At 36.9% G+C, this 144,179-nt stretch overlaps 1 protein-coding gene across 1 annotated transcript; it reads right to left on the bottom strand.

The window, feature by feature from the left end:
* Positions 1 to 34,894: 34,894 nt before the first annotated feature.
* On the bottom strand, positions 34,895 to 84,254 carry Trpa1 (transient receptor potential cation channel subfamily A member 1). Its single transcript, XM_076835767.1, has 27 exons — positions 84,147 to 84,254; positions 78,380 to 78,539; positions 75,917 to 76,092; positions 72,400 to 72,507; positions 69,878 to 69,986; positions 69,553 to 69,698; positions 68,461 to 68,597; positions 67,575 to 67,623; positions 65,784 to 65,883; positions 64,259 to 64,359; positions 62,603 to 62,772; positions 62,353 to 62,517; positions 60,754 to 60,868; positions 58,484 to 58,650; positions 56,994 to 57,087; positions 53,935 to 53,994; positions 53,346 to 53,444; positions 50,218 to 50,288; positions 49,525 to 49,687; positions 48,641 to 48,730; positions 46,990 to 47,159; positions 45,203 to 45,332; positions 44,465 to 44,647; positions 40,366 to 40,434; positions 37,635 to 37,745; positions 35,813 to 35,910; positions 34,895 to 35,111 (listed from the first exon to the last, which is right to left on the bottom strand). Exons 1-27 carry the CDS (start codon positions 84,252 to 84,254, stop codon positions 34,895 to 34,897), a joined length of 3,366 nt encoding a protein of 1,121 aa, XP_076691882.1.
* Between the last annotated feature and the right edge of the window lie 59,925 nt (positions 84,255 to 144,179).

Here is a 144,179-nt window from a genome sequence, read left to right on the forward strand (position 1 = left end):
TCCTCTGGCATTGCTGAGCCATCCTGTTTGTTTGCTCTCTGTTGATTCCCCAGTAATATCTGAAATAAGCATGAAGTTGATGAGATCTGAATTTGTAAAATAAAGAAATAAGACAATTCTCTGCATACCCAAATTTATGATAAATGATTCTTGTCACTGAATCTTAGTTAAATTGAAAGGAATGTCAGTCTCCCCACCTTATAAGCCATTTGACTAATGAGACTGAGTCTTGCAGCTCCTTTGTTACCTTACCATCACCAGCATAGGTAGGGGCCCTGACATTGTTGATTGACTACCAAACAGTGGCTTTGGGTCCTACTTCTTACTCTAATGTCTTCAGAATGCAATAATGATTGGTAATTAAGCCTTTTGTCTTCAAAGCGTATACCCCTAACATGTTCATTTTTCATTTCTGACTAATCTTCCTATTTTCAGATGTGATGCTGACTAATCTTTCTATTTTCAGATGCGATGCTCAGTGGATTTTCAGAAATGCAAAGTAAATAGGTAGTTTAAGAATTAGCAAAGGAGAAATTAACTTTGTATGGAGGGATATCAATATGGGTAGCTGGAACGCATTTTGAGAGTGTCTTCTAATCCTCTAACTAGATGTATGAATAAGAAGTGCACAGTCATAGGAGATAAATAGGCCAGATTATCAGGAAATTCTATAACAGTTAAGTGATGACCCTTCACAGTTCCTGTTTCTGTTCTGATTCAATTTTAACCCTTTCGGGTGTGCAGACTTTAACAGAGTCCTGGATACTGTCCCTCTAATACAGTGTTTGTCAACCTCAGGGCTGTTGACAATTGGGGCCAAATCATTCTTCATTGTGAGACGCTGATGTATACATTGTAGGACATTCAGCATTAAATTCATTAGATGCAAGTAGAACTTACCTTGACCCAATTGTAACAATCAAAATCTCCTGACCTCCTTCTGGGTCTCCCATTGAGTACCACTGCTCCAAATGATACTTCGGAAGCCATAGATGGCTCAGTAGGAAGCAACTGCCATCTGCATCAATGGGCGTCAAGGGCATATACTTCCATAGATCCCAAGGGACTCAGCCATGCCCCATCTTGTAAACCTCCCTCCCAAGAGGACTCCCGGTCAGGGATAACGAATCCAAACCTCAAAGACTGGTCTGTGTGGGGGCATCAAAAACAAGCAGCAGAAGAGACATGGTTCACACCAAAGAACTGAGTGTAGAGGTCCTCAGCAGAATACACTCAGGAACCCACAGAAGTACCTCCCAAGAGAGACAGCTTTGGTTGTCTGCCAAACCCAGGGAACAGCAATGTCACCTGCTCAGGTAAGACTTATTCCTCTCCTGTAGGAACCAGAAGCAGCAGACTGAGTACGTAAGAAGGATGGATGGGGGAAAAAGAAGAGGAGCAAATTGTGACTCATCCTCTGTGCACTGTGGCTTTTACACCTGAGGCAAGCCAGGTTAGGAAGGGGGAAACATGTTAAATGGGGCCAGAATTTTAGTATTCAGTACTGAACATCGCATTACTTAAAAGTGAAGAAAAGAAATAAATCTTTAGGGTTAGGCTTAAGAAAGAGTAAAATTTCCTTCAACCTTTAATTTACCAAAAAAAAAATCGATGCTATAGCAAGCATATTACCAACTACTATTGCTTGGATTCTGCATATCCCCCAAGGGCCTCTAAGTTGAGACTTGGTCCCCAGGGTGGTATTATTGGGAGGTGGTAGAACCTGTAGGAAGTAGCATCTCGTGGAAAGAAGTTAGGACATGTGGTTCAAGTCCTTTGAAGGGATATTGGTACCCTGGCTCCTCCTCTTCCTCTTTCTCTGCTTCCTGGTTTCCATGAGCTGAATAAACCTCCTCTACCATGATATACCATGCAAACAATCCCAAAACAACAGGGTCAGGTGACTGTGGACTGAAACCTCTGAAAGTGTGAACCAAAATAAACCTTTTCTCATTTTAAGTTGATAATCTCAGGTATTTTGTCACAGAAAAAGGATGAACTCATCAGTTTGAGGCCTTCAAGCTAAAAGTGACAACATGTTCAATTCAATTGAATTGCCATCATGAAATTGAACAGAAGTTCAATAGAAAAACAGCATGCCCTGTAGTAGAAAAATATTGGCTTCTATTTAGAGATGGCCCAGAAATTGTCCCAGCTTCTTCCTGTCTTGACTTCCTCTCTAAAAATGTTTGATTTCCTGGGTATTATATTCTTGTATATTATGTTTCTTTTAATAATGATGAGACACATAACTGCCCACTCTTCTCTCTCTCTCTCTATATATATATGTATGTTGAGAGAATCTACAAAGCTCCAGCATTGCTGCTTCTGAGACTTTTATTTTCCTATTTTATTTTATTTTTTCCTTGTGATACTAGGCATTGAACCCAAGGACACAGTTACCGTTGAGCTATATATCCTCAACTTATTTTATTATTTATTTTGAGACAGGGTCTCACTAAATTGCTGAGGTTGGACTTGAACTTACAATCATCCTGTGTCTGTCTCCCAAGTTGCTGGAAGAGATAGAATATTCCATTTAACAAAGGAGGGAAATGAACATGTGTATGGAGAGCATGAAAAATATGATATCATAAGACACACATTAATGAAGTTTTAATGTATAAAAATAAAAAGGGAAATTTTTGCACTAACCAAGAAGGCCAGCAGGGACAGGGTTTATAGGAAACCAGTATAAAGTTAAATTATGGAGCATCTTTCTAAGATCTTGCATATGAATGTGACTGGATGGCTATGTTAGCTTTCTGTCACTGTGACCATATACTTGAAAAACTGAACTTAAAAGAAGGGAAGGTTCATTTGGGCTCATGATTTCAGAGGTTTTAGACCATGGTCCGTTGGTTCTTTTTCATGGGGGCCATGGTGAGACAGCACATCACGAGTGCTTGGCAGAGAGGCTGCTCAACTCTTGGCAGCCAGAAAGTGAAAGAAAAAGAAGGAAACAGGAAGGGTTGGTCCCAACATCCCCTTAAAGACACACAAACCTCCAATGACTACTTCTTTCCATTAGGCCCCCACCTCTTAACGGTCCCACCACCTTCGGATAACATGGCAGGCTGGGACCCCATCCTTCAACACATGACATTAGGGGAACATTTAAAATCCAAACTATACCAATGGCTGTCTGTCAGATTAAGGCTAAAAATGATCTTGAATTGGGTAAAAAAAAAAAGTGGATGGAATTGGCATTATTGTAGTCAATTTATTTATTGATAATACTTGGGGTCCCATTGGATACTGAGTCTGGTTTGCTACTATCTTGGGGACATTGGACTTACCAGTCTCTAGGCAATAGTTAAAAGAGGCAAATAAAATAATAAAATAGTGAAAAGAAGCAAAAGTAGATTAGGTGATTTTTTTTTTCATATCCTGACTTAGGACAGTGCCATTATTAATGACACCCAAGGCTTATTTTGAAATAATTATTATCACTCACTGCCATCTAGTGTTAACAAGATGTATGATTTTTTCCATATTATTTTGTTTTCCAGAATTCCTTTCCCAACTGTACTTTCAGATGTAAATGGAAAACAAAAATCATCTATCCTGAACCTCTAGTCTGGTGCAAAAATGTCTGTGTTCTGAAAAACCATGTGTTTCCTGCACATTCAAACACAACCTGAAGACCAGGGTCTGCACTCATTCGCTGTTCATGTTCCTGTCCTGCCGTTGTTGGTACCAGCCCTCTGTCATGGCCCTGGCCTTCAGGCACCTCAGGCTCACAGAACTAAATGCAACAGTTGAGGAGCAGGAAGTTTATCACTCAGAAATAAATTGGAGATATGACTAAGAAAAGTACTTGCCATCTTTACAAGTGAGTTTAAACAGGCATTTTAATGAAATTCCAACTTAAAAGCAGACTCTTAACTTTGCACTGAAGAAATATTTGAATTCCAAAGGCTCTGAGATATATTTTTAAAAACCAACTAAAAGTTGTTTAGGTAAACATGGACTTCTTTCAAGTTTGTCCCATAGCTATAGTAAATACACTTCTGAGCATAAAGAAATGTACTTTGTTTCAAATATCTCCATTTAGTGAGTTATTCATATAATACTTCTATTATAGTTGTTTTAGTAAACTTCCTAACAAAATCAACAAGATATACATTACCTGAAATGGGTTATAAAGAAAATAATTTGCTCAGAGATGCAAATTTAAGTAATCTGAATTTTTAATTATATATATTTTAGTTGTAGGTGAACACATTACCTTTATTTTATTTGGTGTGGTGCTGAGGATCAAACCCAGTGCTTCAATGCATGCTAGGCGAGCACTCTACCACGGAACCACAACCCAGCCCAAGGAATCTGCATTTATAAACACCATCCTATTAAGCTTCATTGTGAGCAATTACATGGTCCTTTATCAGCAGTGAAACTAAAATATAGAATATTCGAAATCACATTGTATAAAACATAAAAATAATTATTGCCGTGTTTGTGGACCTGTAGAAAAGTAAGTTTCTCTGAAGATCAAATCAACTACTTTTCCCCAACTTTACGTGTAGGGATAGGGAAACACACCTAGCATTTGATTGAAAGACATTTTATATTGCTAATGGAAGATGTATTAGAACAGGAAAATCTTTTGTTTTGCTCAGTTTATTCACACTCCTTCCACATTTCAGTGCTTAAGAAAGCAATTTTTTGCCTTGCTATAAATTTTTCATCTGCTATGAGTTGAATGTTTGTCCCCTCTAAAACTCATATTAACAATGAATTGACATTGTAACAGCTTTAAGAGGTGGAACCACAGGGCATGGTGGTGGACACCTATAATCACAGTGACTCAGGAGGTTGAGGTAGGAGGATCTTGAGTTCAAAGCCAGCCTCAGCAAAAGCAAGGCTGCTAAGCAACTCAGTGAAACCCTGCATCTAAATAAAATACAAAATAGGGCTGGGGATGTGGCTCGGTGTTGAGTGCCCCTGAGTTCAGTCCCCAGTACCCTCTACCTAAAAAAAAAGAGAGGAAACATCCACCATCATGAGTGAAATTTGTGCTGTTATAAAAGGATGCACATGGCACCCCTTACCTCTCTCACCTTCTCTTCTCTCACCATGTGATGGTGCAGCAGGAAGGCCCTAGCCAGATGCTGACACCTTGACATTGGACTTGCCAGCCTCCAGAACTGTGAGAAATCTCTGCTCATCCTAAATTATCCAGTTGGTGGTGTTGTACAACATGAATAAAGATATCATGAAAACACTCTTTTATGGTTCTTGGATTGGGATTCTCCAGAAAAACAAAACTGATAGGACCTACCTGTCTGTGGATGTAGAAAGATTTTTTATGAAGCATTGCTTCATGTGATTATGAAGGCTGAGAAATCTGCAAGCTGGAGGCACAGGAAAGCTACTGAAATAGTTCTAATCCAAACCCATAGGCCTGAGAACCAAGGAGCTGATGGCATAAGTCCTGGTCTGAGTTTGAAGGTCCAAGGACTGGGGATACAGGGCAGCAAAGTTTGAGGACAGGGGAAGATAAAGGTCCCAGCTCAAGCAGAGAGCAAGCTCACACTTTCTCTACCTTTTTATTCAACTGAGGCCTTCTATGGATTGGATGGTGCCCACTCACCTCAGCAAGGGTGATTTTCTTTACTCACTCTATAGGTTCAGGTGCTAATCTCTTGAAAAGTCCTCACAGACATAGCCAGAAGTAATGCTTCATCATTCATCTGGCATCTCTTAGCCCAATCAAGTTGACACACAGAATAACCATTAAAGCTCCCTCAAGCTATCCTTCCGACATTTGGAAAGTTGTGCTTTTGCTCCAGTCACTTGAGACTGGATTTTAATGCTACTTTTGAATCTGAATCAGAAGTAAATCCTCTTTGTAATTACTGGTGTTCTGGGCCTTCCCATACCAGCTTGAGAGATGATTGTTAAATGTTCAGATTGTTAAATATTTGCAGATATCCACATCATTCTCATATTCTCTCTCTCTCTCTCTCTTGATTTTTGAGGTTATCACAGTGCTAAGAGCCATAGCCAAGCAGTATGATGCATGGCATTTTTGGTTGAAAGATGACGCCAGCAAGCCATTGAGATGATATGATTATGTTAAGATCTGCATTCTTATGGATATTAGACTCCTGCTGTCCATCTCGGCCTGCTACAGGACTCCTGGAGAGTTCCCATTGGTTGGGGAAGTGCGGTAGGAGGGAATTCCGGAGGAGGAACTTCCTGTTGGCCTCCGCGAGAGTGCCGCGTGGGTCAGTTGGCAATCTTCCCAGGAGCCTTCAGGGCATTGGCGGCAGTTTCAAAAATAAAGTTTGTTCCTGCTTGAGTGGCTCGTGATTTTGTGCCCAGCCAGACTGCGGCAATCACAGTATGAAGAAAGTTACTAGTACTTTTTTGGTTAAACATGGTGGTGGCCCTGGACCAGCAGCTGTTGTATTCAAGGAGTGAGCAGATGGTTAGGGGAGAAAGGGAGAGAGGACTCTGGGAGTGCTTACAGTATGTGCAGCGGACTGTGGAAGCTATTAACTCACAGCAAGGAGAGGTACCATAGACCTTTCCAAAGTTTGCTCTAGAAGAAGTTATACTAGTAGAGAAGGGGGTGGTGATGAGCCTTCCAGCATCAGATCTGCAATTAGAGTAATTATCACTACTTCTACCATGATGGCATCAGATGGGCTCTGCTTCATCATTTAAAATTTCTAACTTAAGTTGAGCAACTTTAGCTTAGTAACTGCCTCACAGCTAACACAGGGTGTTTTTGCCAGTTTTTTTCACTTCTGTGACTAAAAGAACTCACAAGAACAATTTGAGAAGATAAATGGTTTATGTGGTACTCATGATCTCAGAGGTCTTAGTCCATACACAGTCAACTCCTTTGTTCTGGAACCAAGGTGAGGCAGAGTATCATGGTGGAAGTGAGGTGGGGGGGCAAAAGGACAGTCAGTGTAAGTAGTAAATGATTGGGTCAGATAGATGGGGGCTGATTCAAGAGGAAATAAAATGCTAATACCTCCAGAGCACTTCACCTCCTCCAACCTGGTGCCAAGGTTACCTGCCTCCAGGGAATGGTTCCTCCTAACAAGGAATTGTTAATGAATGCTTCCTGGGATGCTCCTTTCCTGCCTGTACCCCTGGAAGTCTCCTTTCCCACCTTTTGGTCCACTTTTTGGCCACACAGGCAAGATGAGAGGAGGAGTGGGGGATGAGAATACAGGAAACCTAAACTGTATAAAAGGAGCAGGACACCCTTACTGCTTCCGGCACCAACTTGGATCCTCTCCTCTGCAGAGGAATCTATGTCCCTCTCTTTGTGTTCTACCTTCAAATAAAATGTTTTGCTCTAACCTCAGCATTTCTTGGATGTTCAGTCTTCAATACCAGGGGAACTGGACTTGAACCTCAATACTGTTATCAGAGAGTATGGCACAGGAAAACAGCTCAGGACATGACAATCTGGAAGCAGGGACTCTGCTCAACTCATTGGGGACAATGTATATGCCTCCAAAGCACAGCCCCAGTGAACCACCTCCTTTAGCCACTTCTGCCTATAGTCATCACCCAATTAATCCATCCAAGTGGACTAAGGCACTGATTAGTTTAAGGCTCTTATAACCCAATCATTTCACCTCTAAATTTTCTGACATATTCTGTCATATAAGCTTTTGGGGAACAGCTCAATATCTAAACCGTAATACAGGGATTCAAAGTCCAAAAGGAAATTAGTAAATTCTTGAGGAAAAAGAGAATTAAACACAAAAGTACCATACAACTAAATAATTTGGTTTGCAATCAATCAATCAATCAATAAACACATTTGCTCTCTAGGGACTTACAATTGTGATACTATTCCCCCATGGATTTCCAGAAAGAAAAATATTTTGGCTGGAATAAATATGTCAAAATATGTCATTAACTAGTTTCTGTCATACTTCCTTAAGACTGGCCTTTCTATGTAGTACTTCATCTTTTGTAAACTCTTGTGGGTAGCTACACTGTTCACAGATTAACTGATCCAAGTACTGTCTGACATTAGCTGAGTCCCATTCTCCCAGAGAACATTTCTTTTGTAGGACTCAAACCTGATCCCATAAGATGAGGTACCTGACATCAGAAATACCTTCCCTTTTAGACCCTGCTTCTACTCACAGTGTAATTTTACCTTAGAATATGACTCTCACCATTTCAAATAGCAAGTTTAGCAGAACACACAGCTGCATGAAATAAGAACTGTGTTTCCCACCCTCTTTAAAAAGTCATTGTACTAAACTCAAGCAATGACATATAATCAAAGTACAATATGCAGATTCCGGGAGTCTTCTTTAAGAGATACCTGGTGCAGTACCTTTCCCTGTCCCTTCCCTTTATCACAGCCTGGAACATGGATGCCAGCAATATGAATATGAAGGAGAGGGCCCCATGCTTGGATGGTGGGGAGGTGAGTAAAAGATGCCCTTGGGCAGTCACCATCTTAACCCTAAGCCACTCACCTCTAAACTTTGCTTCTGCCAGAGTGAGGCCTATACTTCTGTTTGTATCATTTTTAAGATACGATTCTTTCGAGTTTTGATCTTAAAGACAGTCTGTGAGTGGATTAAATTGTACCCCTTTCCCCCAAAATTTATAATGTTGAATTACTAACCCAGAGTATCTCAGAAAGTAACCTTATTGGAAATAGGGTCATTGCAGATGCAATTAGTTAAGGTGAGGTCATTAAAATGAGCCTTTCTCCAACGACTTATGTCCTTACAAAAGGGAGAAATGGGGGCCAGAGTTTCACACACATCATGTGTACATGGAGGCACAGATGAGGATGATTCTCCATAAGCTCAAGACTGAGAGGCCCAACACTACCAAGAGCTGGGTGAGAAGAATGGAACAATTTTTTCTCTCAGAGTCCTAAGAAGGCATCCATCCTGGTGACAAAACTGTGAGACAAAACTCCAAACTGTGAGACAATAAATGTCTGTTGTTTAACTTGCCTAGTTTGTGCCACTTTATCATGGCAGCCCTAGAAAACTAGTTCACTGTTCTACTCAATTAAAGGCTGTCCAAGAGAGATCCAACATGGCGGCCGGCGAGGAAGCTGCACTTTCAATATCTCCACATTAACGGGATCAGAAACACCAATTAAAACAGCTACATTCTACCTACTGAGGATCTTCTAGCAAAATTCCGTTGAAAGGAGACCTGCCGAGAATTAGTAAGTTTATTAGACGTGACAGTTTGCCCCAAACAAGTGAAACTTGACTGGCAGCGCGGGCTCAGAGTCCAATCCCGCGGCCACCCGCCGCTTCTGCAAGCGGCAGGCGGCCCAGAGCAGCGCGGCAGAAGGGTCCCCGCCCAGCCAGCAGACAGCGCCCGCCATCCCGGCTACCCTGGCGGCCCTGCTTTCGCCCGGCGAACAGCCACCCCACCCGGCTGGTTCTTAGCCACGCCGCTGCAGACACCCGGCTTTACAAGCACCCCCGGCGGCCCTGCTCGGCGAGAAGGGTCCCCGCCCTGCCGGCAGACAGCTCCCGCCATTCCGCTCTTGTTCTGCAAGCAGCCACCCCGCCCGCTTGGTTCTTAGCCACGAGGCTGCAGCCGCCCGGCTTTACAAGCGCCCCCGGCGACCCTGCTCGGCGAGAAGGGTCCCCGCCCTGCCGGCAGACAGCTCCCGCCATTCCGCTCTTGTTCTGCAAGCAGCCACCCCGCCCGCTTGGTTCTTAGCCACGAGGCTGCAGCCGCCCGGCTTTACAAGCGCCCCCGGCGACCCTGCTCGGAGAGAAGGGTCCCTGCCCGGCCAACAGACAGTTTCCGCCATCCCGGCTACCCTGCCGGTCCCGCTCTTGCCCTGCAAACAGCCACCCCGCCCGCCTGGGTCTTAGACACGCGGCGGCAGCCACCCGGCTTTACAAGCGCCCCCGGCGGCCCTGCTCTGCGAGAAGGGTCCCCGCCCTGCCGGCAGACAGCTCCCGCCATTCCGCTCTTGTTCTGCAAACAGCCAGCCCGCCCGCTTGGTTCTTAGCCACGAGGCTGCAGCCGCCCGGCTTTACAAGCGCCCCCGGCGACCCTCCTCGGCGAGAAGGGTCCCCGCCCTGCCGGCAGACAGCTCCCGCCATTCCGCTCTCGTTCTGCAAACAGCCACCCCGCCCGCTTGGTTCTTAGCCACGAGGCTGCAGCCGCCCGGCTTTACAAGCGCCCCCGGCAACCCTGCTTGGCGAGAAGGGTCCCTGCCCGGCCAACAGACAGTTTCCGCCATCCCGGCTACCCTGCCGGTCCCGCTCTTGCCCTGCAAACAGCCACCCCGCCCGCCTGGGTCTTAGACACGCGGCGGCAGCCGCCCGGCTTTACAAGCGCCCCCAGCGGCCCTGCTCGTCGAGAAGGGTCCCTGCCCGGCCGGCAGACAGCTCCCACCATCCCGGCACTCCTGGCGGCCCGCCCGCTCTGCGAAGGGTTACCCCACCCGGCTCTTAGCCACGCGGGCGCCATCTGCCTGGCGCTGAGGGAGCCCCCGGCGGCCCAGCGCAGCCAGAAGGGTCCCCGCCTGGCCCGACAGAAGGCACGTGCCCTTCCGGCTCTGCTAACGGCCCTGCCCACCCAGGAAAGGGCTCCCCACCTTGAGAGGATGGGAAGGAAATCTAACCAAGCCTCTATGAATTAGCGAACTGGGATCTAAAACCAGAGATTATATCAGACCAGAGACAAGCCAGTTCCACCTCTCCCTTCGGTCACTCCTGCAAGGAGCCAGGGGCCCGCCATAGCAGAGAGGGGAAGTCACCAAAGATCGGCCAAAGAGATTCCTTCCCAGCGGACTCTAAATTAGCAGGAGCGGCGAGGGAGCCGGACGGAGCTGGCGGGAACCACGGCAGCGGCACGGGAACCGGCGGGAGCTGAGGCGGCGCTGACGCAGGAGCCGGCGGGAGCCGCGCGGCGCGGGTCTCCCAGCTACAGCCCCCACCAGTGCTGACAACTGAGGTCTCTTGCACCAGATACGGGGGCGTGGCTACCAGAAGAACGAAACGCGATCAGTATGAAAAGACAAGGAAAGAAAGGACCACAAGCAATGCAGGTCAACTCAACTTTAGAAGAGGTAATATCTGCAGCAGATGGAATGTCAGATAAAGAATTCAGGATATACATGCTTCAGATGATCTGGAGTCTCAAGGAAGACATTAGACAGCAAAATCAGACAATGAAAGACCACTTCGACCACTTCGACAATAAATTACACAAACAAATCCAAGAAGCAAAAGATCAATTATACAGGGAGATAGAGGTTATAAAAAACAAACAAACAGAAATCCTGGAAATGCAGGAAACAATAAACCAACTTAAAAACTCAATTGAGAATACTACCAGCAGAGTAGAACACTTAGAAGATAGAACATCAGACAATGAAGACAAAGTATTTCAACTGGAGAAGAACATAGACAGCTCAGCAAAGCTGTTAAGAAACCATGAGCAGAACATTCAAGAAATATGGGATAACATAAAGAGACCCAACTTAAGGGTCATGGGGATACAGGAAGGTATTGAGGTCCAAACCAAAGGAATGACCAATCTATTCAACGAAATAATACGAGAAAACTTCCCAGACTTGAAGAATGAGACAGAATCCCAAATCCTAGAAGCCTACAGGACGCCGAATGTGCAAAATCATAAGAGAGCCACACCTAGACACATTATAATGAAGATGCCCAACATACAGAATAAGGAGAGAATTTTAAAAGCTACAAGAGAAAGGAAGCAGATTACATTTAGGGGTAAACCAATCAGGATAACAGCTGATCTTTCAACACAGACTCTGAAAGCTAGAAGATCCTGGAATAACATATTTCAAACGTTGAAAGAAAAGGGGTTCCAACCAAGAATTGTGTATCCCGCGAAATTAAGCTTCAGGATGGAAGATGAAATTAAAACCTTCCATGATAAACAAAAGTTAAAAGAATTTGCAGCTAGAAAACCAGCTCTTCAAAACATCCTCGGCAAAATATTACAGGAAGAGGAAATGGAAAATATCAATGAAAACCAACAGCGGGAGGTAGTACAGTAAAGGTGGGGGGGAATAATCAAAGAGGAAAACAAACCATGTTTAGTAACATAAATAAACAAATATGGCTGGAAGAACAAACCATATCTCAATAATAACTCTAAATGTTAATGGCTTAAACTCACCAATTAAGAGACACAGGCTAGCAGAATGGATCACTAAACAAGACCCAACAATATGCTGCCTTCAGGAGACACATCTGATAGGAAAAGACATACATAGACTGAAGGTGAAAGGTTGGGAAAAATCATATCACTCATATGGACTTCGCAAACAAGCAGGAGTGTCCATACTCATTTCAAATAAAATAGATTTCAAGCCAAAGTTAATCAAAAGGGATGAAGAGGGACACTACATACTTCTCAAGGGAACCATACACCAACAAGACATAACAATTATAAATATATATGCCCCAAACAATGGTGCAGCTATGTTCATCAAACAAACTCTTCTCAAGTTCAAGAGTCTAATAGACCACCATACAATAATCATGGGAGACTTCAACACACCTCTCTCACCACTGGACAGATCTTCCAAACAAAAGTTGAATAAGGAAACTATAGAGCTCAATAACACAATTAATAACCTAGACTTAATTGACATATATAGAATATACCACCCAACATCAAGCAGTTACACTTTTTTCTCAGCAGCACATGGATCCTTCTCAAAAATAGATCATATATTATGTCACAGGGCAACTATTAGACAATATAAAGGAGTAGAGATAATACCATGCATATTATCTGATCATAATGGAATGAAATTGAAAATCAACAATAAAAGAAGTAAGGAAAAATCATGCATCACTTGGAGAATGAACAATAGGTTACTGAATGATCAATGGGTTATAGAAGACATCAAGGAGGAAATTAAAAAATTCTTAGAGATAAATGAAAACACAGACACAACATATCGGAATCTATGGGACACATTGAAAGCAGTTCTAAGAGGAAAATTTATTGCTTGGAGTTCATTCCTTAAAAAAAGAAAAAACCAACAAATAAATGATCTAATACTTCAACTCAAAATCCTAGAAAAAGAAGAGCAAAAAAACAGCAAAAGAAGTAGAAGACAAGAAATAATTAAAATCAGAGCTGAAATTAATGAAATCGAAACGAAAGAAACAATTGAAAAAATTGACAAAACTAAAAGTTGGTTCTTTGAAAAAATAAATAAAATCGACAGACCCTTAGCCACGCTAACAAAGAGAAGAAGAGAGAGAACTCAAATTACCAGCATACGGGATGAAAAAGGCAATATCACAACAGACACTTCAGAAATACAGAAGATTATCAAAAATTATTTTGAATCCTTATACTCCAATAAAATAGAAGATAGTGAAGGCATCGATAAATTTCTTAAGTCATATGATTTGCCCAGATTGAGCCAAGAGGATATTGACAACCTAAACAGACCAATATCAATTGAGGAAATAGAAGATACCATCAAAAGACTACCAACTAAGAAAAGCCCAGGACCGGATGGGTATACAGCAGAGTTTTTCAAAACCTTTAAAGAGGAATTAACACCAATACTTTTCAAGCTATTTAAGGAAATAGAAAAAGAGGGAGAACTTCCAAATTCATTCTATGAGGCCAACATCACCCTGATTCCTAAACCAGACAAAGACACTTCAAAGAAAGAAAACTACAGACCAATATCTCTAATGAACCTAGATGCAAAAATCCTCAATAAACTTCTTGCGAACCGGATACAAAAACATATCAAAAAAATTGTGCACCATGATCAGGTAGGATTTATCCCTGGGATGCAAGGTTGGTTCAATATACGGAAATCAATAAATGTTATTCACCACATCAACAGGCTTAAAAATAAGAACCATATGGTCATCTCGATAGATGCGGAAAAAGCATTCGACAAAGTACAGCATCCCTTTATGTTCAAATCTCTAGAAAAACTAGGGATAACAGGAACATACCTCAACATTGTAAAAGCAATCTATGCTAAGCCTCAGGCTAGCATCATTCTGAATGGAGAAAAACTGAAGGCGTTCCCTCTAAAATCTGGAACAAGACAGGGATGCCCTCTCTCACCACTTCTGTTCAACATAGTTCTCGAATCACTGGCCAGAGCAATTAGACAGACGAAAGAAATTAAAGGCATAAAAATAGGAAAAGAAGAACTCAAATTATCACTATTTGCAGATGACATGATTCTATACCTAGCAGACCCAAAAGGGTCTACAAAGAAACTATTAGAGCTAATAAATGAATTCAGCAAAGTGGCAGGCTATAAGATCAACACGCATAAATCAAAGGCATTCCTGTATATCAGCAACAAATCCTCTGAAATGGAAATGAGGACAACCACCCCATTCACAATATCCTCAAAGAAAATAAAATACTTGGGAATCAACCTAACAAAAGAGGTGAAAGACTTATACAATGAAAACTACAGAACCCTAAAGAGAGAAATAGAAGAAGATCTTAGAAGATGGAAAAATATACCCTGTTCATGGATAGGTAGAAGTAACATCATCAAAATGGCGATATTACCAAAAGTTCTCTATAGGTTTAATGCAATGCCAATCAAAATCCCAACGGCATTTCTTGTAGAAATAGAGAAAGCAATCATGAAATTCATATGGAAAAATAAAAGACCCAGAATAGCAAAAACAATTCTAAGCAGGAAATGTGAATCAGGCGGCATAGCTATACCAGACTTCAAACTATACTACAGAGCAATAGTAACAAAAACAGCATGGTACTGGTACCAAAACAGGCAGGTGGACCAATGGTACAGAATAGAGGACACAGAAACCAATCCACAAAACTACAACTATCTTATATTTGATAAAGGGGCTAAAAGCATGAAATGGAAGAAGGATAGCATCTTCAACAAATGGTGTTGGGAAAACTGGAAATCCATATGCAACAAAATGAAACTGAATCCCTTTCTCTCGCCATGCACAAAAGTTAACTCAAAGTGGATCAAGGAACTTGATATCAAATCAGAGACATGGCGTCTGATAGAAGAAAAAGTTGGCTATGATCTACATACTGTGGGGTCGGGCTCCAAATTCCTCAATAGGACACCCATAGCACAACAGTTAATAACTAGAATCAACAAATGGGACTTACTAAAACTAAAAAGTTTTTTCTCAGCAAAAGAAACAATAAGAGAGGTGAATAGGGAGCCTACGTCCTGGGAACAAATCTTTACTCCTCACACTTCAGACAGAGCCCTAATATCCAGAATATACAAAGAACTAAAAAAATTAGACAATGAGATAACGAATAACCCAATCAACAAATGGGCCAAGGACCTGAACAGAAATTTCTCAGAGGAGGACATACAATCAATCAACAAGTATATGAAAAAATGCTCACCATCTCTAGCAGTCAGAGAAATGCAAATCAAAACCACCCTAAGATACCATCTCACTCCAGTAAGATTGGCAGCCATTAGGAAGTCAAACAGCAACAAGTGCTGGCGAGGATGTGGAGAAAAGGGTACTCTTGTACATTGCTGGTGGGACTGCAAATTGGTGCGGCCAATTTGGAAAGCAGTATGGAGATTTCTTGGAAAGCTCGGAATGGAACCACCATTTGATCCAGCTATTCCACTACTCGGTCTATTCCCTAAAGACCTAAAAAGAGCACACTATAGGGACACTGCTACATCCATGTTCATAGCAGCACAATTCACAATAGCAAGACTGTGGAACCAACCTAGATGCCCTTCAATAGACGAATGGATAAAAAAAATGTGGCATTTATACACAATGGAGTATTACTCTGCATTAAGAAATGACAAAATCATAGAATTTGGAGGGAAATGGATGGCATTAGAGCAGATTATGCTAAGTGAAGCTAGCCAATCCCTTAAAAACAAATGCCAAATGTCTTCTTTGATATAAGGAGAGTTACTAAGAACAGAGTAGGGAAGAAGAGCATGAGAAGAAGATTAACATTAAACAGGGATGAGAGGTGGGAGGGAAAGGGAGAGAGAAGGGAAATTGCATGTAAATGGAAGGAGACCCTCAGGGGTATACAAAATTACATACAAGAGGAAGTGAGGGGAAAGGAGGGAAAATATAAGGGGGAGAAATGAATTACAGTAGAGGGGGTAGAGAGAGAAGAGGGGAGGGGAGGGGGGAGGGGGGATAGCGGAGGATGGGAAAGGCAGCAGAATACAACAGACTCCAGAATGGCAATATGTAAATCAATGTGCAACTGATGTGATTCTGCAATCTGTATATGGGGTAAAAATGGGAGTTCATATCCCACTTGAATCAAAGTGTGAATTATGATATATCAAAAACTATGTAATGTTTTGAACAACCTACAATAAAAATTAATTAAAAAAAAATATTTTGATAAGACAAAAACTAATTGGACCATAGATCTTTTGGATAACAGATTGAAAAGTGGAAACCAGGAAGAAGATACAGAATGTTTTTGTAGACAATTCACAGAGGAAATACAATCTTCCTCCAATTAAGGGGAAAAGGGCTTATATCTTATATCCTAAGCTCTATTATGGTATTATTTACCTTATAGAATGTTCTGCATTCAGAATTTTACTGTATTTTAAAATTATATATATATATATACATATATACATATATGTATATATATATAAATTATACATGTCAAATATATAATTGCTATTATATACTTGCTATATTTTATAATCAATAGTACTATATTTAATAAGCAAACTGTGGATTCAGAATTTCTAAAATGTAACCAAAACAAGAAAGATGCAGTCCTATAACTTTATATAAATCTGGTGAATTATGAATTGATATCGTGAAACCTCCTTTGATTTTTTCACATCTCAATAAACCATTTAAATGTTGAAAAAAAAAAAAAAAAAAAAAAAAAAAAAAAAAAAAAAAAAAAAAAAGGCTGTCCAAAATAACTTTAGCCTAATCTAAAACAATATTCTCACCACTTAGAGGCCAGAAGTTACAGACACACCAGGGGCCCACCTGAGCTTCTTTTAAAATCTCTCAGCACAGTCACTGATTTGCAGTTTGGCCAATTCCCAATTTATCTGCAATGCCACAGCATTTTGTTGTGGCTATCCTACGAAATACAGCTCTATCACCTAGGCATGTGTTAGCCAAACCCAAATGTTTAGGTGATGTTACTTTCCACATAGAATATTTTTACTCCAATGGACCAATTACATGCATCTCATCCAATGCACATTTATCATCATTGACTGTTCTTGGTCAGTTATTGAATGAATAAAGGCAGGAGGTGGATTTGGTTAACACTAAGCTTAGGAATTATGTCAGATCTTCCAACTAAGTACTAAGCCGTATTATTTGCTATGATTCGGATAGCAAATCCCTCAAAGTTTCATGTGCTGAAAGAATGGTCCCTAGCCTAGCATTGCAGTGGGGGAGAGGTATGGACTTTAAGAGGCAGAGCCTGGTGGTTGGTTAGTTTTTAATCATCAGGGGTATGCCCTCAGAAGGGATCATGGAGCCCTTATGGAAGTCCTTCTTTGGCTAATTGGTAATGTGATCTCTTCCTCTCATAGGTGCTCCTACCATGTCAATATCATGATGTGATACAGCCACAAAGGCCTTCACCAGAGCTGAGCACAAAAAGAGAAATGTCAGCACCATACCTTGAAACCTCTAAAACTGTTAGATAAATAAACCTCTTTTCCTTATAACATTAGCACATCTCAGGCATTTCATGCTAGTAGTGAAAAACAGACTAAATACATTGTTTAGAGATGGGCTCTGAAGTTATGCATCTCTGGGTTCATATCCCAGCATCATCATTAACTAGTGACATGATCTTGGAAGAGTTATGCACTTCTTGTGCTTCAGTTTCCTCATCTGTGAAAAGGGGAATATAATAGTTACTTTCTTATTATGTAGTTATGATTTATGTGAGATACTTTAAATGTTCTGTGCCACGAGGTACTTCAGCTGATTTGTACTAGCTCATAAGGACTGAGTCTACATTTGTTTTGATTCTGCAGATATTCCCATCTATACATCCAATGACATTATATTGGTAGCCTGTATTAACTGACTGTGATTCAAATATTTATACCACAGAAGTTGGCAAACATTATACATCAGGGGCTGGCTTGCCAGCACACAAATGTCTAGATGACACCAGCAAGTTCTGTATAAATGTTAACATCATTATTAATACTCAGTAGGTACTTCTGCTCCTTGTGGTTTTTGAGAAGGGATTAGCCTATTTAAATAACTAATTGTGAGTTAAAATAAGAGTGATGAGATTTCATTAGCAACTTATTCTCTCAGGGGAATCAGGGCATACATTTGTGGTCTATAGTCTTAATTCCTGGTTCCATGACCTTGGGGCTGTTTCTCATTGCTCTAGCCCCCATTGCTAGCAGAAGCCTAGAAGTATTTATAAATAGGTACTTATAAATATTTTCTAAGTGAATAAAAATTTCCCAAACCCTTGCACTTTCAGAAAGCTTTCACATGTATTTCATCTTTTTTTCAATACTACCTATTGATAGGTCTCATTTCCAAAGAGATGTCTGGGTTCTGCTTTTCTAACAAGCTCCTAGGGGTTCCTATACTGTTGGTCCTCAGATCATATAACCCAAGCCTTTGGGCATGCTAGGCAAGCACTATGCAACTGAGCTACATGCTCAGCCCATAAATTTAAATAACTTAAGTAAGGTAGGCCTCCCTTAGCTATATCTAGGTGATAAATTAGTAAAAGGACTCAGGAATGGTTTAACAGCCCTTCAGTTGGCACATGGACCAAGGTCCATTTCTGTCATTAAAACTCAGGTATGAGGAAGAAAACTAGATCTAATATTGGGTTAGATTTGATTATTTTTTTCTTTCTACCCCAAAACTCAAATACCATGGGTTATAGATTTTTTAAAACCTCTTTAATAATTCAAAATGCAATACAAATGATAAAAATTAAAAGGGCAAAATGTGGACAGAGATTTAAAAAAAAAAAAAGGGTAACCTGAGTCAGGCAAGGAAATAACACTGCAAAATGTAATCAATCTTTGGAAGGTACCATAAATCCCTTTATCTCTTACAGACTAATCTTCATCTTTGTGGCCAGACCCCCTATTCTAGTCTGGGAAACTAATTTTGGCACCTATGCGATGAGCAGCTGGTATCCTCTGCTAGCTGTGGTAGCTTAGCTGACTCTTCTTTCCTGGTTCCTTGGCAACTGTGTTTTAATGACCTTTGAAGGTCACACAGTTCGTAAGCATAGAGCTGGGATTAGGCTAATGGCGGTGTGATAAGACTCCCACCATATTTCCACGGATGATTCATTTCTACCAGTTTTAGCTTGACATATTTTGATAATTTATTTAAAACAAAAAAGGTTAATAACTCATGACTTCCTTGTACAATAACTCATGACAAAACCTTTATCAGTGAAAGGAATGATTTTGCTCAATTTTCTATTTTCCCCCTCACATTCATTTTGTCATGCCTGTTGTTTATGTTTTCCTATTTATTTGCTTATCTTTGTGCAGTAGCTTAGATTATCTTCTCATACCTAATCCTAATTGGAGAATATTTTGTCTTCTCTTAAATTCTACTGAAATTTAGATTTTCTGTCAGGACCGATAGGTTGTATTTTATTTATGTAGTCTTATTTACGTTTTTGAATTTCTGTGGGTCTTGACATTTTCTTTTCTTTTCTTTTTTTTTTGGCATTGGGGATTGAACCCAGGAATGCTTAATCACTGAGCCACATCCCCAGCCCTTTTCATATTTTATTTATTTATTTTTTTTAACCATAGATGTACAAACTTTAATTTTTCCAAGATTAGTTGCTCTAGGGGATAAAACTTAACAGACACAATGTTTTTAGAAGTTCTGTTATTTTAACATATAAATATATCAGTACATTAATATTTGTTTTAGGGAACAACCTTATTTGTTTTTCCTTTTTATGTTTTAGTTAGAGACAGGGTCTCACTGAGTTGCTTAGGGCCTCTTTAGGATGCTTATGCTGGCTTTGAACTTGGGATCCTTCTGTCTCAGCCTCCCAAGCCTGTGGGATTATAGGCATGTGCCACCATGCCCAGCTCTTGATATTTTTAAAAAATTGTTTAGCTTTTCTTATATTGCTTGTTTTGTTCATTCTCATCTTTTGTAAGTTGGTGTGCATGTGTGTTGATAAGTTACTTATTCTATGTCAATTTAATTATTGTTAGTTCCTAATAATTTTTAAAAGAAAGCATCTATCCTATATTTCTTTAAATTTCAAATGTCAGGTATGAAAATATACTTAACTTTGATTCAAATACAATTGACTTCTTTTTAAAGAAAACTGAGTTATTTAGTATGCTTATCATCCTCTGTTCACAATTTGTAATTGTGAAACATGACCAGTTTTGCTTTCAATCGTTGTCAGTGATCAGTACTAAGGATATAATCCACAAATAGGAAGTGCTTAGCTTGGTCTTTGAAACGGAAGCTAAGGAGAGGTAATTTGTGAATGAGTTGCTGCTTATTTTCCCTTAAAGATCTGCAGGTAGATCCTGTGTATAACAACTTAGAATATGCAGCTGTATTTCTGATCCATTAACCTTTGTTGATTAGCATTTACAGATGCTTCTTGTTCCAACGTTTGATTTCAGATATGCTCATTTAAAATAAAAAGTTTTTAAAATACTACAAAACATCATTCAGAGCCCAAAAGAACTGTGGGGAGCATTCTTTCCTCCACATTCCAGCCCTGTGCTTTACTGCTCTTGTCTTATCTAGTGGGATTGTGGCATATGTCAGGTGTTTCTCCTCATTATGGTGAAAAATGAAACAAAAGGTGCTTTATCCTCACTACTTTATATCCTTAAATAGTCAAAATATATACACAGGCCACAAGAAGAACAAGTTTAAAAGTGCAATGCAGACAGGTTAAATCCAGCTGGGAATTCTGTGGATCTTGGCATTATTAGCCAGACAGATCTGAAGTCCCTGTCTAGAGCAGAATATTTACAAGTAAGGTAAGCTAAAGCATATTTTTGATGGTGTTGCCTTAAATCTTCTTCTTTGAAGGTTATGATAGCAGCTTAGTTACTAAGTGGTTATGTTTTTTAATCAGCGATACGTTCAGTGTTTAACTTAAAAGCATCTGATCTTTCTTGTCTTAATCAAATTGTAAATTACTCACAAAACTCCACATATTAACAACAGCTCCAGTGTGTAGTCCCAGTTTGCTATTTGCTCATCTGCATCAATGTAATTCATACATTCTGTTATTTAAAATGTACCGTTTACACCAGATTTTCATATTTAAGAACTTATTTTGGGAGTAACTCAGTGTATTTACTTGTAATTACTAGATTTCTATTTTTCAGGGTGTGAACTTACATCTATAAATCCTTGCAAGATTAAATTCCGCAGCAAATTGCTATTTTATGATACTTTATGTATATATACATGCAATATTTTTCCATGATAATGATTTATCCAAATATTACTTCCGAAAATATTAACAATAAATGAAAACATTAGTAAATTGTACTTAGTTTTACAATTGCCATTTTAAATATTTAAATGAAAATACCTCATTCTGATTTTTTTCTCACATGACTATTCTAAGCAGGTAAAGACTTGAATCATAGGAAATATTTTACCCAAGAATCAAAGCTATGCCCAACCTCAAAGACCTACCGATTCTCTGACTCTAGTAGCACATTTTAAAACTAAACAAACAAAAACTAAAAATAAAACAGGAGGACTACACACTCAGCAATTTTGGCTCTGTTTGATTCTGTTTTCAAAGTGGGATATGGTCACTGTGTAACCATTTTGGGGAAAATGGATGAAAGAAACCCATCTTTTCACAGATACTACCTGATTCTCCACAGGCAAAGAACATCACTGAAATCCTTATGGTGTCCTTAATAACAAAGAAATTGCCACATGTTGACAATGCTTTTTATAAATGCTAATACTTAAACAAATTGTATCAAACATATATGAAAATGTTTTAACAGAATTTAACGTTCTCCTTCATTGGCTTTTCTCCCTAGTTAAAAAATAAAAGTAAAACCACTTAAAATTGTTTTAAAAAAATCAGATGTCAGATAGGTGATATACTTCATATTATGAAATTAACATATTGCACATTTCAAAGATTTGATACAGTTCTGTGGACTGTCCATTTGTTGATGGAAATATTCAAAATCTCCAATCTTCCTTTTGGTCATTTATTGGTGATGTCATTTACCCACTTGGTAAATTTAAATTCTTCAAATCCATTTTAAGGCACGACGTGGCAGGGTCTCAAACATGGATGCTACACGTAAAGTCAGATCTTACACACCAAGTGTTAAGTCTATAGTAATCTAGATGAGAGAAAAGCCATTCCACTCAGCCACAAACCAAGAAGGCATGGCAGAGCTGCGCAGAAGACTGTGGTTCTGCAACTGTTGGCTTCAGAGGCAGAATTGGGATCCTGTGACTATAGAGATGCATGGGTTGAACACATTTTCCATCTTCAGTGTTGATGAACAAATAAATGTTTTTTTTAGCAAATTTATAATCTGGAAAGTTTCCTAAGTGATCCAGGATGGTGTTATGAGCACACATTTTTACAGTTCAGCATTAAAACCTTCTGGGAATTTTCTGGTTTCTGTTCCATACCCAGCATTTGAAAATCAACCATTGGAATCATCAAGCTGAACAGCTGCCTCTACAAGAGTAGAAGAGACTTTGAGTCCCTTACTGAAGACTGCACTTTGGCTTATGGTAGTTTTATTCCCTCATAAGGCCTATCCTGCATCTTAAGGGCCGAGAGCACCATCCAGAATCATAGAAAACTTTGTACTTACAGATTTATCTCACTGTGAATGATTTTGTGTCTGGCTCTGGCATCCTGAAAGCAAACTTATGTGCAGTCTTCAACTCCATCTTCTGCCTTCTTTCCACTTTGATTTCTTTAAAGAAATAGGTCACTGGACATGGCTGGAGAGAGTATTTCACTGGGGTGTGCCTTTAGGGATTATGTTATCCCTGGCTCCTTGCACTCAAACTCTCTCTACTTCCTGGCTGACATCATGCTGAGATTCATTATTTCCATGAGATACAATCACCATCCTCTTCTTCCTCTCCTCCATCTATTTTTAAAACAACTGAAGTTACTACTCATAATGATTTATCTTGAGAGTTTTATAGCCTCAGTGTTCAATTTTCAATTTTCTTTCTTTTTCCTTCTTCTTCTTATTTTTTCCCCCCAGATTTGGCTCTGGAGAGGAGACTATGTCTTCTTTTTTTTTTTAATTAATTTTTATTGTAGGTTGTTCAAAACATTACATAGTTCTTGATATATCATATTTCACACTTTGATTCAAGTGGGATATGAGCTCCCATTTTTACCCCATATACAGATTGCAGAATCACTTCAGTTGCACAACCATTGATTTACATATTGCCATTCTGGAGTCTGTTGTATTCTGCTGCCTTTCCTATCCTCTACTATCCCCCCTCCCCCCTCCCCTCCCCTCTTCTCTCTCTACCCCCTCTACTGTAATTCATTTCTCCCCCTTATATTTTCCCTCCTTTCCCCTCACTTCCTCTTGTATGTAATTTTGTATACCCCTGAGGGTCTCCTTCCATTTACATGCAATTTCCCTTCTCTCTCCCTTTCCCTCCCACCTCTCATCCCTGTTTAATGTTAATCTTCTTCTCATGCTCTTCTTCCCTACTCTGTTCTTAGTTACTCTCCTTATATCAAAGAAGACATTTGGCATTTGTTTTTAAGGGATTGGCTAGCTTCACTTAGCATAATCTGCTCTAATGCCATCCATTTCCCTCCAAATTCTATGATTTTGTCATTTCTTAATGCAGAGTAATACTCCATTGTGTATAAATGCCACATTTTTTTTATCCATTCGTCTATTGAAGGGCATCTAGGTTGGTTCCACAGTCTTGCTATTGTGAATTGTGCTGCTATGAACATGGATGTAGCAGTGTCCCTATAGTGTGCTCTTTTTAGGTCTTTAGGGAATAGACCGAGTAGTGGAATAGCTGGATCAAATGGTGGTTCCATTCCGAGCTTTCCAAGAAATCTCCATACTGCTTTCCAAATTGGCCGCACCAATTTGCAGTCCCACCAGCAATGTACAAGAGTACCCTTTTCCCCACATCCTCGCCAGCACTTGTTGCTGTTTGACTTCCTAATGGCTGCCAATCTTACTGGAGTGAGATGGTATCTTAGGGTGGTTTTGATTTGCATTTCCCTGACTGCTAGAGATGGTGAGCATTTTTTCATATACTTGTTGATTGATTGTATGTCCTCCTCTGAGAAATTTCTGTTCAGGTCCTTGGCCCATTTGTTGATTGGGTTATTCATTATCTCATTGTTTAATTTTTTTAGTTCTTTGTATATTCTGGATATTAGGGCTCTGTCTGAAGTGTGAGGAGTAAAGATTTGTTCCCAGGACGTAGGCTCCCTATTTACCTCTCTTATTGTTTCTTTTGCTGAGAAAAAACTTTTTAGTTTGAGTAAGTCCCATTTGTTGATTCTAGTTATTAACTGTTGTGCTATGGGTGTCCTATTGAGGAATTTGGAGCCCGACCCCACAGTATGTAGATCATAGCCAACTTTTTCTTCTATCAGACGCCATGTCTCTGATTTGATATCAAGTTCCTTGATCCACTTTGAGTTAACTTTTGTGCATGGCGAGAGAAAGGGATTCAGTTTCATTTTGTTGCATATGGATTTCCAGTTTTCCCAACACCATTTGTTGAAGATGCTATCCTTCTTCCATTGCATGCTTTTAGCCCCTTTATCGAATATAAGATAGTTGTAGTTTTGTGGATTGGTTTCTGTGTCCTCTATTCTGTACCATTGGTCCACCTGCCTGTTTTGGTACCAGTACCATGCTGTTTTTGTTACTATTGCTCTGTAGTATAGTTTGAAGTCTGGTATAGCTATACTGCCTGATTCACATTTCCTGCTTAGAATTGTTTTTGCTATTCTGGGTCTTTTATTTTTCCATATGAATTTCATGATTGCTTTCTCTATTTCTACAAGAAATGCCGTTGGGATTTTGATTGGCATTGCATTAAACCTATAGAGAACTTTTGGTAATATCGCCATTTTGATGATGTTACTTCTACCTATCCATGAACAGGGTATATTTTTCCATTTTCTAAGATCTTCTTCTATTTCTCTCTTTAGTGTTCTGTAGTTTTCATTGTATAAGTCTTTCACCTCTTTTGTTAGGTTGATTCCCAAGTATTTTATTTTCTTTGAGGATATTGTGAATGGGGTGGTTGTCCTCATTTCCATTTCAGAGGATTTGTCGCTGATATACAGGAATGCCTTTGATTTATGCGTGTTGATTTTATAGCCTGCCACTTTGCTGAATTCATTTATTAGCTCTAATAGTTTCTTTGTAGACCCTTTTGGGTCTGCTAGGTATAGAATCATGTCATCTGCAAATAGTGATAATTTGAGTTCTTCTTTTCCTATTTTTATGCCTTTAATTTCTTTCGTCTGTCTAATTGCTCTGGCCAGTGATTCGAGAACTATGTTGAACAGAAGTGGTGAGAGAGGGCATCCCTGTCTTGTTCCAGATTTTAGAGGGAATGCCTTCAGTTTTTCTCCATTCAGAATGATGCTAGCCTGAGGCTTAGCATAGATTGCTTTTACAATGTTGAGGTATGTTCCTGTTATCCCTAGTTTTTCTAGAGTTTTGAACAAAAAGGGATGCTGTACTTTGTCGAATGCTTTTTCCGCATCTATCGAGATGACCATATGGTTCTTATTTTTAAGCCTGTTGATGTGGTGAATAACATTTATTGATTTCCGTATATTGAACCAACCTTGCATCCCAGGGATAAATCCTACCTGATCATGGTGCACAATTTTTTTGATATGTTTTTGTATCCGGTTCACCAGAAGTTTATTGAGGATTTTTGCATCTAGGTTCATTAGAGATATTGGTCTGTAGTTTTCTTTCTTTGAAGTGTCTTTGTCTGGTTTAGGAATCAGGGTGATGTTGGCCTCATAGAATGAATTTGGAAGTTCTTCCTCTTTTTCTATTTCCTGAAATAGCTTGAAAAGTATTGGTATTAGTTCCTCTTTAAAGGTTTTGAAAAACTCTGCTGTATACCCATCCGGTCCTGGGCTTTTCTTAGTTGGTAGTCTTTTGATGGTATCTTCTATTTCCTCAATTGATATTGGTCTGTTTAGGTTGTCAATATCCTCCTGACTCAATCTGGGCAGATCATATGACTTAAGAAATTTATCGATGCCTTCACTATCTTCTATTTTATTGGAGTATAAGGATTCAAAATAATTTCTGATAATCTTCTGTATTTCTGAAGTGTCTGTTGTGATATTGCCTTTTTCATCCTGTATGCTGGTAATTTGAGTTCTCTCTCTTCTTCTCTTTGTTAGCGTGGCTAAGGGTCTGTCGATTTTATTTATTTTTTCAAAGAACCAACTTTTAGTTTTGTCAATTTTTTCAATTGTTTCTTTCGTTTCGATTTCATTAATTTCAGCTCTGATTTTAATTATTTCTTGTCTTCTACTTCTTTTGCTGTTGTTTTGCTCTTCTTTTTCTAGGATTTTGAGTTGAAGTATTAGATCATTTATTTGTTGGTTTTTTCTTTTTTTAAGGAATGAACTCCAAGCAATAAATTTTCCTCTTAGAACTGCTTTCAATGTGTCCCATAGATTCCGATATGTTGTGTCTGTGTTTTCATTTATCTCTAAGAATTTTTTAATTTCCTCCTTGATGTCTTCTATAACCCATTGATCATTCAGTAACCTATTGTTCATTCTCCAAGTGATGCATGATTTTTCCTTACTTCTTTTATCGTTAATTTTCAATTTCATTCCATTATGATCAGATAAGATGCATGGTATTATCTCTACTCCTTTATATTGTCTAAGAGTTGCCCTGTGACATAATATATGATCTATTTTTGAGAAGGATCCATGTGCTGCTGAGAAAAAAGTGTAACTGCTTGATGTTGGGTGGTATATTCTGTATATGTCAATTAAGTCTAGATTATTAATTGTGTTATTGAGCTCTATAGTTTCCTTATTCAACTTTTGTTTGGAAGATCTGTCCAGTGGTGAGAGAGGTGTGTTGAAGTCTCCCATGATTATTGTATGGTGGTCTATTAGACTCTTGAACTTGAGAAGAGTTTGTTTGATGAACATAGCTGCACCATTGTTTGGGGCATATATATTTATGATTGTTATGTCTTGTTGGTGTATGGTTCCCTTGAGAAGTATGTAGTGTCCCTCTTCATCCCTTTTGATTAACTTTGGCTTGAAATCTATTTTATTTGATATGAGTATGGACACTCCTGCTTGTTTCCGAAGTCCATATGAGTGATATGATTTTTCCCAACCTTTCACCTTCAGTCTATGTATGTCTTTTCCTATCATATGCGTCTCCTGAAGGCAGCATATTGTTGGGTCTTGTTTAGTGATCCATTCTGCTAGCCTGTGTCTCTTAATTGGTGAGTTTAAGCCATTAACATTTAGAGTTATTATTGAGATATGGGTTGGTCTTCCAGCCATATTTGTTTATTTATGTTACTAAACATGGTTTGTTTTCCTCTTTGATTATTCCCCCCCACCTTTACTGTACTACCTCCTGCTGTTGGTTTTCATTGATATTTTCCATTTCCTCTTCCTGTAATATTTTGCCGAGGATGTTTTGAAGAGATGGTTTTCTAGCTGCAAATTCTTTTAACTTTTGTTTATCATGGAAGGTTTTAATTTCATCTTCCATCCTGAAGCTTAATTTCGCGGGATACACAATTCTTGGTTGGAACCCCTTTTCTTTCAGTGTTTGAAATATGTTATTCCAGGATCTTCTAGCTTTCAGAGTCTGTGTTGAAAGATCAGCTGTTATCCTGATTGGTTTACCCCTAAATGTAATCTGCTTCCTTTCTCTTGTAGCTTTTAAAATTCTCTCCTTATTCTGTATGTTGGGCATCTTCATTATAATGTGTCTAGGTGTGGATCTCTTATGATTTTGCACATTCGGCGTCCTGTAGGCTTCTAGGATTTGGGATTCTGTCTCATTCTTCAAGTCTGGGAAGTTTTCTCGTATTATTTCGTTGAATAGATTGCTCATTCCTTTGGTTTGGACCTCAATACCTTCCTGTATCCCCATGACTCTTAAGCTGGGTCTCTTTATGTTATCCCATATTTCTTGAATGTTCTGCTCATGGTTTCTTAACAGCTTTGCTGAGCTGTCTATGTTCTTCTCCAGTTGAAATACTTTGTCTTCATTGTCTGATGTTCTATCTTCTAAGTGTTCTACTCTGCTGGTAGTATTCTCAATTGAGTTTTTAAGTTGGTTTATTGTTTTCTGCATTTCCAGGATTTCTGTTTGTTTGTTTTTTATAACCTCTATCTCCCTGTATAATTGATCTTTTGCTTCTTGGATTTGTTTATGTAATTCATTGTCGAAGTGGTCGAAGTGGTCTTTCATTGTCTGATTTTGCTGTCTAATGTCTTCCTTGAGACTCCAGATCATCTGAAGCATGTATATCCTGAATTCTTTATCTGACATTCCATCTGCTGCAGATATTACCTCTTCTAAAGTTGAGTTGACCTGCATTGCTTGTGGTCCTTTCTTTCCTTGTCTTTTCATACTGATCGCATTTCTTTCTGCTTGGTGAAACTGTTGTGTTATTGATTTTTCCCCCTATATATTTATATTGCTCTTGTATAGCTGCAAAGTCTCCCTCGCAGGCTTTGGCGGTGGCTCTGCCCCTCCTCCAATTGAGGCAATGTGCCTACCACACCAGGAGGCCGCTGTACCTGTACTTTCGATGGGCCTGTTCTTTCGGTGGTCACAGGTCCGCCTACCTTGCAGGCGTGAGCAGCGGCTTTGCCCCTCCGCTGGCCACTAGGCCTGTTCTGTCTGTCGGTTGCAGATCTGTCTACCTAAAGGGCGCTGGTGGCGGCTCTGCCCCTCCCCCGACCGGGGCGATGTATCTGGCGGGCCACTGGGCCTGTTTTGTCGGTGGTCACAGTTCCGCCTACCTTGCACTTGCGTGGAGCAGCTGTGTCCCTCCGAGAGTTGCTGGGCCTGACCTGCCGGTGGGTGGCAAGTGCACCTACCTTGCAGGTGCGGGGGTGGCTCTGCCGTTCCGCGGGTCACTGGGCCTGATCTGCTGGTGAGTCGCAGGTCTGCCTACCTTGCAGGCGCCCGGTTTCTCTGCCCCTCCCCCAACCGGGGCGGGGCGATGTGTCTGGCCGACCGCTGGGCCTGTTCTGTTGGTGGTCACAGTTCAGCCTACCTAGCAGGCTCGTGGGGCAGCTGTGCCCCTCCGCAGGTTTTTGGGCCTGACCTGCCAGTGGGTCGCAGGTCTGCCTACCTTGTAGGCTCGGGGGGTGGCTCTGCCGCTCTGTGTATTGCTGTGCCTGTTCTGCTGGTGGGTAGTGGGTCCGCCTACCTTGCAGGCACCCGGCGGCTCTGCCCCTCCCCCAACTGGAGCGATGTGTCTGGCGGTCCACTGGGCCTGTTTTGTCGGTGGTCCCAGTTCCGTCTACCTTGCACACGCGTGGAGCAGCTGTTTCATTAGTGCCTGGGCACACTCTCCTTGTTTGCCTCCCTCAGGCCCTAAGTTTGTAGAGCTTGGGGCTGAGAACCCCCAGCAAATTTGCTTACCTTCTGGTAGCCACGCCCCCGTATCTGGTGCAAGAGACCTCAGTTGTCAGCACTGGTGGGAGCAGTAGCTGGGAGACCCGCGCTGCGAGGCTCCCGCCGGCTCCTGCGTCAGCGCCGCCTCGGCTCCCGCCGGTTCCCGTGCCGCTGCCGCGGTTCCCGCCAGCTCCGGCCGGCTCCCGCGCCGCTCCTGCTAATTTAGAATCCGCTGGGAAGGAATCTCTTTGGCCGATCTTTGGTGACTTCCCCTCTCTGCTATGGCGGGCCCCTGGCTCCTTGCAGGAGTGACCGAAGGGAGAGGTGGAACTGGCTTGTCTCTGGTCTGACACAATCTCTGGTTTTAGATCCCAGTTCGCTAATTCATAGAGGCTTGGTTAGATTTCCTTCCCGTCCTCTCAAGGGGGGGAGCCCTTTCCCGGGTGGGCAGGGCCGTTAGCAGAGCCGGAAGGGCACGGGCCTTCTGTCGGGCCAGGCGGGGACCCTTCTGGCTGCGCTGGGCCGCCGGGGGCACCCACAGAGCCAGGCAGATGGCGCCCGCGTGGCTAAGAGCCCGGCGGGGTGACCCTTCGCAGAGCGGGCGGGCCGCCAGGAGTGCCGGGATGGTGGGAGCTGTCTGCCGGCCGGGCAGGGACCCTTCTCGATGAGCAGGGCCGCTGGGGGCGCTTGTAAAGCCGGGCGGCTGCAGCCTCGTGGCTAAGAACCAGGCGGGCGGGGTGGCTGTTTGCAGAGCAAGAGCGGGATGGCTGGAGCTGTCTGCCGGCCTGGTGGGGACCCTTCTCCTCGAGCAGGGCCGCCGGGGGCGCTTGTAAAGCCGGGTGGCTGCAGCCGCGTGGCTAAGACCCAGGCGGGCGGGGTGGCTGTTTGCAGGGCAAGAGCGGGGCCTCCAGGGTAGCCGGGATGGCGGAAGCTGTCTGTCGGCCGGGCAGGGACCCTTCTCGCCGAGCAGGGCCGCCGGGGGCGCTTGTAAAGCCGGGCGGCTGCAGCCTCGTGGCTCAGAACCAGGCGGGCGGGGTGGCTGTTTGCAGAACAAGAGCGGAATGGCGGGAGCTGTCTGCCGGCAGGGCGGGGACCCTTCTCGCCGAGCAGGGCCGCTGGGGGTGCTTGTAAAGCCGGGTGGCTGCAGCCGCGTGGCTAAGAACCAGGCGGGCGGGGTGGCTGTTCGCCGAGCGAGAGCAGGGCCGCCAGGGTAGCCGGGATGGCGGGAGCTGTCTGCTGGCCGGGCGGGGACCCTTCTGCCGCGCTGCTCTGGGCCGCCTGCCGCTTGCAGAAGCGGCGGGTGGCCGCGGGATTGGACTCTGAGCCCGCGCTGCCGGTCAAGTTTCACTTGTCTGGGGCAAACTGTCACGTCTAATAAACTTACTAATTCTCGGCAGGTCTCCTTTCAACGGAATTTTGCTAGAAGATCCTCAGTAGGTAGAATGTAGCTGTTTTAATGGGTGTTTCTGATCCCGTTAATGTGGAGATATTGAAAGTGCTGCTTCCTCGCCGGCCGCCATGTTGGATCCCGAGACTATGTCTTCTTAAACTGCTACGTAATTCTGATTCACATAAAAGTATCATTTTTATATAGCTCATTCTGTGTATCTATTTATTGACAGCCTAAATATTGTTCTGCTGCCATTGAAATTGAAGCCTCTTTAAATTAGTATCACCATCTGCCTTTGAACTTGCAGGTACCAGAAAAATCTCAAGAGAAGGAGGATCAGGACCATATGGAACTGCCACTTAGGTTTTCCTCATGTAAGGGATCCTACTGCACAATTGGAGGTCTCCATCAATGGGGTCTTCTGGCTCCAGCTCCGCATAGATCCCCAGAGGATGCTGGTTCTTCAGAGGTTTTAGTTTTGGAGTTAGACCATTTGCAGTTCAGGATCAAAGTCACCTTTTGCTTCCTGGGAAACTACATAAATGCTGGATTCTTTTATTGGAAGTCCTGGAGCTAGGAATTGCAAGAGGTGCCTCAGTTTTCTGTCTTCTTTTATCTCCCCAGTGGAATTACTCTGGCCTGAAGGAACATCACTATTAAAGATACTGGTGTTAGATTGCTTCTCAGCCTTTTGGCGTTAGATGACTTCAGACTAAAGGGATCAGCTGTGACTGAGTGAAGTTTAATCCATTATGGAGCCACATAGTGAGTAGAACTGGAGTGATCCTAGAATCTGAGAGGTATCCTCATTTGGCTCTGCCTTTGCTCATTAGATGCCATATCCACAATGCCATCAGGAAATGTTTCAGCTCCTAATTCTTGCAGTTTCTCTTTGGTGACACTCAGGATCTCAGAGCTGTGTTTGGTAGCAGGCTGGGTGACTAAGTCACCTGGGTTCTGGGGTTATAGGCCCTGGTTCTCAGAATCTGTACCAAAGTGCCCTGTGTATGATAGCTAAGTGATTTTAAAGTTAAATGCTTCTTCGATGTACTTTGATAGATGTTATGGTTTGGATATGAGGCATACCCTAATGTTCATGTGTGAGACAATGCAGGAATGTTCAGAGGTGAAATGATTGCATTATAAGAGCTTAAACCTAATCAGTGGATTAATCCATTTCATGGATTAATAATTTGAATAGATGAATGGGTGGTGGAAATAGGTCACTGGACATGGCTGGAGAGAGTATTTCACTGGGGTGTGCCTTTGGGGATTATGTTATCCCTGGCTCCTTGCATTCAAACTCTCTCTACTTCCTGGCTGCCATGTTCTCAGAACCTCAGTGACCTAATTTCTCTGGGTCTGCTTCCTGGCCACCATGAGGTGAGCTGCTTTCCTCAACCTTGCTCTTCTGTCACGATGTTCTGTCTCTCCTCAGTCCCAGAGCCATGGAATGAGCTGACTATGGACTGAACCTCTGGAAAGGTAAGCCAAAATACTCTCCTCCTCTAAGTTGTTCTTGTTGGGTATTTTGGTCACAGAGACACAAAGATAACTGTGTGAGGTATTATCCTAAGTGTCCTCACTGTTATTGTCCTCAGTTTACAGAGTCACACAGCTAGAAATTAGACATTCTATAGCTCGGGCAGCCAGCACGCTTGCTTTTGCTGCCTGTAGTGTTCTGTCTCCTAACAGTCAAATGTCCAAGTCTATGAATGTTACACCACAAGTGCTCACTCATCAATCTGTTGAGGATGAAGTCACTAAAGAGAAATGCTCTTTTCTCTGGTTTTTACTTGAGACGGAGTATGGCTTCATGACAAGAACACAAAATCCAGGGGCGGACTGCCCGAGTTCATAACTCAGCAATGTGACATTGAACATGCTGCTCAACCGGAGGTGTCACGATTTCTTTTATAAAGCAAAAATGACAGTCAAAGCACCTACCATACTGATTTTAAGAATCAAATGAGATAATACGTAGTACTTTGAGAAACACCTGATGCATGGTGCATTTTATGAGCCTTCCTCTGGTTATCACGATTTAAGCTGCTCACATCAAAATGTTGAAAATGGCTAAAAAAAATATTAAATGATGATGATGATTTGCTCTGACTAGCAGAGAGTTAGTGCTCCATTGATGTATGCTGATTTAAGTCTAAGGCAAAAATAAAGATTAAAAAATTGATGAAATATTTATTTATATCAGAGTTCTCTCTGAATGTGAGGTTTGTATGTGATTTGCTTGGCTAAAGGGATCCCAAAGAGCCTGGGAGCTTCAATTTATATCAAATTAGCAACTAGTTAACTTCTAAGGAAGTATAATGAGTAATTGGTAGAATATGAACATCCCAGTGTTTTATAAGCCTCTTTATCTGTTATAGTAGTTTTCAAAAACAAATTGCAATAGGATTTATTGAGCTCAGGTACTCTGTATGCATGATATTGTCCCTTCCTAACAACACTGCAATATGCTATTATTATTTAGATGTGAGAAAATACATCTGGAGTCACTCAACCAACTGGAATTAGTCAGTATGAAGGCAAAACGTATCATATTACAAAACACAAACTCTATTACCATGCTAACCATAGTTAAAATTCATAAAAATATCAATTCAGGTTGAAGCAGCAGGGGGAAAGGCAGAAGAAATGTTGTTTTGGTAACTCTTTCACCACTTAGAAGCAAATCCCTCAAATTGTTTAGGACACAGATCAGTAGAATAAAGACAGTACCATATTCTTCTGAGGCAGTTTCCTTGCAGTCTCTTTCAGATCTATAATATTATCTTCACTGATTTTTATTTGATTTACATACATGTATTTGTTGAGCATCTATTATGTACAAGGTACCGTTCCAGGAACGACAAAAGATGAAAAACAAGAAATAAGATATAATGTAATTCTTTTTCTCACTTGAGATTGGCAGTGACAGTGAATTATGAACTTCAGGGAGCCTACTTCCTGTTGGGGGATAGAGGTGTAGCAAATCAGAATTACCAAATAGGTCAAAGGGTGGAGAAGAAATGCAACATATGACAGTTCAGAGGAGGCAGGGAGCGTAATTAGTGGGGACCATTAGGGATAATTTTGAAGTATAGATGCTATATAAATTGAGCTTTAAAAGTGTTGGAGAAAGGACAGGCTGGAAGGAATAGAGTACAGTTAGAGATCAGTGATGAGGTGTGTGTTTAATTCATACTTTGTACTAGACAAAGGGCATATATGATGGAAGCCTTCTTGCAGTTCTCCAAATCCTAAATGCAATAAAAAGTTTGTACCATAATTGCTGAGGAATGACTACACAGGTTTTATATTTATTGTGATCATGGGAAAACAAAATATACAGAAATAACACATTATCTATAAAATAATTAATGCGTAGCATAAGGTCTACTGATTTGGACTTCGAATACATGGCTCCAAGTAACATCAGCAAGAAGGGTTGGGCTGTTTACCACAGTAGGAACAGACAGTACACGTTGTGCAACCAAAGGTTCTTGTAACACAGAAAAGCTTTCCACATGGTAGAACTCAATCTAGCACTTGGGACAATTATCTAAGTCATCTCATGTTATATAATTTATCAAGCAGGAATCCAGTATTGCTATTTGCATTCTAGCTTAATAGTCAATACATTTATTACTCCTAGCAAATGAGTTTTCTATTCATTCAAAGGATGATATTACCTTTCATTAAAGGTCAACTTGAACATATCTGCAAAGATATTCTCAATACCTAGTGATTGGCAGAAAATATGAATAGAGAGAAATAACTGACTTTGACAAAGAATGCAGGAACCACTGTTTCCCATGGAGTGGCATCAATCAGATTTCTGCTCCTTCCTCACTCTTTCTAGGTGAACTTAGATGCAGTGAGTCATGTACCCTCATAAGAAGCCCCATTTAGGATCTGGGCTCCAGGTACTGGGTTTTTGTCTTGACTGCCCTCAACACTGAATTCCACCTGCTACTCATTAGTTCCAACCGCTCTTTTTTGAACTTGTCTTGAAAAGAACAGTGGTTATCCTCATCTTCTGTCTCAGAGATGATCTCCATCTTCTGAATGATGAGTTTGATGAGCTCATGCTGCTTCTCCAAGAGAGAAGTGAGGTCCTTCAGCCTAAAAGAACACACGTTTTATGAGTTTATTGTCAGCTCTTCTTTGAGCCCTTCTGGGTATAGGAGGCATTGTAGAACATTCCAGCAATGTCCTAAATTCACTGGGTACAGATTATAGCTTTCTGATAGTCACAGCCCTCCCAAAGAATACATTGCATTGAAGTATAAGTGATTTTCCCAAAGTATAACACTAGTCCATGGGCTAGTTGTTGTTAGTGTTGTTCCTAGCTTAGAGACAAGCAACTAATTGCACAGAAAGGTTAAGCAATTTTTCCAGGATCACAGAGCTAGTAAATAGTTAATTAGAGGTTTAAAAAGGTAAACTAATGTTAAAGCCCTTGTGCTTAACTGCTGTCAACGACACAGCTACTCCACAGATCCTCAAAGGTTTCAGAGCTTTGCTTAATGTATTCAGACAGCTCATAACAAATGCAGTTTATAATATTGCCCCTGAGAATCAGGAAATCACCATTTTAACTTTTACTCACTTATCCTTAGATAATGGCAAACCAGAGATCAGCAGCCAAATGAGTTTTTGAGTCTTAAAAAAAAGTCTCATGATCCTCAATACCCTAGCTGTATCAGTCAAAAAAAAACATGGCTTCATATAGGAAATAAAGACCAATACACAATATAAATATATACTATATTATTTAAGAGTTTTACATTCTCAAATATAGATAGAAGGAAACAGATACATACCGGTATTTCTGTTTCAACATTTCTATTTCTAAACATGTATCAGTATTTGATATTTCTTGTCTTATTTCGTGGCTACCAAAAAGGTAATGAAATAAACGCTGTGGGATAAAATAAAATAGTTACGCAGGTTGAATTCACTTCAGGAACTATTTCCTGAGGATGTACCAATATTCAGCCACTGAGCCAGGTTCACTAAAGCACATCTGTTCATAAGCCACAGCTATGGCCCACAGAAAGCTCACAGTCTACTGTGAGAAACAGCCCTGTACAAAGTTATAAGATGAAGTCATATATAAAAGAAAAGTAAAAACTTGTACAAATAATACAGACAGCATAAAATGGGTGGGTAATTGTTTAGGAAAGAGCTAAACTGGATCATTCTATAAATTCTCATGAAAAATGCCCTTTATGGGTGCTGGTATTTCACACAAGATTCACTGATTCTTTAAAACTGCCCCACACCATTATCTGACATGATTGAACTAATGAACAAATTTCACATAGGAAAGTCTCCGAAACATGATTTTTCATGAATTTTGTTTTGATTTAGTGTTCTTTTTTTATTGGGGGTGGGGGATTAAACTCAGGCCTGGTGCAGCAGGCACGTGCCCTACCAATGAGTTGTACATGTCCATTAAACCATGGGTGGACTGGAGAAGGTCAAAGGCAGATGTAAAAGGCCAAGAACAAGATCATGTTAGGAGTCCAGGCAGGAGAACATGGCTACTTGCATAGGTCTCCCAGAAAATTAAATGTACCAAATGTAAGCGAGAGGGGGAAGGAGAGAAGATGTCAAGGATGACATCAGTAAATGAATAGTGTTGACATGAATTGCAATGAAGACCTTAGAGGAAGACAGAGCTTTCTCGCTATGTTTCTATAGGGGTATGTGAAGAGGGGGTGAGACATGGAAGAGTGAAGGTTGGTTTTGTAATGCCAAGTTTGAAGTAGCTTCAAGACAGGTAGTGGAAATGTCAAGTAGGCAGCTGGATATAGGGGTCTGGAGCTCAAAGGCAGCTCTCGGCTGGAGAAATGAAGATATTTAGTGTGCAGCTAGCAATTGCAATTCACTTGTGTGAAATAGGATGGGAGTTAGTGTGAAGTGAGAATAAAGCCTCAATAATTTGTAGATCAAACTTGACCATTTTAGGACTCCACAAGGAAAAAAGAACTGCAAAGAACTCGGGAAGAACAGTCAGAGAGATGGGAGAGCCCAGCATGGTCAGGATTAGCACCCAGAACATCTGGCTGTTGATATGTTCCCTTGTCCTTGAGAAGGCAATGGTCTTGCTTGGTCTTTGATCACTTTGTGTATTTTATACAGTGGACATTCTCAGTGTGTGTGTGTGTGTGTGTGTGTGTGTGTGTGTGTGTGTTTATGTGTGTTCTTTATTGTGTGCTCTATGTACAGACATATACACACACATATATATGCACATAATATACACAGAAATCTTCCAAGTGTCAAGTGACTAGGAAAAAGAAATAAGTTATACCTATAATATGAAAAATAAGATCCTAAAAGGCTATGACTGGTCTGTCACCTGTCTGTTCTCCCAGGACATGGGCATATTTAATTCTGATGCTGTGGATGAGCTACCTGGAAAAAAAACAAGTCTCCTTGCCCACTAACTGTCATTTTCACATTGTGTTAATCATATATTTTAATCATCATCATCATCATCATCATCATCATCATCATCCCTACAACTGCTTCTTTCCCACAAGCAGAGCAGAATCAGAGGCTATAACAAGGCACCAATGGATATCGCAAGGATGAAGCATCATGTTGCTTATGCTGCGATTGGTTCAGTGTACTTACCAATATCCTCCCACCTCTGGGCCTGTTGGGATACACGATGGTGGACTTCTGATCTACTTTGCGTAAGAACCAGAGTGGTAGCTTTTTCTCTAAGCTGGTGTGAAGTTCCACCTAAAGTGTATTTTGGATTTATTGATAGACTCATTAATTAATATCTGGAAATCTTATATTACATAGATGTAATTATGAGTACAGAAAAATAACGACCGATTCCTGTGTCCTAATGTATGCACAGGAGCTGGGCTGGCTAGGATTCCTCAGCCCTTACTCAGTCACCTTCCTCCACCTCTTCCCCTCCCTCATCCACCCACAGGACAAGGGAAACAATGTTTTGGGGTGGGGATAAGCTGTTAAGGGAATAATCCACTTTAGGTCAGCAGGTGTTTAGTTTTCAGGGACTGTGATTAGCACTGGAGGTATAAAGAAGAAACAGACAGTCTGTGCTCTTGGAGCATTACAATACCACCAAATGTCACATCTGGGGAGAGGATGGTATGAATGTAGAAGGGAGAGTACAAGGTGCTTAACCAGGGGAACATAACATAAAAGAGTAAAAAAAAAATAGAACCAGTATGTCTAAGAGTATTCAGTGAATTTTTATGCTATGCTCTCAGGTGCTAAATGGTGTACTGAAGAAATTTCTATTTGGTATAGAAATGGAAGGTATGATATTTTATCTCACTCAATGCTTCTGTTTTAAGCTTCATTTAGAATTTAATTTTTTTTTATTTTAAATTTTCCTTTTGTGTTGGCCAAATTCATCTTTCACACTTTTTGTGTCAGTTGCTTAAAAATGTTTATCATAACTTCCACATAGTGAAATTTGCTTTCTCATCTATGACCATATGTTTTTCAATACCTGGATGTTTAGGTGATTGATAGTCATAAATGGTGAGATGGTAGGAACTTCCCTGATCGTACTGCTTAGAACTGCAGTCTCCACTGACCCCTATAAGACTCTGTCTGACTTCCCTGCTATTTTTATGGTGCTTACACCCCTCCTCCAACTTCCTACATGTTAACTTCAGCTTCAAGAAAAATTATGTTTTCTTGTACTGTGCTAACAATACCAGTTAGATATTTTCTTTGATTTTTCTATAATACTTTTTCTGAGTTCCTATTGTCCCCTTGGGTCTTTAGGGTAATATTCCTTTCCCCTTGCCATATTCATTTTTTAGAGGTTACATGTTATTATTTATTTACTCAAAGTCAATTTATTCAAGTTTTGAGTTTGCCAACAGAGAGGATATGGTGTGCAAAACCCCTGTTTATTAACTTTATAGGAATTACCAAACTGGCTCTCTCAAGTATGGTCCTGAAGGGGTTGCAAGCAGAGGTTTCACAATGGCTGTAAAGAACTGCTTTAAAATAACTTCAGGGAAAGAAGAGAAGGGCCATCCTAGCTTTCTAGTCAATGCTGTTGTTGATCCAAAACAAGGACCAAAAAAGGTCCTAAGCTTTGTGCTGTTTGCCTTCAGGGACCAGAATAAACACAATGTCGGATCACACTTTTCGGCTCAGCCCTCCTGACCCTGTACTTTAGTGGGCTTTCCTAGAACATTTTATCTAGCGCTGTTGTCTATATTATTTTTTAAAATTTATTTCCACTGGTGTTTTAAAGCACTATTAGGGCAGTTAAGAGCCATTCTGGGGTTTATCTATCCCCTCTCCTATCCACCTACCTGGAGCCCTACACCCCATCTTTCTTCGATTCCTAACACACCATTAGCTCTTCCTTTTTTTCAGTCTTTCCCCAGTAAGCCTAGATAACAGCAGATCATCTCAAATACCATTTTTATTTTGTGAAGACTGATAATAACTCTACTCATTAACAAGATAACTCAAAGTACTTTGTCATTTTCTGCCTTTTATTTCAAAGTGAAGGTTTTTCTTTGTTGTTTGTGAACAAAGCCCTTTTCAGCTGCAATAAGCTCATGACCTTTCACATGAACCATACTTCAGGCAAGAAGCCCTCGTGTAACAGTACCTCACCCACTTCCCCTAGTTATGCCTTGGGTCTTTGTTCTGACTTCCTCCCTCCTTTCTGGAACAGTCTCACTGCCTTTTTTGGGGGGGTGGGGAGTACTGAAGAATGAACTCAGAGGCACTCGACCACAGAGCCACATCCCCAGCCCTATTTTGTACTTTATTTAAACACAGGGTCTGAGTTGCTTAACAGCCTCACTTTTGCTGAGGCTAGCTTTGAACTTGCAATCCTCCTGCCTCAGCCTCCTGAGCTGCTGGGATTACTGGGCCCAGCACTCACTGCCTTTTTAAAGCTCACCATCTTTCAATGCTCACTCATCCCATCTTCTCTATGCAGTTTCCCTTAATTGTTTTTGCATTTATTTTCTATAATGATTCCATGCCAAAATATCAGGAGCTCTTTTGAACAGTTGGGCTGTGACAATACACATCACCACAGACAGTGATGTTCTTGGTCTAGCTACTATCTATCTGTATGGCCACATGTTGTCATAAAGAGGCTCAGGTCATGTCTCCACTTCTCTGCTGAGATTGTTCTGAAACATTTTTCATCATTCTCAATAGCTCTGACTACAGCAGGTATGCCAGGGAGCACGCAAGCAGACACAGGAGATAACTCCTCAGTATTAAGAAAATATTCATAATAAATAGGGATATAAATACGTGTTCTCAGAAAATCTGTTATTCTTATATGCAAATAATCATGACACTGTTCATTTCAGTAAGCTTTAAATATAATACTTACCTGCATAGCGATCCTCTTCAACGATGCATGTTTCTGTACCTCAGCAATGTCCCCCACTGCCAAACCGATCTGAAGAAGAGCATAAAATTTAATCATGACCCATTCAAAAATGCACTGTTTTAGTCCATTCAGGCTTCTACAGCCAAATACCTCTGACTGAGTACATTAGAAATAACATAAATGTACTGTTAACAGTTCTGGGGGCTGAAAAGTCTCCTGAATGAAGGCACTAGCTGATTCAGTGATCCCTCCTAGAATGGCTTCTATGTGTTCTCAGGTAGTAGAGGACATAAGAGTCCAACAAGCTTCTCACATCCTATTTAAACAGGCACAAATCCTATTCATAAGACTGCCATTATGCACTAATCACCTTCCAAAGGCCCCTTCTAGGACTATCACCTTGTTGATGAGGCATCAACATGTAACTTTTGCAGGGGGTGTAACCATTCAGACTTCAGCAAGGTCTCTCTGGCCAAAGTGGAGGACTGGGCATGTGATCTACTAGCAATGGCTGTGTAATGCTTGGCTGTATATATACCTTACACAAAACTGCAAACCCCATATACCTTTGCAAGAGTATTCAGTATTCATTGAATGTTTATCATGTGCCAGTACTGTCTTCAGTACAATGATCTTAACTGTTATCATAAAAGCTTAAGACATTACAGATTAATCTGCAATCCATTTTAAGATAAAAATATGTTCTTTTTGGAGAGAACAGGGATGATATGATATCAAATGCAACTGGGGGTAGCCATGCAACATGGTTGGCAACTCCAGGTATTTAGTTTAACTAAGGCATATAAAAATGACTTGCCAACATGGGAAAGTTAAAACATTAATCTTAGGGAATAAGGATTTATATCTCACACATGTTTGGCAGAAGAAGGTACACTTCAGTGGTAAGTGAAACTCTGGTGAGAAATCCCTCTAGAAATCCATGATTAGATAGAATCAGATGAGGGGAAGCTGTTGATTTAGATCTACTCAATCTAATTAAATTGACTCATTCTTTTATTTGTTTTTTAGGTGCTTAGTCCCTGTCTATATTGAGCTGGCATCCTGGATGCTGCATCAGAGAGGAAAAGCCAGTTGATTGCTCTCAGAGAGTTCAAAGCCCAAGATCTCCTTAAGAGAAGAGCTCTGTCTGTCTGGTCATTGCTATATGCCCAGTGTTTTGTAAACTATACATATAGTATACAAAATATTTGCTGAACGAATGAACAGTGTGAGAGTATATTCTAGAAATTGCAAACTGGCATTGAGAGCAATACATGCTCAGCAAATAGGTTTTATTTGTCAGGATTTTTGTTTTAAATGAGCAAGTTTTTAGATGGGGCTTCTGTTCAAGTTATAGCAGCCTAGATCAAAACTGATCATCTCATATTTTCTTCTTCACAAATTTTAGATGCTTGCCTGGGCTCTGAAAACATCTCAGCTTAGGAGACACAAAACAGATCAATTATTAACTATTAATAGTTATTTTTTGTTGGATGCTTATCATGTGCCAAGCACCATTCTAAGTGTTTTGTGTTAGCTAATGTAATCTTCACAAACCCCAAGAAAGAAGATTTTATTATCTCTAATTTGTGTCCTCAGAACCATGATAACTTAAAGAGGCAGTGCCCAATTCAGATTAAAGTAATGAGGGGAGGGAGTGAGAGCATTGGTAAGGGAATTCTGCCCAGAAGAGATGACAGTTAAGCTGAGTTTTGAAAGCTTAGAGTTAACTCATGGTGGGACAGTTTTCCAGGCAAAAGGAAGAGCTTATGAGAGTCCAGGAGGCAGGAAGGAAGCTGGCACACTCCTAGCAAGGGTAGACTTTGGGTAAAATCAGATCAAGATCACAGGGGTGCTTGCGAGCATGCTATATTGAAACTTTTAAAGAGTCATAGAAAAAAAATAAGAGAGACATAGGCAGGTCCAGATTTTCATTAGCCATCTCTATAGTGAAAGTGTGTAGGAAGGGTTAGACAGATGAGCGGTAGTAGGCAGCAACTTAGAGAATGTCGAGGGTGAAAGCCAAGCAGAGTAGACATAGAAGGCAAATAATTATGGAAAGGAATGAGGGAAAGCTGTGGGGTTGGTCAAGAAAATTTTCCCATGTTCTAAGTCCATTAGGAGATGTTACTGCAAGGTAGTCACAAATTTGGAAGGAAAGATGGTTTTAGTCTTGACTCTGTAGGGTTTGATTTTCCCTTGGGACATGCAGGTAGATATGCTCAGTGGGAGCTGGATGCATGCATCTTCATGATGGTGAGAAGTTGTAGTACTGGTAACCCAAATTATCTTGTAAATAGTCATCTTCCCCAAAAAAGCCATTATAAGAGAAGAATATGGGCTTATATCATCCTCTATGATTCCAAGCACTATACTTTATTCTTCAAGGATAAAAAAAGATAAGTTTTGTATCAGATAAGTGAATCAAAACACTAAGGAGTCTGCATTATATCTTTCCTTCCAGAATCAATGCCTAACACAGTTTGTGTTACCAAGTCAGATGCAGAAGAATCAAGTAGAATGCATACATATATGTTATGGTTTAAATGTGAGGAGTCCCCCCAAAACTCATGTGTGAGGCAATGCAAGATAATTCAGAGGGAAATGATTGGGTTGCAAGAGTCTTAACCTAATCAGTGAATAAATACCTTGATAGGGATTAATTGAGCCATAACTAAAGTGGTAGGGTGTGGCTGGAGGAAGTGGAAATTAGGGTGTAGCTTTGGTGTATATATTTATATCTGGAGAATGGAGTCTCTTTCTCTGTTTCCTTATCACTGTGATGTGAGCCGCTTCTCTTCACCACCCTGACCCACCTTGATGTTAAACCTCACCTCAAGCCCTGAGGAATGGAACTAGCCTTCTATGGAGTAAGACCTCTGAAACCATGAACCCTCAAATAAACTTTTCCTCCTCTAAAATTGTTCTGGTCAGATCCTTTAGTCACAGCAACAACCAAAAAAAAAAAAAAAAAAAAAAACTGACTGAAACAATATATGTACAAATTGATAAGGGTTAAACAATTCCCATCATGCCAATTAGAATTTTCATAAGACTAAAATCCATCAGTCAAGATGCTCATGATTTGAGAAAATTCTCTAGAAAATTCCATGTGAAGAGCACTCCCCTGTCTGCTGAAGGTATCTAGACTTTGACTTGGTTAAGGGGGCGTGTGAATGCAGCTAACAGCCTCTGCAGGAGAACCTCTTCCCCACTTGAATCTCTGGTCTGAGAAATTCAAGGGTAAAGACAATACACTCTACAAAGGTCTTTGCCTATTCTCTGAGACCCTCTCCAAATCCAAGAAACCCACACCATCATATTTATTATCTTACTCAACTTTCTACTTCTTTACCTTTATTTATTACCTCCATTACATTATCCTACATATTTATTCATTATTACCTACTTTATGACTGATTTCTAATCATATAAGGACCAGGTATTGATGTGTTTTATTCACTACTTTTTCCAAGAAACAGCAACAGTATTGGGCATATAGTAGATTCTTGGCAATTATTTGTCAAATGAATGCATGCACTCCCTGAGGCTCCTGATGTCCTTGGTATACCCCAGGCACCATGTAAGCACTGAATGAATAGATTTTGTAGTATCCTTCTTTTTTTTTTTTTTTTTGCTTTGGTATGGACCCCTAGATGTTCATATGTAAAGGCCTGGTTCCCAGGGTGATGGTATTCAGAGATGCTGTGAACTTTTAAGAGGTGGGGCCTTGTGTGGAGGTCCTTAAGTCATTGAGGTCATGCCCTTGAAAGGACTGTGAGACACCCTCCCACCCATACTCTTTCTCTCTCTCTGCTCTAGTTTGAGATGTTATTGTTTTGTTCCTATGTGTGTTCCCACCATTATGTGCCACCAACTGCTGCCCACACCAGAACTGGGCCAGTACCAACATTGTGCCTTTGAACTTCCAGAACTGTGAGCTAAACAAAGCTATTCTCTTTGTGAATTAGTCGCCTCAGACATTTGTTATAGCAACATGAAATTAATACATCTATCTCCCTCCAGCAGAGGGACTTCCAAGAAGCCAAGAATAATTATTTTGGTCAACAGAGAGAAAATACAAAGATAAGCTACTTACAAGTAAATTCATGAGGACAATTGGGACGAACATTGTGAAGACAATAAGTTGGGCAAAGGACAGAAATGGATATGCCAATTCATTCCTCAAAAATGGTTCTAGGAAGGCATCGCGGTAATTAATATCTCCTAGCATCATGCTGAAGGTCTGGATTATGGAAAGTAATGGAGAGCTGAAGGCATCCTGAGAGAAGATAGAAAGGTCAAAATGAAATGCAAAATGTGTATAATGTACATGTATTTCCTGGAGAGTAAAATGACAGAAAATATAATCAGAATACTTTTTAAAAAGTCATAGGCAAGGAACATCTATGAAGACATGAATGGTGTGACTCTACATTGGGTACAACCAGAGATATGAAAAATTGTGCTCTGTGTGTGTAATATGAATCGAAATGCATTCTGCTGTCATATATAACAAATTAGAATGAATTAAAAAAATAAAAGCCACAGGCAAGTAGCTACTAAAATGTTTTCATAAGAAATATTAATAAACTATAGCAAAATTATCAAAAAGATCTTTTGCACACATATGGTAAATCAATGTACATTTTAAGCAAAATTTTTGATAATAGAAAACATCTCCTTTTCCACTTTTTTCGGCAGTAAATATCATTAAAAAGATATATCAAGATGAACAAGGTAAATATTGTTTATTTTCTAGGCATTTGAGGTTTAAGTATAATTCTATTTTTAATATTCACAGTGATGAAGTCAATTACTGATACAACTGTCTCACCTGTATATTCAGAAGGACATAAAAGCTGAGTCCAAATGCCAAAAGCAAGAAGACAAATACGACTGTAGACCTCAGCAAAGTTTTCAAAATTACTTCCAACATAACAATGAAAATTCCACAATTTTCAAATCTAGAAAAATGAAAAATTTATATTTTCTCACTTTTGTGGTCAGAGTGTATTTCACTGAGTGACAATATTTATCATGTATTAAATTAGGTATAAGTTTCATAGATGAGACCATTGAGTCCATTTTGAAAAAAAAAGACATAAAAATTTAAGAATAATAAGTCTAACCTTCAGGCTGTTCATCAAATGTCTCTCCTCCCACCTTTTGTTAATGTTTACCTTCTATCAGTTTTCCACTTGAGCACTAGATGTTACTTCAACCAAAGTTGGAGAGAAAACCCCATAGCTCCCCAATATCAAAGAGAATCATGGTAAATGCCTGCTAAAGGAACTGTAGAGACAAATCATGTGACGCACCAAGCAGAGACTGATTAAATGAGCCTGTGTTCTTGAAGGCTCCTGTTACAGGGCACAACACACATGATTTGCATTCAAATCCAAAAAAAGTAATTCCTTATCTGGGATTGACCCCTTTTTATTTCCCATCCCAGCACCCTGCATGGTAGAATATTTGAACAGATAATGGGTGTCATCTGGTTACTGGCTTGTTCTCTCCTTTGCCAAAAATTACTTACCAAAAGTGAGACTCACAGGATGTCAAAACTGTCACTACCCAATGCATACAAAAATCAAAACATCACAAATATACTTGCGTATTATGCATAACTCAACAAATAAGACAGATTTTTAAAAATTTGAAAAGGACTTCAGTTAAGTTCCCAGAGATGTTGAAAAACTTGCTAAGGTCACTGAACATGACAGAACAAAAGGAATGACAGTTGTGCAGCCTGACTTGAACCCTTCCGACTCCTGGGCCACTGGGTCTCACCAAGGTGCAAGATCATTGTGCTCCTGACAGTAATGCGGATGGGACAGTGGACAATGCATGAACCCTGGAGTCAGAAGACTGGTTAAATACTCATGTCTTGACATCTTCAGCAAGTTGCTCACTAAAATGCTTAAACTTCTTTTATATAGAAAATTAATGACATAACATTTATTCATTGTAAAAGCAATGTGGAATAACATTGAATTGAACAACAATAAGTGTGAGAAGTTGGATTTATTTTTTCTTTTATTTTTAATACCACATTTGTTTCCCATACTGCTTATCATTTCATTTTGAACATTTTACCCCAAAGTAAATGCTTGTCAAATAATATCAAGTAAAGAAAGAAATGCCAGAACTTGTATGCTCATTTACTCCCTATATTTAATCTAGATTTCTCTAGCTCAGTGGTTCTTGACCAGAAAGATTTGACACTAAGCGGGCATTTGGTAATGTATGGATAGATTTGGGCTGTCACAATAGAGATGGGGGTAGGCACTATCAGTACCTAGTGGATAGAATCTAGAAATGTTACCAAACATTTTACAATACACAAGACAAGTCCCTAAACACATACACACTGAAAAAGAATTAACTGAGCCAAAAGTTCAATAGCGCTGAGGTTGAAAGACCCTCGTCTACACTCTGAATTCCACAATCCCCTGTATATATATATATATATATATATATATATAAAGATATATATCTTCATATTTTAAAACAAATGGAAAAAAGAAATAAGTCCATTATAAATTCATGTCATTTAAAATAGTTTTGCATTAGATATTAAAAATGTTTAAAGGATATAGAAATAATTCAAACTGGCTTTACCTTTGAAGATACAATAAGAAGTTCATCCAATAGAAGTATATTGCAATCGCTCCACATTGCCACTGCACATTCGCCGGCACATTAACAAATAAGGGCAGCACAAAAATGATGCTTGTTGTGTAGATAAGCCATTCCAAGGCATTGTTATAATCCAAAAAGTAATTCCTTTTCTGGGATTGACAATAATGCACAATTATCACATATAGAGACCCGGTATCTATGGATATATATATACACATTACACATACATATGTCTACATATGACCAAGGAGTCACCTTCTGCCATCTGGGTTGCTTCAGAGTCCCTGGGCCCCTGAGATATGTATGCAAAAATGCTGGAGATGGCCCAGAGTCATCAATTGACCTGGTGCTATGAGAGTCTGATGCCTAAGAAAATCTTACAAGTTTGCGGGCTTACCCTGCAGAGCCCATTCCATCATAAGGTAACCTCTAGGGGACAAGTTGGTTTAGTAATTTCTGAGATATTTGTATTCATATAGGAACACATGGCCCTCTCTGGACACATATAAACTGTCTGCCTCTAAACATATTTGAGACCTTCAGAGATTTCACCAGGAAATGAGAACAAATCATAATGGTATTGTTAAAATATCTCAAAATTTCATGTAGGATAGACCATTTTAATATCAGTAAGAAAATGTGGAGACCAAATCTGTCAGAATATATAACTTAATAGTTCAATTTAAACTATAATCTGCAATTCTCATTTTAAGAAAATGAAAAAAAATGACGAGAGATTAAGTTATATACTTTAAATCACTTAAGGTAAAGTAGAACAAGATAGTCTCTCAAAATTTTGTTAATTTACTTAAAATATATAAATGAAAGTCTTTGTAATATATAACAGTAAATAAATGCAAAGCATCATTATTATGAGCACTCTTTAATGCAAACATCTGTGCATGCAAGGACAGAATTCAAAAAAGAAAATTTTCACAGAAACAGAGGTGCTGTATCAGATCTATATGAATTAGAAAATAATATTCACAAAATGACCCACAAAAAAGACAAATAATAAAAGATTACACCTCTACACAGAAATAAAGGATCCAAGACATTTATCAAAGCAAGGACCTGCAGACCATTTGCATGATACTTGGGTCTGATCTGAACTTGGTTACCATTTGAAAATATAAAGTACAAAGTAAAATAATATGTTATAAAAATGTTCCAAATTTTATTATAACTTGAAATTTTATCCAATAAAGAAAAGAATCTCTATTAGGAAAAGAATTCAAACAGAGAACCATTTGAGCCTTCAGCCAGACAAATTCTTTGTAAAAATTATATTTAAAATGATCAAATTCAAACCTAACTATTATTTTAACAAAACATTAAAAATGATATAAGAGAAAACATATGAAAGTTATTCATAATGGTCATTTGTAGCCAGTCAGATTCATCTAGATCAGTAAAAATGTAATATCTCTTTCTCAAATACATTAAAACTATATTGACCTTACCTGAAATCATGTACTTCTGAAAAGTTTATGCTTATTTTAAAGGTCTACACTAGCCAAGCTATGTGATTTTATTATGACATTAAACTAGTTCAAATAATTGTTTATCAAGTAGTTTATTTATATTAAAAAATTTTGCAACGTTAGAGATATGAAACATGTTAATTTACCTGTTGGAAAATCTGAACCACTTCTTTGCAATATCCAAATATACTTGATAAAAAAACTAAAATCATACAAACTTGTATAGCATATGAGTTCTGGAATGAAAAATATATAAGACGAGTAGTTATAAAGGATACAAAATAAAACAACATGTTAGTGGCTTCATAATGTCCTACTACTAAGTATTTAGTTTGTTTTACTTTTATTTCATTTATAGGTACTACCCACATTTGAATTAAACAGAAAACCACTGTGATACAAATACTCATCTCATTTAGCTAAGATGATACATACTCATTTCATATTGTTCTTACTAAGAGATGTTCAAAAATTGCCAAATGAATTCTAAAGAATACAAATCTGGAGACCTCTACATTTTGTAAATTGTGGTAAAATGCACATAACATAAATTTGCTAATTTAAAAGCCTTACGTTTGATATATACATTTAGATTTTAAAATGTACAATTTGGTGGCATGAAGCAAACTCATAATCTTATATCACCATCACCACTATTAGTTCTATACTTTTTCAGTCCCAAATGGAAATCTTATGCCCATTAAGCATCTCTGCCCAATTCCTTCTCTCTGTAGTCCCTGGCAACCACAAATCTGCTATTATATAGACATATGTTAAAGTATTATATTTTGGTATTCAAGATAGATCATACATCTCAATTCTTTTTAAATTAGCTATGAATTCATTTACTGACCTATCATATTCCTTCTAACTCCACAAAGGATTTTTGAAGAAATTTGTACCATATGCAAAGTCTATAGATTATTTACCATATCAAAATCCTGATATTTCAGATTTATTATGGGGGTGGTATCACTAAGGAAAAATACATTTTTACCCTTTATTTGAAAGAGTTGAAGTTAGAAAATACCGTAGAGTCTAATATTTCCAAATGGTCACTAGTTTCATTGATGATTCCAGTTGAGTTGAAAGCCATTCCTGGCTTTACATTTACAACAAGAAAGGTCATAGGTATGAGTCCAAGACAGTAAGATCCGAGGTTCATCATATGGGCTCTAAATCCATAGGCACACCTATAAATAAATAAGCAAAAATAATTGAGTCATTTTAAACAAAGATATTTACTGTAGGAAAAGTATTTATAATATCTCTCAGAAATATATTTGGTAAATTCATTGAATTTTAAAACCAAAAACATCTTCTAATTTACTTTATCAATCAAAAAAGGAATATCAACTTCTGAGCAAATTGTGATTCACTTAAAGTTTCTCCAATTAATGGAAGAGCGGAGACTTCAGCTCATATGATGTGACTGGCAGTTGAATGCTTTCTTCTAGAACACACCTCCCACTTCATTGTCAACTAACTGCAGGATCCAGCACACTTCTTCAAGTCTTAGGCAAAATTTCTCTCTCACCCCTCAAATATTTATTTAGTGTCAAAGATGTAAAATGCCAGCATTTTAATGCTAACATTTGCCATTGATAATAATTTCTTTTCCAAATTATAAAATATTAAAATATCATTTAAAATAATTGCTTAGAGCTTTTAATAGATTTTAATAGGTACCTCATTTTAAAAAGAAATACTACCCAATACCTACCATTTCATGAGTAAATATTCTTTACACACAGGATGATTGAGAAGCTCTATGCGGTTATGTTGTACCATGACCTAAGAAATAAGGAAGCAGCGTAAAAATACAATCATATTAAACAACTAAACATAAGCTTGAGATTTTTTCTAGTTTTATAACTTTATTTTAATATTATAAAATTAACATTTGCTTATACTAGAAAATTTGAAAAGTCAAAAAATAAGTAAAAAATGTTTAAATACAAGTGAGAAAGAATTATTTATACAGGTATAATTATTTGATTAAATTTGTCTCTTTTGATTTCTGACTGAGATTCCATGAGCTTTATAATCTTATACAGGGTAACAAAAAGAATGGACTTTAAGGATAAATTAGCAAGTGATACGATACACCTTCGTTCTATCCTTAAAGAAATTTAGCCCTTTATTCAGAAGGATTATAGATAGTAGAATACACATAAATAGTAGTTAAAAATAATCTGTAAATCGTAAGCTTTCATAAGCATCATTAGAAAATATGACTATGTTTTTAAAAATTATTTTTTTCATTATTCAAGAAATACACAGACAAACTGGTGTCATCAAGAAGGCAGAATAGGAAGACTCAAACCATCCTTCCTCCATGGAGACACTGACTTAACAATTCATGGACCACTGCCTTAGAGAATCCAGAACCCAGTTAAGGGTTCCTGTACTTCAGATGGGCATTAAACCAAGAAGAACCACATCAATGATAGGAGGAGAATTGGTGGCATTTGCTTGCTATAGTCCCTTCTTCTGGCATAGTGCAGTGCCAGGTGGAGTAAAGTTTCAACTGCTGGCTTCTCCCCAGGGAGAGAGAAAGGAGGTGAAATGTACATCCAATATTCTGGTTTTGGGGGGCTTCCCCAGGTAATGATTTTTACTTAGTCTGAATCTAAGCATCAACAGGAATAGGCAGCAGGAGGGGGACCTGACCGCAAAGCAGATCACTGGGGCTTGGACTAGCACCAAAGAACCTGCAGTATCAAAAATAAACACTAGGCAGTGCTTTGACATCATGGCTTGCTGCAGCAACAGAGAGGCTGCAGTAAGACACATATCAGGGGAAGTCTTTAGTAGAAACAAGCAAACCTCATCACAGAAGATTACATATTCAAGACTAGATAAAATGAATTCCTAGAAAAGGCTCATGAGGTCTTCAGAATCTCTAGTTGGGTTGACCTTATGCAAAGTCAGACAGTAAAGAATGAGTGAGGTGACTATATATACACATTTTTCCAAGTTAAAATGAAAACATGAAAAAAATACTTGTAAGAGTAGTTTGCCTAGTTAAACTATTCCTAATATTTAAAAATACTATATATTTTTTAATATTATAAAGTTGTATACATAGTGTTTTTAAATATTAAAAACATTATATTTGTTTTCTATGTGTTTTAGTTACAACAATCTTATTAAAAAATGCTTCCTGAGTGTTGAAAATGTTTTAAATCAATGACAAATGGGATAAATATACCACTGTAAGCAAATAAGCACATTGTAGGCTTAAATATCACCCAAATTAAATATAAATAAGACTTGAAATATCAACATATTTATAGCTATGATAATGGAGTGTTTTAAGGGGTCCCACTCTGCATGTACCATTAATGAAACAGCCTCCCACCAGCTCATCTGCCTTAATCTCAGTACCCAATTTTATGTGCCTCCCAATTACTACATCTAGACTTTCAGTGTTCTGAGCACAATAATTTCCCATACCAGACTGGCTGCTCCTCTTGAAGAACCCCCATCAGCTCACTTATAACTATAGTTATAAGGCACTACAATCATGTGGTGATGAGACATTCAATGAGTAGGGAGTATATTTATTCAAATGAGTCTATTTCATAAAAATTATACTATGCCCATTATTAAATAGAGTATATTTCTTTTTAGATCCTATATAGATTTTACTTTTCCCATCTCATTCTGGTGCAGGAGACAATGAAGATTTTTTTTTCTCATAGAAGAATAGCAGAAATATTCACAAAACGTTTTCTAAGTATCACAATGGTGGAGTACTACTGAATTACTTGGTTATTGATTCTGATCAATAATATCAACTTCAAAACATAAAATACCCTAGCAGAGCTGAAATCCCTTTGCTATCAGCAGCATTGAGGGCATAGAGTGCATTACATAAAGTTCCCATTCATGTGCAGCTTTCACATTCCAAATGCTTAGTGATTTTTCTAGATTTCATATTATGATCTATACCAAAGGGTTTCATGTAGGACAATGAATTTATTTAAAGTGAATGAAAATTATTCATTGATTCAGATCAGTGTTGACCAATAGAACTTTTGTGGTGATGGCAACATTTTATATCTGAAATGTAGGTAATCAAATTGAAAAAAAAATTTGATTTAAACTAATTTCCATTTAAGTAACCACATGCAATTATTACCATATCAGACAGCATGTATTTAAACCCATGTTTGAAAATCAATCCTCAAATATATTGCTTTTTTGTTTTTGTTTTGCATGCACAGAATTTTAAGTGTTGCCAATATTTGTGTATAGTTGTTGTCTGGGCTGTCCCCACTGTCCTTTCAACCAGGGGCTCACATTACTCTACTGTTGCCTGTTTTCTCTGTATCCAGTCTGACTCTTAACTAAGACAGTAATGGGTTATAGGCATGGCCATCATTGATTCACTGGTTAAATTCTGGAATAAGAGTTTATTTGGAGCAAGCCTTGGGAAGTCCTGGACCATGTTGTGTGTGCAGATTGATCCAGATTGGATTTATTTCTCTGGAAGAATCTGAGCCTCTGAAAGGTCACAGTTTATCTTAGAGCCCAGCTACTGGCTGATCTTGGGAACTATGGCTATAAAATGTCACATTCTGCATTTTCCTTTAGTTTAAACTGGAGGAAATCCTTGAATATTTAAGTGGACAGTGGTGGGGAGCAAACACTAAGTGTGTTGTCAAGTCTTAAATAACCATTCTCACTGAAGTGTGGAACTTTAAGTCAATGAAATTTCAGTAATGGTAGAAATGTCTGTTTTGTTTTCTTTATTAAAAAAAAATTAAGGGTTAGATCACGCGGCAAACACAGAAATTGAAATGTAAACATAAAAAATACCTGGATAATGAAAATAACACTTACATTGAGGACTGAAAGAGGCTCATATATAACACCTTGTATTGGTGTTGTGTGTTTGGTTAATTCCAATGGACACTGAAGATATCTGAAATTGTACTCAATCTGTGGAAGGTAAATTTTTTAGAAAAATTACAGTTACTCTGGCATAGACCCCAAAAGTAGTTCTTTACAAATCAAATATGTCTACAATTCTGCTGAAAATTAATGCAAAGAAGAGTGAGTCATTTCAAGTAGAGAAAAGAAAATTAAATTATTATTAAAATATTATGGAAAACTATTATTTGATTGCTTTACAACTCATAGCCTTGAAAAAAGAAGAATTCTAAAAAAAACATTTAAATCTTTTAAACCTTCATTCTTTACACAAAACACATAAGAAACAACATTAATGGTGCTATTAGAAACCATTAAAATATTTTGGGAAAAGTATAAGGGGAAAATTCTTTCAAGCAGAAAATACAATCATATGACAAATGAAACTAATGCATACTATTCACAATTGAATACAGAACTATAATAGCACTGTGTTTTTCATATTCTCCCAAAAATTTTAATAAAATAAATTTAAATTATCAAGATGAAATAAACTTACATGGTAGTCTCGGCAAGACTTATCTTCTGTGGAAGGTATCATACAGAAATCTAAAAGAAACTTCAAAAGAAAAAACAGCCAAAATATTGGGGCAGTGGGCATCATATAAAAATTTTATATAAGCATTCTATCTGTTTCTTAAACAACACACAAAGATATTCTCCCTTCCTTTTCTGTGCTTCTTTCACCTCAAGGATAAGTCATAATCCATGTCATTCAAGAACAAGATTTAAAATACAAAATGTCACAACTACGTCTGCATGATTTAGAAATATCAGATGATTCATAAAAAATAGCTTGATAATGAAATTGCATTTACTAAAATTTGAGTAAGAGCTACTTAGGTTTGTCTAAGATTTTGTATCTTTATAGGCTTCTAGAGAATATATAGATTATTAAGGATTCCTTTGCTCATTATTTTACAGTGACAATTATTGTCCTTAATTGAGATCTTTCACCTGAGCACTGAGATCTTCCTATGATATAGGTCACATTTTCCATATTTTTATAGTCTGGAATACTGCATTTGCTTTTGTATTTGTTTCTGAGCAACACTGAGAAAGTATAATAGTATAAATATAATAGTAAAATTGCACAATTTTACTATTATAAATGTATTTATAATGTATTATTATAAATTATATAAACAATAAAATTTTACAAATGTCAATGTCTGTGTCTGCCATGTGATCTAACCCAGAAGGCAGTGGACAGGATAGTGGAGGATTGAGATTGAAATGAGAAATAGTTTAATACATTCCAGATGTTACACTACGGGAAAGAACACTCATGGGGTTATTAGAGGTAATCTTAGAGTGTGTGGAGGCAGATATTTTGGGGACCTCTGTCTATATAAGATTTGAATCATCGCAAATCTGGTGGCCCAAAGTCATGATCCTGAAAAAATATCATTGTCTGGCCAGTCTACCTTCTTGGAACTAAGACTGGATATTAGATCTCAGATGACCCCATATTTATTCTGAACCTCTAAGGCAACTGGTCAACCCCACTTTGGTGACTTAAGAGTAGAGAGTTAGACTGTGCCCTGAGAGAAGAAACAGGGTCTCAGGTGCCAGAGATCCTTAGAAAATTCCAAGGAAGGCTCATTGGTGATTAGAAAGCAGTAGTGAGTCAGAACAGGCATTAGGGAAAATCAAAACAAAACTAGTTTGTAGTAGTGTCATAAAGGCAGAATGAGAGAGGCAGGTCTAGCTGCTACAGTTTTAAAACTTTGTAATAATTAGCAAAATAATAGGCAAAATGAAGGATGAATGGGATGTGGGGTAGAGATTTGTAAGAGCTACTTTTCAGAAATGTAAAGTAATTCAAATGTATGATATGAGGTTAATCTAAAAATATCAAGTTTCTCAATTTTATTGAAAATATTCATAATACAAAAATAATACAAGTCACTATGAAAAACTAACTAGGAAATACATAGAAAAAGGAAGAAAAAGATCATTACCCCATAACAAACAATTCTTATTAATATTTTGGCATCAATGTTTTCTGTTTTCCATAAGTCAATATATATAACGTATATTTTTACTATTATAAATAATGCCACAGGAAGCAAAATATATAAATCTGTCTGTATCTCTGATTATTTGATAGAACAGATACTAACAACTGTAATTATTGAGTATGAAAGTCTGAGACAGTTTTTAAACCTAAATATTGATGTGCCCTTTAATGAAATTTATATAAAAATTTATAATTTTTTATGTATATAAAAAGTTAATGTGCAGGCTATTGGTGTACTGGACTGGCTCTAACTACATTATACATTAAAAAGAAAAATGTGCACACAATAAAAGCTTATTGAAAAATAAAAAACAGTAAGTGTTAATAGTAGTACGAATATCATTCATACAAACATTAAAAAACAATAGTAAGCATACTATTACCAACCATGATTCTTAACACTTTATATATTTTATCTACTTTTTGTTTCCTTGCCATCCCTTTGAATGATCAGTGTCAGCATCACCATTTTATTAAAGAAAATAAAAATGAAGTTTAGGAGGGTGTAGTGACTTGCCTAAAGCAGCACAGAACTAGGGTTAAGTCCCAGGACTTCCAGATCCTAACTCTGGCCCTCTCCCTGCTGTGTACTATGTCTTACTGCCTCTACCAGTACTCAAATATATTTTTCCTTATAAAAATCAGATGTTCATATTTTTATGGGAAGCCAGATAATCAAATTCTTAAGAAAAGCATCTTTGTTGTGAATGTTAGCAACTAATGCAAATTTGAAACAATAATAACCTGCATGAAAAACAAAACATATCTAGAGTTTTTATTTGTCCAACACATACCACTTTATAGTCTCTGCTCTAGACTTAGATTATTTGAAGAAAAAAAATATGTTTACTCTATTTTCCCACATTACACCTAATAACTAATAGGATTCCTTAATGCTATTATATTTGAATGCTGGTGGCTTACTTCCCTTAGAGCTTATGGAAAATCAGAAACTTTTATTTAAAGATGGAAAATGTTATGGTTTGGGTGTGAAGTGTCCCCCAAAAGCTCACATGTGAGAAAATGCAAGCAGGTTCAGAGGAGAAATGATTGGGTTGAAAGAGTTTTAACTCAATCAATGATTTAATCTCCTGATAGTGATTAACTGAGTGATAACTGAGGTGGTGGGGTGTGCTTGGAGGAGGTGGGAATTGGGGTGTGGCATTGGGTGTATTTTGTATCTGGTTTCTCTTTCTCTCTTTCTCTCTCTCTCTCTCTCTCTCTCTCTCTCTCTCTCTCTCTCTCTCTCTCTCTCTCTCCTTTTTGACCACCATGATGTGAGCTGCTTCCCTCTGCCCAAACTCCACCATGATGTTCAGTCTCATCTTGAGCCCCAAGAAATGGAGCCAGCCTTCTATGGCCTAAAACCTCTGAAACTGTGAGCCCTCAAATATATTTTTCCTTCTCTAAAATTGTTCTGGTCAGATCCTTTACTCACAGCAGTGAAAAAGCTGACCAAATTAGGTTGTAATTACAATAAAACCATATCACATGGCATGTGTATACCCATAAGGTTGTTGTTTTGGGGGGCTTACTTTCATGCATTCAGGGAGGTATTCTACCATTTCCATGGTTGGACATCGATTGCTTGGAGAATGATGAGTAAAAACCTGAAGACATTCATCCCACCTGGAGAGACAAACACAGGTCTTTATCCTCTTTCTCTGCACAATTAAAACTCAAGATTAGATCTTTAGGTTAAATCTAGCTTTAAGTTTATTATTGATATGCACTGCTTGCCCACTGGAGCCAATGTGTGAACCAAGATCAATCCATTAGGAGGATCTTTATTAATAGAAATTAGGAATGTGGGCAAATTCCAGAATGGCTGTATGATTATTGTATTTTCTTTAAATGTCTTTTAAAGAAGGCAGGTCTTTATCTTCTTTTTCTCCTGAAGTCATAAAATGGTATTATCAGAGACCTGTCATGTTGGCTAGAGATATTCACATCCAAATACATATCAGCAATTTGGTATATGGTCCACATTTAATAGTTAATTCACACACACACACACACACACACACACACACACACACACCCCTAATATACTGAATTAAACTACAAAATAATATGTTAGGTATATTAAGAAGCATAGGCTCTGTTGGAACCTTACAGAGTTCACCCCTTTTCTTCTTGGATGGGGTAAGAAGGAGCTTATGATATCAAGGAGAAACCAAATCTATAACATGAAGCAAAGAAAGCCCATTGATCTCCAAGATCCTATAAAGCGATGAGAATCTGATCCTAAAAACAACTCAAATTTTCTTTTTTCCCTATAGGTTAAAGTCCATTTGGAATATCTGTATTATCAACATAAAACTTCTGGTTCTACACTTGTATTGGCTGATGTTTCAAAGGAAATGGGTTTTTAAGACATCCCATGCTCAAAACATAGGCTACATCTGCCTTGAATATGAATTTGCTCAGTTCTTTGTCCACTACTGGGTAACATGATACCTGATACATATCTGTTGACAGAGAAAAGTTATTTTGAGAAGTGGAAAAACTACCCTCTAAAGTCATCATTAAACTCCTTAGAGTATGCTTTAAAAACTTATAACCACAAAAAATGCTCCTTGATGGTGGTATTAGTATTTATAGTCCATAAGCTCACCAGTAAGCACTGGTATCCTTAGGGAACTTTTTTTTACTGACACCCAGTTGTGGAGTTTAGTTGGCAAGAGTGTTATCAGGCAAGTTCAGATAGAAAAAGACAGAGTCACCTGACAATGACCATGGTGCCCCATCCTTGGTATCCTTGGATCCCGCCAGTCTCACAGCAGAACTACCAAGGAGGTATTATGTTCACATCGGTAAAGTTTATAGAAATGAAAATGGAAAACCAGAGAATGAACCAATGTGCCTGTTGTCACCCAAAAGATTCATTAAAATTTCCAAACAACTGACATTTTAATATGTCAACTAAAGTCTGAGAGCCATTTTTATTTTGTGTTTCTTCTCAGTCTGTAAATCATCCCCAACACCACAGAATGCTGGGTAACTGTGGGGGAAGTCATTGTACCTTTTGCTCCTGATGGTCGTGAGCACCACCTCCTTCCTCTTATTGTGAAGCGCAATGTGCAGAAAGGAGGCCTGCTGCTTGTTCAGGATGATTTCCGCATCGTGGCTCAGAAGCAGTGCCACCGCCTTGGCGTGCCCTTCACGGGCAGCAAAGTGCAGCGCAGTGTTCTTTTCGAGAAAACAGAATACAGAAAAGCTGATGGTCTTTGGGCCATTTTATTGCCGAATTGTTTAAAGAAAATTGATCGACAAAGCTTACAACTTAATACCAAGATACACAAATTTAAGACTGGTGATCAGAATCAAGCTTCCAAATAATGTTTATCATTCAATCATGGTATGGTGTGTGAATTTCAAGGGTTTTGGGGTGTGTACACTGCTTTTGTGGTGGGATGACTCCACAAGGACAAAGGAGAATCTTTCCTGGTAAGGATGTTATAGGAACATAGAAGAAAATAATCCTGGCAGATTTAACATCTAGTAGAGCTGTGGTTTCCAGATCTGGTGTTATCACCCTAATATCCAGAGTATACAAAGAACTCAAAAAATTAAACAATAAGAAAACAAATAACCCAATCAACAAATGGGCCAAGGACCTGAACAGACACTTCTCAGAGGAGGACATACAATTAATCAACAAGTATATGAAAAAATGCTCACCATCTCTAGCAGTCAGAGAAATGCAAATCAAAACCACCCTAAGATACCATCTCACTCCAGTAAGATTGGCAGCCTTTATGAAGTCAAACAACAACAAGTGCAGGCGAGGATGTGGGGAAAAGGGTACACTTGTACATTGCTGGTGGGACTGCAAATTGGTGCGGCCAATTTGGAAAGCAGTATGGAGATTTCTTGGAAAGCTGGGAATGGAACCACTATTTGACCCAGCTATTCCCCTTCTCGGTCTATTCCCTAAAGACCTAAAAAGAGCATACTACAGGGACACTGCTACATCGATGTTCATAGCAGCACAATTCACAATAGCTAGACTGTGGAACCAACCTAGATGCCCTTCAATAGATGAATGGATAAAAAAAAATGTGGCATTTATACACAATGGAGTATTACTCTGCATTAAAAAATGACAAAATCATGGAATTTGCAGGGAAATGGATGGCATTAGAGCAGATTATGCTAAGTGAAGCTAGCCAATCCCTAAAAAACAAATGCCAAATGTCTTCTTTGATATAAGGAGAACAAATAAGAACAGAGTAGGGAGGAAGAGCATGAGAAGAAGATTAACATTAAACAAGGACAAGAGGTGGGAGGGAAAGGGAGAGAGAAGGTAAATTGCATGGAAATGGAAGGAGACCCTCATTGTTATACAAAATTACATACAAGAGGAAGTGAGGGGAAAGGGAAAAAAACAAGGGGGAGAAATGAATTACAGTAGATGGGATAGAGAGAGAAGATAGGAGGGGAGGGGGGATAGTAGAGGATAGGAAAGTCAGCAGAATACAATAGACACTAGTATGGCAATATGTAAATCAGTGGATGTGTAACTGATGTGATTCTGCAATCTGTATACGGGGTAAAAATGGAAGTTCATAACCCACTTGAATCAAATGTGTGAAATATGATATGTCAAGAGCTATGTAATGTTTTGAACAACCAATAATAAAAATTAAAAAAAAAACAAGCTTGTCAAAAAAAAATCAAGAGATTCCTACAAGGTTGACAATTCTTATTCTTGCCATTTAAAGATTTTTTTAAAAAAAATAAGAGGGATCTTCTATCTCCATCAGTTCATGAACAAATATATATTTCAATGCTTACTCTTCACAAAAGGAGAGTATAATAATCTGACTTACTGTCCTTTATTGTGCTATTCTGTTGAATTGTTTAAAGAAAATTGATTGACAAAGCTTACAACTTAATACCAAAATACACAAATTTAAAACTGGTGATCAGAATCAAGCTTAGCACAATAAAGGACAGTAAGTCAGATTATCATACTTCAAAATAATACACTTACTCCTGATCCCTTCTTTTCTCCAGGTTGACTAGAGAGTGGTGGAAAATTTATCATCAGACCACAGTGGCCCCTGGATAGGCCTCAGTGAACTGGATGAGTGGCCTTAACATGCACCCACCCTTTAGTGCCCTTCTATTTCTGTTCCCCTTGTTCTCACTCCTCACTCCAAGAGCTTATTTGTTAAAAACTCAATAAAAGGCTAGAGATGGAGCATGGCTAAGAATATGGCTTTCCTGCAATTTCAGAGTGTTGTTCTATATCAAATTTTGAGCTAGAAAGAGAAAAACAAGACATACCCCTTCTTCATCTAGCCGGTCTGTACACTTCAAATTGGTATCGAGAATAACCTTCATGGTTTGAGTGTACCCACCCATGGAAGCATGATGCAAAGCCGTCCAGCCATTGTGGTCACTGTTGGAGAGTCAAGAGAAGACATGTACACATGCTTTGTATCAATGACATGTGGGAAGGATGCCACTGGGTTCATCATCAGTGGATGTGATGACAAAAGCATAATTGAGATCTAGTGACTCGATATTTAGCATATCACATATCAGATAAATTTGAAGCCCAGTGGTCTTAAACATTCTATCTGTAATGCGGTTCACATGATATTTTAGTTAGTGGAATAAAATATAAATGTTACAAACATATCACCAAACACTTGTGGAGGAAACCATTAGCATTTCTGTATCACACATATTTTTTCAAAACTATAATGTGCTCATACACAGTATTTTCGATATTGTTTCCTTGAACACCGATTCAAAAAAAAAAATGCTCCATGATGGTGGTATTAGTATTCATAGTCCATAGCTATTGCACATGACTTAACATACTTAACTTAGTTTCACTTAGGCTTCTAAGCATTTAGTTCTGTATTCTCTGTGCTATCAAAGATGCTCACTCAATCCCTTTGAAAATGTTTGTCCTTATTCACAGAAACTCAAGATGTAAATATGATGAATGCTTGTCATATTAGTAGTACTTTTCCACATTAGACATAGGAAAAAAAAACCTGACACAATTTAATTATAGTGCTAACAAGCAGCTATCGTAAGGTGCAAGAGTCACCTTGCTATGTCGGTTATGATGTAATTAAGAAACAAATCTTGGCCTCGGTCCACTTGGGTCCCCTTTCCATACCTGCCACTCAGTGTCCCTTGAAAATAGGAAGAAACTGAGCAAAGCATTCAGTTTAGAACTATGACACTAATTTGCTGGCACCCATCTTCTGATGAAGAGATGTGCTTTGAAACATCAGGCTAGTGAACTGCTTGCTACCTACAACTTTGGTGAAAGTAGAAGATAGTTCACCAAACCTCTATAAATGTTTCCAGGTTTTCTTTTTCTTTTTAAAAAGATATCATAGCACATATCTTATGATACTTACATATTTTGACTTGGTTTTGTTCCTTGTGTTATATTTCCTTTAAGTATAATGAGGTTCATTCAGTTCACTCTTAATGTTTGCTATTCTCAATTTTTATGCCCATCATTTATTAGGTTGAATGAAAAGTAAGTCCTTTGAATGTGTATGGCTCTGTGTTTGTGTGTGTATAAATTTACATGCACACACACCTACACAAATGTAGTTTTGTATCTGCATGAGTAGACGGCCACATGATAAAGTAAAATATGAGGAAATGTATTTCAAAGGCTCTCAGAAATGGCAACAACTCTATAAACTTCAAAGTCTTCATTTGTCAACTGAGAATAATACTGAACTCCCTTTTAATATTTGAGAAGTTTATACACTTTGAGGATTTAGTAAGATGAGTAAAACTAGTTAGTGAGATATAAAGTTAGATACCATAAGTAATATATACCAGAAAAGCAGTTTGAAAACGACTAATTACAAAGAACATATGAACGTTCCAATCATGTGGCCTCACCTGAGAAATAATGCACCTTTTTTCAGAAGAAGTTGAACCACTTTATCATGTCCATTCTTTGCTGCCAGGTGGAGAGGGGTCATTCCATGAAGGTCACCTTCATTCAAGAGTCTCGTGTCGCTTATGTCCTGTAGGAGTCTCTGACAGGTGTTGATACGCCCATAACTTGAAAAAGATGGGTTTCATATGTTCAAAGTGGATGTTAAACAGAAAAAAGATATACTTACATGTTGTGTAGACTGACCCTCACCTGGCTGCAAAATGCAGGGGTGACTTTTTATCTTTGCTTTTGGAATGAATGGATACATTGAAGCCAAGCAAGTTATTCACAGAGACAGGGACCCCCTGTCTACATGCATAATGTAGAGGAGTACACCCATCATTGTCTTCATCCATGACCAGCTCCTTGATATGTTGCATCTATGGAAAAAATACACATTCTACATATAATTCTGCTCTTATGCTAATGCAGAATTTTGCAAACTATTCCATACATAGTATTTTCTAAAAAGGATCAATGTATATTCCTCAAGGAAAAAATTATAAACAGTATTAAGAGTACTAGAGCAAATTACAGATGGATGAATTCTTATGCTCTATCCATTTATAATATACCAATGTTGCCAAATTAAAGGCTGCGAGAAGTCCTAAAAGTAGGAAAATGCAAATAAGAGTTTTATCAACATTTTCCTGACATATTTGACCACACTTCCCTCTCTGCCCCTCTTTTTATTGTTTCCCCAAACAACACATAAGAGTTTAATGTGTTATGTTGGGCAAAAAGGGATAGGATGTTAAAAATAGAACTTCATATGTTCTTTTATAGTAAAAATGAATGGCAATTAGACATGTCATCCAATCATTAAGAATATTAGTTATTTTTTGTTTAAAATATTCAAGCATGTATGTATGTATATATATATATATATATATATATATATATATATATATAATTCTTTATTAAAGGCAATTACAATCTGAAAATCTGTCTATTGTAAAAATATGGCACACTTCACATAAATCTAATAGTCACTCAGTAAATATTAGTTGGCTAGTTGGCTAATATAAATATGGGGATCATGCTTTTGGCTTGTCATCAGTGAGTCAAGTATGTTACGTAGTTTTCTTCATTACTGATGACTATGGTTAGTTCACTCACATACTTGGCCTTTCCACTGATATGCAATTCATACTGGTGGAAGAGTGAAGAAAACATGACCAATTATTCTCACCCGCATCCCACACAGGCAGTGGAAATGGGGCTCCCCTCAGTGGAATGGGCTGGCTAAGATACAAGCTAAGAAAAATAGAATGACGACAAAAACAGAGGACATAGAAAATAATTTCAGAAGAGGAGGCAGGACAGGCAAGCCGATCATACAGATCGAGCCTCTATACTGTAGGAAAATGGAGCCTGTGCCTGCTTTATTTATATTGGGGGACATCAAAGGCATTCCATAGGATGTTCTTCTCTTAAAAAGGTTAATTGTGGGCTGTTCAGTTCTCAATGATGCCCATCTCCAGAGCTAGTATGCGGTATCATCCTAGTAGAATGGAGGTAAAGGTAACATGCATTGGGCAATTTATTGTCTTGGGATAACCACGGATAGTTTGCAATGCCAAACCTAAATCTCCTTGGCTACCACACTGAGAGAAGATGCTCATATAATTCACAGATGACTTCCTGCAAATTACATATGTCTATGTATTATAGGCAATTATCATCATCACACGTCTCCTTACCTTTACCATGATATAAATAGACATTCAAACATAACATCTTTATTTAAAAACATTTTTCAAATCCTAGAACCAGTCTTTATAACAATAAAAATAATAATAAACACCATCAGTTTACTCTCTATTGAACATAATTCAGTTTTGACGATCCATAGTCATATATTACCTGCATAAACTCAGGTTGCAAATTTTTTAATCCATAAGGTTGCTGAACAGTCAAATGTAAAAAATTACGTCCAAGATGATCCTTTAGGTCTACTCTGGCACCTAAAAGACATGGTATAAATATAAATTCTATTCATTTTTTTAATGCATGTCCTGTGGTGAATTCTTTACTTAATAAGAGATTTTTTAATGCCTTAATTTTAATGTTTTATTTTATTTTTATGTTTAATTTTAATATGTTTTTTATTTTTTCCACTTTTTGGTGCACTATAGCTATCCATATAGTGGAATTCATTGTAAATATCTGTACATGCACACAATATAACATATAATTTGGCCAATATCATTCCTCCGTATTTCCCCTTCCTTCCCTTCTCCCTTCCCACAGTCACTTTCCTGTGCTCTTCTGATCTCCCTTTCATTTTCTGGAGACAACCCCCTTCCACCTTTCTTTTCCTTTGTCCTCCCTCGCTTCCACATGGGAGAAAACATACACTCCTTGACCTTTTGAGTTTGACTTATTTTGCTTAACATAATGTTTTCAAGTTCTACCCATTTTCCTACAACTGACATAATTTCATTTTTATATGGCTGAATAAAACTTTGTTGTGTGTTTATAGCATATTTTCTAGGTGATAGACACCTAGGCTGGTTCACAGTTGTCTACTGTGAATTGTGAAGCTACAGAGATGTGTGTGCTTGTATCTCTGTGATATCATGACTTCAATTCTTCAAGATAAACAGCCTGGAGTGTTACAGCTCGGTTACATGGTGGTTCCTTTCCTAGTCTTTTGAGGAGCCTACATACTGATCTCCAGTGGTTATACTAATAACAATCCCACCAACAATGTGAGTTTTTCATTTTTCTCCACGTCCTTTCCAGAATTTTATTATTATTTGTATTGTTGATAGCTACCATTCCTTAAAATTAGTTCATAACCCACTTGAATCAAATGTATGAAATAGGATATGTCAAGAGCTATGTAATGTTTTGAACAACCAATAAAAAAAAAACTTATAGACAATGTTATCTAGATAAGAAAACTAAACATTTTTAAATGGGTTTTACTCTTTGTGGGTGTATATATATGCGCATGCATGTGCAAGGGAGTAAATCTGTATGATAAATTACATTAATACATAAAGCCTTAATATAAATATGCAGAGATTGCAAATGAAGAAAGAAAAGGGGTCAAGGGAAAAATATCTCATTCTTTGCCATCGTAGCATCATGTTAGTATCTGAAACGAGGGTAACTACAGTACCACAATCATACAGGACTGACTCACTGAGAGAAAGCTGATAAAATGTTCCACAAATACCTGGTGTGAAACAGTTGCCTTCTAAATGTTATCTATTTTTGTTCTGAATTTACCTTTCCAAATATTGCTCCTTCACCTGAAAATGATTCTAGACATGACAGTGTACTTATCTTTGTATTCCCAGCTCCCTGTCAAGTGCCCTGTCAAGTACTCTAACCAAATCAGGTACTGGTTCCAAAGGCTTGGCTTTCTCCCTCTTGGTACCTTTAGAGAGCAGCAAATTCACAATATTCCAAGATGCAGAAGCAGTTGCTAGTATAAGTGGAGAGCGTCCTTCAGAATCAGTGCTATTGATATCTGCTCCCTAAAATGAAACAAGTCTTTCAACAAAGGGTTTATAACAGACAAATCAGCCCACATTGCCATTTGTAAATAATATTAATCCATTGGGATAGAGTGTCTATATTACGGCCAGCATGTGACTGACGACAAGATTATTTTACATTTCCCTATAATCCACATCAGAACATCAAGGCATTCTTTCATAAACTCAACAATGAAATAATTCTCACATGTTAGTCTTTGGCTGACATCTGGCAATAGATCTATTACTGTCTAAGCCCTAAAGATAAAATTCTCTGACAACAGTAGCAATTTATTTCCCACAGTAAGAAATTATTGTTAAATCTCCATGATTTTAAACATCTTCCAAAATTTATCTCATATATGATTTAAGACCATTCACAAGAAACCATTTTTAAAAAGCATCTACTCCATTTGAAATAAAACAAAATAACTGAAACAAAATTTCTAAAGTAAAATTTTAGACAAACATTTATTTGAAAAACTTTATAATTTAAAATCACTGTTTGTACCATATGCAGTGGTGTACAACTGTAATCCCAGCAACGTGGGAAGTTGAGGCAGAAGGATTGTGAGTTCAAAGTCAGCAACTTAGCAAGGCCTAGGCAACTCAGTGAGACCCTGTCTCTAAATAAAATATAAAAAGGGTTGGGGATGTGCCTCAGTGGTTAAGCACCCCTGGGTTCAATCCATTGTACTCCCCTCCAACCAAAAAAAAAAATCACTGTTTGCTACAATATTTGATAGGGCAAGAGACAAAGGATCTTTGACTATTTCATGGAGAGAATTCTATACTTTAGATAAGGTAATATAAATAGCTTAAACTCCAATTGTGGATATGTCTCTATTCTTTCAGTATCTGCTGAGTGTAGCTGCAGTGGCAGCACATTCCCTTTGAAAGTTTCATAGTGGTGGGTGAGTGTCCACCACAGTTTACTTGCCAGGCAAAGATGCTAGCCTTCATTTTTGAAAAAAAAAAAAAAAAAAAAAAAAACCACGTGACTTAAAACAATGGTATCTAAGGAGGCTTTCCAGGATTCTTCATGTGAATATCACAACTGTAACAGTTACTATTCATGACACACCAAATTCTACAAGTAGAAGTACATTCATGGCCTACATGATGGGACTTCAATAAACCCACTACACATTCATCCAGAACCTCATGGACTCCACTGCTGGGAATGAAAAAGACCTCCTGCTTTCTTTGCAATAAATCTTCAACAGGATTTTTCAATTCCTGCATCTTCAGGGGTTGAAAGGTGGTACCAAGGCAGTGAGGGCAGAAGTTTAGAATGAAAGGTGACAGTGACAGAGGATGCCTGTCCTGCTTCACTTTCAAGCTCCCAGTGCTGAAGAAAGGTCAGCTAAGTTTCCTAAGACCTCAGGAGGACTGATTCACAGACCAACAAAGAGCTCACATGACAAACTCCACACATGAGAAACATTGGTACAGGCATCAAAAACCACACTTCAGTCTTTCTAACTTCATGGTAATAATATTTGGCTGTTTTGTATTCATATATAATATACCCTAGTTGCAAAAGTTCATAATCCTTCTAAAAATTTTTTCTTTGCCGCTAAACAAGAAATTAGAATGTGGTTTATTTTTGGAAATCCTTACTATGTAATTGTATGATTTTCATATATAAACAGTAATTTAAAAAATAAACTTGTTTGTTGAATAGTTACCGCTGAAATTAAGTATTCTGCTAGTTCATGGTGATCAAATAATGAGGCTCTGCAAAAAGAGAAGTAAGTAATATTAATATAAATACATAAAATAAAGCTAGTACATGTTTAAAGTGGATTTAAGTGGCCATTAAATGAAAAGATATAATGTTTAAAAAATTGGTAACCTTTGAAATGTATAATTGGTTACCAGCAGCATGCAAGATGTACCTAAAACTCACTTGCAGAGTTCAAAAGATCCCTCTAAACATACACCTTGAAGGGCTCACCTTTGACAAAAACTAACAAAGAAGCATTAGTTTTCCTTATTTTTACTGAAACTTAAAATAATTGTAGAGTGAACTGAAGTTATTTTCATAACATATCACAACTAGTCACATTAATATTTTTAATTAATAGAAGTTTTTAATTTATATTAAAGCACTTCCATAACCAATGTTGATACTAGTGTTGTAAAACTTTGTTTCCCATCACTCATCTCATTTTTATGTTCATATTCAAGACTATTTCAGCTGTTCTTGCCCTTTATATATAAATTTCAGAATCAGCTTGCTGATTTTCACCAAAAATTCACAAGTGATTGCATGACATTTAAAATGTACTAATTATATTTAATAATTTAATAGTGGTTCATTTTCCTAAAATGATTTCTTCTTAGGCATATTGGCATATTGAAGTTGTGTTCCAAAGGTACATTTTAACTATACTCAAGTCATTGTGTTTCCAAATTAACTAAACATTGGAGTAAAAAAAAAAAAAATTTAAATAGTCCTGAGGTTCATCCCAGAGACTCTGATAGAATCTAGATAGATTCTTTGATAGAATTAGTTGGCACTGAAATTTTATAAGTTCTAGGCATCTGTACATAGGATAATAGGAAACTTGCCTGTGAAGCAGGGTCTCACGATTTCCATCAAGGGCATTAACAATATCGCTGTCACCAGAATAAGACGATATCATCAACTTAACAATTTCAGTGGCTCCTTGGGTTGCAGCAAAATGAAGGGCCATGCACTTCCCATTCTATAAAGAGTTTGATACTAGAATCAGTGTTTAAACTTTAATTTAAGAATATAATTTATAGTCAGTTGTGAGTTTCTTCTCCCCAGATCAAGGAATGTCAAATTTATGAAGATAAGTCATTCTCAGATGCATCTACTGAAAAGTATCAGTATAAAAATCATAGCTAGCAATCATGCTTCCTTACAATCTGACAGTTCTTGGTGTATACTACTATCATCATTATCCGAATGCCATTCTTTCTCCCAGGAGTATGAGTACCTTGTCTTATCCACTGTTGTAAGCACCCAGTATACAAAGTGACTTCCAACCCCATACCAACAGTGGTAACTCCTCATTTCTAGATTGAAGAGATTTAGGGACAGTGTCCAGAAGTTGTATATGATTACTAACTAATCTCCTCTTCCACCAGAGAGGACAAGTCTTTGAGGTTAGATGGGAGTGGAGGGTGTTGTCACCCAAAACCCAAGAGATAGAAGAAAAAAGGGCCTAAGTATCTTTTAATCAAACATGCCTGGCGTAAAGTCAGAACCCAGATGCAGTCAACACTTTTTCACATACTTATCCTTAGAAATTAGGTTATCCCTGGTTAAAAGAGAGTACTCTTCAGAATAGCACTCTAACCAAAGACACTCATGGCAGGACTTTAATGTTCCAAGATAAAAATAGGAACTGTATTATCTTTGAGGGTAGGCCTTAACATGTTTAATGGCAGTTAGACTGGATATCCTCTTTACTGTATCTGTATTTGCAATTGTTTTTGACATATTGCAATTTATCAATAAAAATTTGGGGACTTACTCTTCTGGATTCTCTGCAATGGATATAAGGAAATAATATTTATTTTCTGCTATATATGTTTTCAATCTAAATTGACTTTAACAGAACTATAAAGCATTTTGGAAAATATTTATAACAATCCTAAAATAAAAGTATAATTTAGACTGTGAACAAGTACCTCCACCAGGTCTATGTGTGCACCATTGTCCAGGCACATTTTAATCATTTCCAAGTCTCCACTTTGAACCGCCAAGTGGAGCGGACTGACTTTCTTATTATTCACAAAGTTAATGTGACTCTGTCGACAGTATCCATGTTCTTCACCTTTAGAAGAAAATGCCATTCAAGAGGAATATTTGAAATAATACAATTTTTTTAAAAGAAAGGACATTTAGACTTACATAAAAGGCTATGCATAAATTCTATTAAATGTTTTTCAAATTAATAGTGTTTAACAGAACAGGTTTCTTTATCATACAGAAGGTAGAAAAGCCTCCACTCACCATGCTTTAATATTATTTCCATGCATTTTTTGGCACCAGAAAATGCAGCTTGGTGAACAGGGAAATCTCCCCATTTATTGGATTTACATAGCTTAGCTCCTTTATTTAACTGAAAAAAAAAGAAAAGGGGTAGTGGGGGAGTCAATTACACAAGTTAACCAACACATCACAGGGGTAGACAAGAATTTCTGTTCTTCAGGCTGTTTCACTCTTCAGGGTCTGTTCAAAAATATACAAAAGCCTTCATGTGATATAAAGTCTAGGCAAAAAGGCAATTTGGGAACTAAGCTAAGATTCTGAAATAGAGATACTTCATGTCTTCCAAAGATGAAGTAACTCCAAGATACAGAAATATTGGTCTTGATTCCACAGCAAACCACAGCCTGCAGGAAGCCATCTGTGAAACACATGAGGACCTTCTCTCTGGAAGCCAAGGAGGGACAGGCCTGGCATTGGGAACTTTCCAAAGTTCTTCCGTGATGATAGACCACCCAATGCACATGACCTTTCCCTTGGCTCTGCTAGAAAGGTTCCTCATAGAGCACTGGAGTTGGGTATGACCCTAGGAACTGAACAGCCCACCTTTAACCTTTCTTGGAAAAGAATATTCTACAGCTTCTTTGATGTCTCCTGATCTAAACAAAGCAGGTGTGAGCTTTATTTTGTCAGGGACTGGATCCCTCTGGTCAGCTTGCCTGTCCTGCCCCAACTTTTAAAACTATATTCTGTGTTCTGTGGTTTTCTCACAGTTCTATTTTTCCTAGCTTTTATTTCTCAATCAGCCCATTCCACCAAGGAAAATCCCAATCCTACCACCCGAGCAGGACATGGGTGGGAAAGGTCAGCACATTTTTAAAACATTTTCGTAACTTCTATTCTCATTTTCAATTTCTTATACAAATAAAGTGATAATATTGTCCAGATTCTTTTCCTTTCCTTTATGCAAAATTAATTTAAAAAACTAAAGAAACAAGAAAAGGTAGGTAAAGATTTATAAATAATACACCAATATTCTTATCAAGTCATAAAAATCAGGTAGTTTTCACTAAGGAAGATTCTTTCTAAAAAGATGTTAGAAGAATTTAGCATTGTATTATATCTTTTTTAAAAAAACTTTCTGTTTAATAACTTTATTTTATTTATTTATTTATTTTTATGTGGTGCTGAGGACCAAAGCCTGGGCCTCACACATGCTAGCAAGCACTCTACCACTGAGCCATACCCCTAGCCCTAATATCTTGTAGTCTGAGCCAATCATTTTCAAGTACCATTTTCTATAAGTCATGGAACTTCAATTTTGTTTTAAGCATCTTTTATTATTACATTATAAAACAGCTTTTAAACTGTAGAACAGTGGGAGAAGCAAATACCTGTGACCTTGCCTTCTAGAGGTAATTTAAATAAAGTTATGTATTTATATGTAAAATTTTGTATATCCCAAAATGAAAGACATAATTCATCAAATCATATTATTAAGCAATATGTTAAGTAAAAGTTTTTTGAACAATATGATCACACAGTGTACACTTAAAAATTACACTTGCAAAGAAATAAGATTTTAAACACATTATTTTCTAAAGTGTTTTCAACTTTACTATTTTGTTATTACTATTTGGTTTTGGTTTATTTAAAACTTTTTCCCTAAATTCTTGGTTTGAGTGTGATTTTATTTAATTTGATTCTCTTTTTTATTGATTCTCTTTTTGTTTTAATCATCTTACCTTTTATGCTTTAAGTACATGTAGTAAATACATTAACTCATACTTCTGCATCTCAATATCAGAAAAATATTTCAAAATTATTTTAAATTTTATTATATTATTCTTTATAATGGTGACAAGGCAAAATCAATTGATAAAATATAGAACCTGGCCTGGATATCAGGCAGGTAATTAAGGAATATTTGAAAGACAGACATCTTCAGCATTTCACTGGACCACCCCAGGAAACCCTGCCAGAGAAAAAGCTGGCTCTGTACATAGGACTGTGGCTTCCACCAAGGACCTTTAGTCATTAAAACACTCAGGGACCCCCCCTTTGAGAACCCATGGCAACAATTTTTCTTCTGGTCTTGGGAACAAGAATGCTGTATTTCTCATAGCTTTATCTTATGGACCAAATCAATCTGGAATTGACCCTATACATTTTCCCTTTTTCCCATTGGAAGTCAAAGTCAAATGTCTGACTGTCTTTATCAATATACAGGTTGCTATACTTTGTATTCTATATTCTAGTAGGACCATCAACTTCATCTTAAACTTTCCTGCCTGAATTTCTTTTCACTTCAATTTTCTCACCTTTTATTTCATGCTCTGTTAGTCTCCTGTAAGTAATCAGGTCCATTTAGAATCTAAGGAGTGTACACACATATAAAAACACACAGAACTAGGGGTTTTTTCCCAACCTCTTTTCTATATTTTATATTTTGCTAAGATGGTTAGACAATAAAGAGCTGCTGTAACTAACAATAATTCATGTCATATTCATGAAAAGATAAAGCAAAATATGATTAAAACACAAACCAAAATTTGCAGTGCTTCACTATTATCCTTGGCGCATGTGGTTAATAATGCTGTGTTTCCATTTTCTCCTTCCAAATTAATATTAGTACTTCTGTGCTCAGTCAAGACCTACACAAGAAGAGAAAAACTGTCAAAAAGCAAAATTATATATTTCCAAATAAGAATTTGTCTTCCCCTTGATTCTAAGGTCTCTCGTTACAGGGACCATGTCTTATCTTTTTTTCATCTTTCTCCCACATGATCTGGCATGAAATCTTGCACATAGTGGATATTCTTTTATCAAAGGAAAAAATAATGATTTTAATATCACATCCTTTAAGACAATATTTAATTGTGGAATTGGAAATAGAATTTTAAATAACAATTTTAAATAATTAACACAGTCTTACTACTTCTCAATTGAAGTGAGTCCCATTAACTAATATTTTCAATAAATAAAAGTATGGAGCTATTTGGAATACGTGCATAGGAGAAAAGGAAGGGGGGAGAGAAGAGGAGAGAGAAAAGAAGAGAGGGAAGCAGGAAAGGTCTCTTTCCCCCCTCATCATTACTCTTTTACCTCAACTGCAAAAATTCTGGGAAATGTCAAAGAAAATTCCATTCTTGTCAGTTGAGAAAAGCAAGCACTATGTAACACATGAGTACAACAATTTAAACAATTCATCTTTGGTCTGGAATAGAGAATTTTCTATGATACAAAAAGTTAGGAGCCCAATAAAATGGTCCAGTAATTTTTCTGATAGAATTTAATTGAAGACTTGTCCCTTACTCACCTGGTGACTGCAACTGTAACACTGTAATACTGGCCATATCTATAGGTCTTTAACCAGCCTTTATTTTCATATTAAAACTAACAAAAGTTGTCTCATATAAGGGTTTCTCTCAAGACAGAAATTTATTAATTGACCTAGTAGAGGCCTTTCCTCTTCCAGTAACACCAAGATAAAACTATGACATAGGTTCATAATTACATTGTTTTTTAAAAACTTATTCAACAAGTTATTTCTTAAAAACTTTGACTTGCTTAAAATAGTACCCAACCTCCTAGTAGAGTCCCTTCTTTAATAGAATCTGCCCAATGTGAGTGTCAGCAAATGAATTACTAATAAGCTCAGCTTATATGAGAAAATTAAACTAAGGTTTCAGTCCACAAGAACACAGAGGGGAATTATTGATGGATAAAGGGAAATGAGATTTTTAAAAGTTCCCTTTATGAACAATAGGCACCTTTACATTCCATTCTTAAGAAGTGCTATATTCACATATAAAAGAACACTCTAAACTCTACCAGAAGAGATTGTTTTTCTCTTTGCCCTCTTAGAATCACAGGTTTGCAGCATTTATTAGGACATTACTATCGTACTATCATAAGCACGATTTCAAAAATCTGTTAATTATATGTGGCAGCAGCTCCAGAGAGAGAAACTCAAGTGTGCACCCATTTCAATTCAGTCATGACCAGGCAAGTCTGGGAGGTTGGCAAGTGAGCTCTCTGAGGTTCCTATAATAAGAATCCAGGAAACCTTGTGGGAGCTTCAAACAACTGGCTGTTTTGAGTTCAGGCCCCAAGGATGAAGACCATTGAGAAATATGGCTACCCCCTAATCCCTGGGCCAGGAGACCCCAGAGAATATTATACTGTCTGTGGAAGTATTGGAGGTAATATATTGACAACAAATTTTTATTTTACAACCATATAAGCAGTGGTAAAAAGTGGGGGAGAGGCTGGTGGAAAAGTAAAGGAAATTTCTAAACTGGCCATGGCTGGCTGGGTGGGTGCAGGCCAGACTCATGGGCATGACTGGGAGAGGCAGGCTGGGAAGACTGCAATTCATAAGAATTCAGGGAAACACTCCAAAATCCTCCTCCTCTTGTCTCTGATAAACTAGAGGGGTTTGAAAATATTTTTAGGCCATAATTGTGGCTGGTAAGACTAAGTATGGGAGAGAACATTTCAACTTTCCTATGATCCTATTTTTCTTCTATTATGGTGCCACCCAGGAAAATTTGGTTTATTTCTACATCTAGTTTATAAATCAATGATGGGGTGAACTTACTTCTAAGCTTTCTTTTCTATTTCCATGCTATGCGTACCTTTCTGTATGTGTTGGTCTGAAACTTTATTTTTCTAATTAACAATAGCTTTCAACTACTACCTGCTTTTGAATTCCCAAATCACACTTTTAGAGTCAAGATTAATTAAGTTAATGGGCATCTGTTTCTGAAAAGAGCCTTCAGAGAAAGCATAAAAGATCCAGGAGGAAATATGTGACACCACTGGGGGAATCTATGGAGTCACAAGTGGCCCAATGTGGAGGATATGGAAGCAGCACCAGGCTCATGAATAACATAGATATTAAGAAGACTGGACAAATTGTTGCCAGAGACCTTTCTAATAACCTCCTCAGGGGGCTGCTTCAACCTCCTTCAGGGGTACCAATACTTTAGCTCTCTCCTGTACATCTGCATTCAATTGTTTATTCAACTCCCACCATGGACCAGCACAGTTCTGAGGGTTGGAGACATTTAGATGAGTAAGACACATTCCCTCCTTCAAGGATAACTAGCCAGTGAGGAAGAAAAGCATACAAACATTTCATGACAACATCATGTGCAGAGTTCCAAATCGGGAATAGTGGGAAGTAGGAAGGGAGAATCCCTTACTCTCTGTATGCCAGGCTTATAGAAGCTAGGGTCTCAGAGGACTGAGAGAAGAAATTTTGTGCTAAAAAGAGATATCTTTGGTGATTTGTAGACAATTAGGCTTTGGTGTAGATTAGCGCAATAGCCAGATTAGCATCTTCAATATCGTCTCCCTGGGAAAATGTATTTCAAGTTCAAGGACCGAGGTTCAATATCCCACAGAAGAGGTGGGGGAAATGCATGGCCTAAATCTCACCCTTAGGCACTCACCAGGATTTCTTTTGTTTCAGCAAACTCACTGAAAAACAAACTTGAAAAACAAGAATAATTCCCCAAGAGGAGCCTATGTCTTCTGCTAGCTAATCCTGAGGCAGGCCACTCACCCTAACAAAACAGCACCTCATAATTAAGGTTTCTGTTTTCACCGAGGCACTCATCGGCTTCTTTCTTGTAGTCATTTAGTTAATAAGGTGTGAATGGTAAAGCCTGAGCTTGGGCACTTCAAGATGAGAACCAAAGTCCTAATTCTTGCTTTCAGCAGTCATGTGATATTAGGCAAGTTATTTAATTCTCTCTATGACTCATCTTCCTCAGCTGTGAAATGGAGATACTAACAATGTTATAGTTTTTTGTAATAAGGACTTAAGAAATTAAAACACAAATCTCTTAAAAAAAATGCTTGGTAAATTAAGAGAAGACTATCACTCTCGCCTCCACCACCACCATCAGCACCAGGTGGTGAGAGGTAACCACGGTGGTCATTACCTTTCATTTGCCCCTGAAGTTTAGGTTGGCCACTTGGCCTAGGCAGAGAGAGATGTATCTGGTGCCAGTCCCTGCTCCGACACCCCTATGAGAGGGAGAGCAGGCTCACCTTTATGATCTCGTTGTACATGCCCTGAGCGGCTATGTGAAGGGGTGCCATCATGTTGCCATTTCGGAGGTTTGGGTTTGCTCCTTGGCTGAGAAGAAACTTAACACTTTCAACCTGGTTTTTTTCTGTAGCCCAGTGCAAAGGGGTGTTTCCATAATCGTCCATTACATTCAACACTAGGGGAAAAAAAATACCAAAACATGCATTAAATTTTGCTTGGACTGTGCCAAAGTGTTACTATAATTGGCTGTTAGCTTCTTTATCAGAAAGGAAAATGTAGCTTCGGTTCTCAAGAAACCTCTAAGGGCACCTTTAGGGAACATATGAAAGCATGGCACTGACTCTATCAATTGACTAATTAATTAATTTAATTAAATTTCTGTCTATAGGGCCCATAAGAAATGGATCTTATTGCTACATGTTTTTATGTTTACAAATTTTAGGATTCTGGTAAACATTGAGATTACACAAGAGCAGGGACCATAGAACAGGCAATCTACTAGATTCCATATGACTAAGATTTCACTGTAACTTCCAATAGCCCATGAGGTACCACTAAGACCAATTTTCAGAAAAATGAAGTCTCTGAAACCAAGAGAGGTTGAAAGTCTTGCTAACATCACAGCTAATGAGGAGTTCATATTATCTCTTTGAACCTCAGCTTTCTCATAGTCAAAGTTAGTAAAAATAAAATACACAGACACAGAGACAATAATATTAGATCATGCCTTTAAAGATCTTAGCAGAATGCCTGACCTATGGTGATATTTCCAAACACATTAATGAGAAAACAGATTCTCCACAAGTTAACAAAATGAGAATTTGAGCTTAAGCTCCTGATGCTGCAGTTTTCACATATTTGTACAATAAAATAAATAGTACTATTTACCCTGTGGGTTTAAGAATAATATTCCCTTTCATTCCTGCAGTGCCCTATAGCTATTGTAAAATAGACATGCCTATCTGCTTTATCAACTATTTTAATCATTGGCAGAATATCCTTATGTCTGGGGAGGGAAAAAAGGATTCACTCATAAATATGAGTTAGGGACTGTCGATAATACCTGAAACCACGGTGCAGCTGTATTTCCTGTCTCTCTCCAGTATCTCCTTTCATTCATCAAAGTGCTTCACTCTCAAAAACACACACACAGGCACACACACACACACACACTCTTCCATACCCTGAGAGTTACACACTCATGCACATCTCTTGAACATTCTGTCCGAGCGAGATGGAGCACTCCATTCAGCAAACTTAATTAACAGGGGGCTATGCTTACAAAGTGCTACTTACTAACTAAATATCTTGAATTTGGCTTTTATTTCACCACTTTCCAGAACATTGGCACCACTTTCCAGGTCACTGGAGCCTTCTAATATAGGGATTTCTTGTAATCACCTTCCTACTTGAACTCTTTGGAGCTATTGATCCTTGTATCATCCATCTTAATAACTTCTCCCTTGGCCTGTGTATCATCAGTCTTACATCTATCACCCTCTTCATCCTTTTTCTGGCAGTTCCTTTGCCATCTATCACTTACAGTTGGTACTCTGCCCTTAGCTACCTTCACTAGCAATCTGTGGTCTCTTAAAGTGTATTCATTCACTTCCACAGTCTCGTCTACTTCCTATAACAACGGCTGCACAGGGGTGACTCCTTTCCTTCTATTATCTATTGGATATTTCCAAGGGGCAGTCCCCTGGGCTGTTCAATATCTCCGTACACCCTCATACTCACGTTTCTTCTGTTTACTCATAACCCCCTTTTTGAGATGGTTATACTGTTAGATTCATCTTCTAAGTTAGGATTGTCAAAGTCAGTTCCAAATCCCTGCCGCTTAGTCCTCAAGCTCCGCCTGTTGTCAAGCACTGTGGACCCTGCATGCACATATCTCCCGAATCTCTCTCTTTTCCTTACTCCAATCTCTCTTTTTCCTTCATGCAAAAATAGATTTTTAACAAGACTTCTACTAATTCATTTTCCACAACAGCAAAGGTCTTATGATACCATCTCACTGTTTAAGCATCCACCTCAGTCAATGCCTACAGATGCACTTCTCACACAAAGCCAGGTGTCAGGCCGAGAGAAGGAGATGGCCCCTCTTTTTGAAGGGTCAGTTTCATTCAATGATTAATTTAAGTGTAGAATAAATAACATCTTCTGAAATAGCATAGAAAGGTTCATAAAATGTACATGAATTTTCATGATCTGCCTAAAAGTCAAAGAAAGTTTGAATTTGTGATGTGTATCCCAGATGTTTTTACTCTCCTTTACAGTATTTCAGTGGAAATTTTTGAGCAACACACATCTGCAAGGAAACCAACACTCCAGAAGGTGACAGTTCTTCAGCATCTTTCATTCTGGTACGAATCTACCCTGTAGAACTGCTTCATACCACTCTTCCCAGGCAATCTAGTGGGAGGATGGTTTACGGAGCACTCACTGTAACACTTTGTTACCTGCACAAGAAGAACCACTGATGATCGTCTTCATCAGTTCCACTTGACCTTCTGCGGCTGCATGATGCAAAGGTGAAGCATTGGTATCATCATATTTGCTTAATTTCCTTCGGTTCTTGATAAAGTTTTGTAACCTATGTGCATTTCCTTCAAAAACCACCTACAGGGATATAAGAAAACCCATTACCTTAAACAAGAATATGCAGAACTTTTGACTATAGATCTAATAGCTTTAACAGGTTTACAATTATCCAAACTGTCATGCTTATAATTAAGTATTTTTTATTGAAGTATATAAAATGCTCTCAGACATAAAAAGGGAAAAGCAAATGCCTAAGCACTGATAAGTACATTAAATAAAGTTTTGATTTTCCTTATTGTAAACTTAAATTTGCTGTAGCTATAAAGGCCTTAGAGAAAGTTCAGAAGTGAACTTAACAGAGGTGCTCTGACAAATAATAAATACTGTGAAAATACAGAGGAATTTGCTTTGCCAGGTGAAAATGTACTTAAACTACAGCATGAAGAATTCAGATTAGCTTTAAAGGTTTTTATAAATACAAGGATTCTTAAGTCCAGGAATCTAAATTACTGTCTTCTTGGGCTTTCCTGCCTACAGGCAAACTCCATCCAATGTTTCCTTATAGAACAAAGCTAAACCATCCTCCAGCACTATCTTGTGATTCACTTAAGCAGTAATTCAGAATGATGCCCACTTCCCCAGGGAATATGTAATGCCTCATCTTTATTGCACCAGGACAATTGTCAGTATCCTGACAAGTGGTATGTGTAATATATTTTTGGCTGCATGACAAATGTTAACAATCAATATATAATAGAAGCTGAATGTGAGATTAAAAAAAACACCGACATGGAATGAATCATGCAGTGGAACAAGATATCATAAAGCTTAAGAACAGACTTGGAAGGGCAGGCTCAATAAGTTTTTAGACCTGCTGTCACTAGTCTGTGAATGTATCATTCCAAACAAATGCCACTTCCACTCACGTCAGGGGAAGAGCCAGAGCTTACTTGAACACCCTACTTCTCTCTGTATTTTTTTTTATGTTAACCATGTGTAGACTGGAGATGATTTATCATGGATGACACTGTGTTTCTCTCTTGTGAAATTTTTAGGTGATAGTGTTTACATTCTGCTTTTGATTCATTCTCACAAGATATAAAAAATTTCTCAATAGGATTTCTCTTAGAAAGCTCATAGCCTAAACAGAATTAAATGACTAATAGTTAAATGAAACTTTAAAGGCCATTTTATTTAATGCTATTAAGGTCACTACTGCAAACCAATTTTTTATAAAAGTTTTCATGTTATAAACTTGACTCTATCACCTACCTTACATTACTATTTAAATGTTTATAAATATGCTGGGTAATAAAGTGTATGAAGTTCTTCCTAAAATTGACTATTGGATCCTCTCATAAATATACTGACAATATATTTTCTTATTCAATCATTTGAAAGATTTTAATGTCTGCCTAACACAAAAAAAATGAAGAATTTTCAAAATCATTAATTACAAAAGTAATTATACTTCAATTGACTGATAAGATTTTTATTCAAAGTCGCTTCTAGAATTCTTGCCTATATTTGAAAGTGAATTGTTAGGTATTATCAATAAATCTGGCTGGGTGAGGTGACACATACCTATAATTCCAGTGGCTTGGAAGGCTGAGACAGGAGGACCATGAGTGCAAAGCCAGCCTCAGCAAAAGTGAGGTGCTAAGCAACTCAACTCAGTGAGACCCTGTCTCTAAATAAAGTACAAAAAAAAAAAAAAATAGGGCTGGGGATGTGGCTCAGTGGTTGCGTGCCCCTGAGTTCAATCCCGGGTACCCTAAATAAATAAAAAAATAAATTTGATTGGCATATATAATCCTACTGTTAACAATTTCACATTGTTTCCATTATGATGAGATCATTGATCATATAGGGTTTAGAGAGGCTAGAAATGCCATTGAGTTATTCTGATATTTGCTTACCAAAGACAAACTCAAATTCAAAGGTAAGTTGCAGATTTTAACCCCAAACTGTGGCTGAAGCCAAAGGCAAATGTGTCCTTTAATGGCCTGTGGTGGCCTCTAGGAGCTGGGCCTTTGCAGCTCCATGCTGTGCTGCTGTGTTCATGCCATGAGCTCTGCAAGTTCTTCACCTGAATGATAGGCACCTTCTTCCTCTCCTGTTCCCAATCCACCCAGCTTCCTGTAGCCCTCCTAAATCCTGCCTGCAAGGAGGTCTTCCTGATGGTGTTAACAACCACTGCCATCCAACCTCTCTGACTCTCTTTCCAGTCCACAGTGGAGTCTCCCAGGTGTGTGGGAACTCCCAGCACTGGTTTGTTTTACTGGAGTGTGCTGTTTCTTCTCATTTTTTAAGGCTTTTCTCTACTTCAATTTCTAATTGATAAATATTGGCAGCTATAAATCAGACAAACATTCTTTGGGATCCTCCATGTTGTTTAAATTTAAAGAGGCCTAACATAAATCAGAGCAAAATAAGGAAAAATTAATAGAACCTCATTCCAATTCTGTGGCTACATAATAATTAAAATTATTTCTTAATGTGACTTCCAGATTACAAATAAGTGACAGAGTAAACATTTGTCTAAAATTTTTCCAAAGCTATTTCTTAATGAATACTTCACTACATAGACTCAAAGCAAATGTTCTATCAGACAGTAGCTTTCAATGGAACCCATTATACAATGACTATCTTCTGAAAATGCAGGAAACGCCCCCAAACAAAAGATCCAGATACTTTACTCTAGTTCTTCCTTTGACTATGACATTTGCCATATGATAATATATGTGTCCATACTCCAATTTTTATTTTAAAGATAACTAGAAAATATCTCATGACTGAAAAAAAGCTATCAAACAGTCCTAAAATACTTAAATTAAAGTATCTTAATAAAATTAGTAAAAACAAAATCTGTATATTAGTATTAATTCAGTAAATGTCAGGTTGAAATAAAAATTTAATCTCATATTTTTTAACTTTGGATTTAACTTCTGTTAGCACAGTGAGCATTCAAGAAATTATTCTTCTGTTGTAGATTCTTAAATAAGATGGGTCACTCTTTAACTTAAAAAAAACCTGAGTTCAACATAAGCTATATATATCTTTAGTGACTGCAGGATATAAAATAAGCACCTGTTTTCAAATTTACATATATTCAGTAATAAATCAAATGTTCTTCCTTAATTTCATGCCTTATTAAATAAAAGTATATACCTAAATCCATATGGAAGTGTTTTGCACTTGAATTTGATATGCTCTTTGGATGATGATACTGTACTGCCCACCCTAGTGCCTGAAAGAATAGTTTATAGGTTCTGTTCAGCAATGTGCTGTCAACACAAACCCAACTTCACAATCCTTACAGGAACTACCAGCACATCTCATGTACTCATGGAAGTTTATTAGGTACTGTTTTGTGGCTGTGAATTCAGTAGTACCTTGTGAGCTCACAAGGTATTACTGATGTACTGGATAGTCTCAATTCAGAATCTGGTATGTTGTCAGGCTTTGAAGACATTTCTTAAAGAAAGCTCTGAAGGTAAGCCTAGGATGCCATTTAGACAAATTATCACATATTCATTTGATGCTGCTTCCTATTGTTGCAGGGTCTCTTCAGGCTCTTTTGAATTCTGAACTATATGACTGGATTCAGTACATTATAGACTAGATCACTTTAGAGAAGCTAATTATAACTAGGCCTTTTAAATCAGAGACTTCAAATTCATTTGTTTTACTTTGCTTTAATGAAATATATATAAGCAGTAATGGGGCAAAAAAAGGAGGAAAACTATGGTGAGAGATTACAACAAATGAAAGGTTAAATAAACACATTTTAACTCTCTTGAAAGAAAGTTATTGAAAAAGACAAAGGCATCAGTCTGATGGGTCTTTTTCTACATTTCTCATCTTAGAAGTTTTCTTCCATCCTTCCATTTTTTTTCCCCAGAACTAGGAATTGAACCCAGGGGCACTCTGCCACTAAACTGCATCCCCCACACTTTTTAATTTTGAGATAGGGTCTCACTAAGTTGCTGAGGCTGCCTTAAACTTGTGATTGCCTTGCCTCAGCCTCCTGAGTAGACAGGATTACAGGCTTTCCCCAATGTGCCTGGTTTATTCTCTAGTTAGCATTCATGAGATACTGTGTGTATGTACTGGAAAATTAAGTTATAAGCCCTATCTTTCAAATCAGAAAGCCACCAAGAAAGCCCCTAAGTTCAAAACTCTTCACAGTGTTATATAAATTGCATTAAAATGCGTCCATCCACTGGGATTTTTATGGAATGACCTGCAATTACTGCAGTTAGCAAAATAAAATGTCTAAATCCCTTGATCTGCAGGCCCTTATGTAACCTTAAATAACATAAATGACCCCACTTCATTTAGTCAATAAAACGAAATAAAGACAATTAAAAAAAATGTGAAGAAAAGATTGAGACTGGGCTGTGAAAATCCTTCAGCACATATCTCTAGAAAATGAACTACATAAATAATTTTTGAAATTTTAAAATTTCTTCTGGTCCCAGGTTAACTTCAAAGACATAATCCAAGAGATCATCTACATTTACAGACACAACCAATCACAAGTGTAATAGCAAAATACAAAACAAAAAAAGACAACCTAAGTGTCTATCAGTGCAGGACTGGCTAAATAAATCATGATACATTCATACAATGGGGTGTCTATCAGTGCAGGACTAACTAAATAAATCATGGTACATTCATACAATGGGGTGTCACGAAGCTGCTAAAAAGAATAAGGTAAATCTCAACTACTGATTTGAAAAGTATACTAAAATGTATTTCATGAGTAAGTCAAAATATAAATCTCTGTGACTTCATTCTTTTGCAAATAAAAAAGATATATGAACATGTGAGTATTTGTATAGCATCAGTATTGTTTTTTGCTGAAAAATATGTAAGGAACTGTTAAGATGGTTTCACTGTGGAAAGGGAGTTTAAATGGGAATTTGAAAAGCCATCTTTAATAATATCCTCTCATTACAAAAAGAGACCCTCCCTCCTGCTGTCAATTCAAGGAAATACAGTGATGGGTTTTCTGGAACCCAACAGCCTCTACTCCTCTGACTAGAAGGATACCATCATCAAGTGATAGCTTGGGCTGCATTAGGTCAAAAAGCCCAGAGAACTGCATAATAAACAATAACTGCCATCCTTCAAAAGTTCTCCCCCTCCTTAGACTTTCTGGTGCTCCCCGCCCCCAATCCTGCCCTTCCATTTCATGGATGTCCTTCAGGCATTTCCAGGTTCTCTACTTGACACTATTAGACAAAAATGCTTCCCAATCCCAAAGAATCTCTTAGATAGCTATCCAACTTCCAATGTGGTGTCCATGCGAAAGGCACAAACTTTAAAACTGTCGCCGATTCTGGCAAATGACAAAGGTACATTTTGGCTCGCGCTCCCAGATCGCAGTTGCCCACCAACAAAAGCCACCAACAAAAACAAGTTGAACAAGTAAGCGCACAGAAAAGGAATGGTTACTGCGGGGGCGCATCCTGAGCACTGCCCGCAAGCCCCCCCCCCCCCCCCCCCCCCCCCCCGTTGTGAGGAACACTTACATTGTGCTCACACCCTGAAGCAAGCATCTCCACTCCACTCTGGCAGCTTCCAGTCCCGATATCCAAATGCTGCCCACAAGAAAAACTCCAGCCAATCCCCTCCCAGACTTCGGAGCCGGTCCCCACTGCGGATCGCCCCGGGTACCTTAAAGGAGTCCTTAGATTCGTCCATGTCGTCCTCCACGCCCTGATAGACTACGTCCTGGGGCTCCTTCTCCCCAGGGCGTAGCATCTTCCTCAGGCTGCGCTTCATTGGTCCCACCTGGACGCCGCCACCTGGCGTAGCTGCTCCCCAAGTCCGTATGCACCTGGGAACAGAGAGCCAGTCAGAGGGCGCAGTGCACTGCGATCTGTGCGCCGCGGGGTCCGCGCCTAGTCCCACCCAGCTCTCCCTCACCGAGCAGATCTTGGCTGCGGAAAAAACTCTCCTCCTCTCCTCCAGGTGTCCTGGGAGAACTTCTTGAAGGAGTTCTCAGGCCAGAGCTACTAGTAGTCAGGAAGCAGCCGGGGCGCAGGAAGGAGGAACAAATACAGTGTCTGTATCTGCTCAGGACAGAATGACTGGACGAGTCCGGGTGGATCCAGCAAATCTGTTATGACTGAAACACTATGGCCTCCTAAGGAAGAAGTACTTGAGGGAAGGAGGGAAGAGGAGGGAGTAGGAAGTGGAAGAGGGAGTGGGGAGGAGACAGAGGGGAGGGAAAGAGGCGGGGAGGGTGTGGTAAGTGGGAGATTGAATGAATGAATGAATGAATATATAACTGGGTACATCATTGGGAATTATTTTTTTTTAACTTTAGAATTTCTTTTTCCCCAACTAAAACTCCGAGACAGAGCTTGCCTATGTTCTTTGGGGGGCCTTCCTGATTTAGAAATTAGGTTTTTTAGCAAAACTTTTCAGACATTTGGGAGAGTGGTTACATCCTACACTGGTTGGAGGGACTAGATTAAGTCCCTTTGAATCTCAGGTCCCATTTCCTGTGGATGACAATATTAATTCCCCTCATCCTTTGGAGTTAAGAATAGTTAACAACAACAACAACAACAACAACAAAAAGGTTAAACATAATGCACTATTGACTGGCATAATCTTGTTTGCACTCAACTTTGTTTGAGAGACTTATCTTCATGGGTCTGTACTGTATTTATTGATCAACAGCATAGGTGTAAATTGTGTGCAGTGGAAGGTGTTCCTGATCAATTGAGTGCTAATTTTATACGTGGGTACTGACAAAGGAGACTCTGAAACTACTGCTGCTATTCTTAGACCATGAGATTAAAATGTAAAAGGACAGAATTTAGCTTTGACAATTTTGCTTTGACAAACTGTACTCCTTTAAGGCCCTGTATTGTCTGATTCACCTGGTTTTCTCCAGCACCTAACACTAGACCCACACCAATCCAGAAACTAGCTAGAACCAGTGCTCAGTAGAAGTTGGTGGAATGCCTGGCTCCAGTAGGCTGAATTTAATGATAGCAGAGTGGTCATGATGTTATTGAGGAACAATGAAGAGGTCCCCAAAAGCCTACCAAGTCATATGACAGGTTGCCATCAATTCCACCCATGGAGTGGAATTCCTTGCAAGCATGGCATTGAACCTATCATCTGTCCATAATGTGGCTATTGAAACACTGAAGATGTTGAAGGTTGAAGATGTTCAACCTTGCCATTTGTTCAGGGAGTACAGAACAGAGATCAACTACATACTTTGCTATGATTTAGTTGAAAGAGATCGTACATCTTAAAGGACCAACAAAGGAAAGAATCTGAGGGATAGGTAAGGAAAATAACTTTCACTGAGCCTCCCTTTTCTCTGGCATTTTATCTACACCATTTACCAGTTACACTTTTTAATTTTTTTTTTTTCTTATACCAGGGATTAAACCCAGGGGTGCTTCATCACTGAGCCACATCCCCAGCTGTTTTTTTTTTTTTTTTTTTTTTGGACAGGGTCTCACCAAGTTTGCTTAGGGTCTTGCTAAGTTGCCAAGGCTGGCTTTGAACTTGAGATCCTCCTACCTCAGCCTCCCAAATCACAAGGATTACAGGCATGCACCATTGCAACCAAACCTGTTGCACTTTTTAAAAATGGAAATGTCTCTTAGGAATATTAGGACTTTTTATTTGTTTTCATGAATTGATATGATCAATTGATTTTCTACCAATACTTAGCTGAAAAGGGTCACTAAAGCCAAAGGAAAGAAAAAGGAGTCTCAAAAGGATCATTTCAGAAGCTAGGGCAGAGCACATGTCATGGTAGCAAGCATCAGGTAGGATGAGGGGTCCAGGAAATTCCTACTGTGTGGAGGGGTGCTGAGAGAAGGGTCACTTAAGGCCGATACCCCTCCTTTATAATGTCCCTTCTGCCACCAACACAAAATCTCTACAGAATGATGACTTCTGATTCTAGCTTCGGAACCTCATTTGCATGTATACATCCCAACTACATATATGTAAATGTACCTACCCCAAAGCATGTATTCTTTCCAACTGGTCCTCTTGCTTTAATGCTGAAAAATATAGATGATTGGTGTTACAGAGCTGCATATTTCCCACCACATTTCTGCTTGCAGGAAAGAGACATTGAAATGATAATTCACATTTCCTTTTATCTTTGACTGGACTTGCTTATTTCAGGCATTTTTCAACAATGTCTCCCTAAGACCTCTCAGGAATTCCTATACCTTTTTCTTATTGATAGTTAAATTGTGTCCTACCAACCAAAAGTATCTGTTTTGTAGGCAGGGCTTCCTTGACTGCAAATTACTGGACTTAAGATGCATAATGAAGACAGGAACAAGATGATATCTGGCCATTTACAATTAGGATCTTATTCCCTTTGAAGCTTAATTATTGATGAGTAGTAATGAAACACAATATTTTACAATAATTGTAATTTCTAAATAAGGATAATTACAAAGTGACTGTATTCTCACACCCACCAGCACTGCATGAGGAACCTAGTTATGCTCACAAAATTTAGTATTGACAACTTTCTTTATAGTCATTCTAGTGGCACATAATTGTATGCCATTTCGAGCTTTATTATTATTTTCTTAATGGCTAATGATATTGTCCAAACTCTCATCCTGATTAGCCATTCTTATGTTTTCTTGAAAAAAATGTTTTTCAAGTTCTTTTACCTCTTTTGAAATTGGACTGACTTCTTACTTCTGTTGTAAAAGTTCATTACTCTAGATATGTCTTTTTTTTTAGATAAATAATCTGCAAATTTTTTTCTGAGTCCATGGCTATTTTCTTAACAATGTGTTTTGAAAATCAGAATTTCTAAATTTTGATAAAAGTCTAATTTGTCAATTGTTTTATGGGTTGTGCTGTGGATTTCATATAGGGAAAGTTTTACCTTTGTTAAAATTAAAAAGATTCTCTTTAATATTTTCTCCTGCATGTTTATAGTTTTAGCTCTTACATAGATCCAACTTGGGTTAATTTTTATGTATGGCTTGAGGTAGAGGACTAAGTTCATTTTCTTGCATGTGAATATAAAACTGTTATTAATTGTTTAAAAAAACTATGCATAACTGGTATATTTGATGTTCAATTTAAGTTCTTATAGGTGTCCCACATCTGGGAGAATGGAACAAAATGGGCTTAATGAAAGAAAAAATGCTGAGGTTGCTAAGAGCTTTAGTAAGAATGAATCTTCTCCCGTGAAACTCGGAAGAAGGAAAGAGAAATTCATGCTAGTTTAGCTATCATCCTTCACCTTGCAAAAGTTATGGCTGTAGTACTCGATGAGTGCTTAGTTAAAATGAGAAAAACATTGACTTATAGGGTTCAGTACTCTTCCTGCACGCATCCATTGGATGGTCTTAGACTATATCCCTCACAGATAAGGTGGATTACTTTATCTCTTTCAATGTATTTGGTAAAAATTCACCAAGACAATTCTTTTGACCTATTTTTTGTTTCCTTTCTTAAAAAGATATTAAATTACTAATTGAATTGTTTCTTTTTTTCTTTCTTTCTTTTTTTTTTTTTTTTTTTTTTTTTTTGGTGTGTGTGTGTACGGGATTGAAACTAGGAGCCCTTAACCACTGAACCACATGCCCAATGTTCTTTTTTTAAAACACATTTTATTTAGAGACTGGGTCTTACTGAGTTGCATAAGACCTCACTAAGACACTGAGGCTGGCTTTGAACTCCCAATCCTCCTGCCTCAGCTTCCCTAGCCACTGTGATTACAGGCATGTGCCACCGCACTCAACTAATTTTTTTTTTTTAATCTTTTATGGAATTGTTTTGATTTTACATTCTTGCTTGAGTACATTTTGGTAACATGGCCTCTTTTGAGAATTGTGTCTATTTTATTGAAGTTGTTGATTTCTAGGTGTCAGATTGTTCATAAAATTCCCTGGCAACTTTGGTAAATGGATGGAGTTGGAGAACATCATGCTAAGCGAAATAAGCCAATTCCAAAAAACCAAAGGCCAAATGTTTTCTCGAATAGGTGGCTGCTGATCCATAATGGGGGCTGAGGGGAGGGCAAGGGAAGAGAAGAACAGAGGAACTTTGGATTGGGCAGAGGGGAATGAGGAAGGGGAGGGGGCATGGGAGTGAGAACGATGGAGGAATGAGACAGACGTCATTACCCTAAGTACATATGTGATTGCACAAATGGTGCAACTCTACATTGTGTACAACCAGAGAGATGAAAAATCGTGCTCCACTTGTGTACAATGCATTCTGCTGTCATGTATAACTAATTAGAAGGAATAAAAAGGTAGTGAAAATACACACACAAAAAAAATCCTTTGCAAACCCACTGAGTCCTTACAATGTCTGTAATAATGTCTCCTCTTTTCTGTTTCTTTTTTTATTTTTATAGTTTGCATCATGCCTCTTTTCTAGCTAATAGTTTACCAGTTTTAATCATCTTTTCCAACAATGAAATGTTGAATTTAGTAATCTTCATTGTTATTTTTCTACTTTGGTTTGGGTGTTTTAAATGTATTTTCTCTCTGATTTTCTTTTTGATTATTTTGGGTTTGATTTGTGCTGCTTTACTTCCTTGAAGTAGAACATTAGTTTATCAGTTTTAAATCTTTCTTTCTTCTAACATAACCATTGAAAACTGTAGAACACTTGCTAAACATTGCTTTACCTGTGTCCCATAAATTTGGACTTGTGTTTTCATTTGTGGTTTCTTCTTTGACTCACAGATTACTTTTGGAAGTGTGTTGTTTAATTTCCAAGTATGTGGGATTTCCCCAAATTTCTTTCTGTTGTTGATTTCTAATTTCAATATGATTACAGACAGAAAACATATGTTGTATAATTTCAATCTACATAAATTTAAATGTAGACATCAAAATCTGTTTCTATGGCTAGCAGATGATCTATCCTAGAGATTATTCGATATATATTTTAGAAGAATGTATACTCTGCTGTAGTTTAGTAAAGTTCCTGAAGAGATTAGGTCCAGATGGTTAATAATGCTGTTCAAGTTTCATAAATTCTTAAGTGATTTTCTGTTTATTCTGCTATCTGTTACTGAGAGGAATAATAAATTCTTCAAGTATAATTGTTCAATTATGTACTTTTTCACTCAGTTTCTGTCAAGATTTCCTTCATTTACAGAGAAGTTTGTTTTTACGTGCATGCATATTTATAATTTTATTTCCCTTTCACCACTATGAAATTTTCTTTTTGGCCCTTAATATTTGGCTCTGTTTTGTCTGATACAGCCTCTCCAGATCTCTTATATTTACTATTTGTAAGCTAAGTCATTTCCATCCTTTTAGTTTTGATCTATTAGTGCCTTTGAAGTGTTTCTCATAAATGCTATATAGCTGGATTCTGCTCTGTTATCCAGATTGACAGCCTCCCTTTTTGATTACAATGTTCACTCATTGAGGTGTCGTCGACTTTAAAGGTAATTGTTCATATGGTGCCACCATTTGCATATTTGTTTTCTGTCTCATGTCTTTCTCTATTACTCAGTTCCTCTGTTCCTTCTTTACCAGCTTATTTTATATCCAACATTTTTAACATACCATATTAATCCATTTATAGATGTTCTTAGTTATTTTCAGAGTAAAATCATTATTATGCTCATCTATAACTTATCACAATCAATACCAGCTGAGTATTTATTTAATTCCAGGAAACTATGGTAGCATTGCTCCAACACTCCTTCATTTCCTCTCTGTCTTTATGAAATTATTATCACATGTAAGACATTTATACATATCTATTATACCTATACATGCGATATAATAGCTCCAAAATACTGTTATAGCTATTACTTCAAACAATTTTATGTGTTTTAAGAAATTAAAAGAGAAAAGGGAATACACACACACAGAGCCTTTTGTATTTGCCTACATATTTATCATCTGGTGCTCTTCATTCCTTCTTAAAGATCTAAGTTACTGTCTGATTTACTTTTATGATTTACTTTCAATTTGAAGGACTTTTTCAGAATTTCTTGAAAAGTAGGTTTGCTTGAAAAAAAAATAGTAAGAGATTCTTTTTGCTACATGTAGAAGTTTTATTTGACAGCTATTTTTTCCCCAGCACTCAGAATGTTATTATGCTGGCTTCAGACCTGCATTGTTTCTGAAGAAAAGTTAACAAACTATTCTATTGCTTTTTTCTATGATAAGTAATTTTTTTCTTTCTGATTTTAAGATTTATTCTTTGTTTTTCAGCAATGTGACTTTAATGTGTTTAGGTGTTGATCTCTTTCTGTTTCTCCTGGTGTTTATTGAACTTCTGGAATTTGTAAATTAATACTTTATATCCAATTTGGAAAAATTTCAACCATTGTTTCAAGTAATTTTTCCATCCCCTACTCTCTCTCCTCTCCTTTTGGGACTTCTGTCACATGTGATAGTAAACTTAATGTTGTCCCATTAAGTTTGTGAGCCTCTGTTCAATTTTTTCCTAAACCTGTTTTCTCTCTCTGCTTTAAGTTAGATAAATTTTATGGATTGATATTCAAGGTCACATCTTCTTTCTTCTCAAATCTTCCGCTGAGCCTGTGAATGAAAATTTATTGTCTTTTCAGCCATACCTGCCAAGGTGATTTTTGTTTTCCTTGCTATTTCTATTTTATCATTGTCATCATATTTTCCTTTAGTTCTTTGACTGGATTTTCTTTAACTTTTTAATATACGTATATTAGCTGATTTGAAATATTTAATTGACAAATGTAATGTCTGTGGCTAAGCAGAATTAGTTTCTATTTGTTACTGTTTTCTCTGAATAAGGATTATAATTTATTATTTCTTTACTTGCCTTAAAATTTGTGTTTGAAACTAGGTATTTTAGATAATTAATTTTAGAAACTCTAAATTCTGATTAATTGTTCTGGAGGGTTGGGTTTTCTTTTTGTTTTGGTTTCATTTGTTTTATTTTGAAATATTCCTTTGATTAAACTGTAGAATTTGTCTCTCATGTGGTTTGCAGCTATTAATATTATTTCTTATCAGATTTTTTAAATTTTAATTTTTATCCTGGATTTTTTGCATCACTACCCACTTGAAAGTGTATTATTTAGCTTAAAACATTGCTTTTTAAGTGTCCCAAACTTGCTTTTTGCTATTTGCTAAATATATAATTACAGTTACAGAGATGAAAGTTGACAGATTTCTATACATGAATTCAGCTATATTTTTCTTATAGTAATTTGTGAATTGTATTTAAATCTGGAGTTCTACCAGCTGTAAAATTGTACAAGTAATAATTTTTCAAAGTTTTAGAAGAACTAATCTATGAAAACATTAAAATGTTTTGATCTATTGGTGTCTTTGATCTATTAGTGTCTTAATATTTGACTCCATTTTGTGGATGTTTTTGTCTATTTAGATAGATCTCCTATGTTTTCTTAAGTCAAATTTAGAAAATAGTAATTGCCTTAGAAATAATTAATTTCATATACACTTCTTAAAAATGAATTTGGATTCATAGTAATCATAAATAAACTTCTAAATAATACATATATACACATATATATGTGTGCATAAAATGTATATATATACAAATAAATGTATATATATTACATATTTATATATGAACACACAAATAGAAACTGATTCTGCCTAATCATGTGTGTGTGTGTGTGTGTGTGTGTGTATGCTTCCCCTTTCTTGCTTTTAATGTTTATTTGAGATATTTGAGATGATTAAATTTTATATTTTTTATTTTTCAGACAAGGGCCTATTTTACTGATTTTTATTAAATAATCAATTTAAGGCATTAGTAATCATATTGGTAACCATGTTCTCTATATTTTGTTGTTTTTATTAAATGCTTTTCTGCTTTTGTCATTGTCATTTAATTTCTATTTTATATGAAATTATTTGTAACTTTTTGAAGATTTAAAAAAATACTGGCATTAGTATATTTAGTTTTTTATGTTATTATCTATGCACTTAAAGTAATAACATGTTGCTTGATATTTATTTTAGTTGTATGTGAGGGTGTTTAAAAATTATTGCTTTTCTTAGTCTGGGGATGTGGCTCGAGCGGTAGTGCGCTCGTCTGGCATGCGTGCAGCCCGGGTTCGATCCTCAGCACCACGTACCAACAAAGATGTTGTGTCTGCCGATAACTAAAAAAATAAATAAATATTAAAAAAATAAAAATAAAAATAAACAAAAATTATTGCTTTTCAAATTTATTTCTTAGTCGGGGCTGGGGATATGGATCAGTTGGTAGCGTGCTTACCTGGCATACATAAGACCCTGGGTTCAGTCCCCAGCACCACCAAAAAAAAAGTATTTCTTAGTAATTCTTATATTTGTTTTTGTTTAAAGTTCCTTTTCAATAAAAACATTATCGAAAAGATTTTTAACTTTAAATGGCTGGGATTTTTAAAGTATTTCTTGTTAGTTTGCAATTTTGTTAATGATGTTCAATTAATACATCTTACCTATGTTATTTTGAAAATTATTGGGATTTTTTGGGGGTCCAATAATAGATAAGTTGTATTTAGCACAGTATTTTAATGCACAGTTTTATATAAATCCATTATATAAACCTATTTCTTGTTCCTCATATCTTATACATCCATAATTTTGTTTACTTGATACAAACACTTCTGTTAAGGAATTCCACGGGGATTGTGGATTTGACAGTTTAATCATACTTATCATCAGTTTTCCATTTAAATATTTCTAATCTATATTTTCAGATATGTAGATGTTCATAACAATAATAGTATATTTATGTCTTTTTGGATTACACTTTTACCAATGTTCTTTTTAATGCTTTTTTTACTTGAATTTCATTTTATTCAATTAATTGGGTATTAATACTGGTATACCATCTTTCTTTGTTATTATTTTCCTTAATATTTTCTCCATCTCCTTATTTTCAAGATTTATCTGTGCACATTTTTTTTCATTTTAATGTGTCTCATGCTAGCTTACAGTTGGTTTTATTTTGTTCTTAACCCAGTCTAAAATTTTCTTTCAATAAATGGGTCAGTTTAACTCCTTCATATTTGTGATCACTAATACAGTTACATTTGTTTTTTTTATAAAGCTTTTGAAATTTTATCTATTTTTTAATTGCTTTATTTCTTTCTGATGATTAGGCTGACCTTGTGCGTTTTTAGCCTCTACTGTTTTAAAGATTGCACATTCTAATTTTTTTATTGTGATTTTTCCCTTAATTTTAATAATCACACTTAAGATTTTGGTCAATTTCAAATGTTGATCCCCTACACTTTTTCTATTTACAACTTAATAAGCTGATAACATTTTCATTTCTTTTCTCTGAGTACCTCTCCCATCCACATTAAATATATCCTGCATGTTAGTTTCAAATTTGAAGAATTAAGCTTTATAAAAATACATAGATAATTCTAAATGTTATCATTGTTATATTTTTATTTTTCTGGTTCTTGTAATATTTACCATTTTTGTCTTGAATTCATATCACCTTTTTCTGAATTTCATACACAATTAATTCTTCCAGAGAAGGCACATTGAAGATTTTCCTATTACTTTTCATAGTATATTTTTATAGATAAAATGTCTTCTATTGATTTACTTCATATTCATTCTTTGTAAGTTATTTTTTTTCTTTCTCAATTTTTTTAGGATTGTTATATTTACTTCTGGGATGAAGAATTTTCTTTTGTTCTTGTGATTCCTTCTAATTTAGTTATTTTCTTTGGATCTGGGAAATTTATATGATGTACTAATGTCATCATTTATTTTTCTATACATTGCACATCTCTTCATGGCAAATGATTAAAAAGTTCAACCCAATTCTACTTTTGATAATCAAATTTATTCTTGTTACTCAAAAGTAGAATTTATTGGTCATAAAACTAAAAAGACCTATGTTAGTACTAACTTCAGATACAACTTTATCTGGGGACCCAATGTCATTAAAGCTGGTTTTCTCTTTCCTTTTACCACTTTTTTTTAATAGAAAGAGAGAATTTTTCTTCCTTTTCCAAGGTGTTCCTAGATAGCTATAACAGCACCAGGCTCAAATCTTCCAAGTTTATGTTCATTGGTATGATCACTGAATTTTTCACCAGTTCTACAAAAGTTCATGATGTATCATTTGCTCTAATTAGATTATGAATTCAGTCTCTTACCTAGTCACTATGACCAGGAAAACAATTTGATTATGCAGATCTGAGATATGTGTCCTCTGGTGAAGCCAGACATGGATTCAAATGTACCTGAATTACACGGGTTGAGAATGGGGGAAGTATGATTCCATCACCTTGAGAGAAATTTGAGTACAATATTGGAAAAAAAGTGGGGAGGGCAAGAAATTGATACTATTTCTGCCTGACTGAACCAATAAATTATACTTATGTATTTTATACACACACTTTCTCTTATTTTTATATTTGATTTTTCTGTGTACATACTAAAATTTCTTAATCTCTTTTCCTTATATTTCAAGCTTACTATCATAATTTTTACTTCTTAGTCTTTTTATGCTGTATTATAGGAAAATTCTTTGACTTGACCTTCTGGTTCACTGTGTTGTCTTTCACTTATGTTTCTCTATCAAGTATCCATATTTATAAGTTTCATGAAGAAATTTTTATTTCAAAGTCTCAGATTGTAATATATTCTCACATTTCCATTTCAATCTTGAGTCCTGATCTGCTTGTCATCCAACCTTGTTTTGAATTTATTCTTTCTTACACACACACACACACACACACACACACATAGAATTTTGTTTGGGCCACTTTATAGGATTTCACATAACTATTTATCTATGTATGTTCAGATAACTATGTTCATTCAATTGCTTTCTCTTAATTTCCATATAATTAAAAATTCAGTCCTATTCTTAACAAAATGTATACAAGGGAGAAATTTTTTATATAGCCTGTCTTCAAATATTTGAGTGTCATTAGAAGAGCATTGAGTTAGAAAGAAAAGGGAAAGCTAATGTTTACTGGGATTCTACCACTCATCAAGCCCTGCTCATCTCTCCCTCCTCCCTCTCTCTCTCTCTCCCATGCTCACATGCATACACACATACTCCACCATGATACCCATAAAATAATTTTTTCTACCATGTAATCAGAGATACTTGGTGTACTTTGCTACAAAGAAACCTGAAGCAAATCTTGCCCTTTCTACTTCCCAGAGACGGAGAGATAGACACAGGTTAACCAACCCAGACTCATTCCCTGGGTCCTTAGCAACCATGGTCTAGAGTGATTGTTGGAATAGTTAATAAAAATGTAAGTCTGATAAGACTATTTAAAATGTAAGATATTAATAAAGTTAATTTAGTTGGCCCCCAAACAAGGAAAGCCTTCTTAAGGGTCGATTGTGTCAAATAAAATAGTATAACAGATTTTAGAATAAAATAAAACATACAAATGTATTTCGATGGCCTTCAATTCTTAAAAAGTTAGACATATTTTATTACTTAATCGGATCAGATGATGGATTTCAATCTGTATGTTGGGAATATTTATTTCCATTTATCCTGAAGCAACAACCAAAATTTAGAATTTTTTTTCTATGATATCTGCAAGTGAATGGGAGATGTGGAAGATTACTCACAGTTTCAGTAGTTACAGGATTTGGAAGTACAATTACTGTCTGTTGATTACAAAAGTCCTCCATGGTGCAAGTTTCCCTTCTATGCACATAATTAATACCCAGATAATTTAGCCTGGAGCAGTAAGACTACAAAAGAATGCTCTTTTCTCTTAAGCATCTCTACTATTTAATACTTTTATTATGTATGGAGTTTTCAGAAAGCAAAGCTACTTTATTATATGAAAATATTTTATTGGATCTTAAGCAGTAACATAATAATATCTGTAGTTCAAAGTCCATCAGCAGTTTAGAGAGACATTATTGTTTGATTATTTCAAAAATATATTAATTTATCCCAGTCTGGAAAAAAAAGACTTTTTTAGGATTCCAAATCAAAAGACTTTTAGTAAATTCTGGAAACCACAGTTCACCAATTCATAATAGGAGCTAAGTTGGATTGAAATTAATAATAAAAATATAAAATGAGAACCTCCTTTTGGTTTTATAGTTGAAACTCAAATTGGCATTCAGATATATATGAGAATGTAACAATTATATTTATTTCAGATGTCAGAAAATTTGACTCATCTCACTTCTGAAATACATGCATTATACTTTAAACATAGGAAAACCACAAGAAATTGAATTAAAAAGTGCTTACCTGTATTCATGGGAATTGACTCCTTTTACACAGGTATAAATGACCAAATAGTAGAGTACTGTTCCTTTTCTCAGTCAATAGGTTGCACCATTTTTATAGTCCAATATAATTATACAAGGGGTGGTTCATTCTAAGAGTCAATATTATGCCTTTTATTAAATTGCCTTATATAAATTATGAGTGAACACTGTATATTCATAATTTGGGCTTTGAAATTTGATAGTTGCCTATCAAAACCAATCACCTAATTATTACTTGTACATTTGTCTTATCTACCAAGCTTCTCTATTATACAGTAGTACAAATCCCAAATAGTTTATCCCAAATAGTAGCCATAGGAGAATTACCTTTTACATAGAACTAATAACCCTTTTACTACTATAACAGATTACCAAGAGAAAACGAACTACAACAGATTATCAAGAGAAACAGATCATCAAGAGAATAAACAGAGGATAGCAGCATTGGCATTTACTTGTTAAAATCTGTTATGCAATAGTAAATTGTGGACAAAACTGAACTACACAAGGAAAAAGTATAAAAAATTAAATAAGACAAATATTTTACACCATGAGTATATGTGTGTCTAGCAGAAATATGATTTCAGGAAAAAACGAACTTCTAAATTGAGTACTTACAACTTACCTTATAAAAAACTTTTTTTTTTAAAATCAAACCAACTTTGGATGTCAGCTATGAAAACTTGAATGAAAATGCTCCATCTGATGTGTTCTCCATTTTCTTTTCCTAAGACATTTTTAATTATTCATTCCTTTAATTCAAAAACATTTACTTTGTAGTAACTTCTTATGAGGAAGTATATAAGGAGCTTCCAACTTAACAGGAAAGAGAAGTAGAAATTTGAAGCAGAGTGTATTACTGTACTAGTAAAAGCTGGGGTCTTAATTATGCAAAGCCCTAAACAAATATTCTAAATATGTTTGTGTGTATATGTGTCTATGTGTGTGTGTGCGCAATAATTGGCACAGTAATTTTGCATATTTATGGGGTACAATTGTAGCATTTCAACACATAAGTACACTGTGTAATGATCAGATCAGGGTAACTGGCACATCTGTTCTCTTAGACATTTATCATTTCTTTGTCTTGGAAACATTCAAAATCCTCTCCACTAGCCACTGTGACACACTGAGTTGTTAACCATAGTTCTATCCTATTGTGTCTGCTAATCATCCTTTATTTATTCTCCCTCCCCATCCCAAACTCTGCTAACCACAATTCTCTTCTCCACTTCTAGAACAACTTTTTAATTTTCTACCAATAGGCAAGAAAATGCAGTGTTTTGTTTTGTTTCTGTCCCCAACTTTTTTCACTTAACAAAATGTCCTCCAGTCCCATTCATGCAAAACAGGTATTCTTAGCTTAATCAATTTTTCAAATGGTGGTTTACCATTGAAGAGTGGCTCTGACACCTTCAATCCATAGCTCCCTGTGCTTCCATGTTCTTTTGGATTGAGCCAGAGAGGGGAAAGAGCATAGAACAGTGGATTTCAACATATTCATTTCAATCATCCCAAACATTTAGCATAAATAATGAAATGGCTTCCTCTGGTGACTAAGTTATTCAGATATAGATGGCCATACTTTTGGTGTTTATCACAGTGATGCTGATCAAAGTTTAAAGTGAATCTGATTATACCCTGAATATAAAAAATAGATCTCTAGGGTCATTGTTTTGGACCTGATATGTTGTAGCCACATAGCTATAACTGTATAGGAGTCAGAGAAATATAGTGCCTAAAAGAAAGAGGAGCAATGTTTATCAGTAGTCTCTTCCACAGTTGCTGTGGGAAGGCTCTCTGAAGGAATCAAAGTCCATGCTGAATGAGTAGTAAATAGTCAGGAGGAAATTGGGATAGTGAAGGAAGAGCCATGCTAGCAAGATGATTGTAGCAGAACGAAGATCACATGCAAATCACAAGTGAGAAAAGATGGTGTAATGAAGGAATTTCAACATGCTCATGAAGGAGTAGAAGGAAAGAGCATGAAGGACCATGGAAGCTTTGATAATGGGGTTGTTGATTTGGGAGGATGAAAAACTTTATGTTCATTTGAGATTCCTGTATTTTCCCCATAGGATATAAAGCAAGCAGATCAAGGGTGGGGTCAGGAAAGTCAATAATGATGGCATAATGGTCATAAGGTTAGAAAGGCTAAAGTCTTCCACTGTGGCAGTGGAGATGAAGCGGGAGGAGAATTTAGTAGACCTCTGAGACAGACACTACTGCAATTGGAGGGCAAATTGAGGGTGAGATGAGCGAAGCAGAGTCTAAAATGACTTGGAGGTTTCTGACTTCCTGGGAGAAGAGAGGTAAGTGTATTCCTAGAAGGGAGAGAAAAAAAAAAAAAAGAGTCTGTCATCCAGAAATCCAAGGGATGAAAGAGTTTTTAAGTGGTAGAAAATTTTGACTTTGCAAAATCTGAAGAAAGATAAAGAAAAGGAAGACCAAAATGTCCTCTTTCAAAGTGAAAACTAGAATGTCACCAGGGACTTTGCTAAGAGAAGTTTCAGAATTCGATTTTGCTATTTTTTTTTAATAGTCAACTTGGCAATGACAGTGAAAATAATGCATTACAATCATCTCAAACATTTAGCATAAATAATGAAACGGCTTCCCCTAGTGGTTAAAGTTATTCAGGTATAGATCGGAAACACGATTTGGTGTTTATCGCAGTGTTGCTAATTAAAGTTTAAAGAGAATCTGATTATGCTCTGAATCGTTGAGAGCCACAGCCAAAAGAGTCCCCCAATGAGCAGCTCATTGGGGGACTCTTTTGGCTGTGGCTCTCAACACTGAATGTAAAAACAAGCAGATCTTCAATCCAGAACCATTGGAGCTACAACTCCAATATTTTTCCACATGGAAGACTTTTACCTCCACCCTAATTTACTGAGAAATTTGATGATGATAATGCACACGATTGCTATTACTAATACTTCATGACTAGTGTTGCTATTGGCAGCAATGTCTCCAAAATTTCAATATCAAACTGATAGAAGAGCATGTTATAAACAAGACTATTAATTCGTAGAATGTATGATAACAAAAGTTTAAAGTACGCAAATCAATAAAGATTTTTTTAAACCTCCATGCTGAACAATAATGTATTTCAGTTGTTATTTAGTGGTCAAAATTAGAAAATTTTTAATAGCAGACACTTCATGTGCATTATATAAACCCCAAAGGATAAAGAACAGCTCATAGAAAATTATCAAAACTGAAATTGGTGGAGTAGGAAATTGTAAGTAACATCTCAAACATTAAAATGCTATACTGCATTATCTGGAATGATAATATCTCAAAGAACTAAAAGTAATAATACACCTAGTTTATATTTGTTTATACAATTATTTTTCTCTTTAAAAACTAAATGAAGATATATCTTTTGCACTGCATATATTACAAGAAGCTCAAAAGCCTAAATGGATAATGGCCTGAGTCTATATCAAAGTTATAATAGTGGATTATTACAAATAAAGGAAGTAATCTGCCTTTTATGTTTGGTGGTTTTGAGTTTTGTGTTTCTGTTAACTCACCAAAATAAAATAAATAAATCCACATTAAAAATAAGACAAAACCCACTACCTGTTTCCCTGGTAGGAAATCAGCAAACACATCCCATGTATCTAACTATCCATAAAATGCTCTGCCAAACCTGAATTTTCCAGGCCTAGAGAACAAAAGGCTTGGCAATTACATAGAACTGGAGATAAGAAGACCAAAGTTTGAGTCTCAACCTGCCACCTGGCAGTTTTATAACCTTAGATTGGTCATTTCATTTCTCTGAACTTCTGATCCCTTTTGCTCAGAGTGGAAATAATAAAGCTGGCCTCAGAAGGGTTTTGTTAGAAAAAAACTAGACCCTGTATGAGAAAATGCTTCTTCTGTTCTATTACATAATTGTCTTAGTTTTACAAGCATTGTTACCAAAAAAAAACCCTTATTTATGATGCTGATTCTTTTCAGAAATCTGAGAAAGCATTAGGAGCACAATACAAGGTGGACCATTTATGAACCTCTGAGTTGGACAAATATTAAACCTTGGATTTTTCAAAAGTGAAATGTGCTTTCTTGTGGTTCTTGGGGATAAGAACAAGACTATTTTTTTTAACTGAGTTGCTATAATAAAAGAGAAATTAATGCCTTATGTTTTCTCAAAATTCTATTGCAGAGTCACCAAGATACCATAAAGAGTGGACATTGGTCACACTAATTGAATGATCACAATGAGCCTTTTTTATATTTATATTTCATTAAATGTTTCACATTTATTATCTTATTCAATTCTCACAACTTATGAAAGAACTCCTTAATTTTTCCCATTTTACAGATGAGAAATTAAGGTATACAGTGGTCAAATGACTTGCCTTAGACCAGGATATGACTCTAAAGGGTTGTTTGAGATAAAGGTTCCATGGCAACTTTGGTCACCAGTTTTAACATTTAATAATCTCCATGCATCAACAAATTGCCCCATCTACACCCTCCATTGCTCTACTAAAATAATTAATTACTTTCATTTGTAAACATTAATCCTTGAGAGTATGATTCATCCTGACTGTGCTTGATAAATACTTCCAGACAAATTGCCTGCTCAAGAGGAAAGCCTTCCAGATATAAATTTCCTGTGTTATGGCTAAAGAAAACAAAACAAATTATAATTACTCACTCGCTCATCAAGGTCTAAAATTTATCCAAATCAGGGTTAATTTTGAATGAATTGCTTATTTCCCACTTTGGGAAATTCCAAGCGGACGGCCCAGGGAAATAAGCAGTTAATTTGCAGTAAAGGCCAAATTGAGAGACAGAGTGAACACAATTATCTTCTGTTCTTAAATTGTCTCTTCATTATTATTGAGAACATCAAGGGTAGTATCTCAGTTAATATGATTTCCCAGAGACACCACACTGAAGCAGGCAGCCATTGTGAAAAACCCACCATGAATTCTCTCTCCTATCATCCTTCCATTTGACAGCACCTCTCTAGCAGACAGTTGCAAGAGGTCCTATAGGAGTCACCTCCCAGAACAACTAAGCATGGCAAAAACAGGTAAAATTATGAAATAAAATAAAAGAGAGACAGAAAACAAGAAATTGCTCCCTCCCACTCCAGGCACCCACATTCTCACCCCCATAGGAGTAAATGGGTTCCTTTGAGAGGGTCACTTACTGAAGCGCTCAGACTTCCTTTTTTATGGTTTGCCCAAAGCAGGCTTTTAGGTGGGACCTCCAGGCACAAAGTCAACTTTCAGGCAGAAACTTCCCATCTGACACTGTTTAGGCTGCCTTTTCTTCCTGGCCCCAGTACATATACACAACCATGGTTGTTTCCTTCTCAAGCAGGATGTTGGGGTAGATATAAATTTTGTGTAGCCATTTTAATTTTTTAAATTCTTTTTAAAAATTTTGGGGTTTTAGTTGTCAATAGACCTTTTTATTTTATTTATTTATATGTGGTGCTGAGGATCAAACCCAGTGCCTCACACATGCTAGGCAAGTGCTGTACCACTGAGCTACAACCCCAGCCCTCATTTTAAAAATTCTGTAATCATTTTATTTTATTAAAAGAAATACAGTTAATTGGAAAAAAAAATTGTTTCAAGCCAAACAAGGGTTACTCTGCAAGCCAAACCAAAATCCCTTTGTGTTGTACTGAGATAAAGGAGAGTAAATTCCAAACTTGTTTAAACAGAGAGTAGAATGGTGCTAACCAGGAATAGGAAGGTCGGGGCAATGGGAAGATACTGGTCAAAGGATACAAAATTTCGGTTGTGCGAGATAAATAATTCTGGGGATCAAAGTACAACAATGTCATTATAGTTAATTAATAATGTAGTCTGTACCAGAAAATCTTAAATATTCTCACCACCTAAGCATGTGCCCACAAACACACAAACCCATGTGCGGGCACACACAAGGTAAGTATGAGGTGATGGATATGTTAATTAGCTTGATTTTGAGAAATCTATCATCTCATACATAATCAAATTATACACCATAAATATAATTTTTGTGGTGCTGGGTATCTAACTCAGGGTCTTGTGCATACTAAGCAAACATTCCATTCTTGTCAATGACACTTCAGTAAAGTTAGAGGGAGAAAAAAGAATATCCAAGGGCCACAGGACATGGATGTGATGGCTTGCATTTTTAAGTGGTATCATTTTGAGTTCGGAGTGGTGGTATAAATAAGTAGCTCAGGCTAAGCTAGGACCCAGAAAACCATGCATGGATCTCTACCAGTAGGAGCTGTAGTCCTCTATCTTTTCTTAACATTGCCTTTTAAAAAGATGAAATTCTTTCTGCACAGATGTTAATCTTCCATTTTGACAAGAGATCAAGTGCTCATACATATTGCCAAATGTTGCCTGATCTTCTGTGAAGTTGCCTCATCGCTGTTTTGGTGGTGTGTAGTTAAGGGTGTCTAACCACATGAAAAACTTACAACATCAGGAAAGCTATCTTAACCATGGGATAAATATTTGGGGAAAAGATAAACTCAGATGTGTTTGTTCAAGAATAGTAACTATGATATAATCTCCATTTCAATTTGTTGATTTTTCCTTCCTTCAGTGACTTTGTGCTATCCTTTGGTGTTTTCTGATACATTTTAAAGCATTATTTTATTTTGATCTTTCAAAAATAATTTGGTGAACCTGCATGTAAAGATGGAAAATATCTGCTTAACTATTATCCTCATCTCAGCTAATTCATTTAACTAGATCAAGTTTACATTCCAATATATGACCTGATTTATGAATATTCCATTAAAGATGTGTGTTTAAGATGATGGATATGCCAATTACTCTGATTTCAACATTACATAATGTATACATGAGTCAAAACATCATGACATATCATGTAAATCTGTACAATTATTGTATATCAAAAATAAAATTTGAAAAACAGAGTGAATAATTATGTTTGTACACTCAAACTATTCAGAAATAAGATTTTTGTATTTGTGTGTTATGTTCTTGCTTTTCACATTGACTTCTGTTTACCTATATGTGATAGATAAGACATGCTAGACAATGTGGGAAAATCTATGTGAGAACTCGTATTCAAAATGGCGCACTGCAGACAGCCACTGCAACCCACACCAGGTGTGGCTCCTTGTGTAGCTGGTGTCTTTAGCCCTCTTTCTTTGAAAGTATTAATTTCATTTGATGAACCCGAGGGAATAAGCTATGAATGGTCTAGATGAATCATGGTAACCTCATTCCACTTTATCAGTGATTGATCAGGGTGTGAACATGTGGAACTTGAGGATTGAGGAGATTGACTGGAGAACTGAGAGTTTCTGGAATAATTTTTCTCCTTTCACTTTATAAAAGGTCCTGTTTTGCCTGCTCACTTCCTTTTCTCAGCTTTGAACACCACCCTGAGAAGGTTTAATGCTTGGGTCTCTAGTAACTATTCCAGAACACAAAGCAAATAGCAAGAGGATAAAAGCTAGTATGGTCCCACAGGTGAACATACTCTGCGTCTTCAAAACTATTCCTGAGCTATTGAAGCAACCCTGGAACTGATTTTCTCTGTACTCTTTGATAATAAATAAAATTATTAATAAAAAACAGTACTTTCTTTGTCTTGCAGTAAAAACCATTTATTCTAATACACAGCCTCACTAAATTTTTTTCTCACTAAAATGTCAACAATGGTATAGAAAAAACACTAGTAACTCAAAATAGTAGCAAAATCTTTATAATTGTTCATTACCCTTTATTCCTAAATTAAAAAGATGTCTCTTGAGTGTTGGAAGAAAAGGAAGCCAGTCAAAATTCAGCAGGGATTGTTGACCCCAAAGTTGGATTCATTTTTCATATTCTCAAGCAGAAAGTCAGCTAACTAGAAGTTCCTCCATGCTGTGCTTATCTGATACTGAGACCAATAACAATGATGGAAGAAAGATTTATCAATGTACTACTCTGCTTTTGTTGCCATAAAAGTTTTTTATTTGAAAAATTATCCAGGAAAGCACCACTGTATTGCAAAGCCTTAGGACCACTTCCTCCATGATGACTCAAGGCATCTAACTAACATGGAGACCTGCTGAGTAAATATAGGTCATGTTAATATAAATTCCTTTGCCATCATATCATTGGTTTAAACATCCTGTGTAGAGTAAGCACAGTAACTACTTTATATAAATATCCAGACAACAGTAACAGACATGAATAATGAATTATCATATGTCACTTGAATCCATAAAGCTATGATTTACTGTTACAGAAAGCTACATTTCCATTTTTATGCTTCTTGAATTATGATCCTCTTGTAATTCCAAAAATTCAAATATTGATTTTAAAAAGAAATGTCATCAAGTATCTTTCCTTATGCACATAATTCAAAAATACAATATGCAGTAAAAAAATATTTAACAAACTAGAAACCTCTACTGTAGAAGTCCATAGAAAGGGGAGTGGATTGTAAACAAAGAATTTAAATGTATTCTCTGCATGTACAACATGCAGAGAATCTTGTCATTCATTCATTAACTAAATCAATATTAACTAACCAAATTTACTTATACATATACATAGAATTTGTAGGGTTAAACTAACAGAAAAAAAATCAGTATGAAAATTGTTTCACTTTCAAGTAGAGAGCACTTCTGGATTCACAGAAGGTGGCCCCACTTACTTTACCCTCAAAACACACCTGCATTTACATAATGCTGGGCAATCTCCCCAGTACGCAGGCCAGCCAAACTCTTACTTTTGGTTTTGTTCCACAGATTTGATTCTGAGACCTACAGTCTTTACAAAAGTGTCTACACTCATTTGCATTCCTACACTGTCCTTCCTTAGTTTTGCAAAACTCCTAGGCCTATGAACCTTACTTACAAGTATTTGTTAACTGATATTACCCTGCAGGATGCTAGGTAGTCCTGATCCAATGGACTCTGAAAACCTTGGACCACTCCAAGCCTAGTTAGGAAGATGAAATGAGGAAGATGAGAGAAAGAGAAGTTAGGTAATCTCTTTCTCTAATATTGAAAAAGTGTGTACATGCTCAGCTTGGAAACTCATTGACTATTTTTAGAATAAGGAATGGTTTGTAGTATAATAATTTTTAGTATAATAATGTTACTGTGGCTACATTTTATAAAGAGTACATATGATTTAGAGATACAGACTGAAATATGTATGAATGAAATAACATGGTGTCTGGAATTTGCTTGGAAACAGAACAGGAAGTCAAAAATGAGAGTATAGTTGACATAAAGTTACTTATAAACCCATCATTGTAGCTGAGTGTGGTTACACAATTATTACATGGTGGTTCCTTATGCTATTCTGTACACAGTTCGAACAACTTGATTCAAATATTAAAAACACACAAATATTATTATATTAAAAATTTAAGAGAAATCTCAACTGGTTTTCACAAATTGCCTACCCTTCCATAAATGGGACTCAGATGACGAAATAAAACATCATCAGGACTTCAGAAGACTCATTGTATCCCTTTTAAGAACAGACCTGCTTTCCCAAGAGTGTCCACCATTACGACTTCTATCATTGCATGTTTTCTTATTTATATATTTTATATAAAAGGAATCATATAATATATACTTTTGTGGTTTGATTTTTCATCCATCTAGGATAAGGTATTTTGAAATTGTTTCAACTTTTGAATGTTGTAAATCATTCATTCTCACTGTAACATATATTCCAATGTGTGAATATGCCAGCACTTATTTGTCCATTCTATATTATTCATTGATATTTGGACATTTCAGGAATTTTGCTGTTAACAAATAGTTCCACCACAAAAATTCTGTTATATCCTTTGGTGAGCTTATATTCGTGTTTTAATTTGTTGTTTTATAGAGATCCAGGAATGAATTATTGGGTCATAGTGCATGCATATGTTCAGTTACAGTAGATATTACTATTTTCCAAAGAAGTTATATCAACATACATTCATACCTATGATGTATAAGTGTTCTATTTTCCATTTGCCAACATTTGGCATTTTCCAGATTTTTCACTTTTAATTTCCAGCAAGGATATTATACAATTTGCAAAGTGGTTTTAATTTGTAATTCTCTGATAACAATGAAATAAGCATCTTACTATAGACTGAGTGGTCATTTGGATATCCTCTGTTATAATGTATATGTTTAAATATTTTTTTAATATTTTATATTTGGGGAATGTCTATATTTTTCTTATTGATAGATACTAACTATTAAGAGTTTTTTTTTCAGATGTATGTAAAGAACATCTTCTTTTATCCTGTGAATTGTCTTTGTACCTTTGACAGATAGAAGTAATTGATTTTAACATAGTCCTCTTTACCAACATTTTCTTTTATCTTTAATGTTTTTGTGTACTAAGAAATCTTTACCTACTACAAGTCACAAAGATGACTTCTTTTGTTTATTTCTAAGACCTTTGATGTTTTACCTATCACTCATAGATCTACATTTATATAGAATGGATTTTATGCATGATGTGTGAGAGATAGGGGATCAAAGTACACTTGCCCCTCACATAAACATCCATTAACTCAGGGTGGTCATTAAAATGCTATTTGCTTCTAGTGCACTATCAGGTCAGCCTTGTCATAAATCAGGTGTCTAAATACCTATAAATTATTTCTGGATTCTCTATTCAATCCTACTGTTCAGTTTACTTATCCGTATACTACTGTAACTCTGTATTAATACTGTCAATAGAATTTTAATGTCCTTATACTAACTTCAGTATCCAGATCATTCATGAGTTGGCTCTCTGTCTACTAAGTCCTGATTACATCTGAGATATTTGGCATTTAAAAAACCATGAAAAGTCTAGTTAACGTTAAGTTCCCTTCAGAGAGATTTTCATCTTATATTTCCTTTCTTAGGAACTGTATTAGGGTTCTCCAAAGGAACAAAACCAATAGGGTGCATATATAATTATAAGAGGGGATTTATTAGATTGACTTACACAACCAGGGGCTGAATAGTCCCATGATAGCCATCTGCAGGCTAAGAAAATAGCTGCTCAGTCCAAGAAACTGCAAACCACAGAACAAGAGAGACCAACCATATAGCCAGTCCAAGGCTAAAGGCCTGAAAGTGTGTCTGGAGGGTCACTGGAGCAAGTTTGTGTAAATCCTGAAAATCCAGAGTCTGATGTACAGTCAATGGCCAGAGGGGCGGCAGCAGCGGGGGGGTGGAGGGGTGGCAGGGGGGCGGGGGGGGGGGGGAATGCAGCCATTCAAGAAGGCAAGAGCTTTCTTCTTCTTCCACTTTTTGTTCCATCTGGGCCCCAGTCCAGTCCCTCTTCACTTAGTTTGCTGTCTCACATGCCAATCATCTCTGGAAACATCCTCACAAACATACCCAGAAGCATGCTTTGCCAATTTCCTAGGAGTTTCTTGATCAAGTCAAGTTGACAGCCAAGCTTAACTAACCATCACAGGAAGACAAGGAGAAAGGATGAAAACCTAATCTACTAAATTATTGTATTAAACACTGCTGCATTGGCATTTTAATAAGACATAGTCTAGGTCTGATTTGTGTATATTTTAAAGCATGTCCTTTAGGGTATTTTAAATGAAATTTTTTTTTAGTAATGGCTTCCTGAATTTTGAAAAATGTAAGAGATTGATTTCTGCCATCACAGATTGTAAGGTGACCTTACATAGCCTTGAATTTTGCTGAGTATCTTGTGGAGTACTAGCTGACATTTCTAGTCAGTTAAACTACCCAAGGTTCACTCTGCCTCTTAAAGGTATTCCTCCTTTGCATTTTGTACAGAACTAGAACTCAGAAAATTAACACTGAGGAAATTTACCATGCACTTAACCCCTTAACTTTCCTATTAATTTCTGCAACCCCATGTTGCCAATAAAAGTTTGCTGATCCCTCTTTCTTTCCCAAAAATCCTGTCTGTTGTCTAAACACTGTCTTCAGACATGCACAGAATTTTCAAATACTAATAGAAGAAAAAAAAAATCTGACTGCAATATGCTACTGCAAAAGGGTCTCATTTCTCTAAAACTTAAGTGTATTTCATCCTTGCTTCTATTGTTTTATAATGAGCTTAAAAATCTGGTTTGCATACTTTCTCTGAATTTTTCTAGTTATTTCACAGGGAGGATTAGTCTGCTGTTACACATCCTAACCACATGCCTATTTATCTTCATGTATATAATATAATAAAGTGTAAAAAGAAAAATGTGCCTGCAGAGGAGTTGTAATAAATCTAAGATTAGGCATATTCTCATTTAAAAAAAATGTTTAACTAGTATGATCAAAGGTTAACACCTAGTGCTTTCTCCATGCAATTACTGGGAATGGCCTTCACTATGTCTCTCAGCAAGCATTAATAAAGATCCAGTCTGTAGAAGTCAAGTGTTAATTATCTTGTTAAGAATCTTTCCTATTCTGGGCTGAGGCTGTAGCTCAGTGGTAGGCTGTAGCTCATGCCCACCTCACACGTGCGAGGCACTGGGTTTGATCCTCAGCACCACATAAAAATAAATAAAGATATTGTGTCCAACTACAACTTAAAAAAAATTAAAAAAATAAAAGAATCTTTCCTATGTTGAGAAGCCCTTCCTTCCTCCAAATTGATGGTATTTAGAAGAATGCACTAGAGCAAAAAAGCTGAAAGGAACCCCTCTTGTCCACCCCCAAAGAAGAAGAAATATTAAGTCTGCAAGAACAAGTAAGCAGCATCCCCGTCATGGTAGGGGCCTCTGGGGAAATGAAGCAATGTAGAAAAGGTAATTTGGCAAAAGAAGCCAAATTTCCAAAAAAAAAAAATATATTGATTCATGGAGACTCAAAGCTAGCACAAGGTTGGTATTTCCCTACATACATACAATCTGTTCCTGGAAATGAAAGTCAAAGCAACTTCTTGTTGACCAAATTTTGATATTGTCTGCAAAAAGCAGAACTCAATTATGGAAGAAAACCTACAGTTGATAAAGGAGCTGTGAAAGAGCTTTAGTTGCAAGTTGCAGAGAATCAAATCTAAATTTGCCTAAGCAAAAAGGCAATATATTGGCAATGTGCAAAGATGAAGCTGTTTGCAGACATATGCTAAAAAATATTGATAAGCAGATCCTCGAATAAAAATTGTTGTGGCTGTCACTGAAACAGACGAATGCTGGGCCCACAGAATGTCCACCTCAAAATATATAAGAGACTTAACTAATCAGTGAGTAAAATGGGTTATATTTTATTTCACTGGAGTCATGGACTTCCTTGAAAATCAGATAAATCTATGTACAATTTCTCTAGGGAAAATTACACATAAATACACAGATGAACTCACACTATTTTAAGTAGTTGCAGGAGTCCTTGAAATCCACTGGGTACATGGAACAATACTTCCTCAAATTGTATAATAAAGGGAATGAAGTAACTAAGCTAAATCCTGAGTAATTGTCCCAGGATCTTTGATTCCTATAATGTGTGTTGTACTAAAGCTTCTCCTAGTGTCTTCAGACTGTCATATTTTTTCTAAAGATAATTCTATTTCTACTATATAGAAAGAAGAATCTTATTAACCTTAACCTTAGTATGTGTATATGAAATTTTTAAAAATATTATATTATCAAAAATGCTTGCTTTTACTTTAGTACTAACATTTTCCCAAGAAAAATAAAAATAAGACAGTTTGTAACACTACTAGGAAAGGGACGCAGTTTATGGTCAGACCATTACTCATTGTAATATGTCAGTAAAAATTTTGAGTGAAGAACATCTCTCCACTTGCAAGTTTCTGTAATTATATTGTTTTAACTTTAAAAAAATATTTTGGTACACTTGTTTTGCCTTTTAAATATGTAAGATTTAAATTATTAAGTTTAAAGGAGACAATAGTTATAAAATAATAATTCATAAATTAAACGTATGATTCAGCTTTAAAAAGCATAATTGCACTCAACACAGAGATCAGGATGCCTGCTGCATCTTGGCACTTTCCACAAAGCCAAGGTTTGCCCTGTATGTGCCCTCTGCCATTAGTACCTATTGAGCTAGAGAAAAAAACTCGAGAGCAATGAGATCAGAGGCTGAAAGGGGTGAAGTGACTGTGTCCTTCATGTGTTTTGCTTCTTACAAAAATGTGAATTTGAAGAAATGCTTTGAGCATGAGATGTTGAGCACCAGATGCGGAAGCCAGAAATGTACATTTAAATATACATTTAAGCAGAAGTCTGAAGTAAAATATGGGAGGTCATATTAGTGGGCAAGGGAATTGATTCAGCTATCTAAAGCCATTGAAAAACAAAATACAATAACAGAAACTATGACAAGCAGAGGATGCTCTAAGGTCTTCAAAACTCTTTTTTTTTTTTTTTTTTTTCCCTAGTGCCCATCAGACTGCAAACAAAAGTTCACTCAGAATTCCAGTATGGACATTAGGTAAACCCAAAACTGGTCTGGTTGAATCAAGGATAGAATATTCAAAGCCCTTTTGTAGAGCATCCTCCATCCTCCTCCATCAGGCCTTTCCAGGGTAGCAAAAGAAACTTTAACAAGTTTACAAGGCACTTTGAATATCATTGAGGTAGAGAAAAGAAACACAGGGAGAAATTTGATGCACACTGACACTATCCAGTGTTGGAGAATGGAGCTAACTCTGAGACAAAGAAAAGACACACAGTGTGAGAACTACAGGGTGCTCGGAAATTGCTGGACGATCTCCTCTCCCAAGAGAGTCGGGTTCCCACTACTTCAACTTCATTTCTGGTCTAAGCCTGTTCTAAAACTAATTCCAGTTTGCTTGTACGTCTAAGTGCTTTTAGGGATCTGAGTGATTTTCTGTTTTACAAAATGGGAACAAATTTTATCTTAATTTCCTTGTTATCTGATAAAATGTTGGTCTGTGGTAAGGTGCTTTGTCCTTCTATGTATTATCCTCTGACTCTTGAAAAGTTAGAGAAACTTAAAGGTGACAGATAATGTACTGTTGTTCTAAAGAATATGTCATTATTACTACTCATTCATTTATTTAACCAATATCATTTGAGCCAATTTTACTCTGGACTTTTTTGCTAGATGTGGAGTGTACAGTGGTATGCAATTAATACATTGCCCCAACCAAAAGATAGAGGAATAATTTGACATTAATCCATGTTCATTATATTTTTTTAAAAAATGAAATTAAAACACAATATACCAAAACCTATAAGATATAGTAAAAGTGGTACTAAGAGGGAAATTTATAGCAATAGACTTATCAAAAAATTTGAGGGCTAGGATTGTGGCTCAGTGGCAGAGCACTTGCCTCATACACGTGAGGCACTGGGTTTGATCCTCAGCACCACATAAAAATAAATAAACAAAATAAAGATATTGTGTCCATATATAACTAAAACATTTTTTTAAATCTGAAAAATTACAAAAAAACTACTTAATTATGCAGGAACTAAAGGGCAATAACAAACCAAGCCTAAAATTATCATAAGGTAAGATAAAAAATATCAGAGAAAAATAAACAAAATTTTAAATTTTATACCTAAAAAGTATAAAAGATTCATGTAGAGTTGTTTTTCAAAATATTTTTTTAAATGAGAAAAGCTCAACTGGAAAAAACAGTAGACTTGAATAAGTAAGATCAGAGATGAAAAAGCAGACATTATAACAGCACAGAAATGCAAAGGATTATTGAGGACTATTGTGAACAACAAATTGTAAAACCTAGAAGAAATAAAAAAAATCCATTTGGGACACATATCCTCCCAAGTCTAAACCACAGGTATAGAAAAGCTGAATAAATCAATATCATGTAATGAGATTGAATCTGTAATAAAATCTCTCCCAACAAAGAAAACCTCAAGACCGGAGGTCTTTACTACTGAATTTTACCAAATTTTAAAGTAATCTTCTCAAATGATTCCAAGGTATTGAAAAGGGGTAGCCTTCCAAATACAATCAATGAAGTCAATATTACCCTCATACTGAAGCAGACAGGGATACAAAAACAACACAACTATAGACCAATATCCCTGATGAAGTTAGAAGCAAAAATTCTCAACAAAATACTAGAAAATCGAATACAACTGCATACACACACACACACACACACACACACACACACACGATTACACATTGTGATCAAGTGGAATTTATCCCAGAAATGCAAGGAAGCTTAAGTATATACATATCTATAAAGGCAATACATTTCATCAACAATATGAAGGATAAAAACTATAGATCATCTCAATAGATGCAGAAAAAGCATTTGATAAAATTCAAAACCCCTTCATGATAACAAAAAAAACCCTACAAAAATTAGAGGGAATGCACCTCAACACATTAAGAGTTCTATATGAGAAACCTACAGCCTACATCATAATAAACTGGGAAAAGCTGAAATCAAGATCAGGAACAAGACTAGGATGTCCACTTTTACCAATCTTATTCAATCTAGTATTGGAAATGTTACCCAGAGCAATAAGATAAGAGAAAGAAATAAAGGGCTTCCCAATAGGAAAAGAGGAGGTCAGTTTATACCTGTTTTCAGATGACATAGTTTTATATATAGAAGAACCCAAAAACTTCATCAAGAAACTGTTATAACTGACAAATTCAGTAAAGTCACAGGTTACAAATTCAACATATATAATCAATAGCTCATTGTACACCAATAACAAAATTGCTGAGAAAAATTTGAGAAAGCTAAAATAAAAAATAAAATATCTAGGAATAAATTTGACTAAGGATGTAAATAATGTCTACAATGACATTACAAAACACTTATGTAAGAAATTGAAGAGGATGCCAAAAAATTGAAAAACACCAAAAAAGAGGATAATTAATATTTTTAAAATGTCTATACTAATTTATTCTATAAATTCAATGCAATTTCTACCAAAATATCAATGACATTATTCATAGAAATAGAAAAAAAACAGTTATAAAATTTGTGTAGAACAAGACACTGAATATTCAAAGCAAAGCTGAGCAAAAACAACAAAAATTAAAATACCTGATTTCAAAATATACTATGAAGCAATAGTAAAGAAAACCACCTAGCACTGGCATAAAAATAAACACATAGACCAATGAAACAGAATAGAGACCCTAGAAAAAAATCCACATATTTGCAGCCAACTGGTTTTTGACAAAGTCAGCATGAACATACATTGTAGAAAGGAAAGTCTTTTCAGTACATGGTTTTGGGGGAAACTAAATACTCATATGCAGAAGGAAATCTAGACCCCTATCTCACTGGACTAAAAAATGGACTTAAGACTTAAATGTAAACCACAAAACTATGAAAGTACTAGAAGAAGAAAACTGCCGTAAAACACTGGCCTTAACAAAGATTTTCTGGATTATGAGCCTAATAGCAAAGGTAACAAAACCAAAAATTAATAAATGGGATTATATCAAACAACAAAGCAGGGAGGAAGAGCAGGAGGAAAAGATTAACATTAAACAGAGACACGAGGTGGGAGGGAAAGGGAGAGAAAAGGGAAATTGCATGGAAATGGAAGGAGACCCTCATTGTTATACAAAATTACGTATTGTAATTGTGAGGGGAATGGAAAGAAAAAACAAGGAGAGAAATGAATTACAGTAGATGGGGTAGAGAGAGAAGATGGGAGGTAAGGGGAGGGTGGATAGTTGAGGATAGGAAAGGTAGCAGAATACAACAGTTACTAATATGGCATTATGTAAAAATGTGAATGTGTAACCGATGTGATTCTGCAATCTGTATTTGGGGTAAAAAAGGGAGTTCATAACCCACTTAAATCTAATGTATGAAATATGATATGTCAAGAGCTTTGTAATGTTTTGAACAACCAATAGAAAAATAAAAATTAAAAATAAAAAATAAAAAAAGCTCTGCACAGCTAGGAAAACAATTGACAATGAAAAGATAATAAACAGAATGGGAGAAAAGATAAGAAGTTCAAATAACATCAGAAACAAATAACCCATTTAAAAATGGGCAAAGCATCTGAATTGACATCTTGAAAAAAGTATATGAATAAATGCTCAACATATTAATCTTCAGGGAAAATCAAAACCATAATGAGATATCACCTTATCCCAGTTAGAATGGATATTACCAAAAAGCAAAAAAAAAAAAAAAAAAAAAAAAAAAAAAGCTAATGAGGATGGAGAGAAAGAATTTTTATACATTGAGGGTAGGAAAGTAAATTGGTACTGTCATTATGGAAAACAATATAGTGTTTCCTTACAAAATAAGTAATAGAACCACTGTATGATCCAGCAATCCCACTACTGGGTAGACATCCAAAGGAATTAATGTTTTAAAGAAACACTTTCACTCACTTATTCAAAATAGCCAAGTTATGGAACCAATCTAGGTGTCCATTGGCAGATTAATGGATAAAGAAAGTAGTGTATAGGCACAAAGGAATATAATTTAACCATAAGAATGGAATTATGCAATCTGCACCAACATGAGTGGAACTGGAAGACATTGTGTTAAGTGAAATAATTTAGGCATAGAAAGACAAATCGTGATGTTGTCACTTAAATTTGAAAGTTGATCTTAAAGAACTAGGATGATGGTTACTAGAGCCTAGAAAAGGTAAGAGGGAAGGAGGGATGGACCGAGGATGATTAATGGGTAGAGGAATGCAATTAGTTACGAGGAATAGTTTCTGATGTTTTATAGCACAGTAGGATAACTATGGTTCCTAGCAATTGAGTATTTCAATATAATTAGTAGTCAGAATTTTTCCATGTTCCCTGAACAAACATATGATATATGTCTGAGTGATAGATATACCAATTACCCTGATCTGATCATTAAATATTGTATGGATATATTGAAATGTCACACTGTACTCCATAAACATAGAGAATTACATTGTGTCAATTAAAATAAAAAATAGCTTTTTAAAAAAGGATTAAAATTTCAATAATTGTACTTTAGGGATACTGCTGTCCATGGACAGAGCATTAGATTTCTCAGGATGTGCATTGAATTGATAGTGGGCTGGGTCATTCACTGAGGCCCTGAAGAGAAAACCCTGACCTCCTGAAACTACTTGCAACCTGGAACTGGGCAGAAGAGACCTGGGAGAGTCTGAGAAGTTTGAATCAGAGGAGTTTGATTCTTTGTTATTACGGTGGTTTTCAGATTTAAATTTTAAATAAGAGGGGATAGCATTTTCTCTAGGAAATGATAGAACAGAAAGACAAAGAAAATCCCACTAAGTTGCAAATTAATGACCCATCATTAGGGGATAGTCAGGAGCCAGTAATCTTCAGAGGGGACTCTATGCCAGTTATGCCTGCCTTGAACTTCGCAGAAATATCTCAAATATGCCCTTTCTAGTGTTGTGGGGCAGGTCGCTCTGAAAACACACCAAGTCCCAGTTTTATCCAAATTAAAGACAAAACTGAAGACAATGCAATGGGTACATTGGTATTTCCCAGGGGACTTTCCAGGTTGGCATAGCAGCAAGCAAGCAGAAGGGAAGTGGGTCAAAATGACCCTAGTTCAGTATAAGTTAAAGAATGGTTACTAATATCTAGACAATCAATCTCTGACAAGGTACATTGCCCAAGAAAAATGAAAACCAAAGAGAACAATTTTACGTTGTATAAGAGTTGCTGTTTTGTGTTGCCAAGTATCTTGTGCTAGGTAACTGTTAATGGGTACAGAGGCGGGGCTTTCCCATGGGAGAAGCATTTCTTATATGATATGGAGTCTCAGGGTAAAATGGAGTCTGTTTGGTCATTGCCCATTTGCCTGGCCCAAACACTAGCCTCCTTTGAGAGAGAGAGAGAGACAGAGAGAGGCGTTAAACTATCTCAAATAGCCTTTGGGGAAACAATAAAAAGTGTTTGGTGTTCTGGGCTAGTGGTTATAAAGGAAGGATAGTGAATATGAGGGATTCAGCTTGGAAACCACTCTGGAAATAATGATAAGAAGAACATCTCTTGGGTAAGTATCAAAAAACAACCCCCCCTACCCCAAAAGCAAAACAAAATTTAAAAAATAAATAAATAAATAAACTCTGGAGCAGGAAGCCAGGTGTGCATGTATGACTGGCCCATTCCATCCAGACTCCCTTGTGCTCTGGCCTGTCCGGATGGCACAAGACATTGTCATTCATGTGGATAAGGAATGTCCTTATATTATTCTAAGGAATACTTATTAGGAGTGGTTTTCATGAAGCTAAAAATTCTTTCTTCTAAAGTATGTGAATATAATTTAACATATAGAGACTTTTCTTCTGGTGTCTTGGGAGAATTGTTGAGCCTCAAATTATGGAAGGTACCAATGGTAGCTCACAATGTCACAAGTTCTGCTGTCAATTGGGATTATTCTAACTCTTGAGGATTTTGTCCTCATCTTAGCTGGAGGTACCTCTATTACTGCTGTTGAACTCTGTAAGGCGAAGCCTTTTCAATTTTACTGGTATCTTCTAAATTACTTTTGCTGGTCCCTCCACAATAGGTCTCTACATTATTACTACCCTGACATTCTCCTTAGCCCTTTTCTGAATAAGAAACCTCAATTCACTGTGAGAAGGTTAATAATAATGAATCTGTGCTCTCAGAAAGCACTTCTCGTCTTCCTGATGCTTAATGCTGCCCATCAGGTTCTCACCAGACGAATGCGATGAGGCTTTTAAAAACCCATTAGCTTTCCAAGAACAATCTCTCTTCTTCCTGGGACTCAGATCATTTTCACCCTGTTTTCTTCTGGGAGGGGAATCAATAACAAGGGAATCAACTCTTAACTGAATTCCCGAAATTAAGACCATCAGAGAGATCCTCCTCTCAGTCCACCTTGATCTCAGGTACAACTATTTACAGAAATTTCAGTTGAAGTTTGTCCCAGTTACAATTTCTATCAAAATGTAAAGGGTACTTCATCTAGGCATTCTGTCAAGTAATGTATATTAGAAAGCTTTAAGAATAAAAGAGCTTTTCTTTTCTTTTCTTTTCTTTTTTTTTTTGCAAAAGTTAAAACTCTGTTTGTAGAACATGGAGTTTTAGAATCCCATAATGGAGTAAAAGAGATTGTTTTAGGGAAAAAATAACTAAATATCTTTATTAAAAAATTGTCTACTTTGTTGTCACTGAGAGGTCATGTTATGGTGCTCAGTAACTGAGGGATGATATATATTTATCAGATCAGAAAAGAGTTCTATTGACATTGAAAATTTTAAGATTATTTTTGAATAACATGTGTTTTGGATATTAGTTATATGGATACCAAAGTAAAAATGCGAAATTTCATAAAGGGGTTCAGTTCTATCATATGAGCCTTCTCTATTCTATTCTGCTTTTATAGCTTTTTTGATGTATTCTGCTTGAATACCCTAGTGGTAAGAGCACTGAAATGAGACTCAGGTCATTTTGATTGTGATGCAAACCTCCTGTGTAGGTTATTTTGCTTCTCATGTGGTCCATTTGGTAGGTTACATAATTTCTCTAAGGCTAGATATGCCCATAGTGCGAACTGGGGAAATGTTGACCTCCTATTTTCATTATTTGGACATCATGTCACAATATTTAAATTGTATATTAATAGATACCTTCTCTTATTATCTTCAGTGCCTAAAATTCTGTAGCTGCTTAAAAATGTTTATGAACTTAAATATTAGGCAACATGCAACTTTATGTCCATATTATTTTGTTACAACATAGCTTAAAATTATTTCTAAAATAGTTGTTTCCATAAGTATTCATAATTTCTAGATTATGTTCAAGTGGCATCCCTACTGTACAAAGTAATGCATATTTTATTCTAAGTGTTTTTTTGTTATTGTTGTTTGTTTGTTTTTTTGAGTTAACATCAGAGTATTTATTTTGCTTACACAAAATAAGGACCAGGGAACTTCACTATTTCGCCAGTTGAGAATGGCTGTTCTCCCCCAATCCACATTTCTCTAGGAGGACCAGATGTGTCAGCTTGGTTTGAATGACTCCCTGTTTTGTTTTGTTTTTTTTTTTCCCCTGGAATATTGTCTCTGTTGAAAAACTGGCTTCACAAAGAAGGTGGCAGCAGGAAAATTTCAGAATCCAAAGCTTAAAAATAAGTCTTGGGCAGTGTGGGGTTATTTTCTGTCTCTGGGGGGGATCAACCGGTGTCTGAGGCCTGGGGACAGAGGCAAAGTCCCCAGCTGCCCATCCAGGAGATGTCACTCTCAGTATCGTCTAGTGTCCTGACCTGTGCTTGCCCAGGATGACCGTGGGTAAGGAGCAGCAGGTCACAGGGGCCCCCTGACCCTCTGGGAGACAGAGCTCTCCCTGGGCAGAACCCAGGGCTGAGGGTCAGTGGCCAGGGGAGAATCAACGACTGTCCCCGCCTGTGGTCCCTGAGGTCCTGGGGCAGGGATGCAGGAGGCAGCCAGTGTCACAAGATGTCCCCGTCCCCAGGCAGGCCAGGTGCCTGGCTAAGCAAGGAGAAAGAAAGTGTCTCTCCTCAGGGTCTGGCCTCTGCCCTTGGCCTCACTTCCTCCCCAGCACCACCTGGAAGGGGAGGAAGTGACACCCAGGGGAAGGCCAGGAAGTGAGGCCACCGTCACATTCAAGTTCAGGGTGCGACAGCTCAGTCTGCCTCCTCAACAGGCCCCATACTCAGCTCCCCTTCATGGGCCATGTCCCTTCTGAGAGTCACACCCTGCCCTTTATAGGCACAAGGACCCAGAAGTTCCAGGGACACGTCCATGTTTACGCCCTTGGATCTGGAAGTTCCTCAGGCGTCCATGTTTAGGCCCCTGGACCTCAGGCGCATGTCCATGTTTAAACCCCAGGATCCGGAATTTCCATGGGTGCACGTCCATATTTAGGCCCCCCAGACACAGAAGTGCCTCAGGTGCACATCCATGTTTAGGCTCTAGGATCCAGAAGTGCCTCAGGAGTCCATATTTAGGCTCCTGGGTCCAGAAGTTCCTCAGGTGCACGTCCATCTTTGGGACCTCAGAAGTTCATCAGGCGCACATCTAAGTGTTTATTCAGTATTTTTTCCACAGAACTTTTAATACAAACTGTGATTTTTCTAGGGTAGGTCATATAAAACTATATCACGCATAAAACAGCGGAACTCATATTAACTTATGATCTTACCTGATCTGATCTCTTGATCTTCAGAATCCTGGTCATGAGCCCTTTGAGGCTGGGCAAAGCCCTGCTGACCACTGAGATTTCATAGATACCATTTTCCTCCTTGGGATTGTGAGAATAGTAAAGATCTATGCAGAAACTGGGAGGAAAGAAGGGAGAAAAAAGAGAAAATTTCAACAAAAAAGAATTCGAAAGACAACTGCAGACCTATGAAGAATGTTCTGAGTAAAAGCAGCATTAATTGAAAAGGATTATATTGTGCACTTATGTTCACAGTAGTTTTATTGAAAATAACCAAAAAGATGAAAGCAGCACAAATTTTCACCAGTGGATAAATGAATGAACAAAATGTGGCATATTCATACAGCAGAATATTATTCAGCCTTAAAAAAACAATACAAAGGGGAACCAAGATGGCGGGCCAGAGGGAGGTGGCATGCTGTGTTGCTTTCTGACCTGGGACTCAAGAAGTGAGAATACTGCTTCTCTGCAAGCGATATTCCTGCTCCCATGTGGGAATCACAATCCCCGTGTTGGTGGAAGGCTCCAGGCTTCAGTATCAGAGTAGATCTCCCAACAACTTGCCCATGCAGGACTGCCAGTTGCCCAAGCTGGACCACCTGCATCAACACCTGCACAAAACTTCCGGCCACCTACCTGAGCAGAAATCACAGATGCAGCTCCCACGCAGGACACCTGGCAGCTGCCCCCACGCATAATTTCAGCCACCACTTCTGTGTGGACCCCGCTCAACCAAGGTGAGCTCCCCCAGTTGCTTCCATCTTGAGACTCTTCAGCAATGGAGATAGTCTCCTATGCACCGTAGCCTGCCTGCACTGAGGAACTTCACACAGGCTTTGAAGACAGCCACAACCACACACTGCATGCCACAGACCCAGTCTCTGAACTCATTGTCCAACACCATCGCTTGGCTCCCCCCACCTGGCCCTAAACCCCATCACTGAAAGCAAACACCTCCCTCTTTGGTCACTTTCATCACCATCTTTAGTGGGGGCAAACTTCAAGTTTGGAACTCTGGCTGGCTAGGTACCCAGTTTCTAACTCTCCCTCTCCCCACCGCTTACCCGGCACAGTGGCTGCCCAACAACAACAACAACAACAAAATAGCTCTCAGCAGGGCAGGTGCAGAGTGCACCCAAAGCACCACACACAAGACCCTGGAGAGAAAGGTCCCTATTAGGAAGCAGTAAGGGAGAGGGTGAGTGTGATATAGTTTAGAGACTAACAGAGATTAGGAACTGGGGCGAGATTAGGAAAAAGACCAGGGGTTCACATCATAGGAGCAAGCCCCAAAAGAGATCCCTGAGGTGCAGTCTCCTTATGGGACCAGCGGATGCCACATTCCACTTCCAGTGATACCAGCTAACAACAGATGACCCCACCTATTGGATGAGAAGGGAAGCAGGAAAGATAATGATCTCCAACCTAAACAATCCTTGTTTCTTCCTTGGAGAGTTTTTTTTTCTTTTTTTCTTTCTTCTTCCTCTCTATTCTCCCACCCTCACATCCAGAACTTATGTGAAACCAAGTACTTTGCATGAATTAGGATATTGAGGACTGAGATGACTGAATAGTATATTATAATTGTGACGTATATTCTTTAAAAAAATTTTTTTTTTCTTAGTTGTAGTTGGAAACGATACCTTTGTTTTATTTATTTATTTTTATATGGTGCTGAGGATGGAACCCAGGGCCTCACACATGCTAGGTAAGCGCTCTACCACTGAGCCACAACCCAGCCCTGTGTTGTATATTCTTTTCTTTTACTTTTTTAAATTTTTTCTCTAACTTTTACTATTTTAACATTTTTTACTTTTCTTAATATATGTGTGTGTTTGTTTCATGTACTCTACTGTCTTCCTACATACTTGTCTACCCAAAATTACTTCCTCTCTACTTATCTGCTACTAACCTTCTTCTTTAAATTTCTCTTTTACACTTCTAAGATATAATAACTCTATATCCTCACCTCATACATTCTCAGAATATTGTCCTGCACCTTACCCCTGGTTCTTTGTCTACTATAAACCCTTTTACAAACCTACTGATTATATTGTAGATAATAACTGAATTCACCATTTCTGTACGTTGTGATGAAACTGTAAACATCTATAAGCAACTATCTGTTTTTAGATGGTATTTTGTTTATATTGGGATCTGTTAACATTGTCCTTCCCCTCAAAGGTGAGGTATTGGATCCCTTCAGGGGCACTATAAGCTTATAGGGTAAAAACCTTAATGCCTTGGATCCACAGTGCTAGAAGGGAAGACACATAAGCAATATGAAAAGAAAAGGGAAGAAAATGCCCCAAACAAATCAAGATACCACATTATTAAAATCCATGGCCAGCACAGCAGAAGAAATTACAGAGAAAGAGTTCAAGATGTACATGATTAAAATGTTCTGCAAATTAAAAGATGATATAAGAGAAATACAGGGAGCAAAAGATTACTTCAATAGGGAGATAGAGTTTTAAAGAAAAACCAAACAGAAATCCTTGAAATGAAATAAACAATTAACCAAATTAAAAGTTCAATTGAAAGCATCACAAACAGATTAGACTTCTTGGAAGATAGGACCTCAGACAATGGAGACAAAACATATAATCTTGAAAAGAATGTAGACCACATAGTGAAAATGGTGAGAAACAATGAGCAGAACATTCAAGAAACATGGGATAGCATAAAAATACCAAATTTAAGAGTTATTGGGATAGAGGAAGGCATAGAAGTCCAAACCAAAGGAATGAATAATCTAGTCAATGAAATAATATCAGAAAATTTTACGAACGTGAAGAACGAATTGGAAAATCAAATTCAAGAGGCTTACAGGATGCCAAATGTCCAAATCACAACAGATCTACACCAAGTCATATTATAATGAAAATGCATAACATACAGAATAAGGAGAGAATATTATAAGCCTCGAGAGAGGGCTGGGATCGTGGCTCAGTGGTACAGCAGCTTGCCTCACACATGTGAGGCACTGGGTTTGATCCTCAGCACCACACAGAAATAAATAAAAATAAATAAATGTCCATTGACCACTAAAAAATATTTTTTAAAAAGCCATGAGAGAAAAGAATCAGAATACATATGGGAGAAACCAATTAGGTTATGTGCAGATTTTTTAACCCAGACCCTGAAAGCTAGAAGATCCTGGAACAACATATATCAAGCTTTAAAAGAAAATGGATGTCAACCAAGAATCTTATCCAGCAAAATTAAGTTTTAGTTTTGATGATGAAATAAATCCTTTCATGATAACAAAAGTTAAAAGAATTGACAGCTAGAAAATTTCACTATAAAACATCCTTGGCAAAATATTTTATGAAGAGGAAATGAAAAACAGCAATAAAAATCAGCAGACAGTGGTATTATACTAAAGTAAAAACTAATCAAAGGAGAAACTAAGTCAAGTTAAGCAACAAAAATGGCTGAGAATAAAAATCATGTCTCAATAATAACCCTGAATGTTAATGGCCTAAACTCACTGATCAAAAGACATAGGCTAGCTTATTGTAAAAAAAAATACCCAACAATATGCTGCCTCCAAGAGACTCATCTCATAGGAAAAAACATACACAGATGAAGGGTGAAAGCCTGGGGAAAAAATCATACCACTCACATGGACTACAGAGAAATCAGGGATTTCCACCCTTGTATAAAATAAAGTAGAATTTAAGCTAAAGATAATCAAAATGGATAAAGAATAACATTTCATACTGCTTTAGGAAAGCATATACCAACAAGACATAACAATTATAAATATATATGCCCCAAACAATGCAGCATCTATGTTAATCAAACAAACTCTTCTCAAGTTCAAGAGTCAAAATTGACCACAACACAATAATTCTGGGTGACTTTAACATACCTCTTTCACCACTGAATAGATCTTCCAAATAAAATCTAAACAAAGAAACTATAGAACTCAATAATACAACCAATAACTTAGACTTAACTGACATATATAGAATACTTCATACTTCAATAAATGAATACACTTTCTTCTCAGCAGCACATGGATTCTTCTCTAAAATACACCATATACTATGCCAAAAAGTAACTCTTAACAAATACAAAAAAGTAGAGATACTACCCTGCATTCCATCAGATCACAATGGAATGAAAAAAGAAATCAATGATAAAATAAAAACTACTTCAACAACTGGAGACTAAATAATATGCTACTAAATGAACAATAGATTGCAAAAGACATCAAGGAGAAGATTAAAACTCCTTAGAGGTAAATTAGAACACTGACACAACATATCTAAATCTCTGGGACACTATGAAAGCAGTTCCTAGAGGAAAGTTCATTGCATGGAGTTCATTCCTTAAAAGAAGAAAAGTCAAGAAATAAATGACCCAACATTACATCTCAAAGCCCTAGGAGAAAAAATGAACAAATCAACAACAAAAGCAGTAGAAAATAGGAAATAATTAAAATCAGAGATGAAATTGAAACAAAAAAAAATAATTGAAAAAATTGACAAAACAAAAAATTGGTTCTTTGAAAAAATAAATGAAATTGACAAACCTTTAGCCGTGTTAACAAAGAGAAGAGAGAAAACACAAGTTATTAACATACATGATGAAAAAGGAAATATCACAACAGACACCACAGAAATACAGAAGATAAGTGGAAATTATTTGAAAACTTGTATGCAAGTAAAACAGAGAATATTGAAAGTGTTGACAAATTTCTAAAGTCATATGACTTGCCCAAATTGAATCAGGGTATAATACACAATTTAAACAAATAAATTTCAAGCAATGAAATAGAAGATGCCATAACATATCTACCAAGAAAAACCCAAGACCAGATAGATACACAGCTGAGTTCTACAAGACTTACAAAGAAGAACTAATATCAATAATCCTCCACTTATTTCAGGAAATAGAAAAAGAGGAAGCACTTCCAAACTCATTCTATGAGGCCAATATTACCCTGATTCCAAACCCAGGCAAAGACACATCAAAGAAAGAAAACTTCAGACCAATATTTCTAATGAACATAGAGGCAAAAATTCTCAATAAAATTCTGGCAAGTTGAATACAAAAACATATTAAAAAGATTGTGCACCATGATCAAGTGGGGTTCATCTCAGGGATGCAAGGTTGGTTCAACATACAGAAATCAATAAATGTAATTCATCACATCAACACATTCAAAGATAAGAACCATATGATCATCTTAATAGATGAAGAAAAAACATTCAACAAAATACAGCACCCATTCATGTTCAAACACTAGAAAAACTAGGGATAACAGGAACATGTCTCAACATCATAAAAGCTATCTATGCTAAACCCCAGGCCAACATCATTCTAAATGGAGAAAAATTGAAAGAAATCCCTCTTTAAAAACTGGAACAAGACAGGGATGCCCTCTTTCATCACTTCTATTTAACATAGTTCTTGAAATACTGTCCAGACCAATTAAACAGATGAAAAAAATTAAAGGGATACAGATAGGAAAAGAAGAACTCAAATTAGCACTATTTACTAATGATATACCTAGAAGACCCAAAAAATTCCACCAGAAAACTTCTAGAATTAGTAAATGAATTCAGCAAAGTAGCAGGTTATAAAATCAACACCCATAAATCAAAAGCATTTCTGTATATCAGTGACAAATCCTCTTAAAGGGAAATGAGGAAAATTACCCCATTTACAATAGCCTCAAAAACTAAATACATAAATAAATAAAAAACTTGGGAATCAACTTAATGGAAGAGGTGAAAGATATATACAATGAAAACTACAAAACGCTAAAGAAAAAAAAATTAAAGATACCTTAGAAGATGGAAAGAACTACCTTGTTCTTGGATAGGCAGAATTAATATTGTCAAAATGACTATACTTCCAAAAGCACTGTACAGATTTAATGCAATTCCAATCAAAATCCCAATGACATTCCTCATTGAAATAGAAAAAGCAGTTATGAAATTCAACTGGAAAAATAAGAGACCCAGAATAGTTAAAGCAATCCTTAGCAAGAAGAGTAATGCAGGTGGCATCACTACACCAGGCCTAAACTATACTACAGAGCAATAGTAACAAAAACAGCATGGTATTGGCACCAAAATTGACTTGTAGACCAATGGTATAGAATAGAGGACACAGAGACTAACTCACATAATTACAGTTATCTTATGTTAGACAAAGGTGCAAAAACATACACTGTAGAAAAGATAGCTTCTTCAACAAATGGTGCTGGGAAAACTGGAAATGCATACACAACAAAATAAAATCAAACCCTTATCTCTCACCATGCACAAAACTCAACTCAAAGTGGATCAAGGACCTAGGAATTAAACCAGAGACCTTGCACCTATTAGAAGAAAATGTAGGCCCAAATCTCTTCCTCATTTCAGATTAGGCCCCAATTTCCTTAATAAGACTCCTATAGCACAAGAATTAAAATCAAGAATCAATAAATGGGATGGATTCAAACTAAAAAGCTTCTTTTCAGAAAAAAATAATTAGATGAATAGACAGCTTACATCTTGGGAGCAAATTTTTACCACAAACACATTGGATAGAGTACTGATCACTAGGGTATATAAAGAACTTCAAAAGCTGAACACCATATATAATCAGAGATATGATAAATTATTATATAATGGTGTATTAAGAATTGTAATGCAAAAAATATGCTGTAACAAAATAAAGCTAATGTTGCTAAAAAAAAAGCTGAACACCCAATCAATAAATGGAGCAAGGAACTGAACAAACACCTCTCAGAAGATGATATACAATCAATCAACAAATATATGAAAAAATGTTCAACATCTCTAGCAATTAGAGAAATGCAAATAAAAACTACGCCAAGATTTCATCTTACTCCAGTCAGAATGGCAGCTATTAAGAATATAAACAACAATAAGGGTTGGCAAGGATGTGGGGGAAATGTACATTCATACATTGCTGGTAGGACTGCAAATTGGTGCAGCCAATATGGAAAGCAGTATGGAGATTTCTTGAAAAGCTGGGAATGGAACCACCATTAGACCCAGCTCTCCCACTCTTTGGTCTATCCCAAAGGACTTAAAAACAGCTTACACCAGTTACACACAGCCACATCAATGTTTATAGCAGCACAATTCACAATAGCTAAACTGTGGAACCAAACTAGATGCCCTTCAGCAGATGAATAGATTAAAAAATGTGGCATATATGCACAATGGAATATTATTCAGCAATAAAAGAGAATAAAATCATGGAATTTGCAGGTAAATGGATAGAGCTGGAGAAGATAATGCTAAGTGAAGTTAGCCAATCCTAAAAATCCAAATGCTGAATGTCTTCTGTGATATCAAGGAGGCTGATTCATAGTGGGGTTCAGAGAGGGTGCATGGGAGGATTAGACAAACTCTAGATAGGGCAAAGGGGTGTGAGGAGGAATGGGAGTAAAAAAAACTTGGTGGAATGAGATGGATATCTTTACCCTAAGTATATATATGAAGACACTCATGGTGTGAATATACTTGTATACAACCATAGAGATGGAAAAATTGTGCTCTGTATGTGTAATGTGAATTGTAATGCATTCTGCTGTCAAATATAACAAATTAGAATAAAAATAAAATTAAAAAATGACAAAAGAAGATATAATACAACATCCATAACCACATAATACCTAATAAAACATGTATCATTTAAATTAAGCATGTTAACATATTTATATGTAAGAATTATACTACATAATGTAAATCTAATGACAAATCATTATAACTATTACTAATGAAGTATGAAAATGTAAATAAAACAACATGAATTGCTTCATTAAAAAAATCAATACAATCCTGACACAATCTACAATGTGTCTGAACTTTAAAGACATTATGCTTTAAGTGAAGTAAGCCCATTACAAAAGATGAACTTGTATGATTTCACTTTTATTAGTTATTTAGAGAAGTAAAATTTATAGAGGTAGAATTTAGACTAGTGGTTTTCAAGGCATAATAGAAGGGGAGACGCTGTTTAATTACCCACTAAACTGGAATTTTAGTTTTTCAAAATAAAAATGTATCTGAAGATGGTAGCACAGCAATATGCATGTACTTAACACACTGAACTGTACTGTTAAAAATGGATACACTAGTCAATTTAGGTCATATATATTTCCTGAATTTTTTTAAAAACTAAAAATATATATTATAGTATTCAGGAAATCTTATTGGTAGAAACAATGTCTTTTCTTTGTTGATTTTTAAATATTAGCTCTTTTAAAATATTAAAGATACATTTATATATATATATATATATATACATGTATGATACATATATATGAGACACATATATATATAATATAAAGATATATATATAATACACTGATATATATGATATATAATATATATATATATATTACATACACTGATGGTTTATATAAATAGGAGGGCTTGAATGTCACTGAAAAAGAAATGCACCCTTCAAATGCATCACAAATACACACATTCCAGGAAAACAAGAGATAATCCATCTTCTCAGAAAAAATATGGAAAATTTATACTCTGGAGAGAATAAAACAGAGAGGTGTGGATCTGTAAATCAGACAGGAAGAAAAGAAGAAAGTATAATTGAAATTGAAGTTAACTGAAATGTTTGATTAAGTAAATTTTTCCATGTTAAAATTTGAGATTTCTATTTCTTCTCCATTGGAATCTCCCCGGTGGAGAATCTGGTAGCCAGGATTATTCTCCCCTAGCAGAAGACTTGTGTTCCAGATTGAATTACCTGGAAACAGGCCAAGAAACAAATATTTGCATGCAGAAGGGTTTTGAGGAGTACTACTATGAGATATGACTAAGAAAGTGAAGAAGTATAATTGGGAAGAGGGAAAAGTCAACTCTCATGGTTGTTACTGAGATCTCAGCCAATCCCATAGAGAAGTCTTGCTTGAATGTCCCTCCAAAGTTGCCCTACACTAAAGCAAAAGTTAATATTTGTTTTTCTTCAACCAATAGAAAATTATCATGGTCTTCCCCCTAGAATTGGACATGATCTTGGATCAGGCAGTTAGCTAGATAGTTAGCAATTATAGTGAAATAACCTAATAATAGAATAAATAATAAAATAATAATAATAATAACATAATAATAAAATTTCAGATACAAGGACTCACCAAGGTATCCAGCAGAAAGGCAAAGTTGTAATAAAACTTCAGAAGAACAAACTGATTTTTTATAAAAATGGGAAAAATTTTTAAATATTTGAAGAGACCCCTCAACAGCAACAATGGAAGATAGCACATTAATGTTTTTAAAAGTCTGAAAGAAGTATTTATCGAAATTAAAATTTTATACCCCAAACAACTTTCAGTTAAATATTTTGATAGAATAATATTAAGTTCTCAAAAGGTTAGCCCCATGTTTTCTATTTAAATAAGCTAATAGAAGATTTGTCGTATGATATCAATGAACTATTAAAAAAAAACTAGATTTGGAATCCATGAAAAAAGAGTGGAGGAGGTGAAGGTAACCACCAAGGTGATGATGAAAGTCTGACCCTGCACTCTTGGACTAAGAATGGAATAATACAGACTGAAGGAGTAGAAAGTTTTGAGAGGGACTTGCTCAAGAAGATATAATTGATACAGCATCTAAAGTTTTCAAACATAACAAAAACAGATTTATGTAACTAATGTTTGTTGTTAATAATTAATAAATATATAAAGTTAGCAAAAATATTTCATTCCAATAAAAATAAAAAGATGTGTAAGAAAAGAAAAAATCACTGTATATGTAAATTTTTACTTTTTAAAAGCACTTATACACTCATACCTATATAGAAGTATGATAAACTAAAGTTTTTAAAAGACTGTATTTGCACGTGGCAGAAAAAGATGGAAAGGCCAGTGTATGCTTCATCTTCAATTTTCAGTGGTTAATGGAGCTCTGAAGCTGAAAAACCAAGCAGTTAACAATCAAAATGCATGGTACTTTGAGACATGAAAGTAAGTTATGAAATAGAGTAAAATTGAAAGGTTTTGCTATTGTGGTGTGGAAAATCGTATATATTTTTTAAGTCATGTAAAACTTTTTTAAAAAATATTTACCTATATAATTTTGATTAAAACAAGAATATAACTTTTTAAATTATTAGAGTATTTATAGCATTATTTACCCTGCCATCATGACAGTCCTGTTAGTGTAAAGTGATTCTCCCTTTCCATTTTATAAAACAAATAATTCTACCAATTTGGGGATCTACTGGATGTTTATCACCTAGTGGATTTCTAAAACCCTCTGTGTCTCCTCACAGCAAATTTTCTTTATATAAGATGACAAGAAATAGTAAACATGGGTAATTTGAAATAGAAATAATATAATAAGCTGTGTGCAACAAAGGTAATAACACAGTGCCATCTATAATTTCTTAGGAAATTCAAACACACAAGAACATACATCATCGATCATGTCCTAACAAATTGAGAAAATCCAATCAGTGCTCCCAATACTGTTTCATTTCCACGGCAAATGTTTCCATGATTTAGAAAGGGTAAGGTGGGGGAAGACACAGTAGCTAACCCTGTGCTGTGAAGTTTTATGCCCTTACCAACTGAAATGGATGAATGTGGAGGTTGTAGAACCAGAAAAGGCCAGAGACTACCTAGAACAAAGCCCTCATGAAAGAACTCTGAAAGCCCAAAGACATTAGTTGAGTTACCTTATACTGATTGGCTGGAAGACTAATTTTGAAATGAAGCACATTCTTCTTCTCTAGATAGTGGGCCCTTTAAACAGAGGTAAAATTTACAGTGGAGGAAAACACATGCCATCTCCAAATATGACAGCTGTTACATTGGTTATTTAGAGCTAAATATCACTTGAAGAACTGTAACTACAAGAAGGGCCCTTTGGAATTGTCTTTTCCTAAATGTAGTAAGTCATAACGATTCTCTTAGGAGTGATGCCCTTCACGTACCCAGGATGGAAAACAGTCTTGATCACCAGAGACTGGTAATGGGGGGGCGGGCAGCAATGAACCTGACCAAACCAACTCTGAAATAACCTTCTTCTTCCACTAGCTTCTATACCCCCTCACCCCAAATATCTCTTGATATCATCCCTAGAACTTAATACTCTAATCTTGATATCCATTTTTACTGTCATTACTGCACAAGTTTATTGTCTTAAAAGGTTTATAATTTTATGGGCATCACATGTTGGTCATTTCTTTGGACTTCCCTCTCTCACAAAGATCCCTAGGTATGTACAAAATCAATAATTGTTTTTTTATGCTTTTCCCTTATTAATCAGATATGTAGTAATTGGGTTCCTAGATCCAACCAGAACCCACAGAAGAACTAAGAGAGATTGGAGGAGATTGCTTGCACTTGCGCTCTCTCTCTCTCTCTCTCTCTCTCTCTCAACAGACCATAAATAAAACCATAGCAGACTTTAAGTTACAAGGAAGATGTTCCCAAGATGTTCCCAAGACTAGTTGCAGTGCATCCACAGAAGAGAAAGGGACTAGTAACAGATATGGGAAAACACAATTTACTCTAAAACTATAGGTTCTCAGAGTATAATCATTTTTAAATGGTCAAGAAGAAGAACTTGAGTAGAGTATCACAAGGGGTCAGCAGTAGCATTAGCTGGCTTTATGTCCTGCTGCCTCAGGCCGTCCAGATCAGCTGGCTGTTGGGTTGGTCATACAGAAACCCTAGGCTAGAGTACTGACTCCTACTGGCATCCTCAAGCAATGAAGGGCAGAGCCAGGTTTTAGGACAGGGCAACCCAACATTGTAAAAGGAACCGGTTTTTATGGGAAAACAGATTTGTGAAGCAGATCCCCAACAGTGGAGTTGTAGTTGGAACTGGAATATATATATAAAGAGTTCTTAAAACATAATATGAAGACAAAAATTCAATTCAATTGGAAAAAATACATCACTAAAGAAGACAGACAGGTGGTAAATAAGAAAAAGTTGCTCAACAGTAGACATTAGTGAAATGCAAATAAATTCATAATGATATATTACTGCATTTGCCAGAATAAATAAAAAATTTTTAAATTTTTAAAAAATTTATCATACCAAGTGTAGGTAAAAGTATGAACCAACTGAAATCCTCACATACTCTCACAATAACATGGATAATCTCAGGATAATTAATTATGCAAGGTGCAATAAGCCAGACAACGAACAGCACATACTATATGATCCTGCTTTAGGAAGAGGATTCTTTTTTCTCTGTTTTTATAGAGTCCTGTTCACCTCCTTTATTTGATGATGATAACCTCCTTACACCACATGATGAGTGCCAGAACTTAGTTAGAGGATACAAATCACAACTGAGTCCACAAAGGTGTTTTCTTCAACCTGAACAGAGTGCTTATAAAAACTTGACATTGAGATCTAGGCTAGCATTTCTGTTTGGTAACTTTCTCCTGGAGCCAGAGGCAGCTCCAGAGAATTTCCAAGTCACTACAAGCCTCCCTATTCCCTAGTGGCTTGTTTAAGTCTGTTTTTCTATAACACAATGCCTGAGATAGTAAGTTGTAAAAAAAAAAAAATAGAGAATTATACTTATTTCTCATGGTTCTGGAAGCTAAGTTCACACTGGGTGTGTAGCTCAGCGTTAGAGCACTTGCTTAACTTGCACAAGGCCCTGGATTTGTTTCCCAGCACCACACATACAGAGAGAAAAATCTGAAGGGCCATATCTAGCAAGAGTCCTCTGGCTGTGTTCTCTGATATCAGAAGGGCAAGAGCATATGAGTGAGAGAAAGAGAGAAGATGGCAGACCTCATCTCTTTTATCAAGATCCCATCTTCTCAATCGCTTTTCTACTCCTATGATAATGGCATTGTCAAGAACTTAGTCCCTCAATGACTAATCCACCAATCACCTCTTAGAGGTTCAGAGTCACAACCAGTTGTGCTGGTGATTAAGTTTGCAACATTCAAATTCTGGCAGACACAGTCAAACCAAAGCCATTCCTAATACATACGGTCAGCTTCCTTTTATCTTTGACTTGCTCAGAACTTGTTCTGGGTAATGAGTATTTGACCTTAGATCCATGTTAACTTAATAAAAATAATTCTAGAATGGATGCAGATATTTTATAAGTTAGAATCAATAACAAAGACCAGGATGTTTTTTGAAAAAGAGAATCGCCTTTCTTAAAAACTGAGTGGATTGTGATGAGGTATTTTTTTATTGTAGTGTTTGTTATCCTAAGTTAGAGTCATCTGTTTTCATGATTTAAAATGTCTACAGATTGTTCTGCTTTCATACAAGCCATTCGATGTTCACCTCAAAAATGTTTTGTAAGTATATAGTAAACCAGAACAAGCCTGGTGAAGGAATGCAGAAATGTAACTTCCTGTGCCACAGGATGTGTCTTCAAAGCTTACATAAAGGTAATTACAGGAATGCCCAATTTAAGGAGCCCCCATTAATTTGAAAGCATTGTGTTGCAATCCATTTATAACAAAACAATGGATTCTAAGGAAAGAGTTCAGATTTAATACACTTTTCCCATCAGAATCTTAATAATATCTGCTCCCAGATCCATTATTGCTATTTGGCAGTTTTTCCCACTTCACTAATATAGCAATTTATTTCCTAAAGTCATTCTATTAGAATTTAAGCCAGGAAGTCATTTCTAATTGTAGTTAAATGATGCTGTTTACCACAGTCTTTAGAAGGTCATCCTGGAACAGAGAGCTGAGTCCCTTTTATCCAGCGAAGTCAAAGGAGCACATATAGAAGGCTCTCATTATGGGTGGATTTCTCAAACACAGAGAGTGGACGTGGCATTCAAAGTGTTCCATAAAACATCTTCTAGAAAGAAATAGAAGCAGCACAGCAAGTAGGAAAAATAACTACTATTTCAAAATTAAGTTACCCCTCAATCTACAAATGAATGTTCTTCCCCAATATATGTGAAGGAGGTAAATAGTATATTTAGAGATTTAGAGATTATGAGAGAATCACCCTTTGAAAATGAAAGAAGAATATGTAAATGACTTATTATAATAATAGATAATCTTCAACTTTTTTGACCATTATGTTTCTCAGTGATGGGGCTTCACTCTTGCAAATGTCCAGGAAATAAGGATTCCTAGAGAATAAACTCTTTTATGATACAGAGGAAAGTGCTGCAGATAGACTTGGCCTGAACTTGGAGACATATAAATCTATCATAAATTCAATGGAGTCCTCTGAATTAGCTAAGGAAATCCCAGATTTCCAGGGCACTAACAATGAAAAGCTACAAAAATGATGTATGTATTCCGACTGATGCCCACGTCAGTGTTTAACAATTAATGTATGCATTGTCACTAAATGCTTTACACTGAGCCCTGTACATAGTTGTTGTTCAAAAGATGGTTTGTTTAATTTCATGGGTCTGACTTTTGGCACCTCCAGCAAGAGTGTGGCCAAAGTGTTACTCCATTAAAGGCATCATTTAATTGGTCTGTCCCCATGGTCAACAGAATCACAGATGCAAATATCTCTAGTAATGCTTAGAGTGAGGTTGGTGAAGTTGAGAAGTCGGTGGTGTGGGTTCCTTCGGACAGTTGGGAGGGAGAATCTATTCCATGCCTCTCTCCTAGCTTCAGGTGGTTTCCTGGCAACCCCTCGTGGTCTTTGGCACGCAGAAACATTTCCTTGACTTCTGTCTCCCTCTTCACCTACGTATTGTTCTCCCTGTGTGCATGTCTATGGGCTCAAATTTCCCCTTGGATAAGGAACCAGTGATATTGGGTTAGAGGCTTATCCTACTCCAGTATGATCTCATCCCAATTAATTACATCTGCAATGATGTTTTCCAGGTAAGGCCACATTCTGAGGTCCTGGGAGTTAGGTCTTCAACCTAAGAATTTTGAAAGGACACAATTCAGCCCCTAACACCAGGTGTGCTTAAGATGGTGTTCCCATCTTTCGTAGGCTATTCAGATGACTCTGGGGCTTCCCTTTGTCCTGTACCATCACTGTCTGGTATAATAATGGCCTGGGGTGGTGGCTGCTTTGATAGACTTTACTGCAAATGGTAACTCTTCGGGCAGGCAAAGACCAGGTTTTAAGAGCAGTCTTGACCAATTCAATGTAAAGGAGGCTAGGAAGCTCCTCAGCCATGATATCCAGTGTCCACCACTGCCATGTGTTAGTGGGGATGGCTTCTCGTGGTGTATGGTCAGGTTAGAGTTCTCTGCTCTGTTGCCCTAATGCAGCACTGGGTGTTGGCCCTGGCCATAAGAGTAACTACCAGATAGAGGTGGAAGGCTCCTGCACTGCCCAGAAACACACCCAGATGGGTATTGTACACGTGAACATTGACCGGTCGCCACGGATTTTATCACGTAACAACTTCAGAATCACATGGTCTGCAATGATGATGTTTAATAAAACCACCAGACTCTATCACGACCTTCAATTTCATCATTCAAAAAAAGTTTCTCATGCACCCTATAGTAGTACCATATTTACCAGTTTATCATTAAACATGTAAGTAGAAAGAAAAATTTAAAATTTTTACAAGGCTAAGTTAAAGTACATCCCTGGGTTTTCCTTATCTATGTAATCCATGATACTGCCCAATTAAAGATAAAATTTCTCATATATCATATTCTTATCCAAAGGTTAGATTAGCTAAATAAAATGAAAATTTTTTTCCACTGGTCATTAGGTAATAATCAATAGCACTTATTAAGCTCACACTAAGTAAGTTAATGATTAAATAGGAGAATTTCAGTTATCTAGAATCCTTGGGAGATGTCAATTTAGAGAGCTGAATTTCTAGATCACTGATCATTATTGCTTTGACTCCTAAAACTTAAAGAACTAAGTAAACAAATAACCTTTGAGTATGACCTTTTTTCCTGACTAAATTCAATGTTTTGCTATTTACCTTAAAAGTCACTTACCTTTAACTCCTCTTGAAAATATGTTCATCAGTACAAAAATATTTTTTTCTGGATTTTATATAGCCATATCCCAGAATCAATTGAAAAATCTGTGTCCCTAAAGTGAATCACTCAAAATTGCTATTTCAAACTCTCATATTTCATTCTGATTTTTCTTCAGTTCCTTTTATTTAGATTCTGGCTCTTTATATATGCCCATATTAACCCTCTTGTTCAAACCCTACTTATATTGACCTTCTTGCTGAATCCAATCCACTTTGGAAATCAGGCACTAAAATTTGTTGGATTTCTGTGCAAAGCAAGCAGAAATGGGTTGAGATTAGATATCACACGTGAAACGTTCATACGTTTTTATGTCTAAGATATGATGGCACTTATTTGAGCTTCTCAGACTCTCTCAGTACCTTATCTCAGCTTATTTTTTAATCTGGAAGTTATGTATCCAGAAGTTTGAGGTTTCAAAATGCCTGAGACCTGGGCAGGTGAGCCATCATCTACTACGTAATAATAAAAAATGCACTTTCACAATGTTGTCTCTTCTTCTCTGAACCCAGTTTTCTATATCAGACTTTCTTAAGAACATTAAATCTTTCAGAGAGTTTATTATCTTAATGAACTACACAGGCACCCAAATGAAAAGTACAAAGGAGTAGATATCAAAGATCTCAATAGATTCTTTCTAGGATATTAAATGGAGTTGTACATTAGTGAAATTAATCAGAAAAGAAGTACTTGTACCCATGGGACTGAAGAGATATCAAGATGACAGGGTTCTCTAGGGGCAGGAGTCAGGTAAAATTACCTAAATGGGGAAGGTTCTTGGAAGTGGGTGGGGAGAAATGAGAGCATAGAATGGCACCTTGGTGTGTCTGGAAAGTGTTAGGGAAGGAGCTTCAGGACAGGGAGAAGCAGGGAAGTATGGGACCATTAACTGCCTCTCAAGCTACACATTTCATTCTCCATTCTCCTAGTAAAGGATTCAAATGTGTTATTTCCCAAATGACAACAACAACAAAAAATCTGATATAGAAAACCGGATTCAGAGAAGAAGAGATAATGTATGTGAAAGTGCACTTTTTATTATTACTTAGTAGGTGATGTCTCACCTGCCCAGGTCTCATATTATCTCTTCTAAATGTAGAAATGCTGAACATTCATAGCAGAGATGAGATTAGCCGTTGGTCCTTTCCTCAACACCTCTAGCATAGCATCAGCTAAGGCTAATTTGGGTGCAACTTGATGCAAATCTGAGAGTGCCTGAATCCACCCTATGGATATCCTCATAACCTCATCGTCTTCTTTACTCCTCCATCCCCATACATAACCTCTGGTTTCTTTGAAGTTTCTCTGTGGTCAGGGCTCCTTTTCAGCAGGAGCCCAGCCTAACAGGTCTCACGTTGTCATTCCTAATAAGACATTACTAAAAATAATGATGTCTCTATTCTTTGTGTCTTCACACCATATTTAGGTAGAATTGGTACTTGATACCTGTATATAGGAAGAACTATCTGGCTAAATCATATTAAAGTGGCAATATTCAACCAGTTTTGACTTTAAAAATATTTTACGAAGCCCAATTCGATATTTTTTTTATCCCTACTTTCTGTGAAAGGAATTGTATCTACTGGGTTCTCTGGTTTACACAGATCTACGTGTCCAAGGAAAAGCTCATGGGGTAAACGGTCACGTAATTCAATCCAAAACAAAAACAAAACCCAAAAAATCCTGCAGTTTTGCAATTCAATGTTACTCCAATTTTATTCCAAGTTTTTCAGATTTCATTTTCTATAGGAAAAAAAAACAACTACTTGCTCTTTCTCAATGGGTGTACTTTTCATTTTGACTCCAACAATTTCCTAATGCAGCAGTGAGGGGATTAGGGTTTACAAAATTAAGGGAACCAGTATATAATCGGTTTTACCATTGTGTGTTTATAAAATTCTTTGAAAAATATTCGTTGAGGATCCAAAATTTTGATTTATGTTATTGTTTGTAATGAAAAAATTCTTTACTCCTTCGGATGTCAACAGATGGTAGCTATTACTTAATAAAGATTTACAAATAGGATTAATGAAATCCATGTTGCATGCAGGGCTACATCTGTTTCTTTTAAAGCAAAGATTGTCTCTTCTAAACGTGGAAATGTTGAAACACATTCCTTTTAGATATCAGCCAAAGAGTGAATTCTCAAAAAAAAAAAAAGTATTTAAATCATAGACTATTTAATTTGAAAGTGGTTAGAGGCCATTTAATCCCACCTTTAATTTTTCTTAAAAGAAGAAACAGACTTTAAGTAAATTAAGGAATTTACTCAAGGTTAGGGTAAGGGCTAGAGTTAGGGTTTGGATTATAAAAAGAATCAAATTGGAGGATGATTATTAGGAGCAAAGGTCTAGAGAGCATTGGAAGATTTTATTTTTAGGACTGAGACATTTGTATTTGTACGTGTTGAGAACAAAGAAGTAATAGAGAAGGAGACATAGATTGTTCACTCTTTGAGGATCAGGCCCAAGTCCTATTTCCTTTTTGTCCTCAGTGCCTATTTATGCTAGGTATCAAGTAATCGAATTAATGAATAAACGAACAAAAGAACGAACGAATGAATAGTCAAATTTATTTTTTAAAAATGTGTCCCACCTCTGAATACCAGCTATGAACCTAAAGGTTTCTACCTGCATTCTTGCATTCCCTAAATGGTTCCCCTATGGTTTCAGGTTCCTCTCCCCTACCTTTTCTTAGATTTCAACTCCCAGTCGCTGGTTTTTAACCTTAATTGAACTTTGTTATCCGGTGATGATTTACAAATACAGATGTCTTTGTTCTACTCCTGGAGATTTTGATTTGATTGCCTTAGGGTGTGGTTCTTCTGAAAGACCCCAAGGGATCCATGTAGCCTACACTGAGAACTGTGCTTTCCTGGGGATTGGGAAAGTAGCTTCAGTCCTAGGTTTGATCCCCAGAACTGCCAAAGAAATAAAACAAACAAGAACAAAATGTGATGCTTTTCTCATGTTGAGCACCATCCGCTCCAGGCTGATCAGCTGACCTCAGACCTCAGTACTTGCAACCTACCTGCCCTTCATCTCAGTCCTCCTCAGGCAATATCAAAAGCTGCTCATTCAGCCAGAAGCAGGTCTACTGCAAGCTTTTTGTGCACTAGCACAAAAAGGGGTATGCACTAGCAGCAGGGATTCCTCTCTTTATTCAGATTGGCTGAAATATTGACTCCCAACAGCTACCTCACAGTCGTTAAGGTCATCTATAAAAGTGTGAAGCCACCGAAAACCAGACATTCTTTTTCCTCCCAAATGGCCTTTCCCACAGCAGAAAGTAGTCCAGCTACTTGTCTCACACGTTGGGTTCTTCCTTCCACAGCCCCACCCCACACTACCCTCACTCCTTTGAAGCAGATGCTATATGTAAGTTTTCGGTAAATCGTGTTTAACATTATCATTCTCAGGATGAAAAATTTACTTAAGGATATTAATATTTAGATCGTGCCTCTGGTTTTGCATTATAAAGAGAAGCAGTTAGTTCAGGTTGATCACAGGTCTGTTTCAGTTCCGTGTATCATGAAGACCCTGTTCCTGTTTGCTGCAGCACTTCTGCCACCTACCGGTTACCCTCAAAATAACAGCTTTTGAGCAGTGGCGTTTGGCCAGGTATTGATTGGAAATTGAACCCAGGAGCACTTTACCACTGAGCTACATTCCCAAGTTCCTCACCCTGCTTTTTGCTTTAATTTTGAGACAGGATCTCACTAAGTTGCTTGGGCTGGGCTTGAACTTGTGATCTTTCTGCCTCAGCCTCCCAAGTTGCTGGAATTACTGGCATTCATCACTGTTTTCTGCTTAGCATTCTTGCTCTTTAAGTTTCTTCTGTATTTCCTGGACATCACTTCTTAATGCTTTTAATTTCTTTCTTGTTTTTCCTCTCTGTTCTCACCACTGCATTTCTAGACTTTAATAGACTATTTAGTATCTCTTTTAAATTCATATTGTAAAGCTCAGGATGTATTTATACCATACAGCTGCTGGTCAAGTAATTGAATGATCAAGAAACCAATTTGATCAGTTATTTGGGATCACACACACACACAAACACACACACAAACAGAGAGAGAACGAGAGAGAGAGAGAGAGAGAGAGAGAGAGAGAGAGAGATTTTCACTTTCCTTCTGGTTAACTACACAGTCAGTATTCACAGGCAGTGTATCCCAAAGCCTCATCATGCTTGGGTCAGGCAGCCTGACAGCCTATGCACCGGACAGCACCTCCAGAGTAACCAAATACCATGGAAAATGAGCTACTGAATACATTTCGACCTTCATCTTCTGAGTCATTATTATGGTCAATATTAATACTTTATTTTTTTACTATTGTTTGACTATCGTTACAGGCTCACATCACTCTTCTCCAATAAGAAGATATTCTAAGAGAAAATTAATCTAAAGAGATATTTTTACCTTTTATCCCATGATTTTCTCAGTAAAACAGTATTCTAGGGACCTTTGACCTGTAGCTTTATAACCCTAAACAAAATTTAAACAATTTAGATCATTGATTGGATTAAAGATGGTGAAGGGTTTTTTTTAAAAATAAAAACCAAGCATACCTTGATACATGAAAGGCATATTTTTGTCAGTTAGAAGATTTGGGGAAGTAAATATAAACTTAAAATTCTTAGTTCAGTTTTTCCTAACCACCTAAATGATAGCAGCATATGCAAATTTTGTTGAGAGAACATTAAAGGGAAAGAAGTTAACCTCTATTTATTTGGTATTGCTAAACACTTACTTGCTCTAATTAGGTGTTTGAATTTGAATCCTCAAAGGCTTCTAATTCTAATACATTAGACTTCATAATTACTATGACCATATCTACAATTTTCCTACCAGTAAACTGTATTTTGATTGCATGTCTCCTTTCTTGGGCAATAACAGACCTGTCAATTATTATTTTCTAGATCAACATTGTCCAACAGAACATTTTGTCATGGTGATAATATCAAATCTGTGCTGACAATATGGCGGCCACTAGCCAATATGTAGCCATGTGCCAATGTCATGGGCTCTACTGGCATGTAGTTCTACCAATAAATGCATTTGTGCTGCTGAGGAACTAAATTCTAATTTCATTTGCTTCAAAACAACTTTATATAGCCACATGTGGGAGTAGTCACTGTTAATGGAGAATGCAGGTACCAGATGATACAAATGACTTGGCCAACAGAAAAGTTTCTCCCAATATCAAATTGACTCAATGCTACTTTGTGGGTTAAACCTGCTCAACTATTTTAAGCATATTCAGTCAGTCTTATTCCTACTCCATCTCTATCAGATCCTCTTTAATCCCACTGGTTCTTTCTAAAGCTCAATCCACTTTATGGTTTGTATATAGTGTGTCCCCCCACAAAACTCCTGTTAATGCAGGAATATTCAGAGGCAAGTTATTAGATAATGAGAGCTGCAAATTCATCAGTTGCAACCATCAGTTTGAAAGGACTGACTGGGTGGTAACTATAGACAGGTAGGGCATGAACTTGAGGAGGTGGGTCACTGAGAGTGTTCCCTGGAAGGATGCATCTTCCCTGCGGACCCCCCCCCCCACCTGCCCCATCTTTCGGGATGTCATGTCTTGAGCTGATTTTCTCTACCATGATGTGCTGCCTCACCTCAGTCCCAGAGCCATGGGGGTCAGCCAACCATGGACTGAACCTCTGAAACCATAAACTCAAAATAAACTCCTCCTGGAGGGATCCAACATGGCGGCCGGCGAGGAAGCTGCACTTTCAATATCTCCACATTAACGGGATCAGAAACACCAATTAAAACAGCTACATTCTACCTACTGAGGATCTTCTAGCAAAATTCCGTTGAAAGGAGACCTGCCGAGAATTAATACGGGGGCGTGGCTACCAGAAGAACGAAACGCGATCAGTATGAAAAGACAAGGAAAGAAAGGACCACAAGCAATGCAGGTCAACTCAACTTTAGAAGGGGTAATATCTGCAGCAGATGGAATGTCAGATAAAGAATTCAGGATATACATGCTTCAGATGATCTGGAGTCTCAAGGAAGACATTAGACAGCAAAATCAGACAATGAAAGACCACTTCGACCACTTCGACAATAAATTACACAAACAAATCCAAGAAGCAAAAGATCAATTATACAGGGAGATAGAGGTTATAAAAAACAAACAAACAGAAATCCTGGAAATGCAGGAAACAATAAACCAACTTAAAAACTCAATTGAGAATACTACCAGCAGAGTAGAACACTTAGAAGATAGAACATCAGACAATGAAGACAAAGTATTTCAACTGGAGAAGAACATAGACAGCTCAGCAAAGCTGTTAAGAAACCATGAGCAGAACATTCAAGAAATATGGGATAACATAAAGAGACCCAACTTAAGGGTCATGGGGATACAGGAAGGTATTGAGGTCCAAACCAAAGGAATGACCAATCTATTCAACGAAATAATACGAGAAAACTTCCCAGACTTGAAGAATGAGACAGAATCCCAAATCCTAGAAGCCTACAGGACGCCGAATGTGCAAAATCATAAGAGAGCCACACCTAGACACATTATAATGAAGATGCCCAACATACAGAATAAGGAGAGAATTTTAAAAGCTACAAGAGAAAGGAAGCAGATTACATTTAGGGGTAAACCAATCAGGATAACAGCTGATCTTTCAACACAGACTCTGAAAGCTAGAAGATCCTGGAATAACATATTTCAAACGTTGAAAGAAAAGGGGTTCCAACCAAGAATTGTGTATCCCGCGAAATTAAGCTTCAGGATGGAAGATGAAATTAAAACCTTCCATGATAAACAAAAGTTAAAAGAATTTGCAGCTAGAAAACCAGCTCTTCAAAACATCCTCGGCAAAATATTACAGGAAGAGGAAATGGAAAATATCAATGAAAACCAACAGCGGGAGGTAGTACAGTAAAGGTGGGGGGGAATAATCAAAGAGGAAAACAAACCATGTTTAGTAACATAAATAAACAAATATGGCTGGAAGAACAAACCATATCTCAATAATAACTCTAAATGTTAATGGCTTAAACTCACCAATTAAGAGACACAGGCTAGCAGAATGGGTCACTAAACAAGACCCAACAATATGCTGCCTTCAGGAGACACATCTGATAGGAAAAGACATACATAGACTGAAGGTGAAAGGTTGGGAAAAATCATATCACTCATATGGACTTCGCAAACAAGCAGGAGTGTCCATACTCATTTCAAATAAAATAGATTTCAAGCCAAAGTTAATCAAAAGGGATGAAGAGGGACACTACATACTTCTCAAGGGAACCATACACCAACAAGACATAACAATTATAAATATATATGCCCCAAACAATGGTGCAGCTATGTTCATCAAACAAACTCTTCTCAAGTTCAAGAGTCTAATAGACCACCATACAATAATCATGGGAGACTTCAACACACCTCTCTCACCACTGGACAGATCTTCCAAACAAAAGTTGAATAAGGAAACTATAGAGCTCAATAACACAATTAATAACCTAGACTTAATTGACATATATAGAATATACCACCCAACATCAAGCAGTTACACTTTTTTCTCAGCAGCACATGGATCCTTCTCAAAAATAGATCATATATTATGTCACAGGGCAACTATTAGACAATATAAAGGAGTAGAGATAATACCATGCATATTATCTGATCATAATGGAATGAAATTGAAAATCAACAATAAAAGAAGTAAGGAAAAATCATGCATCACTTGGAGAATGAACAATAGGTTACTGAATGATCAATGGGTTATAGAAGACATCAAGGAGGAAATTAAAAAATTCTTAGAGATAAATGAAAACACAGACACAACATATCGGAATCTATGGGACACATTGAAAGCAGTTCTAAGAGGAAAATTTATTGCTTGGAGTTCATTCCTTAAAAAAAGAAAAAACCAACAAATAAATGATCTAATACTTCAACTCAAAATCCTAGAAAAAGAAGAGCAAAAAAACAGCAAAAGAAGTAGAAGACAAGAAATAATTAAAATCAGAGCTGAAATTAATGAAATCGAAATGAAAGAAACAATTGAAAAAATTGACAAAACTAAAAGTTGGTTCTTTGAAAAAATAAATAAAATCGACAGACCCTTAGCCACGCTAACAAAGAGAAGAAGAGAGAGAACTCAAATTACCAGCATACGGGATGAAAAAGGCAATATCACAACAGACACTTCAGAAATACAGAAGATTATCAGAAATTATTTTGAATCCTTATACTCCAATAAAATAGAAGATAGTGAAGGCATCGATAAATTTCTTAAGTCATATGATTTGCCCAGATTGAGCCAAGAGGATATTGACAACCTAAACAGACCAATATCAATTGAGGAAATAGAAGATACCATCAAAAGACTACCAACTAAGAAAAGCCCAGGACCGGATGGGTATACAGCAGAGTTTTTCAAAACCTTTAAAGAGGAATTAACACCAATACTTTTCAAGCTATTTAAGGAAATAGAAAAAGAGGGAGAACTTCCAAATTCATTCTATGA

This window comes from Callospermophilus lateralis, chromosome 16, assembly GCF_048772815.1.
Source record: "Callospermophilus lateralis isolate mCalLat2 chromosome 16, mCalLat2.hap1, whole genome shotgun sequence".
NCBI lineage: Eukaryota > Metazoa > Chordata > Mammalia > Rodentia > Sciuridae > Callospermophilus > Callospermophilus lateralis.

What these genes read in the sequence shown, in the direction of transcription:
- Trpa1 (XM_076835767.1), bottom strand. Translation starts at nt 84,254, where the DNA reads ATGAAGCGCAGCCTGAGGAAGATGCTACGCCCTGGGGAGAAGGAGCCC. An exon ending in CACACATAGACCTGGTGGAG is followed by an intron (nt 68,598 to 69,552) that starts GTACTTGTTCAC and finishes AACTCTTTATAG; the next exon opens with AATGGGAAGTGCATGGCCCT. An exon ending in ATGTTGAAACAGAAATACCG is followed by an intron (nt 35,112 to 35,812) that starts GTATGTATCTGT and finishes GTGTTCTTTTAG; the next exon opens with GCTGAAGGACCTCACTTCTC.